Source organism: Zalophus californianus, chromosome X, assembly GCF_009762305.2.
Source record: "Zalophus californianus isolate mZalCal1 chromosome X, mZalCal1.pri.v2, whole genome shotgun sequence".
NCBI classification, from domain to species: Eukaryota; Metazoa; Chordata; class Mammalia; order Carnivora; family Otariidae; genus Zalophus; species Zalophus californianus.
In genome coordinates, this window is record NC_045612.1 from 37,786,376 (window position 1) to 37,930,554 (window position 144,179).

Below are 144,179 nucleotides of genomic sequence, written 5' to 3' on the forward strand. Positions count from 1 at the left end.
GTCAAGGCAGCATTTTGGGGCCCTTAGAGGATTTTGAGAATTCTTTGTAACTACCTCTCATCAAATAAACACAACTTTGCACTAGTCTGTCTCAGGCTCACCAAGGCATCCCCAGGGCTATTGTGATTTCAAGGCTGGGTTCTTGGCCCAACTCAGAATCCTAGGGACTGCTAGAACAGTGGTAGCTGTGGTGGGCCACTCCAAATTTTCTTCAAGACCCTGAACAGTTAGTAAAGGCCCCTTGCATGAGGCGCGGGGGCCCTCTCTGTGGGAGAAAGCAGATTTCTAAATCGTCCCCTCTCCCTCCACACAGACACCCGTCTCCACCCTGCCTTTAAGGACACCAACACTTTGCCACTTTTCCAGCCGCGGTGGGGATTGGGAAACGCCCCGAAATGATAAGCAGCTTGCTGGGGCGTAATTTGCGAGGCCAGCTCCTCCAGCGTCCCGCGCACGGGCTCAGGGCCGGACCAGGTGCACCCAGAGGGCCCCTGTGCCGGAGGACAGGGGTTGCGGGCTTCCAGATAGTGAGGTCGGAGGGTAGCCGGGGTCTCCAGGGCCCGCGCGAGTGGTGGGGAGCTCCTAGGTGCATTCCAGCGCAGAGGGGGAGGAGGGGCCGGAGGAGAGGTGCGGTCCCTTTAAGACCCCAACGCTGGCTTAGCCAGAGGAGGGGGGGTGCAGTGGGGGCGCTGCGTGATGGGAAAGTCGCCGGCTGAGCCTCACACTTTCTCCCGATTTCTTAACTTTCGGGCCCGCGGAGCAGGAGTAAAGGCGCTGTGCCGGGGCGGAGACCCGGCTGCGGGCTTGCGGCGGCTGCGCGCCCGTGGACTTCCCGCCTGCGCCGGGCGGCCGGCCTCTCGGGCCAAGTGGGGAGCGGGCGGCGGGCGGGCAGGTGGCCCCGGGCCGCCGCGCCCGCGCCTTGGCTCTGCCCCCGGGAGCCGAGCGAGCCGCTGTTCCCTCGTGGTGTGAGGGCGGTGATGTTTTTCCTCCCACCCACTTTGGAGTCCCCCCTCCCCCTTCGCGCGCACTCTAGCTCTCGCCACAACCTGCGAGCCCCAGACCTCGGAGGAGCGCCCCGGGGAGCTCGGAGCGCGTGCACGCGTGGAAGACGGAGCAGGCCAGTGGCCAGGTCAGTGAGCAGTGCCCGATGCCCGCTCCCTCTACCTTCCTTTCCAGCCTTTGCACAGGTGGGGTGTCTTCTGTTGGCCCGAGCCGCCCCTGGACGGTCCCCCGGGGCGCCCCGAACTCCCCCGACCTGCCACCCCAACTTGCTCTCGGGTCCAGCAGCCAGCGGCCGGGCTGGAGGTGGGCTCCCAGGCGCAGGACCCCGGGCAGGTTAGGGACCTTGGATTCGAACTCACCACTTGCCACTCCCCGCTTGGCCTGCTTATCTCCAGGCTCTGGCGCCTGGGGAAGGCCACTTGGCCAGCCACCTAACGGCTTCTGCAGTCCCCTTCCTTACTGCCTGTGTCCCGAGAGCCTTTTTTTCTCGCTTGCTGCAGCGCCCTGGACCGGCGGGAGATTAATATGGGCTAAAGTTAATGAAACAGGGTGGACGGGGGCGAGAGGCTCCTCTAGCCCCTGGACATCTGTCTCATTTTCCGGCCCAGACCACTGGGGTCAGAGCCTGAGACGCTAGGCTCAGGAAGCAACGCAGCACTGCCAGAGCTTAGGGCCTGGAAAGCCTGCCTTCCAGAAGCTCCCGGGCCGGCCCTGCCACTAACTCTATGGGAATGGGCTGTTGAGTCCTCTGGGCTCCAGGGGGCCCATTTTGAAGGTGGAGTTGCTGTGGGGAATAAAATGAAATGATGGCTAGCAAGGTGTTTTGAAAGCCAAATGCAAAGCATTGTTTCTCAGTCATAAGCAGTAGTGAAGGCATTGCCTCTGACGAGAGACACCCTGGGCTAGAACTGCCAGTTTTTTGGTGGCTTCCCACCACCGGTGAACTGAGCTTTTCTTGTTGGGTGGTGGAGTGGGGAGAAGATCTCAGTGGATGGACGCGGTCACTGAGACCCCCAGTGTCTTCTTGTTGTTTGTCCCAAAGAGAAGCACTACCCTCCCCCCGGGGTGGGGGGCTGTCCCACAGAAGACAGTGAATGTGAGTTTACAAGGTCAGTCAAGCCTCTCGGGAGGAATAAAGAGACACTGTGGGCCGTGAAGCACTGGCTGACATGCTCATCCCTTAGCCTGCCTTTGGGAAAGTCTCTCTGGTTCTCTTCTACCCAGGAGACGTCTTCTGAGAAGGTCTGGACTTCTGACACTTGATGACCCAGATTGCCTTGTGGTTCCGACCGGGCAAGGAGCCTTCGGTCCCTTTGCTAGATGCAAATGAACTGTGAATGTTTGTTTCATGGAGGCACCTGAATGGATACACTTCTTTAGGTTCTGACATGTTTCTTGTTCTTTTGTTTTTTTTTTTTTAAAGATTTTATTTATTTTTTTGACAGAGAGAGACACAGCGAAAGAGGGAACACAAGCAGGGGGAGTGGGAGAGGGAGAAGCAGGCTTCCCGTGGAGCAGGGAGCCCGATGCAGGGCTCAATCCCAAGACCCTGGGATCATGACCTGAGCCGAAGGCAGACGCTTAAAAACTGAGCCACCCAGGCGCCCCTTCTTGTTTTCTTGTAAACCGCCCCCTCCCCAGGGTTGCAGGATTTTGTGTTCTTACTTGCTTTCTTGGGGGTGGGGAGCCTGGATCCCCCCAGACAGGTCTGTGGCTACATTTCTAAGTAACCTGTAGGAGAGTCAGTGCAAGTTCAATGGCACAACAGCCCGAGTGAAGCAGAGAGTTAATGCAGAAATAACTCCAGTTAACTGGGTCAAAGTATAATTTGAAAAATTAAGGACAGTTTGGCTCTTTGCAAGTATAAGAGTCGGCATGTTTGCTGAGCAATGCTCACTTAGGTTTATTGCTGCAGTCCCAACAAATGTCTTGAAACCACCTCCCTCCCCCAAAAGAAAAAGTTAAAGGGATCAGGCGACATTGAACCGGGAGGAGTCCTGGGGAGGGAATTCTTCTCAGTTTATATTTCTGCACAGAATACAAAGACAGGACTTCAGATCTTGTAAATCAAAAGTGAATATTTATAAAGCGATTCATTTTCTGATGTTCTCCATCACAGCCTGGGAGGCCACACAGATGACAGGAACGCCAAAAGAGATTAATTGCTCTCTCGTCACCAACTTTTCTATTTGCTCATAACATTAGTTGGGACCCAAGAAAAGCAAAAAAAATTCTGAGAGCCGTTTTCTTGCCAGCTTGAGTTATGAAGCAATGCTACTGTTCACCGAATCGCCCAACCATTGTACAAGAAAAACAACCCTGTTGGTTCTTGCATGGGGAGACCCAAAAACTGTGGTTTCAGAAATACCCCCTGAGATCCATATGTGATTGTGATAAATTGGATTTCAGCGGTTAGAAAATCTTTCTCATTCGAAGGCTTGGGGGATAAGCTTATTAAAGTAGGCTCAGAAAGAACCTCCTGGGGTGGGCAGCTGTGTTAAACCGTTCATGGAAATGATTTGCTTCAAGGGGGACCTGGTAGCTCTCAGAGGACAGAGACGTGCTGAGTGATTGAAGCTGGACCACAAGCTCACAGAGGGGACCAAAATGTCAGAACCAAGGCCTTTGGGAGGCTAGGAACATGTCCTATGAGAATTTGGCCCTTGTTTAAGGAGCAGGAAGGGGCTCCTGGGTGGCTCAGTCGGTTAAGCGACTGCCTTCAGCTCGGGTCATGATCCCAGGGTCTTGGGATCGAGCCCCACATCAGGCTCCCAGCTCAGCGGGGAGCCTGCTTCTCCCTCTCCCCTTGCTCCAACCCCCTGCTCATGCTCTCTCTCTGTCAAATAAGTAAATAAAATCTTAAAAAAAATACGGAGCAGGAAGGAGGTAGAGAAGGCAGACGGGTGCTGCAAATCATGGCACAAGTTATTCTGTATTTTCTACTTCGGTTACATAGCCATAATTTCAAACAATGGCTTTCAATTTGTCTGGATAAGTTCATAGCATTTCAAGTAGGAGCTGTGGCATCCCCATCGCGGCCCAAAGACAGTTCAGTTCTCCAGAATGATCATCTTGCATTTCTGCCAGCTCTCTATACTCAGTATTTAGGTTGGCCCCTCAGAAAAGATCAATGCGTTTAATTCCCATTGGGGTTAACCCCGGATTGAAAGGTGGTGTTTCTCAGACATTTACATACTTTCAAATCATCCACTGGAAGGGTTTTATGGACTCTAAAATCTATGGAAATGACCCGTGGCTGGACCTGAGCAAGCTTTCTGTGTTTTAAGGCTCAAAAGGTTTAAGATTTCCACCCCTTAGACTAGAAATGCAAGTCTCATACTTTGAAGAATTGTAGTTGCTTTGATGGTCTTCTGCATGGTGGTGCAGTGTGAACACATTATCTATTTAAATTGGCCTAATGTCCCTCAAAAATGGCCCACTAGAAGTTTCTGTTTCACAGTGGACTTCACATGAGAGCAATATGTCTGAACCGTTAAGGTGTTTACTTGTGTCCATTTGCTAATTATATCCATCTTTTCCAACATAAGTAACCCAACTGCACATCTTTATAGATCTCATAGAAGACACAGGAGAAACATTGACCAATTTACGCCTCATCCCTGAAGGATTAATAAATAGCAGTAGTCTTGAAGCTAAGATGAGTTAACTTGCATTTCAGAAATTGTTTGGGTCCCATGCCTATTATTTTTATCTTGGTTGCCAGAGGAGTCGTTTTGCAAACCCATTTCCCTTTTCTCCCAAAGAAAATCTCTTGGGAAATCAACTCTAATTCTGTTAGAAGGGATGATTTCAAAATTTATTTTTATTTTCCTATTACTTGCCTGTAAGGATTTTAGCCTTAGCATTGGATAGGAATGCATGTTCATCTGCTTGAATTTTCCCCCTTAATCTTTGCAAGACAGGAGAGGCAAGTGCTCTTTCTTACACAGGAAAGCAGTGCTTACCCTTACGTAAATCCTCTAGCATTTTTCCCCCCTGACAAGTTAAAAGCGTAAGCATCGGTGATCTCCCATCAGTTTCAGACGACCTAAGTCTTTTCTCCTGCTTTCTTCCCAGCAGCTTGAATACACCGGGCCCTGAAAGTTTTGAGCAGCCTTTTGCAGCGGTGAAGATGAGAAAAAAGTGGAAAATGGGAGGCATGAAATATATCTTCTCCTTGTTGCTGTTCTTTCTTTTCCTAGAAGGAAGCAAAACAGAACAAGTAAAACGTAAGTGTCTTGAGTTTAACAAACAAGATACTTTCTTGTAATTTCTTTGAAAATGTGGTTATAATCCGTAGGGATTGTGATTTAGCCCAAATGTGGCCATACCATTATTCTAAGAGAAGAAAGTGAATGTTACTGGTTTATGCATGAGTTGATAAAAGAATGAGTGCTCTGAATCGGGCCAACTAAATTTGGGGCTGTTTTTCTGATTATCATATAGTTTTCATCTCCTAGAACACATGACACATTAGCCTATTTTCCTTTTCCTGTTCTAAGCTGTACAAATCTCATTCCATTTTACGTAACTCTAGAAATATCTGACAGATGAGCTGGATTTTTTCCCAAATTTCAGACTCTTCAGCAAAGGTTTTCAGTTTATGTAAAAGAATAACACAGAAAAGAAAAAAAGAAAACGAAAAAGAAAAAGTAAGGCAGGCTCTGCCTATTCCCTTATGCCGCAAAACGAAGAAAGAAAAAAACCTTCACATGAACTGGATTCAGATGAAAAATCCTTTGAGGAAATTGAGATTCCAGGGACCGTGAGCAAATCGGATGCCGTTTATTGAAAGAACGTCCCCGCAAAGCCAGGGAATATTTCTAGAAAGTCAGCGATCCGTGTGATGGGCTAACACATTGGAGAAAGCCGAGTGGCAGGAAGGGGGTATAATTAACCCTCCTGGCTGCCACGTTTGGGAGATTTATGCGTAACCATTGACATCGCTGCTCTTGTTAGGGGCTTTCTGCTGAAAGTCCGAGCCTCACCTTCTTGGGGCCACTTGCAGCCCTCTCTGGGGTAGACGCTTGCTCTAAATTGGAAGGAGAAACCACTGCTTTGGTTCCCGTCTTTGGCTGCATCAAAAGAAGCACAAAATGGAGCTGGGCCAAGAGGGGCATTCTCTGCTCCACTGAACTTATTCATGAGAAGGAACTGTGAAAATCTTCCTGGTAGGGGCTGCCGCAGCACATGAAGCCCATCACCGCAACATTTATCTCCTTTATCAGCGCAAGTTGACTATAGCTGGCATGAGGCTTGCTGACAGGGAAAACGGTGCCAAATCCATTCCACCATGACGTGTATTTCTGTCCCACTACACTTTTCATAGTCCTCTCTGTCTTCTTCCCGGGAGAAGGGGTGCTTTTGATTAGGCTTCTGAGCGTGAGTGACCTGTGGTGTTACCTAGCATGATGGGGACACGTGAGGAAGTTTGGCGGGGCCCAGGTATCGGCTAGGAAACTCTGCATCAGTTTCTCTCTTGTCAGAAAGCTCTCCTTTAAGTGGCCGTGATAGAAAAGTTGTCCATTCATCTTCAGCTCTGCTTACAACCCAGCTGGGCCTAAGATCCTTGCTCTCTTATGACCTGTTAACTGATGGCGTCATAGGGGAAGCTTGCAACTCTTGGAAGGCCATCTCTTCTGGGAAGTCTTCCATATGTATGAAGACTTGAGGAATACTGTCCGTGTAACCTTGAGCTTACTTGACAAACCAAAGAAAAATCAGACTTCAAAAATATTTATAGGCCCCACACTATCACTTTCTAATGGGTTCTGCTGCCTATGAATTTGTCCCAAGCCCTTTTGATACTCAGTTGGTGTCAAAATGATTACATAATAGATGGCTTAGGGCCCCAGTTCTCTTCTCGTGTTTCAGCTTTACAGTCAGATGATGCGGCTAAGGGCATGGTCATCCCCTGAATGAGCCGCTCAGGATCATTCTGTGTGGCCACGCCCAAGCTAACTGTCTCGAGGACATGGGCTAAGTTATCTCCACTAAAGGGGAAATCTCAGAGCATGTGCCCTCTGTACATTGCCTTGATACACACAGACACACACACACACACACACACACACACACGCACAATGCATGCAAGGAGATTTGTACTGTAGCTCTAACAATGAGAAGTCAGAAGCAGTGGAAACGTCAGTCCATTGGGGGAATGGTTACATAAACGATCTGTGTAATGTACTATCATGCTACCATTAAAAACATTGCATATTACAAATCTGAGAGCCCTGCGAAATGCTTACCTCCTTTTTAAACTTCATAAATTTTAAAATTAGTAATAGTCATCATACAAAACAATCTGAAAGTATCTGGGCTTTATAAGAATGTGTGTCCCTCAGCTACCAACCCCCTTCCCAGGGGAAGCTATTACTAATAGTTTGCTATGTGTTCTTCCAAACTCTTCCCTCTGTGTCCTAAAAACACACATACATGTTTGTAAGTTTTTTTTTCTTTTACGAAGATGGAGTATGATATGTATTTTTCTGTAACTTTTATTCAGATAGGTGTCTGGGACATCCTTCCATGTCAGAGCCTTGCCATATAACGGTACCATATTCTTTCTCATGCCTGGGTAGTTTCCGGTCATATAAGCGTGCCATGGTTTAATTAACCAGTCGCTAGTTGTATATATTGAGGTTGCTTCCAGTTTTTGCTGTTACAACTAAGGCATTGATGAACACCTTCGGGCACTTAGGCAAGTATTTGTGAGGAATCGTTTGGTCAGTGTGGATGTTCACTTTTCACCTTGGTAAGCACTGTCAAATTATCCTTCAAAATGAGTTGTGTTCATTTCTACTTCCACTGGCTATGTATGAGTGTCCTTCTCTAACTCCTTCACCAAAAATATAATTAATCTTTGTATCTGGGGCCCATTTAATAGTGGGAATCATATTTCAGTTTTGCTGTGATATTTTCCTATTACCGGCGTATCTCTGCCATTCGTTTTCAAGCCAATTGTATTTCTTCAGTGACTGGCCTATTTTGCAGTTAGGTTGCTTGTCTTGGTGGTCGGTACAAACTTACCTATTAACATTTTGTTATTTTGAACCTTGTTAGTGACCTTTTGTGTTTAAAATATTATTTTCCCCGTCTGCCAGTTCCTTTAAACTTTAAGTTGGATTTGCCCATAGAGAGGTTTTAAATGTTGGTGTCATCAGATCTGTTATTTATTTCCTTTATGGCTTCTGAATTTCTTCTTCTTCCTAAGGAGGTCCTTATCACTCACTCTGTTATATTTTCTTCTGCTTCCATTATGTCAGGTTTTACCCATAGTTCTTTATTCCATCTGAAATTTATAGTCGTGTGTGGTGTGCAGTGGGGAGCTAATTTTTTTTAATCTGTGGGTGGTAGGCTCATGACTTCTTTTTGCTCATCTCTGTGCCTCTGTTTATTCGGGAGTTTCCACAATTGGCAAGTATGACTCTTAAAACAGGGATAAAAATCTGGGAAAACTCCGGGTAACGTGTTAAATGTAAAGGTAATAAACCCTCCTGTCTCTCCTTGCTGCCTGATGCCATTTTACACAAGGCAGCCAAGGGTTTTGACCCTTCATGGGTTGGTTTCAGTATAAGCTCCTTTGTCAGTGCAGACCCTCTGTAGCCTGCTTGCTCTCCTGTCTTGGGCGTCAGGGTGGAAGGAGGGGGCATCATGCCCTTTGGTCAAAGATGCTCACTCAATTGATGTAGAATCGGAAGAGTTCTGGAGAAAAGGCCATATTTGCAAAAAGCCGTTTTCACAAGGAAAAGGAGGGCTGGATGCTGCCACTCGCTAGTAGCTAATTAGCCATAGTTATGTTGCTCTCTCAGGAGACAAGACAGGTTCTGGAACCCAGGAAATCCTGATGGCTCATTGCAATGGATGACGGAGCTGTGTGTGGCTTATAGAAAAGTCTGTTACTGTCCAGAATCAGCAAGGTTTGAGGTCCATAGTGGGGGGAGGGGGAGTCTTTCTGTAACTCCATTATGCTCTGTTGTTAAAGTTGTAGTCAAAGAGGCCAGGAAGCTCTTTTGAAGTTCAAAGGAGCGTAACATTCAGCGCATGATAATTCATGCAAATATGGGACAGGCAAACTGAAGAGTTTGCCTCTTTTGGCAGTTCTAACGTGGGTAATGAACGATCCATCAAAGTGAGGTGGAAGGAATGAGATGTGGGGAATATTCAGTTATGTATTTCCAAAGGACCAGCCTGGGCCAGGTCTGGCAGAGGTTCTGGGGAGAGGGATTGTCCATGTATTTCATGGAGTCCATTCCTCCTGTATAAGGCGAGTTAGCTGGATCTTCTAAGGGACTAGAATCTCACTCATTTTGTCTCTTCAGGAGAAAAGCTTCCGGTGTTCATATCTGGCTGAAAATGAGCCTGTTATGGAGCCTACCGTGAGCTTCTCTATTGTGAAAACCAACCAGAGAGGCTTGAGTTTTCCTCTTCTAGGTTCTCGCTTGGACATTTGATGTGATTATTGGATGGTAGAAAGAAGCAAGCAAAAGAGTAGATCTCTTCTCTTAGAGGCTCTTAATAGGTGGAAGTTGACAAAAGGGAGAACATCTTAACTTTGGATACCTTAATGCTTTGCAAAGTACATTCTTTTTTTTAAGATTTTATTTATTTGAGAGAGAGAGCACATATGAATGGGGAGAGGGGCAGAGGCAGAGGGAGAAACAGATTCCCCGCTGAGCAGGGAGCCTGATGCAGGACTCGATCCCAGGACCCTGAGATCATGACCTGAGCTGAAGGCAGACACTTAACCCACTGAGCCACTCAGGCACCCCCCCCCAAAGTACATTCTTATTTTTTATGTTGGGGGTGCCAGTGGGGTTGGGTGTGGAGGCTCTGGAGTCAGCTTAGATCCAAACCCCAGGTCTTCAAATTCAATGTTCTGTTCACGACCCGTTTGCTTCTAGCAATTCTCTGGGGGGAAGCCAGTTCATACTCTTGAATAGAAGCCCATTCCTTTGCTCATGGCAGCCACTTACCACATAAGGGGTGATCCAAGTGAGTGAATAAAGAACTTTGTAACCAGAATTCCTAAGAGAGGCAGTATACTATTGGGGAGTTAAAAGGGACTAACACCAACATTATTCAGGAACCTGAAGAAGCTAAGCCAAAGGAAATTTGTGAGGAAGGTTAAAAATATGTGCCTCTATGTCCATGCTTCTTAGATTTCCCTGACTTCTCAGTGGGAGTGGAATGTCCTCAGAGTCTAATGGAAAGAGGACTGTGCTTTAAGTCAGGCGACCTGGTTTCTGATCAGTTCTGTTGCTTGCTGTGTGGTATTGGTTGAGTCATTCATGCTCTCTGAGCAAAGGATTCTCTACTTATAAGCTGAGAATTCTTGCTTTCTGGATGGCAAAGTAAAGGACACTGGAGTAGGCACTGAGGATGTGGGAGGAGAGAAAATGAGGCTCTGGCTTTGGATACTTGGAGCACACCTGGACTTTTATCACTGTCCCAAGGTCATTGCAAAGAGCATTTATTCCTTTAAGATTTATAGCCTGCCTGCTTGAAAAAAAAACTGAGGGTTCTAGAGGGGAGGGGGTGGGGGGGATGGGTTAGCCTGGTGATGGGTATTAAAGAGGGCACGTTCTGCGTGGAGCACTGGGTGTTATGCACAAACAATGAATCTTGGAACACTACACCAAAACGATGTAATGTATGGTGATTAACATAACAATAAAAAATTTTTAAAAAAAGATTAGATACAGGTTACATATGAAAGAATAGCTGCAAGCTAACATTTTTAAAGATGAAATAAAATAGAGTACCTCTGAAGAAAGTGGGAAGTGTAGATGTTTTTAACACCTGGTTTGGTGCGCTATAGCATTCACACTCTAAATTTGGCTTGCACTTCCGAAAAGACAAAAAGAGGGAGTTTGGGGTGGCTGGCGAGAGAAAATTACAGTTTCATCTACAGAGATTATTCCTACCTCCCACCCATTCAGGCAGTATTGATCATGGGATGTTTGAATAAGGCACATTTGGGAAGTACAAGGATACCATCTGTAACCTTGGTTTCAGAGAAGAAAGAAGAATGGCCTTTCTTTATTGACTCTGTAAAGGAAGAGGGCAAGTAGTAAATTATAACTCAATAAAAGTCTTTCCATAAGTGTGAGGGCACTGTGGTCCAGATCCTTTTAACTTCGGATGATCTAGACGTAGACTAGATTGTCGGTTATCAGACACCCTAAGCAAGCTTTATATTAACATGATGGGTTTTTTTTTCTGATTTTAAAATAGATGCTAAAATAAAAAGCTAAGTCACCTCCAAAAAATAATAATAAAATAAAATAGATGCTCATTGTTAAACATTCAGAAGACCCAGAAAAACATAACGAAAACACGGGCGCCTGGGTGGCTCCATTGGTGAAGCATCTGCCTTTGGCTCAGGTCATGATCCCAGGGTCCTGGGATCGAGCCCCGCATCAGGCTCCCTGCTCGGCCGGGAGCCTGCTTCTCCCTCTCTCTCTGCCCCTCCCCCTGCTCATGCTCACTAGTCTTTTTTTCCATGCTCAGCTGTACATACATGTTATCATACATATACATTATTTTACAAAAATGAAGCCCTGCCTTAGAACCAATTTGGTTCACAATTGATTCTCGAAGGTGCAGGTGCAGGTATGCAGGTGCATACCTGCAATGGTGATGGATCCCATGTTGTTTGAAGCAAAAGCTGGATTTTTTTCGATATCTGTTGCAGGGCATGCAAAGTTGATCCTGCTGTGAAAAAAGTTCAAGAGCACATCTTGAACTCTTGACCAAATGGAAAGCAAACCTCCTTTAGCAGAGACTTGCGCCGCCGAGGTGCTGATAGGAAGAACAACTTGTTTGTTCAAACAAGAGCTTTGATTTTTACCCAAAGTCCTGTGCCAGATGACATGTAAGAGATGATTTTAGCCAGAAAAATACTCAGGCCAAGCAGCCTTTCTGTGAAAGGATCTCCACGTGGCCTCATGGTAAGGACTGAGGAGAATACTGCCAACTCCCAGTTATCCATGCTAGTGGGGGGGGGGGCCTAGAAGAGCGCAATAAATTGAGATTTCATGGAAAATCTTCAGTTCTTATCTGAGCCAATGGTGTGGCCTTGCTCATTGTCAAACCTCTTTGAAATATGGACTCTTTTCTTCTCGTTGAGTTTGCCCACCTGCTGGTAGAAAATTGACACAGCCACGAGGTGCAGATAGTGGGAGGGTCATGATGGGTAGAGGCTGCTCAATATATATGAATTTGAATTAATTTGAGGCAAATGATCTAAATAGGAATAAGGCAAATCAACTCCAGATACACAGGAATAAGCTGGTTATACAGGCTGGGGAATTGGACTTCTTCCTGGCATCCATAACCTGGAAATGAAGTCTTGAAGCCCTGAGGAAATCTGATAGAGACTTCAATCCCAGGAACCCAATTGCCAGAGAAATAGGAGACTTTTTCTTCTGTAACTATATCTTGTCTTGCCCTTCTTCCGCTCCGCTTCAAGTTTGATAAACGACAGAAGTATTTATGCTTTCATTTTTTCTGCCTTATTATAGTCCATAATAGCCTTTTAAAAAATAATTAAAAAGGAACTCGTGTACTTGATTTGTCTGCTCATATAATGAACAGCAAAGATTCATCGCTCTTTTCACTGACTGTATGTGTTATAATAAAGTAAATATTATTGTAATACTTGCATGATGATGTGTCTACAGTAATAGCTCTTATCAAAAACAGTTCCTAAGAATGTTTTCTTGCTTTTAGACTGGCGATGAAGTTATTGACCTTTTGACCTAGTCCTGGGTGCTAGACAGTAACAATCAGGGAAAACATTGATGGCATAGTGACGCATCTCTGTTTACTTTTAATCATCATTATTTCTGTTAACAGGGGCCCCTAAAGTAGCAGGGATCGCCACGTCTAATTAGGGCGAGCCGCACCATTTGAAGATTAGCTATGACAATGCAGGTTGAAGCTCCATCTCAGATGTTAGTTGCAGTTCCTTTGGGACCAAGTTCTGCTCGCAGATACCATTAGTTAGTGGTAAGTCATGCATTCTCCAGCTGGTATCTGTCAGCTACTGGCAAGTGATAAGCTTACTTTTCCTTGCCTGTATCTTCTAGAAGTTGGCGAGTCATCGTTGTTTTAATAAAATCAGCTCACATGTGCTTCTTGTCCAAGTGATATACTGGGACTTTAGGTGTGGTCAATTATGCTGTGCAACTCATTAAATTCTCCCCTGGGTTAATGCCAAAAACTTTGTAAAATTGAGACTTCTAAGCATGTGCTGAAATTGACTTTACCACAGCTTCTTAAAATTGATCATTGTTCAGTGTACTCATCGAGAAATCCACGGTAATTGTGCCAACCACTCAATCCTAGACACCCGTGGTAAAACATGTCTTAAGGATTATAGCGTTTGCTTCCATTATGTGTTTGAAAAAAAACCAGAGTCGGTAATTGCAGAAGCTTTGTTTAGTAACTCTGGTGGCATCACAGTTTCACTCCGTGTCTGCCTCCATTTCCTGAGTTTGCTTCTTCCAAGAGTTTGTGGATATCTAGCTGGGGCATAATTGGCCAAATCCTATATTGCTGAGATGATGAAACACTATTATGTTTGCAGTTAGGACCACGTTTCTATCAGAAGTTAGTGTTTGAGTAAGATTTTCATCAAGAAGCATAGTTTGCCAGCCACTGGTACCATAATATGGAAGAAAGGCCATGTAAGTATTATCAGGTTTTGAGAGAATGAAAAAGAACTTCCAGCTCGGCTAATCTGTCTTCCCAACTAGATTTCAAACCCATTGACAGCATGGGTACTATTTTTTTTTTTTGCCTTGTAAACACATTTAAAAAATTATTTTTTTAGAGATTTTACTTATTTATTTGTCAGAGAGACAGAGAGTGAGAGGGAAAGAGGCAAGCAGAAGGAGAGGCAGGCTTCTCGTTGAGCAAGGGGCCTGATACATGAAAATGATAACATAAAATAACATAACATAAAATGATAACACCAACTCAAAAAGATATATGCACCCCTAAGTTTATTGCAGCACTATTTACAATAACCAAGATACAGAAGCAACCCAAGTGTAGATGAATGGATAAAGAAGATGTGGGATACACACATGCATACGTGCGCGCCACACACACACAGCAGAATATTGCTCATCCATCAAAAAGAATGAGATCTTGCCATTTGCAACAACATGGATGGAGCTAGAGGGCATTATGCTAAGTGAAATAAGTCAGCAGAGAAAGACAAATACCATGTGATTTCACTCATGTGTACTCTAAAAAGCAAAGCAAGAGTGGGTACTATTTTATACTTTGTGCCTTTATCACAGTGATAGATACACAAAATGCATAATAAAGCCTACCAGATGTACCATTTTATACCGTCTATTTGGTGATGACTTGACTTTACTTTGAACAACTGATTCTTTAAAAGGTAATCGAAGCTGCTTCAACGGTGTCGCAGAAGGGTAACTTGAGAAATGTTAGGCAAGAATGTGTGGAAGCCTTTTATTTTCCAATTTCTCAAAGTTGGTGACCTGTACCTTACAACTATATAGCTGGAAAAGCTAGAATCCTCTGGTGGTTACAGCCCTTGGGTCTGAAGTCAGACTACTTAGGTTTGAATCCCAGCTCCATACCCTGACCAGTCATGTCAGCTTGGGTACGTTACCAAATCTCCCTCTGCCTCAAATTCCTTATCTGAAAATGGGACTAATAGTGGAACCTACCTTACGGGGCTGTCGTGGGCATTTAGTGAATTCGTGTATGTGAAACCCTTAGAACCGAGCCTGGCTTATAGGAAAGTGTTCAACAAATACTAATTGCTCTTTTTGTTATTGTTGAGAATGCTTTGACCATTCTCATCTGGCTCTGTTGTGTAGGGCCTGGTTACCTGGCTGCTTTTTATGCTTACCAGCTACCTCTTAGACTTCGAGCCACATTTAGAGCAAGAAAATTCAGATTGTTTAATTTTCATACTTTGTCTAACAACTCTTTTTAGAGACTGACTTTGGGGCAAATGGAATCTATTGAGTGAAACGAGTCATTTTGGGTAGATCTGTGGATTTCATGAATATGGGGTGCTCAGATATATTGAAAAGATCCATTTAATAATAGTGCCTGTGAAATCGCCTACCTTAAAGATATTTCAGAAATGAGATGGCAACTTGCTTAATAGCAATATATGATGGATACTCTCCTTGTGGCATAAGTATATACTGTTTCTTTGGAAACAGACTTTCTTGCAAGTTAAAACTTTTTAATAATTTGGATGCGACTTTTAAAAAATATGTAAAGACACCTGAAACCCACACTTTGATAGCTTGTCTTATTTTAGTGGCTCCTTAGTCTTTCAGGGGTCTTAATCTTGGATTTATCACATTTTTTTTTCCATATAGTAAGGGGTAAATCACCCGACCATGCAGACGGCATAGCTGATAGTGAGAGCTCATCCAATTTCATATTTTAAGTAGGTAGATTTAATGTCAATCTCTTAGGGAGCTAATTCAAGCAAGTACAGTAATTTAGGATCAAATGCATAATACACAAAGTTCCATCTTACTTTTCAATGTGGATTTAAATCAACAAACTTCTAGCTTAGCTACATTTGTGTCTTAGTGGCTGCAGACTTATATGAGTAGAATTATTTATGCTAGTCTAATAATGTCACTTGAATAGCCCCCTTTGTGGATTTGATTCTAAGTGTATACCCAGATACTTTCTGAAGTGTCTAGATAAGTTATATATGTGAAATGCAAATCACCTAGGTATTTGAGAGTGAGATTATAAATTTACTGTAGAGAAATGGTCACTCGCCTCTCACATGTGGAAAGTAGCCAAAGGTACCTCATTTAGATGTTTGTTTTGGGAAATTCAGTATCATTTCTCATCAGTTAAAGATGCTGGGATTGTTAGAATATTTAAAATATTTCCTACTCCATTCTAGAATATTGTGGATCAGGAGTCTTAATTTGTGTCTATACCAAGAAAATTTTATTTCTAAGACTTGGCTGAAAAGCACACAAGTTCTGCCTAAAAAGTAATTTTGATTTTCTGAGTTCTTTCAGTTAACACATGATTTTGAACACCTACTCTGAGCTCAGAAATGTAGATTAATATAACAATGTTAACAAAAATAGTAATATAACAAAATAAAAATACTTATTAAAATTGAACATATATTCAAGCTTCCTGATAAAGAAAAATACTAGTTCTGTTTTCCACTACCAAATTGGCAATTTTATCTTATTTTTTATTAAATTTTTAATTATAATTCCAGTATAGTTAACGTATAGTATTATATTAGTTTTAGGAGTGTAATAAGTGATTCACCAATTCTATACATTACTCGGTGCTCATCATAAGTGTACTCTTTAATCCCCTTCACCCATTCCCCCACACACCTCCCTTCCCGTGACCATCAGTTTCTTCCCTATAGTAAGAATCTGTTTCTTGATTTGACTCTCTCTCTCTTTTTTTTCCCTTTGCTCATTTGTTTTGTTTCTTAAATTTCACATATGAGTGAAATCACACTGTATTTGTCTTTCTCTGACTGACTTGTTTTGCTTAGCATCATACTCTCTAGCTCTATCCATGTTGTTGCAAATGGCAAAATTTCATTCTTTGTCATGGCTGAATAATATCCCATCGTGTGTGTGTGTGTGTGTGTGTGTGTGTGTGTGTGTGTGTGTGTGTGTGTATCACAAACTCTTGGACCTACACCAGATAAAAATCTTCTGTACAGTGAAGGAAACAATCAGCAAAACTAAAGGCAACCTACTGAGTGGGGGAAGACATTTGCAAATGACATATCTGATAAAGGCTTAGTATATATAAAGAACTGATAAAACTCAACACCCAAAAAACAATCTAATTAAAAAGTGGGCAGAAGACATGAACAGACATTTCTGCAGAGAAGACATCCAGATGGCCAACAGACACATGAAATGATGCTCAACATTATTCATCAACAGAGAAATGCAAACCAAAGCTACAGTGGCACCTCATACCTGTCAGAATGCCAAAAATCAAGAACATAAGAAACAAGTGTTGGCAAGGATGTGGAGAGAAAGAAACCCTCGCATGTTGGTGGGAATGCAAACTGGTGCAGCCACTGTGGAAAACAATATGGAGGTTCCTCAAATAGTTAAAAATAGAACTACCCTACAGTCCAGTAATCACACTACTGGGTATTTATCCAAAGAATACAAAAACACTAATTTAAAAGGATACACGCACCCATATGTTTATTTCAGAATTATTTACAATAGCCAAATTATGGAAGCATCCCAAGTGTCCAAATTGGCAAAGTTTTACACAAATTATCCAGTGTTGGGTATTCTCACCTACTGCAAATGGAAAGGCAAATTAGTACAGTTTTTCAGGAAGGCTGTTTGACAGTACAGTTCAAGAATTTGAATGCATTCAAAATCTTTGACTAATCAATCTACTTATAAGAACTTATATAAAGAAAATAGCCAATGTTGCATATAAAACTTTATACACTAGGATATTTATTTTAAAAAAATTTGTCTTAAAAAAAGGAAATGAAAAAAACCTGATACCCCCCAAATAGGGGATTGGTTAATAAATTATGGTTCCACTGTTTTGGTGTAGAATCACACCACTAAGCATGAAGTATAAGGGCATACTTAAGGGCACAAAAATATTCATGATATGTTAATTTTAGGATGTAGTTTAAAAAAATAAATGTACTATATGCTGTTAACTTTTTGATAAAACCTTTATACAATGCATAGAAAATGCGTAGAAAAAAACTGGAAAGAGCTTCTGGTTTCTGGTCTGACATGTAAAGAGCTTAGAAGTTGTCACTTCCATTGTCACACAGAAAAAGCTGAAGGAACAACTCTTAAATCAGTTAGAAAATTGAGGTCACAGGGCAAACTGCCCTATGTTCTTTTTTTTTCTTAATATTTTATTTATTTATTTGACAGAGAGAGACACAGCAAGAGAGGGAACACATGCAGGGGGAGTGGGAGAGGGAGAAGCAGTCTTCCCGTAGAGCAGGAAGCCTGATGTGGGGCTCGATCCCAGGACCCTGGGATCGTGACCTGAGCCGAAGGCAGACGCTTTACGACTGAGCCACCCAGGCACCCCTGCCCTATGTTCTTTACTCTGAAATCTGGAAAGCCTGGTGGATACAGTCACCACTTCTGGGTCCTGGTAGGAGCAAGGATATTGCTGGAGAAGGAGTATGTATTAGCTTGAGAGAAAAACTTTTTTTTTTTTTTTTGCAAGTTTTACCTCCAGGGGCCCCATGAGGTTCTCAGGATGAAGACTGGGGAAATAATTCCTTCCTGCTCCAGGCACCGGAGGGGAAAAAGTAATCATTCTGAAATAAGCCCAAAGCTCTTTGTTCTCCTTAATTAAGGCCTGCCCTCAAGGGAAATGATTTTACCAGAACTTACCTGATTTGCATTTTATTGGAGTCTAACCAACTGAGGAGAAAGGAAATACCCAACTCCACTAGCCTTCCTGTCTACACTGGTGGAGGAGGGCAAACGTAATTAGCACATTTGAAGGTCACAGCTCAGAGGCGAAAACTCACTAAAAGACTGAGAACTAATCATATGATGATAGAATGCTTCTCCCTCCAACCCCTGCCACAATTTACCACCACATCGATAGGGCCCTTGTGTAATAACAGGAGATTACAGCTGAAAAAACTGCACACCTCAGATACTATTATTTAAGAAAGAGTATCTAGGGAAGCCCAGAACAACAGGAAGGAAATAAACAAGGACATTAGAGCAGATTTTAGCTCTGACATCATAGCTACAACAGTGAGTACAAGTAGCCTAATTCCTAGGTAAGTTAACATAAAACTTCTTGCTGAAGGCTTATTTACCTTAGTTTCTTTTATCCAATGCATCATGTCCAATTTTCAACAAAAAAGTAAAAGGCAGGCTGAAAGGCAAAAAAACACAGTCTGAAGACACAAATCAAGCATCGGAACCAGATTCAGTTTATAGAAAGTATTTTGGAATTATCAGACTGGGAATTTGTAATAACAATGAGTAGTATGCTTAGGACTCTAATAGGGAAAGTGGATAATATGCCAATTATGTGGGGAATGTAAACAGGGAGATGGAAACTCTTAAGAAAGAATCAAACGGAAATGTGAGAAGTCAGAAACGCTGTAACAGAGGGGTACCTGAGTGGCTCAGTTGGTTGAGTGTCCAACTCTTGTTGTCAGGGTTGTGAGATCAAGTACCCTGTTGGGCTCCACACTCAATGGGGAGTCTTCTTGTGATTCTTTCTCTCCCTCTCCCTCGGTCCTCCCCCCTCTCAAGTAAATAAATAAATCTTTAAAAAAATGTGGGGGCGCCTGTGTGGCTCAGTCAGTTCATGATCTTGGGGTCCTGAGATCGAGCCCCGTGTTGGGCCCCTGCTCAGCAGGAGTCTACTTCTCCCTCTCCCTTTGCCCCTCCCCCTGCTCGTACACTCCCTCTCTCTCTCTCTTTCTCAAAGCAATAAATAAAAATCTTAAAAAAATAAAAAATAAAAAAAGTGAATGGTCTATACACACGAATTAAAAGAGACTAGTGTAGTAGGTTAAAAAAAAGAAAAAAAAAGACCCAGCTATATGTTGTTTACAAGAAACCCACTTTAAATATAAAGGTCCATATAGATTAAAAGTAAAGGAATGGAGAAAGATATAGCATGCTGACACTAATCAAAAGTAAGTGGGAATAGCTATATTAATTTCAGACAAAGCAGACTTTCAGAGCAAGGAAAATTATGTGTATGCACCTAACAGGGCATCAAAGTATGTGAGGCAAAAACTATTAGAGCTGCAAGGAGAAACAGACAAATCCACTATTATCGTTGGAGACTTTTACACCTCTCTATAATAATTAACAGATCCAGAAGACAGAAAATCAGTGAGGATGTAATTAAACTGAACAACACCATCAATCAACCAGATCTCATTGACTTCTATAGAATATTTCATCTAAAAACAGCAGAATACACATTCTTCTCAAGCTCACGTGAATCATCCACCAAGATGGACCACATTCATGGGTCAGAAAACACACCTTATGAAATTAAAAATAATAGAAACTATATAGCGTATCCTCTCAGACCACACTGGAATGAAACTAGAACTCAATAACAGAAAGATAGCTGTAAAATCCCCAAATATTTAGAGATTAAATAATACAGTTTAAAATAGCACATGGGTTAGGGTGCCTGGGTGGCTCAGGCAGTTGAGCTTCTGACTCTTGGGTTCCGTTCAGGTCACAATTTCCTGGTCATGGGATTGAGCCCCATGTCAGGCTCTGTGGTCAGTGCAGTCTGCTTCAGATTCTCTCTCCTTCTCCCTCCCCCTCTGCTCCTCTCTGCGTGCATACTCTCTCTCAAATAAATAAATAAATAAATAAATAAATAAATAAATAAATAAAATCTTTTAAAAATAACATATGAGTCAAAGAAATCTCAAGAGAAATTTTAAAATATTTTGAATTATATGAAAATAAAGATAGAACTTGTTCTATCAAAATTCACAGGATGCAGCAAAAGCAGTGCTTAGGGGAAATTTATAGCATAGAATTAAGATATTAGAAGAAGAAAGATCTACTGTCAACAGTCTTGAGTTTCACCTTAAGAAACTAGAAAACTAGGGGTGCCTGGGTGGCTCAGTAGGTTAGGCATCTGCCTTCAGCTCAGATCATGATCCCAGGGTCCTGGGATGGAGCCCTGCATTGGGCTCCCTGCTCAGCAGAAAGCCTGCTTCTCCCTCTCCCTCACTGCTCCCCCAGCTTGTGCTCTCTCTCTGTCAAATAAATAAACAAAACATCTTAAAAAAAGAAACTAGAAAACAGGAGCAAATCAAATCCAAAGTAAGCAAAAGAAAATAAATTTTAAAAAACTAAAGCAGAAATCAATGAAAGTGAAACCAGGGAAACAATAGAGAAAAATCAATGACACCAAAACTGATTCCTTGAAGAGATCCATAGAATAAACCTCTAGCCAGGTTAATTAAGAAAAAAGGGAGAAGACACAATTATTAATATCAGAAATGAAAGAAAAGCCATCATCACTATTGACCCATTGATATCAAAAGGATAATAAAGGAATATAATGAACAATTCTGTGTCCACAAATTTGATGACTTAGAAATAATGGACCAATACCTTGAAAGATAAAATTCAACAAAACTCACACAAGAAGAAATAGACAGTCTGAATAGCTTATATCTATTAAAGAAATTGAATCAATAATTCATAACCCTCCAAAACAGAAAGTACCAGGCCCAGAGGATGAACTGGTGAAATTGACCAAACATTTAAGGAAGAAATAATACTGACACTCTTCAGTCTGTTTTAGAAGATAGAAGCAGAAAGAATACTACCTAACTCATTCTATGAGGCCAACATTACCCTGATACCAAAACCAGAAAGAGATGTTACAAGAAAGGAAAACTACAGATCAGTATCTCTAATGCAATAATCCTCAGCAAAATATTAGCAAATTGAATCCAACAATGTATGAAAAAGCCACAAATTATGGAATTTATTCCAGGCATGCAAGGCTGTTCCAGCATTCAAAAATCAATTAATGTAATCCATCACATCAACAGGCTAAAGAAGAAAAACCATATGATTATAGCAATAGATGCATAAGAAGATTTGACAAAATCCAACACTATCCAGCAAACTAGGAATAGAGGGGAATTTCTTCAACTTCATGAAGAACATCTACAAAAAAATCTATAACTAACACCACACTCAATGGAGAGAAACTAGGTGCTTTCCCCCTAAGATCAGGAACAAGGCAATGATGTCTCCTTTGACCACTCCAATTCAACATTGTACTTGAAGTCATAGCTAATGCAGTAAGATGGGAAATGGAAACAATGGTGTAAATGTTGGGAAGGAAGAAATAAAACTACCTTTGTTTACAGATGACATGATTATCTGTGTAAAAAGTTCTAAAGAATCAATTAAAAAACCGTCCCCAAATTAATAAGCAATTATAGCAAGGTTGAAGGATACAAGGTTAATATATAAAAGTCAATTGCTTTCCTATGTACCAGCAATGAACAATTGGAATTTGTAATTAAAAACACAATGCCGTTTACATTAGCACCAAAAAGAAATGAAATTACTTAGGTATAAATCTAGCAGAATGTGTACAAGATCTCTGTAAGGAAAACTACAAAATTCTCAGGAAAGGAATCAAATAAATGGAAAAGATATTCCATGCTCATGGATAGGAAGACCCAATATTATCAAGATACCAGTTCTCCCCAACTTGATCTATAGATTCAATATAATACCAATCAAAATCCCCGCAATTTACTTTGTGTAAATAAACAAAGTGATTCTAAAGTTGCCATGAAAAGGTAAAAGACCCAGAATTTCCAACACAACATTGAAGAACAATAAAGTTGGAGGACTGACACTACCCAACTTCGAGACTTGCTATAAAGCTACAGTAATCATGACTGTGGTGTTGTTGAAAGAAGAGACAAATAGATCAATGGAACACAATAGAGAGCCCAGAAATAGACCCATACAAGCATAGCAAACTGATCTCGACAAAAGGAGCAGTGACATTTCATTGGAAAAAGGATAATCTTTTCAACAAATAGTGCCAGAACAACTAGACATCCACATGCAAAAAAAAAAAAAAAAAAAAAAAGAATGTAGACACCGACCTTAAACCTTTCACAAAAATAACTCGAAATGGATCAAAGGTCTGAATATAAAATACATACGTATAAAACTTCTAAAAGATAACATAGGAGAAAATCTAGGTGACCTCGGGTTTGGTCATGAGCTTTTAGATACAACACCAAAAGCACGCTCCATGAAAGAAAAAATTGATAAATTGGACTTCATTAAAAGTAAAAACTTCTGCTCTGCAAAAGACACTGTTGAGCGACTGAAAGGACAAGCCACAGACTGAGGGAAAATATTTGCAAAATGCGTACCTGATAGAGGACTTGTATCCAAAATATACAAAGAGCTCTTAAATCTCACACAAGAAAGAAAAGGAAATGACCAACCTAATTAATAAGTAGGCCAAGAGCTAAACAGACACCTCACCAAAGAAGATATCAGGGTGGCAAATAAGTACATGAAGAGATGCTCCGCATCCTATGTCATTAGGGAATTATAAATTAAATCAACACACCTATTTAGAATGGCTGAGACTGGAAATACAGAAGACACCAAATCCTGGTGAGGATGTGGGGCAACAGGAACTGTCATCCGTTGCTGGTGGGAATGTAAAATTGTATAGTCATGTTGGAAGACAGTTTGGAAGTTTCCTACAAAGCTAAACATTGCCATACTATGTCATCCATAGGCATTATTATGTAAGTGAGTTGAAAACATGTCCACACGAAACCTGCATGCAAGCATTTATAGCAGTTTTATTCACCATTTCCAATAATCAGAAGCCACCAAGATGTCCCTCAATAGGTAAATTGATAAATAAGCTGTACGTCCATACAACAGAATATTACTCAGTGACAAAATAAATGAGCTGTCAAGCAATGAAAAGACGTGGAGGAACCTTAAATGCATAGTTCTAAGTGAAAGAAGCAAGTTTAAAAAGACGTCACACACTATGATTCTAACGATATGACATCTTGAAAAGACAAAAGTATAAAGACAGTAAAAAAAAAAAAATCAGTGGTTTTCAGCAGTTAAGGAGAGAGAAAAGGGAGGGGATGAACAGGCAGAAAACGGGATATTTAGGGCACTGAAATGATTCTGTATGATACTGTGAAGGTGGATATATATCATTATACATTTGTCATAACAAAGTGCATGCTCATGTGCTTTAGTTAATGTTAATATCTCACTAGTGATTCATTAATTGTAACAAATGTACCACACTTACCATAAGATGTTAATAAACAAGGGAATTGGGGGTGAGGTCAAGAGAGGATATATGAGAACTCTGTACTGTCTGCTCGATTTTTTTGCAAACCTCAAACTGCTGTAAGAAACAAAGTCTATTAATTTAAAAAAAGGAAAAAAAAATGGGAGTGACCTTACTGGAATGTTAAAAGTGATTATCCTCTGGGAGGGGAATTATCTGTGATTTTTCTTTCCTCTATTTTTTTTTTTTTTATGTTTTATTAAGGTATAGTTTACATGCAACAAAATTCACCCTTTTTGTAGGGTACAGTTCTGTGAGTTTTGGCAGAAGCATTCTGTCACATAGGCATTGCCATAATCAAGATACAAAAATGACTCCATCTCCCAACAGATTCCCTCTGTGCCCCTTTGTAGTTAAACTTCTTCCCTTGGAAACTATGGATCTGTTTTCTGTCCCTATCGTTTTGCCTTTTCCAGAATGAAAAGAAGTAGAATCATACCATATGTGGACTTTGAGTCTGGCTTTCCTCATTTAGTGTAATGCCTTTGAGATTCATCTATGTTTGTGTGCCTCCGACTTTCATTTCTTTTTATTGCTAATATTCCATTGGGTGGGTGTTTATAGATTCATCAGCTGAAGGACATTCAAGGTGTTTTTAGGTTTTGTAGACCATGAAAAGAGCCATTCTAAACATGTAGGTACAGGTTTTTGTGTGAATATGGGTTTTTTTTTCAGTTATGATGATCATTTTATTGATGTAGATTTGATTAATAATATTTCACCAACCACTTTTTTAAACCTGCATCAGCTGACTAAAGTGCCAGGGTTCTCATGAACTGCATATATGTTCTTGTTTCTCTCAGGAAAATACCTAGGAGTGAGATTGTTGGGTTGTATAGTAAGTGTTCTGTGTAACTTTATAAGAAACTGCCCCCTTGTTTCCAGCATGGCTGTTACTATTTTGCATTTCCACCAGCAAATACAGGAAAGTTCCTGTTGCTTCACATCCTCACCAGCACTTAGTATGGTTAGGTTTTTTGAGTTTAGCCATTCTGATAGGTGGGTAGTGATATCTCATCATGGTTTCAGTGTGTGTTTCCCTGCTGATTAATTATATGTTTGATACCTGTATATCTTCCTTGGTAAAGTGTCTATTCAAATTGTATCCCTGTTTTAAAAATTGGATCATTTCTTTCCTTATCCTTAAGTTTTGAGATTTCTTTATGTATTCTGGATAAAATCTTTTATCAGAAAGAGGATGTGCAAATAATTTCTCTCATCCCTTAGCTTTACTTTTTATTCTCTGTACTCTTTCTTAAAAATATTTTATTGATTTATTTGAGAAATAAAGAGAGCAAAAGCAGGGGGAGGGACAGAGGAAAAGAGACAATCAGGTTCCCTTCTGAGCAGGGAGCCTAACGAGGCGCTCGATCCTAGGACCCTGAGATCATGACCTGAGCCGAAGGCAGACACTTTAACCGATTGAGCCACCCAGGTACCCCTTTACCACTCTTTCAAAGGCAGAAGTCCTTAATTTTGAAGTCCTTAATTTTGGCGAGGTCCTATTTTATATTTCTTTTATGGACTGTGGTTTTGGTGTCATATCTCAGAAGTCTTTGCCTAACCCAATATCACCAAGATAGCCTTCAATGTTTTCTTCTAGAAGTTTTAAAATATTAGTTTACATGGAAGTCTATGATCCATCTTGAATTAATTTTTGTATGTGGTCTGAGTTACAGACTCATTTTAGTTCATGTTTTGTATATGACTATTCAAATGTTCCAGCAGCATTTGTTGAAAAGAATACTGTTTCTCCTTTGAATGGTCTTTGCACCTTTGTTGAAAATCAATTGACTACGTTTATGTGTGGGTCTGTTTTTTGACTCATCATTCTGTTCTGTTGATATGTTTGTCTAACCTTTTGCCAAAAACACATTGCCTTGAAAACTATAATTTTACATTAAGTCATGAAATCACTTTGTATATGTCCTCCCAAATCTTTCTTTGTCAGACTGTTTTGGCTCTTCTACTCCTTTACATTTTCATATGAACTTTTGAATGAGAGTACCAATTTCTATAAAATATCCCGCTAGTATTTGGTTTTGGGTTTCATTGAATCTATAAGTCACTTTGGGGGGAACTGACATCTTCACAATATTGTGACTTCCAGTCCACAAACAAGGCATACCTGTCCATTTTTTAGGACTCCTTTGGTTTCTTTTGTCATAGTTTTGTAGGTTTCTGATTAGAGATCTGGCATACATTTTGTTAGATACCTCAGTGTGTCTATGTTTAGGGGGAGCTATTGCAAAAGGTACTTTTTCGAATTCCAGTTTTTTTTTCAGATAAATATTCTTTTTTTTAATGTTATGTTAACCACCATACATTACATCATTAGTTTTTGATGTAGTGTTCCATGATTCATTGTTTGCGTATAACAGCCAGTGCTCCATGCAGTACGTGCCCTCTTTAATACCCATCACCAGGCTAACCCATCCCCCCACCCTCCTCCCCTCTGGAACCCTCAGTTTGTTTCTCAGAGTCCATAGTCTCTCATGGTTCGTCTCCCCCTCTGATTTCCTCCCCCTTCATTTTTCCCTTCCCGCTATCTTCTTCCTTTTTTTTTTTTTTTAAACATATAATGTATTATTTGTTTCAGGGGTACAGGTCTGTGATTCAACAGTCTTACACAATTCACAGCGCTCACCATAGCACATACCCTCCCCAATATCTATCACCCAGCCACCCCATCCCTCCCACCCCCCTCAAATTCCAATTTCTGATTGTTCTTTGTAGAATATATAAATGTGATCAGCTTTTTTATATTGACCTTGTATTCTGTAATCTTGCTTAAATTCTCTTATTATTTTTACTAACTCTAAATCGATTCTTTGGGATTTTTCTTTGTAGACAGTCATACCATCTATAAATAGAACAGGTTTGTGTTTTATTCTCTAATATGTACGCCTTTTCCTTCTTTTTCTTACCTGATTCCACTGGCTAGGATCTCCAAGGTGGTGGAGCAGACATCCTTCCATAACTCCCCATCTTAGGGAGAAAGCATTGTCTTTTTCCATTAAGTATAATGTTAACTGTAGGTTTTTTTGAAGATGCCCTTAATTAGGTTGAGGAAGGTCTTTTTCTACTTTGCTGAGAGTTTCTGTCACAAATGGATGTAGAATTTTGTCAAGTGTTTTTTTTTGGCATCTGTTGCGATGATTACATGATTCTTCTTGTCCAGTTTGTTGATATGGTGAATTATGTTGACTGAACTGTGAATGTTGAATTAGCCTTTAATTTTCAGGATAAATCCCACTTGCTCATAAAGTATCATCCTTTTTATATATTGTTGGGTTTAATTTACTGGGATTTTATTGAGAACGTTTGTATCTATGTTCAGGAGGGATATTGGTCTACAGTTTTATTTTTATTCTTGTAATACCTTTAATCTTGTTTTCATGTCAGGGTCATGCCTACATCAATGATTTAGTTGGGAAGTGATCCCTCTTTTTCATTTTTTTCTGAAATGTTTGGTAGAATGTTTGATAGAATTCACCAGTGAAGCCATCTGGCCCTGGAGTTTTCTTTGTGACAAAATTTTTAACTACAAATTCAAGTTCTTTAAAAGACATAAGAGGGGCGCCTGGATGGCTTAGTCAGTTAAGCCTCTGACTCTTGATTTCAGCTCAGGTCGTGATCTCAGGATCCTGAAATCAAGCCTCGCATTGGGCTATGCACTCAGTGGGGAGTCTGCTTGAGATTCTTTCTCTCGCTCTACCCCTCCCCTTGCTCTCTCTCTCTCAAATAAATAAATCAAAAAAAGGATATAGGAATATTCAGGTTATCTATCTCTTCTAGATTGAGCTTTGGTAATTTGTGTCATTCAAGGAATTAATCCGTTTCATCTAGGTTGCTAACTTAGATGGCATAAAGTTATTCATAATATTCCTTTTTTTTATCCTTTTTTAGAATGCTCTCTGTTGTCCCTAATATTGGGAATTCTCATCTTCTCTCTTTTTATCTTTGCTAGTTTTGTAAGAAGTTTATCAATTTTATTGATTTTATTTAAAAACCAGATTTGGTCTCACTGATTTTTTTCTGTTGATTTTCTGTCTTCGATTTCACTGACTTCTTTATTATTCCTTTCTTCTGTTTGCTTTTGGTTTATTTTGCTCTACTGTTTCTAGTGTCTTGGTTTGAGACTTTTCTCCCTTTTTAATGTAGGTATTTTAGTGATATAAATTTCCCTTTAAGTACTTCTTTAGCCAAATCCCACTGATTTTGATATGCTGTGTTTTTACTTTCATTTAGTACAAACTATTTTTTAATTTCCCTTTTGATTTTTTCCTTCAACCCACAGGCTATTTGTAAGTTACCAGTATATTACAAGTGGTTGTCTCCTGCTGGAATTGTGTATAATGTTTTTCATATTTATACATTTATGTTTTTATTTTGTTCTTTTTGGAACTTTGTGAATGTTTTCCAGTTTTCTACATTAAGTATAAATTACTTTTCTAAAAAGAAAATAATTAACATAAAATAATGCTCTACATTTTGTAGTACTTTATAATTTACAAAGAATTTCGATTAATCCTCCAAACTCTGCTTGGGAAACAGATAATCTATATTTCATAGGTGTTGAAAACTGAGACTGACAGTTTATTTTTTTATTTTTATTTTTTATGTTTTAATTTTTTATCATTGTTTTGAGGGGGAGGGGCAGAGGGAGAGGGAGAGAGAGAATCTTAAGCAGACTCCACTCTGAGTGCAGAGCCCGATGTGGGGCTTGATCCCACAACCCTGAGATCATGACCTGAGCTGAAATCAGGAGTCCAGTGCTTAACCGACTGAGCCACCCATGCACCCCTATTTTTAAATTTTTTTTAGATTGACAGTTTCAATGATTAGCTCAGTGCCACACAGCTAGAGTTGGTTAGGATTCAAACCCAGATTTCCTGACTCCCAGTTCATCATTCTGAAGAAGTTGGAAATCAAGCTTTGAAAAGTAAATTGGAATTTATCTTGCAGGTCGCTGGAAAAAATCACCGTGGGTCTTTGAAGCAGTGAGTGACTTGAGACAATGATCTCAGTGTAGTTTTAATCTGAATCTCTGATTACTAGTGAGGTTGAACATCTTTTCATGTTTGTTGCCTGTTTCCCATTTCTTCTTCCCTCAAATTGTTATTCATGTCCTGGATAAATAGATATTTTTTTCTGTTGGGATTGGTTGGTATTTTACTTATTAATTTAAATGATGAGAAAAGGTTCCCGATTCTAATACTTTATTGGTTGGAAATATCTTCTCCCTTGGGGCACATGGGTGGCTCAGTCAGTTAAGTGTCTGCCTTCAGCTGAGGTCATGATCGCAGAGTCCTGGGACCGAGTCCCATGTTGGGCTCCCTGCTCAGCGGGAAGTCTGCTTCTCCCTCTGACCCTACCCCCTCTCGTTCTCTCTCTTTCATTCTCTCTCTCAAATAAATAAATAAAATCTTTAAAAGTATATATATCTTCTCCCAGTTTCTTGCTTATCTGCCTTTTCTTTCTTTTAAAATTTTGATCATCAGGGAAATGTGTACTGGAGAGTGGGGGAGACTAGTGTGTTTGCTACAAGAAGAGTCCTAGTTTGCTTTGACCTTGTGTGATTGGGAAGCAGTGGATAGATGAGGATGGGATTCAAAGGCGAATCACATGGTTTGGAGATTCATTTACCAGTCGTTTGCTAATTGATTACATTTCTTGGCCACGGTGTGGTGTGCTAGGCCATGTGATAAACAGAATAAATGTTGCCTGATTTTGAGGAACTTTTACTTTGATGGAGAAATAAGATGTGTAAAGGAATGCAAGTAACATAGTATGTGCTCAAGGAACTGTGGCACAAGATAAGCTGTGGTTATCAAAATTTCTGTTCATCAAAGGGGAAGGAGGCATTCCTTTTGAGCAAATTGGGAGTCGTTTACAGAAGAACAAGTCTGTAAGTTGAGGAGAACAAGGACTGTGGGTAGTTTTGCTCACCATCTTATTCCCAGCAGTCAGCAGAGTGCCTGACCAATAGTAAGTGCCCAAATATTTGTTTCATGATTGAATGATATTAGCACACATGGGCAAAAGCCATTTATAGGAACTTAACACAATGCGTCTAGTTCATTACTCCTACACCACCCCCCGGGCAGCTCGGAGAAAGATCAGCATTTCAGACCTTAGCTTGCATTTCCACAGCAAGGGAGCACAGCCTTTTCCAGAAGGACACACGACGTGCACCCTTATCTTACCATTGTTAACAGAGCAGTCACCAAGACTTTGGCTTCACTCGGGCAAAGCTGGGTTTGACTCTCCTGTCAGTTACTTACTGGTTATATGACTTGATTTCCCTCATCTGTGAAACGAGACTCACAGTGGTGTCTACCGTACTGGGTCATTGTAGGATCGAATAAGCACAGCATGTGAAACACAGCCCGTAGTAGGTTCTGGAAACATTCCCTATGCCTCTGCTCTTGATGTAACACAAAAACAGATGGAAAGTGCAATTGCCTTTGGATTTGATGACTTTGTCTGTGGGGCCTAACAGGCATATTCTCCATCTCCTTCCTCACAGATTCAGAGACATACTGTGTGTTTCAAGACAAGAAGTACAGAGTGGGCGAGAGATGGCATCCTTACCTGGAACCTTATGGGTTGGTTTACTGTGTCAACTGCATCTGCTCAGAGGTACAATGTGACACCCAGTTTGCTCCTCGGCATGCAGAGGTGCTTCCGGTGCCCAGATGGCTGGGAAGCAGGGGTGGTGAAAGCCTAAGAGAAGATAGGAAGCAGCTTGTCGGGAGAAATAAATGTCTCCTGACTCTTTCCTCTTGTTGCCATTTGGCTTGATTTTTTTGTGGGATCTCTAAGTATTTGCTATGGACAGATATTTATGGTCTCCTAGCCAAATGATATGGGCCATGGTGGGGAGAAGGTAGAAAAGTTTGATAGCAGGAGTAGGGAAACAGAGCTCAAAGTAATGCCTGGATTATGGACAAAATCGTTTTTGAAGATCATTTTCAAGGCTGGCCTTTAGAGAAGAGATTAGGACAGATCGTACAGTGGTTGATTGAGAGAGCATATTTGATGTCTGGGCCAGTAGCAGTAATTAGCATTGAGGCTGCAGAACCTTGGCCTGTCCCTGGTAACCATTACAGTTCTCTTGGCTTGGCCTTGACTCCTGACCAGACATTCAGAGGGGTGTTTGGACACCTTAAATGCCATCTTTGCAATAGGCAAAGCAGGTACTCTCATCTTCTTTCCATGGCCTTGACCCAGGACCACAGCTGTGTTCCATCTTTCTGAATAAGCCTCTACTGTCTTATACTAGGCCTTGGCTTTTCAATTTCTGCTCTATTGCCACTCAGGGACAGGTTATTCCTTGTTGTGGGGGCTGTCCTGTACATTGTAGGATGTTTACCCCATCCCTGGTCTCTACCCACTAGACACCCAACAACACCAATTCCAGTTGTGACAACCAAAAATGACCTGAGACATGGTCCAGGTTGCTTGGGAGCAAAATGACCCCTGGTGGAGAACCACTTGGGTAAGGAGGCCTTGTAGCAGGCCTTGAGAATGGAGAACTCCGAGCGTATGGAAAGAATTTTCAAGACCAGCCTCTCACTTGAGACCTTGTGGAAGAACTTGTAATTCCTCCTTAGTGCCTAGGTAGTATAGAAGCAGTCACTTGCAAGCCAGATTCTTTTGCCATTTAAGTAGAAGTTGGGCTTTTAGAATTCTAAGCACGCGGAAACCTAACCTTCAGGCAGTAGGAAGTCATGTTAAGAGACTGCGGGGCTCTGGAGTTAAGACAGACCATGTTTCCGACCCTGGCTCTGCCACCTGTAAGCTGTGTTACATTGGACAAGTTACCTGAACTCTCTGAGATCCCTTCAGCTTCTTTTTCTTTAAAAACGGGATGATGATACTATGTATTTCACAGGATTGTGGGAAGGATTAAATTCACTAATAGGTTTCAGTCACCTAAAACTGTGCTCGGTCACAGCCAACATTCAAGAGATGTTAACTGCTGTCAGGGCGATCATCATCGCTATTGTTATGGTTATTATTTTTATTCATCTGTTAACTCTAGAACAGAATTCAGTTTAAGGTTTTAAGGAGGCATTGGTGTAGGCCTCAGCCAGAAGGAGTGGTTTCTGATGTGCTTGGGTGATTTCACTTCAAGATGACACCACCTGGCTCTGCGGAGCGTGACACATAAGGAGGCTGTGTGGTGTTTCCAAATGCAACACTCCAAAAACGTATTCTAGAAAGTCCACGAGAAAAGAAAGAGGTTTTATGGTAGGGTGATTCAGATTTGGATAAAAGAAGCCTGCCTCTTTCAATGGCTGGGGCAGGTATTAAATAGAGCATCTGGGTACTGATTAGCTCCCTGGTATGACATGATTGTGTCAGATTCTTGACGCAACACATTGGAAATGGACAGCTAACCCTTGGGGGCTGAGTTTTGCCATCTGCAGGGCAGTGAAAATGTTAATACGATCCGAGTACCGACAGCTCCAGTGCTAGGCATCTTCTCATTCCCCACCCTCTTTTTCATCCTCTTGCCCCACAAGAGCGTGATAGATACAAGTCACCCTTGCTTGGAATGAATTATGGATGGAAATGCTAATGCAAAATTGATTTCCAAAGGCTTCCTTTGATCTAACAATGGTTGAGAGCTGTCAGAGCTAGGGGTCCTGTAATTGTAAGTGGGGCAGGGACCCAGTCACCCCCGCCCAGGCATGCTAGGTAATCAGCTCAATTCCAAAGCTTAGCTTGTTTTCAGAAAGCTTATGACTGAAACAGGAAGTGAGGAGAGAAGGCGCCCGCCCAGCCCGCTGGTCCAAGGCAGAGTTACATGGAATCCAGGACCCATGTGCCAGTGATGTCTCCTTGCCCAGGGGTGGCTAGCTGCTCAGGGGACCCCATCGCTCGTTATCCCTTCCCTCCCGTGGCATTGGGCAGGTGATCCTGTAATTAGACTAGGCTCCCGTCGATGTGCAGCTGGAGCCAGAAGTGGTGGAAACACCACAAAGGCAGGCCAGGAGGAGCCTTCCACAGTTGGCGGGAAGCTTTGAAAACCAGAGCAAGAGTGACCCGAGCTTTTGAAAAATATGCCAGTAAGCAGTGAACCAACCCAGCAGAGGTGCTAGTGATGAGAAAAGGGAAGAAAGTGGTGATTCCATTCAGCTACTTGGGAATGTGTCATTCACTGTCTGGGTGAGTCCCGGCATGACTGTTTGCCAAAGGGGCATGAGCGCAGGTGACCTTTGAGAGACCTTAATTTTTTTTCATGGTTGCCTCTTCTCTTCCAGAATGGGAATGTGCTCTGCAGCCGAGTCAGATGTCCAAGCCTCCATTGCCTGTCCCCTGTGCATATTCCTCATCTGTGCTGCCCACGCTGCCCAGGTAAACCAGATTGCCTCTTTCTTTCCCAGCTGCGGCTCTCCTTCCTCCCGCTTCCCCCCAACCCACTCCATCTGCCTAATTCCCCAGAAGGGAAACTTCCAGACAGAAATAACAATAGGACACTTTTAGGCAGCCCACACTGGCCCCTAAATACTGTTTATAGCCCAAGCGGGGCATATTCTAGGCTCTAATAATAAGTTATTGGGTACCCAGTAACAGATTTTCATTGGGCTTTTAATCATGTGAATGTGGATGTCAGTTGGGGGAAGGGAATTGTGGCCCAGAGAGTTTGTGCCATAAACAGCCTCTTCCTGCCATGGGCACTGGGCACGTGTCTTAAGCAATTAGTGCTGGGATTGCATAAATCAAAGGAGCTGAACCAGTGAGGTTTATGACAGTATAAAGCTGCCTGCCCGCTGAATTGTCACCTCCTCCAGACTGCACAGTTATTATGTACACATTGTTAAGAGCAAATCTAAGGGGAAGGCGGGCAGAGACTTTTTCACAAGGCTGTTAGGACGTCTACTTTGAGGGTTTGCGGCTAGGGTGTTTGTCTGAGGCAGGGGCTCACTCAGTGACACTTTGTTCATGTCTGACTGGGGCCTAGCTCCCACGCCAGGGGCATACAAGCGTGGAATGATGAAGAGAATGCCTGTGGGCTGGACAGCAGTCCTGGGAAAAGCTAAGTGACTGCCTCAGGATCTAGGCAGTAGAAGCCTTGTAGTCCTGTAAGCTGATCCTGTTTCTCTCTAGGATGGAGGTTCTGGAGTCGGAGTCCATGGGTGGGCTTTATGGGGTCAGTGAACCCTTTAAAATTGTTTTGTTCTTGGTGTAACTGCGTATACATGTAAATTCCTTTAGAGAGGATCCATAGCTTTATTGGTATTTGTGGAGGGGGTGTACCTGACCCTAAAAACGTGAAGAACCACTATTCTAGGGCATAGGTGGTGCTTTTTTTAAGTAGTAAGGAAACTCCAGAACTTAGAAGAGAGAAACCAAAAGTGTCCAGGCAGCAATGGTAGGAATGGGGCTAAGAATACGGTTCAGTGAAAATTCAGTTAACATTTCAGTTATAGGAATGGAGGTGTTTAATGGAGAAGAAGCCCCCAAACCATTTTGGTCACTACCTTTGTGAACTATACCTTCCTGCATCAGTAAAGACACTCTGATGAACACAGGGGAGGCTTTCTCAGATGGCAAAAGATGATGTCATGTCACACGTTTATCATTTTGAATATTGGTGATGATAATATATGCTTCAAGGTGTAAGAGACTGACTTGGCGTAAGATCGACCTCAAAGTTGGCTTTTGGAATAAATCCCCAAATGAGGCTTACTATTTTTATATGCCTTTCTTTGCTGCTTCTACTTAAACTGGATTACGAAGGAAGGATTTGGTAGATGGGAGCAAAATTTCTGGTTAAAAAGGCCAATCTGGAGATTTTTTTCCCCATCTTTTCCCCCGGAAGTCTCCAAAAGTGGTTTAATGCCATAGGAATTTATCTAAACCATGTAGACATTGTTTGTCCCTGGGAAGGAAGTTGAGGCATGACCCAGACATGAAGCACAGCGTAGAAAAGCGTAGAGTGCAATATGGCTATCACCTACCCCAGCTACAGAATAGGAAACAAGTATTGAGAAAAATGGAAAGTATAAGCCAGCAGTTCCTTTGGGTGAAAAATAAAGTGATAAAGGAATTGAGATGATAAATAGCAGAAAAGAGAAAATTGTCTTTAAAAGACTTAAAAAGCCCATTTTATGGAGTATAGAAATAAGCCGTTAATTTTCCTTTCCTTCTTGTCCTTGCGGGTCACTCCTTGTGAGTTCATTTTCCTTCTTGTTAACTATAACCTTTACCAGTTCTTTCTGTGAGGAGTGGTACCAAAGTTCCCTAATCCTTATTTGCAAAAATGTCTTTATTTTGTCCTCATCCTTGAGTGAAAATTTGGCTGGGCATAAAATTATCGGTGCATGCTTGTTTTCCCTTAGCACTTAGAAGAAACTAACAAATAGTCTGTGGACTTCCTCCGTTTGTGGATAAGAAATCTACTGTTTGATTATAGTTCTTTTGTAGGTAACTTGTTTTCTCCTTCTTTTAGCTTTTAAGATTTCCTTTTTCTTTGGTGCACATGATGAAGTATATCGATGTGTGATTTATTTTCATTTAACCTGCTCAGTACATGATTTCTTTCAGCCAAAGGACTCAAATTTTTCTTCAGTTTTACTCATTGTTTTTCTGAAAATTACATCTTACCCTTCTTTTTTCTTCATTCTCAAAGTTGCCTTTGGCATATGGTTTTGCAGATCACTTAATTTATCTTCTGTCTCCCTGTTTTTTTAAGATTTATTTATTTTAGAAAGAGAGAGGCGGGGAGCGTGGCGGGGAGGGGCAGAGGGAGAGAGAAACTTAAGCAGACTCCATGCTGAGCGTGGAGCTTGATACGGGGCTTGATCTCATGACCCTGAGATCACGACCTGAGCTGAAACCAAGCATCAGATGCTTAACCGACTGCACCACGCAGGTGCCCCTATCCTCCGCGTCTCTTAATGCTTCCTTTATTTTTTCCATCTTGGTACACTCCCTGTAATGATATATTACTTCAGTTTTGTCCTCCAATTCATGAATTCTTTCTCAAGTTTTCTCATGCCTCCTATTTAGGCCATCTGTTTGGCTCTGTTTGTTCTTTTATTTTCAATAACTGTATTTCCTCCCAAGTTTTTGGATTACATTTTAAAATATCTACATATTGCTCTTTTATAAGCCTGTGTTTCTTGGGATCTTATTATTTTCTTTATTTCTTTAAGGTATTGAAGTATTTATTTAGAGTCCATTTTGGACTGTTTCAATGTCTATATATTTTTCAGGTGTGAATTCTACTTTTACTGGTTTCTTGACAGCTTTTCTTGGTTCTGAGTTTTCCCTTGTTTTCTAAAATCTTTGTTTAAAAGCTCATTATCTGTGTGTAGGGGGGTTTCTCTTGCATATGCCCTTCCTTCCTGGGGAAAATGTTGTTCCAGGCCATGTAGGTCACTTCACTCTTAACCGGGTCATATATTAGTGTCTCAGCTTGGGCTCCCTCATGTCTGGATGGTCGATTTCTACCTCTGTTTTCTTGTACAGTGCTAGTCCCTGATAATGATCTTGGACTGGGACCTCAGCTGCAGCTGCCTACCTTGGGAAGCAGTCCATTTGAGGGCAGGAACCACCTCAGGTGGGCAGAGCTATGTCAGCCCCTGTTTACGTGTGAGGAGTGTGGCCCTAGTCCCCACCTTTACATGAGAAGCCACTCAGAGGCCACAGTTCTTGCCCGGCTGTCTGCATCCAGTCCCAGGCGCCAGTGGACCATATATGGCTTTTGGCCCCCATTTATCACTATACTTTTCCTTCTGTGTTTTATTCCCCAAGGAGTCTCCTTTTGTTTCTGAGCCTGATTTTGGCAGTTTTAAAGACATTTATTTATTTACTCACTCACCCATGTGTTTATTTATATCTTTTTTATATAACTGAGTTTTCCATTTCATCCCTCACTCGTCGGTGGGAAAAGAGCAGGGAGTTCTCACATGTGCTCCCCCTGCCATATTGAACTGGAATGCAGACCAGCTATTCTTTCTGTTGAAGAGAAAACAAGAGTAAACAGGTTTAAACCTTCAACCATAGCAGAGAAGAATGGAGTTTGGTAAAAGGATGAACTTTGGGACACAGTGGCTGTTCAGTCCTAGTATCAAGGACTAAAGAGAATTTTAGTCTCTGTACGGCATATTTCTATAAGTAAAAAGGTACCCTCCCATCTGAGATAGAGTTGTCACAGTTCTGCTCTGAGACTGGGCAATGGCTGGGATGACTCCTCTGTATTCCTTCCACCCCAGTGGTTATTAGGCATGAGGAAACTCATGCCTTCAGGGCCACCGGAATGTTTGGTCAAAGGAAGGGGCTCTGATTTTCCGTCTTAACCCAATGGAAGGCACCATGATGAAAATGTCCTCATTTAAAAATAGGAGATTTATAGCCAAGACGATGAGCAGGTTCTGTATCAAAAAGGAAAAACAAACAAGGAAGCCATACACCCAAGGTGTGGGCTCTAGATACTTTCCTGTAGCAGTGTTGACTTCAGGGAGCATTCACGTGGATAGAGATTGATTCAGTGGGAGGATCTTGCGGGACATGCCATTGGCGGAGACAGAGGAGCCATGACCCCCCATTTACTTCTGTGTTTCCCCTGTTTCTTGCTCTCTAAACTCCCCACCCCGGAAAATTCCAAAGTTCCCACTCATATTGGAGGTGGTCTCCTGCAGCTCCTGCTGAACCGTGGCAATCAAAGTTTGCAGACTGCTTTTCCAGAATTACCAGAGAGAAATCCATACTGATTCCCATTAAGAGAAAATGAAAATGTTTTTTCATCAGTACTTCCTCGAGTGTCCATGGCGGAGGTCACGTCTCGGTCCCATACGACAGGATGCTCTACAGAGCCCAAAGAGGCCGGTGCTACATGGAGGTTAGAACATTCTTAATGGCAAAGTCAAGACTGCACAGAAGTCAGAAGGGTCACTAAATCCACCCCAGTCTATAAGCAGGACTCTCTATAGTTGTGATAATGGGAGATATATAGGAATGAAATTCCATATCTTCTCTTTTGGGGAAGTGGAGTGGTAAAGAGGGGAGGAGAAGACTCATAGTGACCAGGAGCCTAAATCATGATATTACCTAAGTTGTTGTTTTTTTTTTTTAAGTAGGCTCCATACCCAGCATGGAGCCCAACATGGGGCTCAAACTCATGACCTTGAGATCAAGACCTGAGCTGAAATCAAGAGTCAGATGCTCGGCCGACTGAGCCAACTAGGTGCCCCTACCTAAGATTTTTTTTAATGGCCATTCTTAATGAATTTGCTACTCGGAATTCACAAATTTGTGTTCCCTTGGGGGGTATTCCAGCATTCTTGGGTCATTAAAGAGCTATTATGAAATTGCCAAGGGACGCCTGAGTGGCTCAGTCGGTTAAGCGTCTGCCTTCGGCTCAGGTCATGATCCCAGGGTCCTGGGATCGAGTCCCGCATTGCGCTCCCTGCTCGGCGGGGAGCCTGCTTCTCCCTCTGCCTCTGCCTCTCTCTCTCTCTGTCTCTCATGAATAAATAAATAAAAAATCTTTAAAAAAAAAAAGAAATTGCCAAAATATCTGATTTGATCTCTTACCAGCAACCTAATCTACAGCATTTCCTTTTGGCTAGGTGTGAACAAATTTAGTTCTATGAAATGGTCTTAAGGGGTAGTGATTGTGTGGTTTTGCCAAGAGAGGCACCCCTCACCACAGTCTTTTGAATTCAAGGGAGGTTAAAGAAATGACCTCTCCAGTGATGCACCCTAGTCTATGTGTTCCTGTAAGGAGAAGCTAGAAGCTCAATGCCATTTGTCTCTTGACAGTAGTTGGGTTGTGAGCTAGCTGGCAAATACACACATTTCTTATCTAATACGATATATGCATTTCTTAATTTTAAAGAAATTTTTTGTAAGTTTTTATTAAAAGTCCAGTTAGTTAACACATGGTGTAATATGAGTTTCGGGTGTACAATATAGTGATTTAACACTTACGTACAGCACCCCGTGCTCATCACAACAAGTGCTCTCCCTCATCCCCATCACCCATTTAACCAGTCCTCCCACTTACCTCCCCTCTGGTGACCATCAGTTTGTTCTCTATCGTTAAGAGTCTGTTTCGTGGTCTTCCTCTCTTCCCTTCCCTGCCATGTTTGTTTTGTTTCTTAAATTCCACATATGAGTGAAATCATATGGTATTTGTCTTTCTCTGACTAACTTGTTTTGCTTAGCATAATATTCTCTAGCTCCATCCACATTGCTGCAAATGGAAAGATTTCATTCTTTTTTATGCCCGAGTAATAGTCCATTATATATATATATATATATATATATATATCTCCCATCTTCTTTATCCATCGATCAGTTGATGGCCATTTGGGCTCTTTCTGTAGTTCAGCTGTTGTTGATAGTGTGGCCATAAACATCAGGGTGCATGTATCCCTTCAGATCTGTATTTTTGTATCCTTTGGGTAAATACCTAGTAGTGCAATTGCTGGATGGTAGGGCAGTTCTATTTTTAGCTTTTTGAGGAAACTTCATACTATTTTCCAGAGTGGCTGCAATATATTCATTTCTGAAAATCCTCATATTCTGCAAAATTATACACTGAAAAATAACAAGGCTTAAGGAACAAACAAGATTGGAGAAAATAACTGGAAACTTAACATAATTTTGTAACCAGAGTACTAACAAAAGAATTATACTAATAAAGGGGCATCTGGGTGACTCAGTCAGTTAAGCATCTGCCTTCAGCTCAGATCATGGTCCCAAGGTCCTGGGTTGGAGCCCTGAGTCTGGCTCCCTGCTCAGTGGGGAGCCTGCTTCTCCCTCTTCCTCTGCCCCAACCCCCCACTTGTGCTCTCTCTCACTCTGTGCTCTCTCTCTCTAAAATAAATAATAAGTAAAATCTTTTAAAAAAAAGAACTAGCCTGATTTAAAAAGGCACCTTAGATTTCTAATAAATAAAAGAAAATTACAGTAAGTATAGACTTCACCTTTTAAAATGGTGACACTAGCTTGAGGGAAGAGGGATTAGGGAAGGGTTGAAGCTGCTGAGTTGTAGAGACAAGAGAAAAATGCCCAGAGATCAGAGGGAATCGTGTTGTAAGCACTTACAAGGCAGAGCATATGGCCAAACCGAGCCAAGACAGAGAATGGGGGGCGAATGGGAATTGGAGAGAGTAGTGTTTTTTCATGGTTTGCTGATTTAAGCTGTGTTCATGTACTTGGCCTTCAGCTGCTGTCCCTCAATGGTGCAATGTATTAATGTGCTAGGAAAACTCATGCAAGAACCAATGCAGTTTCTAGTTTATGCCAATAGCATTCTCTTTTCTACCACTTGCATCCAAACAAGTTAGGATTACACGAATCTATACCACAGCGGAAATAGCCTCTGTAAGATGAGGTAGATTTACGGCATTTAGCCTTCGACAATTTCCAGTGACAGTTGCTGGTCACTCGATCACTCTGATTCTGTTGTTTGGTCTTTAATTGCTGACCTATCTGCATGTTGTGTTCCCATTCCTGTTCTATGACTCTGTGGCCATGTCTGTGACTTCCACTGTTACAACAATCAAGTAAACAGGCCTGTTTTGTTCCCTCTGGTGTTTTTGTTTTTGTTTTTGTTTTTTTTTAAAGCAAAAGTTCAAGGGGGATTTCTTTAATTTCTGTTGTGGTAAAGTACATATAACCTAACATTTCTGATTTTAGAGTGTATGCCTCCGTGGCATTAAGAACATTCACAATGTTGGGCAACCATCACCACTAATGTAGTTCCTGAAATTTTTCACCACCCCAAAAGGAAACCCTGTGGCCATTAAACCATCACTATTCCCCCCCGACCAGCCCCCGGTTACCACTAATCTGCTTTCTGTTTCTATGGATCTGCCCTCTTCCGGACGTTTCATGTAAATGGAATCATACGGTATGTGGCCTTTTGCGTTTGGCTTCTTTCACTCAGCATAATATTTTCTAGATTTATTCATGGTGTAGCATGTATTTGTACTTCATTCTTTTTCAGGGCTACATAATATTCCAGTGTATGGATCTGCCACAGTTTGTTTATTCATTCAGTAGCTCAGGGACATTTGGGTTGTTTCCACCTTTTGGCTGTTGTGAATAGCACTGCTGTGAACATTCCTCTACAGGTTTTTCTGTGTCATGTGTTTTCAATTATTTGGGGTATATACCTAGGAGTGGGATTTCTGAGTCGTGTGGAAATTAGGTGTGAAACTGACTGAGGAATCTCGTCCAGATTTCAGAGCCACCCCATTTTCTTTTGGTTCATCTCTTTGAGTAACTGCTGATGGCCATCCTTATGGCTGCTGAGTGCTGCTCTTGCTGTCATCTGTGTTTGATCGCCATTGCTCTCTTCTCTCTCTCTTTTTTAAAGATTTTATTTATTTGAGAGAGAGAGAGAGAGAGCATGAATGGGGGAAGGGGCAGAGGGAGAAGGAGAAGCAGGCTCCTTGCTGTGCGGGGAGCCCCACTCAGAGCTTGATCTCGAGATCCTGGGATCACGACCTGAGCCCAAGGCAGAGGCTTAACTTACTGAGCCACCCAGGCGCCCTTCTCTCTTCTTTTGTTCTTTTCTGAATTTTCCATTCACCTCCCCCTTTGATTTTATTGAAAAGGGTCAATTCCTTTTAAACAGCAAAGTAATAGCCAACCGTGATACTCTTCTTCCTTTACGGAGACTATGATAATGATAGTATGCAGGGTGATCAGCAGGGGCCCATTTCCTTGCCTGCAAAAGACTGATGTGTTTTCAAAAAACTCTTTCTGGCTCCAGAGCTATCCAAAACCCTGAGGATTCTAGAATATTAGTCTCCAGATAGCAGGAGTTCTTACTTGATTATTATTATTGTTAGTATTCTTACACCGATTGTTGAGAGGTATCCACAGAGATATTCACTGTTGACCACTAGCCCCTCCATGTCTACACTGGCTGCTCTCCTACATCTTAGACCCTTTCACTGTCTTCCACACTTTATTTCTATTCTTTTCCTCATACACTTGGTACTTGAACACTGTACAGAGGAAACAGTGGGGCACCTGAGTGGCTCAGTCAGGTAAGCCCCCGACTCTTGATTACGGTTCAGGTCACGATCGCAGGGTTGTGAGATTGAGCCCTGCACTGGGCTCTGCGCTCAGTGCAGAGTCTGCTTGTCCGTCTCCCTCTGCTCCTCCCCCCAACTCCCACTCTCTCTCTCTCTCTCTCTCTCTCTCTCTCTCTCTCTCTCTCTTAAATAAATAAATAAATAGAAAAAGAATGTGACTTCCTGTTAGCATGTTAGAAGCTCTTATGTCATGTAAGAACAAGACTTTTGGGAAAACTTCGTCTTTGCTTCATGGTAGAGTAGAACCCCTCTATTTTTTTTCAATGGACATTAAGCAAAACTGGCCCCACACAAAGGTTAAGAAGGTGGCCCTTCATCGAGGGATACAGAGAAGCCCCATTTGTCCCAAATAAATCTTTCATTTGTTTTCTGTATTTAAGAAACCTCCACCATTGGGGCGCCTGGGTGGCTCAGTCAGTTAAGTGTCTGCCTTCAGCTCAGGTCATGATCCCAGGGTCCTGGGATCGAGTCCCGCATCGGGCTCCCTGCTCAGCAGGGAATCTGTTTCTCCCCCTCCTTCCCGCTCATGCTCTCTCTCCCTATCTCTGTCTCTCTCAAATAAATAAATAAATAAAATATTTATAAAAAAGAAACCTGCACCATTACAGTCACTCTTCCAGGTTAAAGCAGTGTTTTCCAAAGTTTGTTGCAAGGAACACAATTTTATGGGACAATAATAGGGTTTACTAAGGAAAACATTGATAGAGGCAGATAAATGAGAGTTTCTGGGCAAATAAACTTTCTGGATTAGAGAACGTTAAACAGGTTGCTTTTAATGCAGGACTTCTCTGAGCCTTTAATATGTTAATATACATTATGAGTCTATAAGACTGGGGTATGGACTGGGGTATGGGATGCAATATTTTTCAAACTCATTCAGCTGTTTTTTTTTGTAAGGCACTTTGAAGAACTGTGTTTTTTAGTATATGTTTTAAGAAGTCTTGGATTATGCCATTCAGTTTCCAGAAGGTATTTATATTATAGCAATAAGTCATTAGTATAAGGAGTATCTTAGTTTGGAGAAGTTCATTAAGGGTATCAGGCCCTTTTAGAACAAGACCCCAAACTAGTGTCACTCAAACTTTTGTGTGCCAAAGGACCACCTTGGGAGATTTGATAAAATGCAGACTCCCAGGCCTTATACTAAAAATTCTGATTCAGTTGAGCTGCAGTGGATATTCTGCGCTTTAAACAAGCACCTCAGTTCATTCTGAGGCAGTTGGACTGGGGACTGCACTTGGGTCCCAGGGAGGATCTTGATAAAGGAGGTCAAGATCACTGCCTACAGAGAGCAATGCTGGGCAAGACCTTGGAGGAAAGGACCCTGTGCATATGCACAGGGCCAGGAGCAACACAACAACATGGTTTCTCTGATAATGGGGAGCATAAGTACCCCAGAAACGTACTTTGCCTACGTGACACTTTCCCAGGACCAACCCTAAAGTTACATGTGCATACTGTTCTGTCTGGCCAGCCCCCCTGCTTTCCCAGAGCTCCCACCTAAAGCCTTCCTCTTCTGCCGCCTTCCACATTCAGTGCCCCTGGCTCTCCTGTCCAGAGAGAAGGACCCTCCGTGGGGAGCTCCCCCCCCCCCCGCCCCGCCCATTGTCCATGACTTGTTGTTGGCAAGAAATGAATGGCATTTCTGGGAATTAGCCCAGGAATTTCTCTGATAAACAAATGAAACTCTCAAAGGGAAAAGCAATCAACATAGTTTGAAATAAAATCAGTGTTTTCAAGCTTAGTCTGTTTTCAACTTTGTTTGAAATCAGAGTCACATCTAGGGTATTTTAAGGAAAGGCTTAGGAAAATGCCCTTTAGTGAGCGCTCTTCCTGGTGGCGGGGCTGACTCGTACATAAACCGGGGTCTGCTTTCTGAGTAAGCAGAGCAGGTGATTATTATCTTGATTTCCCGTCACCTGCGGTTCCAAGACCTGTCCAGCCAGCAGGGCAACAGCCTCTGCCTCTCCTTCCCCATTTCCCTGCCAAGTTGCTTGACACCGAAAATGCTATCATTATTACAGCTTCATCGTCTTTATTTTTTTAATTAAAAAAATATTTTAGAGAGAGAGAGAGATAAGCGGGGGAGGGGCAGAGGGAGAGAGAAAGAGAGAATCTTAAGCAGGCCGCACACGTAGTGCGGAGCCGGACGCGGGGTTTGATCTCATGACCCCGAGATCATGACCTGAGCTGAAATCGAGAGTCAGACGATTAATGGGTTGAATCACCCAGGCACCCCATTTCATCTTCTTAATTCAGGCTCTGATTCCTGTTTATCTATCTTTGAAAGTGGTGACTTAACTGTTACTAACCTTTTCAATTTCATCTGCACAGAGGATCTAGAGAGCAGAATTTGATGGTAGAGAGTGTGGGTGGGTGGGTGGGGGGAGATCCCGAGGCCACTAGCCTAGGAGCCCAGAGGAGTTTTGGGGTGTGGAGGTTGAAGGGGTCGTCTGGAGAGTCAGGCTCTATGTTTTCCACAGTGCTTCAGGGTGCCCAGCCTCTCAGTAATATCAAGGATAAGTTCTTTATTTGTGGCAGAGGACACAGTAGTTTCTAGGATGAGTTGCCAGCTCTCAAGGTTTTCACTTTGGGGTTGCTAATTTAAAACCAATATGTTCTAGAAGTAACCAAATATCCTTGCTATCTGCTGCCTAGAGCCAAAGGGTTCACTCCAGGGTTTTGGATGCAAAATAACTATAACCCAAAAGGTTTACCAGATTATTTGCAGCCACTAAGATAAATAACAGTCTTTATTAAAATGATTTTCATCTGATTTTTGTATTTAGAGTTTTACACCATCAGCTATTCCCTAAAAGTGATTTTGGAAACTGGCAGACTTAGGGTGTCAGTTACTGAAATCCTTTCCAAAATCCACCTCCTCACAGGACTCCATTTTTGGCCATCAAAATAGGCTATTGTATAAATGTCTTGATGTGTTGTCGCTTGTCTTTGCCACACATATGCTAAGACCCAGAGAGTGGGAGGTGGTTCAGCAGTGGATGTGTGGCTGCTGAAACCGTTTTTTTTTTTTTTTTTTAGGGTTGTACTCCCTGGATGGGAGAGAAGCTATGAAGTATATGTACTGTGTCTTTAAAGAAAGGGATAAAATAAAGTTATGGGCAGGACAGGGAGGAAGAAGGTTGGTTGGATTTTTTTTTTTTTAATTGGAAAGAAAGGGTAAGACATCAAACTTGGGAGTAGAGGTTACTTTTAAAACATCAAGATAAGGTAAGTGTCCCTGCAAGCTTGATTTTTCTTTCCTTTAGCAAACTCCTGCAGATTTGATTTTTTTTTCACAATTGCAAGATCATGCCCTCAGGGATCTAAGGCCAAATCAGAGTCCACACTTACCATCATACCTTTTGTATGGTGTATTTATGATTCTAATAGGACAGAAATGGGGATTGAGAGGGAGGGGCAGGGAAATCTGGCTTGCTTTCTTCCTTGCTTTTTCTGTTTCCCTTTCTCTCTCTTCCCTGCCTCTCTCCCTCCCTCCCTCCCTTCTTTCCTTTCTTCTTTCTTAATGTCTTTTTATTTAAAAAAAATTTTATTGTAGCCTGGGTGACTCAGTCAGCTAAGCGACCGGCTCCTGATTTTGGCTCAGGTCATGATCTCAGGGTCCTGGGATTGAGCCCTGTATTGGGGTGTTGGGGCCTGCCTCTGCCCCTTCCCCCCATTCATGGTCTCTCTTTCTCTCTCTCTCTCTCAAATCTCTCTCTCTCAAATAAATAAATCTTTAAAAAATTTTTATTGTAGTAAAATATACATAACAATGTACCATTTTAACCAAGTCTTTAAGATTGATTTATTTATTTTTGAGAGAGAGAGAGAGAGAGAGAGAGAGAATGAGTGGCAGGAGGGGGCAGGGGCAGACAGAGAGGGAGAATATCAAGCATACTTCCCCCACCCCCCGAGCAGAGAACCCGAAATGGGGCTCTATCTCAGGACCCTGAGATCATGACCTGAGCTGAAATCCAGAGTTGGACGCTTAACTGAACAAGCCACCCGGGTGCCCCTACCATTTTAACCACTTTTAAGTATATAGTTTTGTGGCCTTATGTACATTTATGTTGTTATGCAACCATCACCCCCATCCATCTCAGGGATGTTTCCTTCTTCCCGGAGTGAAACTCTGTCCCTCATGAAACAAATCTGCATTCCCCCCCTCCCTCAGTCCCTGGCAACCATCATTCTTCTCTCTGTCTCTATGAATTCGACTGCTCCAGGTACCTCCTGTAAGAGGAATCACACAGTATATTTCCTCCTGGGACTGTCGCCTTTCCCTTAGGGCAGTGTCTTCAAGGTCCATCCATGCTGGTGGTGTGTCTCCTTCTTTTCCAAATGGGGAAGTAGGCCGAGAAGAAATTTCGGAAGGGGCTGGTGGTACAGAGGAGCAGCTGAAGTCGGGAGGCAACCGAGAAGCATCTAGCAAATGTCAGCTTTCAGAGTACTTTCCCTCAGCTGAGGAAGACTCCAGAGACCACAGATTCTTGAGCAATGACAGCCGTGACAAGCGGGAACTGGTGATAATGACTGCATGAAGGCCTGGGGTTTTGAAAGACAGACATAGTCCTTATTAGCGTTTCCTAGGGAACTTCAGACCGTGTTATCTGTTAGCAGCTGAGGACTGGCAGGTTTGGTCAGCTTTTAGAGAAATCCATAGGGGTAGAACTGTGTCCCTGTTTCTCTTTATCTGGAGAAGTGCCTTTCCAAAAGCACCTCCTCTGAGATTGCTCTCTGAGGGAAATCACATCTGGAGCCATTTGGTGTGGTTTTATTGGAAAGATTATTAAAGGATCAGAGTATCAAACCTGAGAGGCAATGTTGGAGGAAAAGGGTAATTACTGAGCCCCGTGAAAGAAAGACTGAAGGGACTTCAACAATCTTCTGAAACAGAAATGGGTCCTCCTAGAGGATGGTGATCAGCTTTCTCCTTCCACCTCCAAAGGTGGGGAGTGGGCAGAAATGGGCTTTAGCATAGGAAAGTTATGTACCAGGAAGCACAGTTGACCATGGAACAATGAACTTGAGCAGGGGCAAGGGGGGCTGATGCCCCACAGCTGAAAATCTGTGTATAACTTTCAACTCCCCCCACCCCGCAACTGAACTACAAAGGGACTACTGTTGAGCCGAAGCCTTACTGAGAACATGAACAGTCAATTGATACATATTTGTGTGTTACATGTATTATATACTATATTCTTGCAATACAGGAAGCTAGAGAAAAGAAAATGTGTATTAAGAAAATCACAAGAGGGGTGCCTGTGTGGCTCAGTCGGTTAAGCGTCCAACTCTTGGTCTCATTTCAGGCCTTGATCTCAGGGTTGTGAGTTCAAGCCCCACGTTGGGCTCCATGCTGGGCGTGGAGCCTACTTAAAAAAAAATCACAAGGAAGAGAAAATACATGTATGGTGCTCTACCATATTTACTGGAGAAATATCTGCATATAAGTGGACCTCATAGTTCAAACCAGTGTTGTTCAAAGGCCAACTCTATTTCTAGGCATGGATAAGGGGAGCAGAAGTCTTTTAAGATTTTATTTATTTATTAGAGAGAGAGAGCGTGAACGAGAGAGTGAGAGCATGAGCAGGGGGGAGGGTCAGAGGGAGAAGCAGACTCCCTGCTGAGCAGGGAGCCCAACTCGGGGCTTGATCTCAGGACCCCAGGATCATGACCTGAGCCAAAGGCAGACGCTTAACCAACTGAGCCACCCAGATGCCCCAGCATAATGTATTTTTACACGACACTACATTTTCATTTGTTTTGGGATGATTATGATTGGAGACAAATGGTGACCCAAAAACCTTTAAATGTTACAGTTAAGCATAGGATTGTGTTCATGCATATGGTTTTTTGGGACCTGTGATTTTTGTTTAATTGTTTACATTATTTTCATCTCCTTGGTGTTTGGTTTGGTTTCCTTTGGTCCGGTTTGGTCTTTTTCTTTTTCTTCCCCCACCCCAACAAAGCAGATCAGTACCAAAGCCTGGACAAAGGGTGTGTCCTCTGTCCTCTGGGTATGCCCTTGGAATTAATCAGAAGGCATTTGGGGGCATTTGGGATGTTGTCCTCTGAACCACATAGTGCAGGGGTATGAGGACATCTAGATGAAGCCATGTGGCTTCAGGTCTGTGTCACTGACCAGATGGCCCATTTGGCTTTCAGAATCAAGACCACATGTGGGAAGGAGGGAGAGCTTTGGTTCTGTGGGGATCCACATTCCCTCCCCCCACCCCATGAGGCTGAACTGTGGAAGGCACAGGGCCAGAAAGGAGATGGGGTCTTACCCTGCTTTTCCCCCAATTCACTGTGGAACGTGCACAGAGCTGGCTGGCCTCCTGGTGCCCGTTTTCTCAACTTGTAAAATAAGAGTGATAATTCCTCCCTTCCACTAAGGTTCGCATTGACAGTTGATGTGGGAAATTGCTTTGGAAAGTATAAAGAGGTGTAAGCAAGGCGGTAACAGGCAGGGAAAAGAAGGAATTTGAACCCCAAGTCCCCAGATTGCATCATGAATAGGGAATGTGGGCAAAGACTGAAACCCAGGCATTTTGGTACATGTTCCCATAGATCCCCGTGACAGCAGCCCCATAAACAGGCACTGACCATATGTCTCCAGCCTTAGGGAAAAGTTGTGGGGGGTCTAAAGGAAACAGGTGACAGGTTTAATGAGTATCAGGCAGAAGGCGTAAAATAAATGGCATCACCTCTGCTTTTTTTTAAAAAAAGATTTATTTATTTATTTGAGAGAGAGCTCGAGGTGGTGGGGGGAGGGCAGAGGGAGAGGCAGAGAATCCTCAAGCCCCAACACAGGGCTCGGTCCCAGGACCCCGGGGACACAACCGGAACTGAAATCCAGAGTCGGCCACTTAACAGACTGAGCCACCCAGGCGCCCCTCTGCCTTTCCTTTCCATTTCCTTCTGATTCGATTTTTGGAGGTGCCCCAAGTGAGCGTGCTGCTCAGTAATGCTGATGTTCCCAAAGCAGAGTGAGCACTTAGCAGGGACATGGGGTCATGCCCAGAATGCCTTGGGAGACAAGGTAACAATCTCTGGGCTGCCGTGAAAGCTTGACTAGGTTTCTTTCTTTTTTTTTTTTTTTTTTCTTTTGGCTAGGCCTGCCCCTGCCCCTGCCCCCTGCCTCCAGTCATAAAAAACGTTGATCAGGATTCTCTGCTCTGTACTGTTGAGTGCTGATTAGGCTGCCATAATTCCTGTTAGCAGGCCAGGAGTGTTCTTGTCCCTACTCTCTTGCAAATTGGTGTTCCGGCTGGAGCACAGCTGACCCTGTTGCAGGGGGCCCCTCAGACCACCAGTGTCAGGGAAAAGAGCTATTGCCACAGTGTCGCTTCCCAATCCGGGAGGATCAGCGCCTCCCCACCCTTCTCCCAGGGCTTTGGAAATCTTGGAGAACCATTTTGATCATGACAGTGATTGGGGAATGTCCTTGGCGTTTAGTAGGCAGGAACCAGGGATGCTAAATGTTCCACAGTGAGCAGGAACACAATGCAACGAAGATGTGTCCCGTCTGAATACCAGTGGTGACCCTATTGAGAGACACTGGAGAGCAGCCTTATTCAGAGAAGCCCAGGGAAGGGAGTCTCCTCCCAACCCGAAGCTGGTGATTTGTGTCCACTCACTCACTCATTCATTCGTTCCTGTCACAAACGTTTACTGAGTACAGGCTTTGGGCCAGGTCCCATGAATGGTGCTGAGGTTTCAGTCCCTGCCTCCAAGAGCCCACAGGCTAGTCAGGGAGACAGGCCTAACGAGATGGCTACAACATAATGTGATGAGTACTTCAGTGGAGGTGTGGACAGGGTTAGGCAGGCAGAGAGGGGAGGAAGAGAGACACTCTCCAAGAGCCAGGAGGCAGGCTCCTCAGAGAGAAGTCAGTACTCAAGCTGAGTTCTGACAGACAAATAGAGCTCGTCCAGGTGGAGGAAGAGGAAGGGGAGGGCACGTGCAGAGGCACATGTGGGACAGGGCCTGGGGTGGGTGTGGGCCATGAGGGAGGGAGGAGGCTTAAAAGATCAGGTTGGTGGGGACCCAGTCTCAAACAGCCTCGCATGTCCTACAGTTAGACATTATTTTGTAGAGCCAGCCCTCTGCAGACATCCGGGGTAGATGAAGTTTGTCTCTAGTCCTCCCAGATATCTTTTTGCACCCCCTTTCCTCTCTCTCAGTTCCCCATATCCTCACGTCTGTCCCCGCCCCTCAGTGGTCACACAGCTCAGACAGTCACTAACACCTGAGGAGAACAAGGGGCGCTCGCTCTGCAGCACTGAAAGAACTCACGACCCATAGAATTCTAGACGGCAGTGGGAGAGACTTCCGGGAAGAAGACTTTGAAGAACGAAGCACTGAGGAGATAGGGCAGACGGGCCTTCCTCATGAATGTGAGAGCGCGTGAGGCGCGCGTGTGAGCGGGTGTGAGGGGGACAGTCAGAGTTCCCACCTTGAAGGACCGGTGTGATTAAGACCCGAGCCAGGCCCATAGCCCGCTCTCAACAGATGCAAGCTCCTTTGCTATTTTCAAGCGCAGAGCCCCACCGTTCAGTCTGGGGGGTGAGAACATGCTGGCCAGGAGGGAGATGAGGCTTCGATGCCAAGGCTTACTGGCTCTATCTGGCTGGTTTCAAATCTGAGCCTTAGCTAGGCCACATCCGCGCCCCAGGAGCAACGTAATCGCTTAGGATGTGGCTTTGCAAAATGTAAATTTTCTCCAGTGGAACCACGGCGTTATTCTACCGTGTATGTTCGGGTTTGCCATCTTCATCTCCCCTCTTGGCACACGCAGGTGGTGCAGACCTGCCTTGGAGGCCCAGGTCCGCGGTCGGTCCTCATGTGTGGGAACGCAAAATGGAAGAACCCCAGCACTTAGGGCCGGAGCCAGGGAGATGCATTAGAAAGAAATTAACTTGGGAGGGGCTGGATGAAGGAACACAAGTCTTAGCTGGAGAAGGGAAGCAGCAAAAGGGGGGGTGGTTTGGGACAGGATTCATAAAGATCATCCAGCTGCCCCCAAACTGAACTTACAATGTTTTCTGTGTTCCCTTTGGAAGGCGGGTTGGCTTGTCCAGCATTCAGTGGAAACTTGTTGATTGACACTGAGTTGGGCACAAGTTCAGTGTGAGTGTGCCTTCAGCTATTTATTTGATTTTTTAAAATATTGCACCCTTTGCAGTTACGAGCGGTCCGTTTCTCCTGGCACCCCAGGGGCAGCGAATTTGCTTGTTAAAATAGCAGCCGTTCCCACTATCTGTGTGAGGACACTGTCCTCCCTGCCCCCATTCGGAGGAGTGGGGCATGAGGTTGTTGGACAAAAATTAAATTCTCCTCTCCCCACCAAAAGAAGCGGAGACTCCTCCTCTGAGTCAAAGGTTTGCCGAAGTGCCCTCGCTCTGCAAGCCTCCAAGTCGGCCCACCGCCCCCCCCCCCCAACCATCCCGGCTCAGACACACGTGACCGTCACAAACACAGTCTTACCACCCTCACACTCACACCCACACCCATCCCATGAGCTAGAGGAACCCTGGGGAGCCCTTGTGCCTGTCTTGCTCTTCTTTTGTTTTGCCTTCCTTCATTTGCTTTGTTTTGATTTGCAATCAGTCTTTGGGATTACACAGGATAACTTTTTTTGTGATGTTATTAATAGTGCTGCAGAGGGAGCATGTAAGGACTTTATCCTCCGTCCTGGCCAAATAATAAATACAGTGCTGACGGATCAATCAAACTGGTCCTTGTCAGGCTTTGCATCCCATACCTCTTGGGCCCATAGCCCAGGGAGCTCTAAAAGCTGCACGCATTGTTGGATGATCTAGATTATTCATAGGCCTGTTTGAAAGGGAATTTTTCATGAGAGGACTGGATGGCTATTGGCTTTCCTAGAGGCCCTGGGAAAAGATCAAAGGAGCGGAGTCGGGGAGGAAGTGTGGAGCAGCTGAGCTCTCCGAGGGAGGCAATAATGGGGGCCAGAGCACAGCCCCGCCATCTGGGAATGGCAGCCTTGGTCACAGCTGGACGTCCATGATGAGGCCAGGCCTAGAAGGCACGGAGGGGAAGTTCTGTGTTCCCAGGTTATCTTTGGCGTGAGGTTGTCTATACCAGTGCTGTCCAGCAGAACTTTTTGCAATGATGGAACTTATTCTATATCTGCACTGTCCAGGATGACAGCCACCAGCCCACGTGGCCGTTGGGCTCCTGGAATGTGACTGGTGTGATTGAGGAACTGCATTGAAAATTTTCTTTAATGTCGGTTAATTTTAAACGTACACAGACACACGGAATTGGCGCCTACCATTGTGGAGAGCGTGGCTCTGTGTCATTCATTGGATACTTTCCTGTTGCATTGCTTTTGAATTTTGTCTCTTCTACCTGTCGGCTCAGCATCTTGCAGTTAGGTCATAAAGTTCTTGAGGACAGGAATGACAAATCCTACAACCACAGAAAATCACATCTTGAAGAGATTTTTCTTCTTTTTTTGTCCAGCTCCCTCCACTCACATTTGTCAAATGGAGAGATGGAGAAAGACTATAATTTACCTGAAACCACAGCGTTCGTTCCAAGTAGCTGAGCCTGGAACCTGGGGCTCCCTGCCTCCTGGACTATGCTTCTGCCTCATCTCCCTTGCAGATGAGTTTCAAAAAAAGGCGATACCTCTCTTCTTTTCCACTCTCTTCACTACTGATGACTGAGATTAATGCCCTGATATGTGGATATGATTTGGACCCCGAGTCTGTCTTTATCTCCTGATGTGCCAAGGCACAATGTAGGCACTGGATGAATCAAGTGTTCGTGGAACGAATTAATTCTCTAAGACTTCCTGGTGTCTGTTCCTTTTTAGGTTATATTTTTCAAGAAAATCTGTTTCCGTCTCCTTCAGGGTGTTTGAGTCGGCTAGTGCTCATGCGGTCTTAGCCTAGGGAGGCGGGGCCTCTGCTCTGCGGACATGGCCATGGCCCATGCAGGTACTCCCTTATAGACCAGGGAACCTTTGGAAGCAAACTGGCAGGCCCGATGAAAATGCTATAGCACTTTGTGCTCTGGGACCTATCTGTATTCCGAATTCTCTAGACCTGATGGTAACCGGGAACATCAGGCCCATAACTCCCCCTTCTCCACTTTTCTCTGGGAAACACAATCACCTAGAACTCAGGGTACCCCCAGCAGGACTTGGGAGCCCTATCTTACTGGTCACCTTAGGAATTGAGAGGAAACAGCCGGGCCACAGTGCTGACTTCAGAATCGATGGCTACAAGGAGACCATTCAACTCATTGGTCCAAGAAAAGTATGCATTTTCCTCTTTTCCTCTCTCTGTTTCCCACCCCAGGCCTTTGTCCCCAACCCGGAGCCAACCAGCAGTAACTCCAAAATAGCTGATTTGAAGCAAAACCTGTTAACAGCCACCAAAGGCTGAGTTGTAGCCAAGCAGCTGGCTCCTCCAGGCGGCCCTGCCAAGAGCCAGGCTGAAGCAAAGAAGCAAATGGCCTGCATCCCATCTGGAGTGAAATGGCCAGCTCGTTTGTTGGTACCACCTAATGGAGGAGCGATCTGGTACTGAGATAGAAGGCTTCCAGGGACCCGCCCAGCCCTAAAAATCTTAAGCCCAAGAATAGTCATTGGATGCCAAGGACACTGGAGAAAATCTTTGGAGCATGTAGAAGGGCCAAGCCAATTGGAGTGCCTGCTAAGCCAGTCCAGGATTCCTAGCATTCCAGCCACGCCATATACACCCCCACCCCCCAGAAGGCAGCCAGTGGCCACAGTGGTGGCTAACGTCCATCCAGCAGGCTGAGACCCTCATTGGACCCTCTGAGAGCCTGTTCCCTTGCTTAGGGTCGGCCTGCTTGCTCTGTGCTGAGTTCAGGGAGGTGGACGGACCGTACCGCCCAGTTTAGCCTAAGAATCTCATTTGCCATAGAATCTCCAGGCAGTGAATCATTTCGAGCAGGCGCTTAAGCAACTTTCCACTGAGTCATCCTGAGGACTGTCAGGTTCACTAATCCTGACATACACTGTGTATATCCTTTGTTCAGACCGTCCCCATCCTGATACTGGGACAGAGGGGTTGGTAAACAACAGAGCTTTGAAGATGTGCTTATTGGAACTCATGGTGGCAGAGCTCCCTCTGCCTATCTCCAAGAAGGCCTGAAGCACTGATTAAAGTCCTGCTAGGACCAACTCTTGATCGGTGCATGCCCTTGGCTACACAGCTACCAGGCGTGTGTACTCTGTACTCTAAGGGGCAAGTGCGTGTTGGATTTCTTTTCCAGACACTCCATGGATCGCTTTCCACTTGGCTTCTTCTAGACCAGAGGTCAGGAATTTTCTTTATTTCTGTAAAGGTCCAGGGAATAAATATTTTAGGCTTCTCAGGCCAATTGGTCTCTGTTGCAGCAACTCTTCCATTGTCATGTTGAAGGCAGCCATAGACAGGATGTAAATGAGCAGTCATGTCTGCATTCCAATAAAACTTTATTTACAAAAACAAACTGCAGGTCAGCTTTGGCCCATGACCCCTCTTCTGGACATAGTGGGCTGAGTCAGATTAGTCAGCAAGACCTGTTATCGGCTGCTAGAGTGTTTATGAGCATCAGTCTGGGGAAGGCATGACCCTTACCCTCAATTCATTTTGGGGGAAGAGATGTAAAAATTGTGGGAGTATTTTCCATCTTTCCCATTCTGAATATGAAAGCCCATTATTCGTCAAATGTTGGATACCCTGTAACAATCAGAATAGGCTACATTATGACACAGTCGCTACCTACAAATCTCAGTGGCTTCAAACAAAGTTTGATTCCTTACTCAGGCTGCCTGTGCGCCTCAGATTAGGGCATGTCTTTCTCATCCGGGGACCCTGGGCTGACTGAGCATTGCCATCTGGAATTTAGTTCCAGTGGCAGGGGAAGGGAACATAGCAAATTTGGCCCTGGCTCTTAGAGACTTCTGTCCAGAAGTGACACAGATTACTTCGGCTCATGTCACTGGCCAGAGCAAGTCACACGGCCATGTTTTGACTTTCAGGGGATAGGGAAGCGCAATGCTATCATGTGTCTGAAAGGAGCAGAACAAGAATATTGATGAATAGCTCTAATGACTACCACACGTTCTAAGAACTTTTTTTTTTTCAGGTTTCTTTTTCATATCTGTTCTTGCCCAGCCCTTAGGTTATCTGTTTCTTTGCCCGACCCTGCCTGGCTTTCTTTGGTCCTGCTGGTCGTGGACATTGATGCATGAAGGAATAGCTTAGGAACTAAAAGCCCTGGGACAGTACTTATTCCTTAAAATGCTATGTTGATCGGCTATGAACAGAAAGTCAGGCCTTCGAGCCAGATCCTGTGTGCCATTGGATCCAAGGATTGATTGCCACTGGGCAGCAGGCCGGAGAACAGTTGGACTCCCCATGCCTCTGGGTTTGATTTCACTTTGGTTTGCTTTTAGTGGGAATTTGAATCAGAGGGGAAGTTCGAAACATACTGACCCTAGGCGGTTCCTGCCCTCAGAGCTATGGAGGGCAGTTGTCGAGATGGAAGCGGGAGGTAAAAAGTGAATGGTAGAAAGTGATATTAATGCAATACTATAGGTTAAAGCAAAACTTGTGGCCCATGGTTTTGGAGGAAGGAACGTATTCATGAGGACAAAAGAATTAGTCAGGATAAGCTAATTGCTCTCAAATCCCAATATCGCAGTGGCTGAACACCACAGAGGTAGGAGGCTATGGGGAGGGAGGTCTCTGCTCCATGTAACCCTGATCCTGTTCAGAGTAGTGGCCTCAGCATCCTCTAGGGCCTTGGAGTCCTCCATGGGATCATCTGCGTGGCCTTCAGTCTAGGGGAAAGAACGGAGGGTTGTCAATTAGGTTTTGCAGGTCAGTCTTCGAAGACGTTTATGTCACTTCTCACCACATTCCGTTGACTGGAGTGCATTCCGATCGTCCCACCTACCTGCATGTGAGGCCGCGAAATGCAGTGTAGCTGGGTTTTGGGGGCAGGGGTGGGGTGGAGAGAAAGAAAGTGGGTTTGGTGAGCACACAGCATTGTGTATACTGCTGTATACTTGTCTTAAGCAAGGGTGACTTTTCCTAGGAAGGGCTCGAGCTGCCGAGTCTCCGACTGAGCTCTTTACCAACACCCTCTCAATATTGAAATGTTTGCCCCTCACAGAGCATCGTAGGCTTTGGTGGAGTGAGATACTAGCCTTGCCCTCAGAGAACTTGTATTATAAATAAAGGTAAAGGCAACACCCCCCCCCATCTCATATTTTGCATTGTATTTCATACGGCCTCGACTTGTAGGTGAAGGCAGTTATATCCTTGCTGGTACAGAGGCTTTGAATGTGTGTCCTAGCGGAAGAAAAGTAAAAAAGATGACATTCAGTGAAATGATGATCAGTGACTTGGGCAACTCCTTCTGAATCCTAGACTGGTCCTAAATCACTCAGAAACTAAAAGGCAGGCATTAAAAGGGGAGCTTTTTGCCCTGGCTATCAGGGTACTCAATCCTTTAATGCTCACATTCAATAATTATGATAACTCTATGAGTTGGTATTTTTTTTAAAGATGTTTAAAATTTATTTGAGAGAGAGTGAGCAAGAGAGAGAGAGAGAGAGAGAGAGAGAGCGAGCGAGCACAAGCAGGGGGAGGGGCAGAGGGAGAGGGAGAAGCAGACTCCCTGCTGAGCATTGAGCATGACCTGGGGCTCAATCCTAAGACCCCGAGATCACGACCTGAGCCGAAGGCAGACGCTTAACTGGCTGAGGCACCCAGGTGCCCCTGGTTGCTATTTCTTACAGTTACTTCATGGTTCATGTTTTTTCTATTTCAGTTTTTTAACTACTTCATGGTATATGCCTCTTCTTACAGAAAGAAAGAGGTAAAGGTATTTTTTCCTCATTTTATTTAATGCTGAGTTTGAAGATTAGTATTTGTGAGGGAGATTTTCGGTGTGTATCGCGGCCTCAGAGCAGTTGATATTACTTGGTGGTTTTGGAGAAGAACCTCAGGTCAAAGAAGGGCTCAACTCTCTAAGCCAAAGGAGGACATCACTCCTTCGAGGGCAGCTGGAGCTTTTGTGTCCAACCCACAGCTCTTGGTCAGAATGGAGAAGGCCCTTTCAAGTTCCTTTTCTCCCTGGCTTTATATTGAATATTTATGGGTCAGATCATTTGTTTTTATGATTTCCTCTAGTCCAGAGTTTCACAACCTCTTTGGGGGCCAGGGAATTCTTTGTTGTCAATCACCGTCCTGGGCACTGGAGGATGGTTAGCAGCATCCCTGACCTCTACCCACTAGAAGCCAGTAGCGCCCTCCCCTACTTGTGACAGCAAAAAAGTGTCTCCAGACACTGCCAGATGCCCTCTGGGGGAAAAATTGCCCTCGGCTGAGAATCATTGCTGTAGTCTGAAAGTATTTGTGATCTTGCACGGATACCCTCACTTCCCCCAGGATCCTGGTCTTTAATTAAAGGTATTTTGCCATTTCTCATAGAGAGGGCAGTGGGAGACAAAGGTTAAGGGTGGCAGGGAGCACAGTTCTAAGATTGCCTGCATTTCTGCTCCCATGGGGCAGAGATTGAGGCGGTGTGGAACAAACATCACATGCATATGTCCAGAACTGGGAAGACAAAAAGCCTTCTCAATCCTCATGAACCTGTGAGAAGCTGACTCCATTTCTAGGGTATTACCGGAAGTTCGGAAGAAGTTGGGTTCTAGAACCCAAAGCCCTAAAGCACTGCCTCTCCAACTTTAGTATGCCTGCGAATCACTGGGACACTTGTTGAAATGCAAATGTGGAGTTGGTAGGGCTGGGTGGGGGTCTGAGATTCTGCATTTCTAACCGGCTCTCCGGTGACCCTAATGCTGCTGGTCCCCCTACCACACTTTGAGTAGAGGGTGGGTGACCTGTGAGAAGCAGAGCTGGCCATTGATGCCATTTTCTGGTTCTGTAGAGGGCACTGTTCTGTTCCCAGATTATTTCATTGGCCCGGTAACTAAGAAGGTAATCAATCTGCAGTTTTTAAAGGTCCCCTCTTTCTACCACTCTTAAGAAAGCACAGCCCAGGTTTGTAGCCTCCCCCTCCCACTTCGGCACACTGGCCCTGACCCTTTGAGGTTCATAGGAGGTGAGGTGGTTACGGGCTTCTTTTCGATCCTCATATTTGATCCTCCTCTGTGCCAGAGAGAGAGAGAGAGAGAGAGGGCCAGCACGAACGAGGCAGGGGGTTCTTTTCAAAGAGGGGATCTTTGGAAAAGCAATTTGAGCGTCAGACAGAATTTTGTGTGGGTGGCTATTTTAGCCAAGCTGTACTTTCAAATAACGCAGTGTTGATCTGGAAAGCAATAGAATGTAGCCCCACTTCCGGGGCCAGATGCCACCTTGCTTCCGGTTCCAGTTCAATCACTTCCTTACTTTAGCGTTCTCACCTGTAAAGGGAGATAATAGCAACTCCTGCCTCCTGGGGTGGCATTTGGGAGAACAGAGCTAATGCACATGAACATGTACAGTTCTGAACATGGAGCCCGCTCAGTGGAAGCACAAGTCAGTAAATTCCAGTTGCTAATGATATTGATGCTGCCGCTGTCGTTACTGGAACCATGGCTGGCAGATCCTTTTCTGCCTCTGAAGTGTCTGCACATATCACACTCCTCTCTCGGTGACATCTGTCATTACTGCTCAGTGGTTCCCAAGTTGCGCTGGGCCAGGGTGTGAACTTTGAAACCGCTCCTACCAGAGACCCTGGGGTCCTCTTGAGAATGAAGGGACTCCCCCCCCCCCCCCCGCCTTTTGAGAATCACTGGCCCAAGCCAATGATCGAACCTCATAATGGATTTCCAGTCCTGGTAAATCCAAAGGTGGCAGCAAACCTTATTTACTTGCTTAATCTCTGACCCTCTACAACCACCATTACCCATAATCGCTTCACTCTAAAGTGGGGGGGGGGGGGCAGGGGCCCTCCCATGGGCATCTGGCTGTCAAAAGAAGAATCCCAGTATCCAGCTGGAAATTTGCAAGGATCTTTGACATTTCTTGACTATTCACGCCTCCATTTCCTGAGGAAGGGTCGCCATCCCATGGCAAGCAGGGGTGCAGTTCTGTTGAATCTGGGTTCCCTAAACACTTCCTTTTCATTCTCCATATTGTACGCTCTTACCTATGTTACCCTTGGCCCAGCAGGGACTTTGGCTTCCATACTTAAAGGGTCTCCTATGAGGGGGAAACAGGATACTCTCTCTTTTCCTCTGGTACTTCCATGACAAGGCAGATGAACGGCCTCTTTTGGTCTCCAGGAAGAGGTGGACTGACTTTTCCTCACAGCACTCTGACTTGCTTCAGCAGCCTGGAACCTTCGTCTGCCACCACCTTCCCTCAGCCTCTGCCAGTGGCCTCCAGGGACCACTTTCTGAAGCCTGCCACTAACACTTTTCCAAATACAACAAAACGCGTGTTTGGGGATACGTTTTTCTCAGTTAATCCTCAAGTACTGAATGCCTCTTTTCTTCCTTGAGTATGTAATATGATAACAATGGGTTCTTTCTCCAGCCTCCTGACAGGTCCTGCCTCCCACCCCACAGTCTCTCCTCCAGTCATCCTAGACTGGCCTCTCAGAAATATTCATCTCACCAAATAACTTCATTGCGGAAATCATTGGCTTCTTCTCCTCTACAGGAAAAATCCAAACTCCTGAGCTTGACTTCTTTCCTCCCTGGTGCCTGATGTCACTGGGTCGTTGTTGCGAGTGTCAAACTGTATGGTTCAAGTCAACAGTATTTCATTGGGGCGTGTTTTCTCTTGTCTTACAGGGCTCACTAATGGAAGGAAGAAAGGAAAGGAAAAAGAAAAGGCTCAGGAAATGTCACACAGCTATCTAGGGAGAAACACGTTAGGTCTTAGCAGAAGGTTGAGTGACTGAGGGTTGGGAGCAGGGGCCTGAATTCAGTAGTGCCTGGTGTCCACGAGATGGCAGATATCCAGGTCCTCAAAATAACTAGTTATAAGTCTTCCCGGGATGTTCATAACTATTCCCTCGATAATAAAAAGAAGGTACAGTGTTTCAGTAAAATCAGTCAGAGAAAATGTGGGGTTGTAGTGAAACAGGGTCCTTTACTATGGGACTTTGGATATCCGTTCACACGCTGGAAGGGATATTGTGAGCCTAGACTATGGATCTTCTGCCAACTTTATTTGAAGCACGGAATTTTGTTTGCACAGAGCATCTTGCAGACTAGTAGTGCTCTGCAGAGCGGACTTGGGAAATGCTGGTGTAGGCAATACAAAGGAATGCTTGACTACGCTCCCCACTGTCTCAGCCAGATGCCTCACATTGTTTCTGTAAATGCTGTTTGAGGGTAGTGACTAATTTGTCCATTTCAAAGGGTCATTGACCTTCAAAAAAAAAAAAAAAACCCAAAAAACAAAAAACCTAATTCCCAAAGGATAGTAATAGTAGAACTCATTCTTAATTTATTTAGGGAAAAGAGGGGGACAGCAGTGAGTGACATGTTGCCACAAAACCTGTCATTAACAATTCGGTGTCATGCAGAAGAGTTGATTTCACATTCCCATTTCTACACCATTGGGTAATTAGAAAAATTTTTAAAAATCCATAGAAGAGTAGTGTAGGAATAAGAGCAACCTATCAGAGCCACTGAAGAAGGGGGTTCTTGTTGGGATACATAATTCAAGTTCAGATGAAGACTTGGGATTTGGGACTTGGCCCCTGAAAATAGGTTTTGTTTGATCTTTTCCCCAGTTGTTGGACTGGATTTTAGTGGGCTTCCCTCGCCCTCATGTTTTGTGGCTCTACGTAAAATTAAGTCTGAGTCCTTGCTTTGGCACTACTTAACAGGGTCCCTTTGGCAACTCTGGGCCCCCATCAGCATCTGTTGAGAGAGGAGGCCATTTCTACTTTCCTCGTGGTGATATACATGGGAAACTCTAGAAGGCTTACGTAATGAGACTGGAATAGTCCATGAGCTGAATAGTAGAGCTGATGATAAAGCTGTTCAGTAAAGTGGGAGAAGACATTTTGACAGTACAGAACATAGAGGTTCCCTCTAAAGATTGGATTATGGAAAGCTTTCTGCAGCACACAGAAAGCTGAAAAGGAGCAGGTGGGGCCCTAGAACCCTAGATCCTGGACTGCATTGCCAGCAGAGTTCCCGTGCTGCTAAAGTGAAACCCACAGGGTCTTCCCTTTATCTTAAGCTAGCAGAGGCACCTCTTTGGGGTCAGGGAACATTTTGAGAAGCTGATGGAACCCATGGACCCTCTTCTCGGTAGAATGCACATACCCCCATACATTCAAAATTCTGCAACTTCCTTCAGAATCCCTATCAAGAGTCATGCTTCTAGCTCTCCAGCTCTCTGGGACTTAAGTGAAGAACAACCTTGCCCCTGGTTGGGCACATATTATGTCTTAACGGAATTAATAATAGGCTCACAGCCTGTGAGCTTATATTACAATGTGAATGTTTGTGCCTCTGTTCCAGGGCTGGAGCCAGCAGGAGATGGAGAAGTCAAGACGTAAGTCTTGCCTCCTTTGTTCTTGTTGATCACTTAGCAAACAGTACACTTGTTGTCAGGTGTTAGACTGTAGGGTACAGACAAACAGACCATCAGAGCTGGTACAGAAAATCAGAATGTGTGGAATGGACAGTGAGGGCTGGATAAAATATGAAGAAGCAAAGGGTAGTCTGTGGGGGTGTTTGGGTCTAGCATGAGCCAGCTCAAAGTTGCCGTGGAGCACAGTGGGGCCAAGGACCGGCTGGTCCGAAGTAGAGCATGCTTGAGCCAAGGGGATGGATCTTTGCGATGTGCTTCATTACCCTGGCTGGGTCATGCCATGAGGCTGCTCCCCACCTAGAGCTTCAAGCCTTGGACGCTTGCCCACAGACAGGTGACTGACACCGCAAGGCTAGAATTGCTATCTGAAAGGCAGCAAATCACACACCGAGATGCCTTTTCGGAGTTGGCCGAACCATTCATAATGAGATGTAGTAAGCTCTGGACCCTGGACCATGGGAGCAGACTCAGGGAAAATTCTCTTTTTGCCTTCAGATGGAATGCACTTGGTAAGCTGGAGATAATCTGAATCGACGGGCTATGTTGGGTATAGCTTCCTGTCTCCCCGAACCTTTTCAAAAAAACGTAATCTTGTACATTCTCACTACATCCCTGTGCAGTAGAAGCAAATGAAATGATTGCCCCCGACAAATATTGACACCTACTCACAAATGCAAGCAAGTTCTTTTGATACCGAGGCCCAGAGATGCAGACTGAATGGAGCAAGTCAGTGGTACCAGCCAGCCAAGAAGGCCTGTGCCCTGCCTTTCCCGCCCCCACCCCCACCCCCAGATCTGATGCCCGGGCTGCCAGCAGTGCTTGCTGCGGAGAGACGTGGTCTTCTCTGGCTCAAACCCTCTCCTCAAGCCATCCTTCCCGGCATCTGTCCGACAAGAGGGCATATCCAGGCAGGGTCAGCTACTGACTGCCAACAGCTGAAACATTAAGGGAAGTGGGATGAAAAACAGCCCACAGATGGGTTCCGGGTGAGGAGGAAAGAAGCAGGATTATACCAGGGTGTGAGCTTTCAGCACTTTCTTCCACTCTGCTCTCCAGCTGGACCGGCAGATGACGGTTTCCTCTCACTCGGCACCTTCTTGCTTGGGACAGAGTGTTATGTCTGTGTGTTGAGCTGCAGAGTGATCTCCTGAATCTGCTGCAAGAATTTCCTGGCCTGGGCCCCCACTGTGGGGGGGGGGGGCCGGGGGCGCGAGTAGGGAGGCCACTAGTCTTGCCGAAGGTGTGGGCCTGAACTCAGTCTTCTTGAAGATTCCGAGCGGGGAAATCCTCCCTGCCATTGGCCCCCTCCTTTCGCTCGGCTGTCTGGCAGACCTTCCCCGTCTCCCTAGGTGGGTACCCTGTGGCATGGCCACAGGACACCAGACAAAACTATGACTTGGGACTGACCTCCCCATCCTACCCCACCCCCACCCCTTTGTGGGTTCTCCTTTTCTATTTCATTTACCTTTCCTTCTTTGCCTGCCTCCCTATCAGCTCACACAGCACCTTCTATTTGTCCAGGCCCCGTCCCACTCCGATACTCAGCCCCTGGTGTCCGTGCTGTAGGATGTTTAGTGGCTTCATTTTATTGGTAACAGCTTTATTGAGATATAATTCACATACCATTTACGCTCTTAAAGTGTACGGTTTAGTTGGGTTTAGTGTCGTCACAAGATACTACCACCATCACCACTGTCCACTTCCAGAATATTTTCCTCATCCCCCAAAAGAAGCCTCATACCCACTGGCAGTCACCCCCACCTCCTCACCTCCCCCCAGCTCCTGGCGTCCACTGATCTACTTTCTGTCTCTATGGATTGGCTATTCTGGCCATTTCATAAAGTGGGAACATACATTATGTGACCGGCTTTATTCCTCAGTCTAATGTTTTCAAGGGCGATCTATTCTTTTATTTTAAATTTTTATTGTTATGTTAATCACCATACATTACATCATTAGTTTTTGATGTCGTGTTCCATGATTCATTGTTTGTGCATAACACCCAGTGCTCCACGCAGAACGTGCCCTCTTTAATACCCATCACCAGGCTAACCTATCCCCCTACCCCCCTCCCCTCTAGGACCCTCAGTTTGTTTTTCAGAGTCCATCATGGGTGATCTATTCTAATTGAATAATATTGCCCTGTTAACGGATATACCGATCCTTTTATCCACTGCTGGACACTTGGTTTGTTCTCACCTTTTGGCCATTGTGAATAATGCTGCTGTGAAGATTCACGTACCAGATCTGTTTGAGTCCCAGCTTTGACTCCTCTTGGGTACATGCCTAACAGTGGAATTACTGGTTCAGGTGGTAACTTTATATTGAACTTGGTGGAACTGCCAGACTGTTTTCCATTTTACACCATTTGACCTTTTTACATTCCCGCCAGCAGTGGATGAGGCTTCCATCTTTTCCACATCCTCACCAACACTTGGTGTTATTATTATTATTTTTTTTTTATGATGGCCATCCTTGGTGGGTGCGAAGTGGTAGCATACTGTGGTTTTTTTGTTTCCTGCCCCGAGGCCTTACTCTTCACTGGGGGACTCCTTTCCAGTCTTTGATACTCTCTAGTGTGAACTCATTAAACCTTTGGGAAAGGTAAAGCCCTTTTCTAACTAATGCTTGAACCTGGGGCCATGTCAGACACTCGGGCGGAGCAAAAGGGAAGAGAGTTTAGGGACAGAGTGGACTTGCCACCTTTGGAAGCTCTGCTGTAGTGGGAAGGGTCTGCGCCACCAGTCAGCCCAGAGCAGGGTCATAAAAGGATTCTTGGTGAATGTGATGGCTCAGAGGTGACTGTCTAGTCACCACTCAGAATCTGGCCATTTTTGAGAAGTTCTACAGGGCAGTGGAAAACAGTTGTCTTAGCTTGGGCCACTGGAACAAAAATACCAGAGATTGAGTGGCTTCAACAACAAACATTTAGTTCTCACAGTTCTGGTGGCTGGGAAGTCCAAGATCAAAGTGCCAAGGCAGATGTGGTGTCTGGTGAGACCCCACTTCTTGGCTTACAGCCAGCCACCTTCATGCTATTCCCTCACATGCTGAGAACAGAGATCATCTCCTTCCTGTCTCTTCTGATAAGGGCACTAATCCCATTCGGGAGGGCTCTGCCATCTTGACCTAACCCCTTCCAAAGGCCCCACCTCCTTTTTTGTCTTCTCTTTCAAGTTTGTATTTAAATTCCAGTTAGTTAGCATACAGTGCAATATTTGCTTCACGTATACAATTTAGTGATTCAGCACTTCCGTGCAATACCTGGTGCTCATCACAGCAAGTGCGCTCCTTCATCCCCAATACCTGTTTCCCCCTTCCCCCCACCCACCTCCCCTCTGGTAACCATGAGCGTGTTCCCTGTAGTTAAGACTCTGTTTCTTTTTTTTTTTTTTAATTTAATTTTATTATGTCGTGTTAGTCACCATACAGTACAACGTTAGTTTTTGATGTAGTGTTCCATGATTCATTGTTTGCGTATAACACCCAGTGCTCCATGAAATACGTGCCCTCCTTAATACCTATCACTGGGCTAACCCATCCCCCCACACCCCCCTCCCCTCTGAAACCCTCAGTTTGTTTCCCGGAGTCCATAGTCTCTCATAGTTCGTAAGACTCTGTTTCTTGGTTTGCCTCTCTTACTCTTTTTTCTCTATGCTCCTTTGTTTTGTTTCTGAAATTCCACGTTGGAGTGAAATCATACGATATTTGTCTCTGACTGATTTCGCTTAGCATTATATTCTCTAGCTCCATGCACGTTGTTGCAAATGGCAAGATTTTGTTCATTTTGATGGCTGAATAATATTCCATTGTATACATGTACCACTTTTTTACCCATTCATCAGTCAATGGACATTGGGGTTCTTTCCATAGTTTGGCTATTGTGGACATTGCTGCTATAAACATCAGGGTGCACGTATCCCTTTGAACCTGTATTTTCATATCCTTTGGGTAAATACCTAGTAGTGCAATTGCTAGAGCATAGGGTAGTTCTAGGTTTTAACTTTTTGAGGAACCTCCATACTGTTTTCCAGAGTGGCTGCACCAGCTTGCATTCCCACCAACAGTGTAAGAGGGTTCCCCTTTCTCTGCATCTTCGCCAACATCTGTTATTTCCTGTGTTATTCATTTTAGCCATTCTGACCCGTGTGAGGTGATTATCTCATTGTAGTTTTGATTTGTATTTCCCTGATAATGAGTGATAGTGAGCATCTTTTCATGTGTCTGTTAGCCATCTGTATGTCTTCTTTTTTAAAAGATTTTATTTATTTGGGGGACACCTGGGTGGCTCAGTCGTTGGGCATCTGTCTTCTGCTCGGGTCATGATCCCGGGGTCCTGGGATCAAGTCCCACATCGGGCTCCCTGTTCAGCAGGAAGCCTGCTTCTCCCTCTCCCACTCCCCCTGCTCGTGTTCCCTCTCTCACTGTTTCTCTCTATGTCAAATAAATAAATAATCTTTAAAAAAAAGATTTTATTTATTTGAGAGAGAGAGAGAGGGAGGGAGGGAGAGAGAGAGAGTGAGCACACATGAGCAGGGGGAGGGGCAGAGGAAGAGGAAGAAGCAGACTCCTCGCTGAGCAGAGAGCCCGACATGGGGGCTCCTGAGCCAAAGGCAGACACTTAACCAACTGAGCCACCCAGGTGCCCCATCTTCTTTTTTTTTTTTTTAAGATTTTATTTATTTATTTGGGAGGGTAGAGAGTGCAAGCAGGGTGAGGGGCAGAGGGAGAGGGAGAGAGAGAATCTCAAGCAGACTCCATGCTGAGCACAGAGCCTAATGCGGGCCTCAGTCTCATGACCCTAAGATAATGACCTGAGCCAAAATCAAGAGTTGGATGCTTAACCGACTGAGCCATGCAGGCGCCCTCTTCTTTGGAAGAATCTCTATTCATGTCTTCTGCAAAGGCCCTACCTCCTACTACCATCATATTGGAGATTAGCTTTTTAACATATGAATCTGTGGGGCTGGGAGGACACAAACATTCAGTCTAATGCAGGCACCCGCCATAAAGATTAGGCAGCCCCACATCTCTTACCTTAGCAACCTACTTCCTGCCTTCCAGAAATTCTGTCTTTTATAGCTAATAGTAAGATAACAATAGCAGTATTTACTAAACATTAATACGCACCCAGTCCTGTGGCAAGCACATTATGCATCTCATCTTGTTAGTTCCTCGCAACAACCTATGAGGTAGGTCCTATATCAGCTCCATTTTATAGATGGAGGAACCGAGGCTCAGTAAGGTGAAGTGATTTGCTCAGCTAATACGTGGTAACTAATTAATAGTGGAGCTGGAATTTGGACCCAAATGGGAAACTCAGAAGTCAGGCCACTCCTCCCAGTAGGACAGATCTTGGAGGCTCTATTTTCAGTCATCTCCCCCACATAAGCCCTAAGTTCTGGAAGGTTTCATACCCCTTGCCTCATGCTCTACAGCTTCATTATGGATAAAGCATCAGGGGCCCATGTAACAATTTCATTATCTACAAAAATAACCTGTTTTCAAACGTTGTCTTCCATTAGCACCTTGGTATGAAATAATGAGATGAGTCCCAAGCCTCCCTACCAAGACCTCAAGGTGGTGGGCCAGAGAAGAGTTCAGTTTTTATGGAGGACAGTTTGGGGAAGATCTGGAAATCTTAGGTCTCTACTCCATGAAAGCAGGTACAGTTAAGTCACCACTTACAGAGGCCCAGGGCAAAGAGAGGCAAGAGGGTTTGGAGCACTGAAAGGAAGAAATCTAAATGGTAGGCATCCCTTGTGTGGCTGCTGGACCCATTTGAAGCAGTACCTTTGCTCTTAGCAAGCCTCCCAGAGAAAAACTCACCTGAACCCACATGGCCTCGGAAGCTGAGCACTATTCCTTTTTGGAAGGGGACTAGACACAGCCACTGTTTAGGATGCACTCATTCTGCAGGATTTTTTGCATGCTTGCTTTATGCAGCACCCAGCTGTCCCTCCCTCCACTACAGCAGCATTCCTTGGAGGAGCATAAGTGGTTTCCCACGAGCACCCTTAGTCGTCTGCTTTCTTCCCATCTGGGCCAAGGCCTAAAAACCGGCCTAAATTTACACACTTTAAAACAATTTGTTTTAGAAAGCGCTGTACCAGCTCCCACTTTCCGCAGAGGTGTTGAGTAGAGTCGGGAGGAGAGAACAATCTCGTTGTGGTCGGACTGGGAACACAGAGTCCTAGCTAGGATCTGTCCCACGAGTAGGAGTAGAGAGCTGTGACCAGCTTGGTAGGATTGATTTTCTATGGTTGGAAGGGGCCTGAAATAGTCACCTAGTCTAGCCTTTGGCCTTAAGTAGAATTTTTTTTTTTTTCCCCAACAGAAACTCTTCAAACTGAATTTTGGAATGAGAAATACAGTGAAGGATTACTTTCTAGTGTCTAACCTGCCTTGTTCGTGATGCAGGTGACATTTCTTCCTGTTGGACATAGTTTGGCAATTGGCGATAATCTGACCTCCCTCCCAACCTCAACCTCTTTACAAGCTATCTAAATATGTTAACAATTAACATCTTTTAATGCCAGCCCCTCCAACGAGAGCAGGATTCTCCTTGAAGTCAGGGACATGTCGTATTTACCTCTGTAGCTCTAACCTAGCATGGTACCAACTATTTTCAAGGTAGGCTTGAGGACCTGTTTGTGCTGGGTATAGTCAAAGATCCCCATAAGTAGATGTTGAATGAAGAAGGAAAAAAAAAAAAAAAGAAGGAAAATAATCTCTCAACTGTCTTTATCCCCAGAACACCTACCATACACATAAGCACAAAGCAATCACCATTTAATTAACTGTCCAGTTATCCATGGAAACAAGGAGGTCCCTCTATGTTCTTCTGTGGGCCTTCTTTCTATACCGACACGACTTACCATTTGCTGTGTGCATTGTTGTGTACCAGATACTTTGGGGCTTTAAAATAAATGCTCTCTAAGCCTCACAGCCGTGTAAGGTAGATAACATACTCATTTTGAAGATGAGGAAACCAAGGTGCAAAGAGATCAAGTAGCCTTCCCGAGGTCACAGATCAAAGACATGTCAAAGCCGGGATTTGTACATAATGTTCGCAGACCCCAGAGACCAGGCTCGATTCTTTTTGTTTGCATCGATCTGAGACAGAGCTGAAAACACTGCTTACCAGCAGCACCCTATCTCAGGACTTCCTTCCTTGCCCTTTGGCCTTTTCCTTCTCGTGATTCTGAGATCTAGGGTCAAACCCTTTGGACAATACAGTTCTGTGTTGGGGTGTGTGTGTGTGTGTGTGTGTGTGTGTGTGTGTGTGTGTGTGTGTGTGTGTGTGTGTGTGTATCTCATTGTAGTTAAAGGGAAGACAACTTCTTACTTCAAGCCTGCTATCTTCATCTCTAAATTCCCTCTCTACCATACCTCCAACATGGTCTGCAGATGTGCTGGGACCACACCAGTAGAAAGACAGACAACCAGACTGGAAACATTAGCACCAGGCTCAGCCATCGAGTCAAGTAGGAACCCGAGTAACAGTAGCAATGGGCAAGAGAAGGGAGGGACTTGGAGTCCAGGAGATTGGCAACTGATCCCTGGGAGCTCTGGAGAGGTTTGCATTTCTCTCATAAACACTGGGAGCTGATTTGTCTCCTGACATACAAGCAGCCTTTCTGACTTGCCAAGAAGTGGCCTGCTAAGGAAATAGAAATTTGGGGGTAGGGAGAGTAGAGAAGTCAGCAGCCAGCACGAGGACTTCGGGTTCTGGAGGGTGGGAAGAAGGCCAGTGCCAGGAGGGGAGAGAATGGTGTACCAAAGGAAGTGGGATAGGACCACAGACTTCTTGGTAACATTTGCCAGTTTCTCTGAAGAGCAAAAAACAAAGCATAACAAACTTGTGGCAAAGTTATTCATACTGAGATGTTCTGGACAGTGTGTAACCTCTCACAGAAATACTGGGGTTATAAAATCTGATTGCAAAAGGGCAACCATTTACCCCAAAGAAATGGACTTCTAGTGATGGCATTTTAGGCACCAGTGAGATGGAAGGCAGGGAGAGAGATTGAGGATAGGGGGAGTGTTTTTCCCAGCTCCCCAGAAGTCATAGTTCTGCTACACGTGAGACCATCCCTAATGGGGGGTGGGGGGCACGGAAGGAACAGTTTCTTTCCCAGCACAACTGGAGTCACGTGGCTTCGCGCTTGTCTGCTGACCCCACGATGTCTTTGTCCCAACTCCTCCTCAGAGTAGGATTCCCCTGAGGGGCCCTGAGGCCAGCTTTGCTTTGGACTGATTTTCTGCCCGTGTTCAGCCAGGAATACCAAATGTGTTCCAAGGATAGTTGGTTAGGAGCCCAGCCACCTTGGAAAATCTAGGAAGGGAGAGCGTAGAGTACCAGGTGGCCTTCCTTGCTTCTGTGGTGCCCCACGTGCTGTGTTGGCCTTCTAAAGATGCAAGAGGAGATTTGAGTCCCATGTCCCACTTCTTTTTTATGAAGCAACTACCCATTTTTATTTGATAAAACTGCAGATTACAAGTCACTTCTCCAACTTACTTATTTATTTCTGAGAGCGTGTATTCTTTACTTTGCGTTATAAATTAGGAATGTAAGGGCCTTGTTGTTCCACTTTACTGTGCAGCTAACACTTGTGTCCATGCCCATTTAATTAATTTATTATGATGATGATTTGGGGTTTTTATGGTTTTTATCCACTAAGTTTGGGGGTGCCTTTTTTCATATATTTTTTTTTATTTTAATTCCAGTGTAGTTAATATACAGTGCTGTATTTGCTTCAGGTGTACAATATAGTGATTCAATACTTCCATACATCCCATTCTTAGATAGAAAAATTGGGGCCCAAAGGGAAAAGTGGGTACCCAGGCTGGGATTTTTGACTCCGTGATCCTACCTCCCAGTTTAAAAAAAACAACTCTTTCCTTTAGTACAAACTGTATATGTCTAAGATGTACAACATGCTGATTTGATATACATATGTATATGTATTGAAATGATTACTAGAGTCAAGCTAATTAGCATCATCTCTTCACATAGTTACCATTTACTTTGTGGGGAGAACACCTGAAATCTGCTCTCTGAGCAAATGTCCGGGATACAACCTAGTATTATTAATAATACTCATCATGCTGTACATTAGATCTCTAGACATTTATTCATCTTATGTAACTGCAACTTTATACCCTTTGACCAGCATCTCCCCATTTCCCCCACCCCCGGGCCCTGGTAACCACCGTTCTACCCTCTGCTTCTATATATTTGATGTGTTTTTAGATTTCACAAAAAGTGAGACCATGCAATTTTTTTTTTCTGTATCTGGCTTATTTCACTTAGCATAATGTCCTCCAGGGTCATCCATGTTGTTGCAAGTGGCGAGATGTTTTTTTTTAAGGTTGAATACTATTCCGTTGTATATATGTACCACGGTTTCTTTATCAGCTCATTGACTGACTGACACTTAGGCTGTTTCTTTACCTTGGCTATTGTGAATAATGCCACGACGAGCTTGGGATGCAGTAAACACGGGAGCACAGATATCTCTTCCAGGTATGGATTTCCGTTCCTTTCCGTCTGCCAATGTTTAACACCCACTCTGTAAAAAGAGCACAAACTTCGAGACAGGAAAACTCTATTTCTGAGTTGGCTTTCCTGTTGAGTACCTGGGTGGCATGGGCCAAATCTTTTGGGATGTCAGTAGCCTCATTTCTGTAATTCTCTTACCACTCTGTTAGGGCTATTAAAAGAATGAAATAAGAATAAATGGAAAGAAATTAAGATAAATTTATTGTGTAAAACTAGCAGTAAGCATGCTCATAATTGGTTTCTTTTTCTTTGATTCTGTTTTGTCTTTCTCTCTTTCGCGTTCTCCCTATCTCCTGTTGAGTAGATTAATAGACTCGATGCCAGGCTACTCTGACGACTGTTGCAAGAAAGACTCTCAAGGTCATGATTCCACTGGAAAACCTCTCCCTGCAGTTGCTTCCCCGTTGATCCCTTGGTAGAAGGCCCATTTCAAAAATCAATCCACATTCTTCTGAGGCAAAATAATTCCAACCTTCTTTTTCTTCTTTTGGCATTCCAAAGATCTGTCAACTCCTGCAAGAGTCATGGTAGATATTCTTTTGTAGGTCATCCCAGTTTTCCTTCACCACAAAATCCTGAGATTTGGTATAATTAGAGCCCAGGGGGGTGAATGGGCCTGCCCCTGTCCCTTCTCCAGTGAGTTTCACTCCTGTCTACCAGCTGCAGCTGTCTGGTTGTGTGTGCTTGTGGGCGGAAGCAGGGACTTAGGGTCAACTGGTATGAGTTAAACATTCACTAGGAGCTAAGTCTTTTTCTTTTTCTTTTTTTTTCTTTTAAGATGTATTTATTTATTTGAGAAAGAGAGAGCGTGCAAGCAGGGGGAGGGGCAGAGGGAGAGGGAGAGAAAATCTCAAGCAGACTCCCTGCTGAGGGTGGAGCCCAACGTGGGGCTTGATCTCACAACCCTCAGATCGTGACCTGAGCCAAAAGCAAGAGTCAGATGCTTAACCGACGGAGCCACCCAGGCGCCCCTAAGGCTTTTTCTTAAGGAACTACTTTTGTATCCTGTAAGGAGTCATTAGTAAGTAGTTAACACCCAAGGAGTAAGGTACTCAGAAATTGCAGCTAGATCCATTTATATAGCAGAGCATAGAATTGCGTTAGTTATGCAAATCGCTGAAGCCAAAATAAGTGTGAAAGCGGTTTCCTGGGTATTGTAGGCCAAAACATTCTAGAGGGACAACACAGCCTTCATGTTCCACTGGTTTAGGTTTTTAAATTAAATAGTCCCTTCCCGTGTTACAGATTTGATGTGATTAACACCCTCCTTGATAGTGGCCAGGATGGAAGATTCTAGAATCAGTCAGACATCAGTTCAGATGTTGGTGCTACCGTAGCTCACAAATTGTGCCACCTGGGACAAGACAGTTAGTTTCTTAAGCCTTAGTTTCCCCATCAGCAAAATGGGCATAACCGTGTCCATTTCAGAATGTTACTAGTAAAAGCCAATGCAATCATGTATGGAAAAGCATTCACCACTGTGCCTTGCATATCAATTAGGGCTCAGTAAATGTTAGCTATTATTATTATTATTATTATTATTACTATTATTACCATTAGCCTTTATCATTTTCACCTACATCCTAAGAATCATTTCATTCTGTTTTCTTTTCAAAAAGCGGAAGATTTATACGATCTGAAGAGAAACCAGAGTATCATTCTGTTTTTTTAAACAGATGTATTGAGGTATAATTAACCCATAAGATGGACTCATTTGCATTATACTTTTGCCTGATGGGAAAGAAAGGATGGTCTAACTGTCTAAGCCTTCCCCTAATGAAACACACCACTCCCCTGATTTCCCTTCTTCCACTGTTCTACAAAGGGCACTTTCCAAGCCCCGTTTATATCTGTTGTGCATTTGCACATCAGTGATGAGTTTAATCTGGGGGCTTGTTCATTGCTGGGTGTGTGTGTGCAAGTACATGAGGGTGTACACGCGTGCATATACACCATGCATTTGCAGGAAGCCCAGTAAAAAGACATCTTGAGACCATTCATTAGAGTCAGCTCACCAAGCGCATTGGTGCATTGATTTCTTGCTACAGGGCAACCCTGCATTAGATGCCACAGAGAAGAGAGACTCTGTAAGGCAGCATCCCGGTCCTTAAAAAGCGATACCTTACACATGTGTACATAAGTTGACAGAAAGAAGATGGAGTTTGGGGTCATCACTTACTACATCCAGGACTTTGGAAAAGTCAACCTCAGAGGCTTGTTACCCTCAAGTGAAAAATGGAGTTAAGGATCTGCCTTACCTGGTTGATAGGGTTGTTGTGAGGCTCTCTTGTAATAATGTATGTGAAATCTCTTCCTAAATTGTTGGCTAGGTGACCACGAGTCACAAATGGGAGTTACAGTAACATTCAAGTGCCGGATTGTGCACTTCAGAAATCACATGTCTGGAGAGAGCCAGGTTGTGGGCTGGAGCTATTAGGGAATGCTTCGTAGAGGAAAAGGGACTTTTCATGAGCCTTCAAAATCAGACAGGACATCAGCAGGTGGAAACGAGTGGGAGGGGAATGATGATCTTGGTGGTGGAATTAAAAATAAGCAAAGACTTTGTGTGTCAACTATATTTCATAAAAAAAAAAAAAAAGGCAAGGACTCCAGAGGCTGGAATAAGCATACAAGCGCACGCCAAGTGATATAAAACATGGGAGGGGGTGAAGTTACCAAGGTAGTTATAATAGATGGTTCCTCTTCTGAAAGGACTCCCTCTTTCCGGGCAAGTTAACACATTATTCGCCTGGTCTCTTAGCTCCGTGGAGGCAGGAGCCCTTATCCTTCTCTGATCTCTCTCTAGTGCCCATCACAGTACCTGGCACATAATAGGCGCTCAATAAATGCTCAACAAATGCAAGAATAGATGGATGGTCATGTCCATTGCCGTCCTTGTCTGGTTGCTTTATCAGCCACTGAATCAGGGATTATCTTTTAACTCCTTCTACACGGTACAGCCCCATCTGCTGTCGGGATTTATGAAATTCTTTGCAGTAATGCCAATACTCGGTGTGGTTTTTCTCCACCCTGTCCCAGAAGACTCCCTACCCCCGGCAAACAATAAGGTGACCAGCAAGTCGTGTGAGTACAACGGGACCACTTACCAACACGGTGAGCTGTTCGTGGCTGAAGGGCTCTTTCAGAACCGGCAACCCAATCAGTGCACCCAGTGCAGCTGTTCGGTAAGACCTGGCGTCCTAATGTCCCTGCTGGCCCTACCCCAACACCAGAGCTCCTCCTGTGTTTACACCTTTACTTGGAGCCGACACTGTAAGGTGTTTGGAAGGAAGACGAATTGCATTTATTTTTTTTTTAAAGATTGATTTATTTGAGAGACAGAGCAAGCGGGGAGAGGGGCGGAGGGAGAGGGAAAGAATCTCAAGCCGAACTCCCTGCTGAGCATGGAGCCCAATGCGGGGCTCGATCTCACGACCCCTAAGGTCATGACCCGAGCTGAAAGCAAGAGTTGGACACTCAACCGACTCAACCACCCAGGATGCCCCAAGACAAATTGCATTTAAATCCTAAGCCTCCCTGTCAATCCAGACTCCCTGATTTTCGTGAACCCTGAACAGCCCTGACCTGTGTGAAGGAAATCAGACCCAATCATATCCTGGTCTTTATTAAAGCTTTAGGACTGCTTAAATGGACAAACATGTGCTGATGGTCTTGATCTGTCCTCTCTTTTAAAATAGTCACCCCAGCAAAGCCTTTATCAGAAGGACTCAACTATCTGAAGCCTTGGGGATGCCATGAGCAGAAAAGCAATCAATGCCATCTAAGGCCACTCAGTCCAATTCACAAGAAAATGGGGCTATCTCTTGGCTCCCATCTCTGGTGTATCCTCCCAACCAGTTTTCCCCTGATGCCCTGCAGTGAGAACTGTCTCAGCAAAACATGGTTATTCCTCTGATGTTACTTGTCAGAAGAACTGTATATACCTTAGGTATAAAGTATATTGATTATATCTTCATGGAATTGTGCAGTGCAGAGAATGTAAGAGGTAGAACCAGAAAATGGAAGAAAATGGCTGTTTCAACTCAAGTGTGAGGGAATGCAGTTTGACGTAGGAACTTTTTTGCCTGTAAGGGCATTAAACACTGGATTGCTGAAGGAAGTTCTAGAATCTCCTCCCTTAGGGACTTTTAGTAAAAATATGGTATCTCGGTAGTTTAGGAGAATTTGGTTGTGGCCTTCCCTTCCTAATGACTTTTCAGGGACCCTTCTAGCCCCAGAATAATATGCTTCTAAGAACAAGGTTTAGGGGCGCCTGGGTGGCTTAGTCGGCTAAGCGTCTGCCTTCGGCTTGGGTCATGATCTCGGGCTCCTAGGATCGAGCCCCATGTCAGGGCTCCCTGCTCAGTGGGGAGTCTGCTTCCTCCTCTCCTTCTGCCCCTCCCACTGGCCATGCTCTCTCTCTCTCTCAAATGAATGAATAAAATATTTTTAAGAAAAGAACAAGGTTTAAGGAATGATGTTTGGCACATAGAACTTTAGGGAGAGGAAAGTATGTAAAGACAGACATAGCAGGTAAATTTGCTCTTCTCCCTTGCCTTGTGCTGAACTGAACTGTCCATTCAGATCATTTGTATAGTTTTGTATTACCCCAGAGAACTTGTCTCCCCGGTTTGGAGTGTTATAAAAGGTGGCTCTCATGCAAATCTGCATTCCCTGAAATCCCAATATCCAGCTGGGTTGTGATGGGGACCAGAGGATATAACGAACAGAAAAGAGAGGAGCAAGACCATATTTGGGGGTTTGGCAGGCCGATGGCGTCCCTTACACGGACTGCTTTTGTACCATCTTTGACCAGGAGGTCCAAAGAGGAGGGCCAACTCTTCAGTAACATGGTCTCTGGCATGGAGAAAGAGTGAACCAAAAAAAATAAAGCATAATGACATTTAGGAAGTGTCTAGAACTAACCATGGGAGAACACTGGGAAGAAGAGGAATGTTTGGATTCCCTACTCATCCCAGGTGCTCTTGACCTTCAATTCTGTTTCTCCTTCGCAGGAGGGGAATGTGTACTGCGGTCTCAAGACGTGCCCCAAGTTAACCTGTGCGTTCCCAGTCTCTGTTCCGGATTCCTGTTGCCGGGTGTGCAGAGGTATGTGTCCCATAGCCCGAGACAGAGGGGTGCTGCCGTTCTGGAGAGCAGGACTTAGAAGAGAGGGAAATGCCTGGCCAGTGTCGTAAGCAAGGGAATTTTCTATGGTGGCCTCAGGTTTTAGCCGGGGTTGGGGGGGGGCGGGGAGGGCAGTGCATTCGCAAAAGGGAGGAAGGAAACACTGATTTTAAGGGCCACCAGCTGAAAGAAACTGCCCTGGCGTGTGGCAGGAGAGAAAGAGTGAGTGTCATCTACTGAGAAAGTGAGTATCTGTGTCGCTTCTCCCTTAATTCCTTCTAACCAGGCCTCGATGTGACTGTATTGTGAAACGCAGGCCATTTCCACGCACAGCCTTAACAGGAAGAATGGGCCTTGCAAAGCCCTGATCTGACCATTTTGGACACCGGGCAGGGCAAATTTAGGTAGCTTCTTTAAAGCCCTACGGTCAAATGGTGACAAACGCAGGAAAAGCAAAATGGAGGGCAGAAGGCATCGTCTTCTCAAATTCTATCCAAAATGGCATCAGTGTCTTCTCAAGCGAGTGTTTTCTTATTTGCTTTCCATTATCTTTGGTAATGGTGCCTTTTTTTTTTTTTCCCTGTAAGATCAAACATAATCACCTTTCATTTCTCCTTTATTGCCTCTTCTCAAATTACTAAAGCTGTCAGCTGTCTTCTATATCCCTCTCCTTTCTGGCTTGCCCTCCAGTAGTAGTCTAATTTTGTCTTCTTTCCTTCCATCCAATCAACATATTTATTGAGCATCTACTGTAGGCTCAGCCCTGTGCTAGAAGCTAGATACATACTGGTAAGTAGAATAAACATACCGGGTACTGCCAGACTATATAGCATCTTTACGCAAGTTACAGAGAGAACCCTTTTACTTAAGAGACTTTACTGCCATTTGCCAGAAAATCCTTGTGAATGCACCCCCTTCGGTGCAGCACATTTGTGCAGTACACACCCTCTACAACCATATGTGGCATACATAGCAGCGAAGATTGGTTCTTTGCTCTTATGGAACTCACATTCTACCAGAGAAGACCAATAATAAACAAACAAGTAAATAGAAATCGAAACAATGTAAGTACTATGAAGAAAATAAAGGACTAAGATAGAAAATAAGAGTGAACAGCATTTAGATGGAGCAGTTGGGAAGGCCTCTCTGAGGTGACATTTATGCTCAGACTTGACAGAAGAAAAAGAGCCATCCATTCAAAGCTCCTGTGGGGAGAGGAGAGCATTCCAGGCAGAAAGAAAAGAAAATTCAGGGGCCTCAGGCAAGGAAGAGCTCAGAGCATTTGAAGCATCTGAGGATCACTGTAGCTGACTGTAGTGACTGTAGTCAACACTGGCTGGAGATGAGGCTGGAGAAGTGAACAGGGGTCAGACCATGTAGGACCTTCAAGGCCATGGGATAGAGTTTGTATTTCAGTTTCTAAGTACCTTGGGAGGCCACTGGAAGGTTGTGAAAAGGGCATGACACAAACCAGTGGATGTCTTGGAAGATCTCAGTGGCTGCTGTGTCCACACTTGATTGGAGGGAGGCAGCAAAGCAAGGAGAGAGGCCAGGAAGAAGGTGAGCGCAGTAGCCTATGTCACGTGGGAGGGCAGGTGCCTGGTTTAGGGGCATAGTAGACAGTAGTGGTTCAGACTGGAGCCTCTGGAACCAGGCAGCCTCGGCTCTAAGCCCAGTCCTGCTACTTTCTAGCTGGATAATCATGAGCAGTGAGTTCACCCTTGCTAACAATCTTTAAAGGGAGGATGATGTTAGCACCTACTTCCAAGTGCTTGTGAGGTTTAAATGAGATCATGCAGGAAAAGGACCTATGCACCACGTCTTGCGTAGGGTGAGGACTCAAGAATGAGAAACAGACCAATCTGAAACATATTGAGAGCATTGCTTCTTGACCAGGGGTGCATATTGGAATTCCCTTGATAGATTTATGTCCAGGCTAGGGGTGGAAGGTGAGGGAGGTTATTCCAATGTGCAGCCAAAGTTGAGAGCCACTGAGTTAGAGGGGAAAAAAAAGATAGGATTTGCTAATAGGAGATGGGTAGTTGACTCCTATACATTACTGCTAGCTTAATCTTGCAAAAAGACAGCCTTAACCATACTACGCCTCTACCTAGAAATCTTTGCACTGGGGCACGTGGCTGGCTCGGTCACTAGAGCATGTGACTCTTGATCTTGGGGTCATGAGTTCAAGCTTCATGTTGGGCATAGAGCTTACTTTAAGAAAAAAATTGTGCTGACACATATTGTACTTACTAATGCCAGTCAGGTTTTTGTTTGTTTGTTTGTTTGTTTTTTTTTTTTTTTGAGCTAGAGAAAGTGCAAGCATGCAAGCAGCGGGTGGGGAAGGGCAGAGGGGGAGAGAGAGAGAATCCCAGGCAGGCTCCACACTCAGCGTGGAGCCCAAGTGGGGCTCGATCTCACGACCCTGAGATCATGACCTGAGCCGAAATCAAGATTTGGCTGCTTAACCGACTGAGCCGCCCAGGCACCCCGCCAGTCACAGTTCTAAATACTTTATCGACATGAACTCATTTACTCCCATGATGACCCTGTGTGATGAGTATGATGAGTATCCCCATTTTATGGATGATGAAACTGAGGTAGAGAGAGATTAACAGCCTTGTCCAAGGTGATGTAGCTAGTGAGTCCAGACTCCAGGCTCTCCCCCACTTCACTCTGCCCCTGAAAAGAATGGCTCCCTGTTGCCAGGAATACACGTCAGTCCCCTGCCTCAGACAGTGAAGGCCTCCCACACCGTAGCTTCAGTTACCTTTCTAGGCCCACATTCTTCCATTCACACACATCAGATTCTACTCACAGTATCCCTGTGCTCTCCTGCCTTCGCGCCTTCGCTCTCCCCCCTCAAGGTTTCTCCAACTGTAGTGCGCTTCAGAATCACTCGGAGAACTTCCAGAGCCTCAGACAACAATTGCAAGATTGTGACTCAACGGCTTTGGGGTGGGGTCCCGGGATGTGCATGTCGGCAGACCCCATTGTCCACTCGGAGGCAGGTGGTCCGTAGACTCTGCTTTGCGAATCCATTCCTGAGACCACATAGATGACGGGAGGCAGCCCCGAACAGTGGTTTCTGTTTGAGTTTAGTGCACTTAAACTGAGCATATTAAAAGTCCGAAATCTGAAAGCAGTAGAAAAGTAACAGATATCACTCTCTGAATGGTCGGAGCCTCTACTTCCGACCATACGGCAACCAACTTTGGGGTGAATGAGTGACAGCCATTTCATGATAAGGAACTGGGAGGTCAAGGGAACAAAGTGGCTGCCTAAGTAAGAACTGCGCATGTACAGCAAGATCTTAGAGGAGGGAACATGGCCTCTTTCTGGAAAATACTTTTCCTTCCATCTCTGTCTGTGGAAATCCTACAGGTTTCTCAAGATGTAGTTCAAACACGGCCTCCTCAGATTCTGACACAGGCAGTCCTCTGGCCGCATTATGGTAAATACTAGATGGAAGGCCTTTCTCTCTTCTCTGCCTTCCCACTGCCATCCCTCATTTCTCCACCCGGAATTCCTGCTTATCCAAAGGCCAGCCCAACTACCACCTATTCCATGAAGCATTTTGTTTTTCTAATCCTGTAGGTTAGGAGGAAACCTTCCTCCTTTCTGAGACTCCTCAGCCCTTACTGGGTGATGTTCCTGTAACATTAATCACTGTGTTATTTTTTTTTTTAAGATTATTTATTTATTTATTTATTTGAAAGAGAGAGAATGAGAGAGAGAGAGAGAGAGAGAGAGAGAGAGAGAGCACATGAGAGGGGGAAGGTCAGAGGGAGAAACAGACTCCCTGCTGAGCAGGAAGCCCGATGCGGGACTTGATCCAAGGACCCTGGGATCATGACCTGAGCTGAAGGCAGTCGCTTAACCAACTGAGCCACCCAGGTGCCCCAACTTTTTTTTTAATTATGTGTACCCATTGTCTTACCCTCCCTACCAATTCTGAGCTCCTTCAGGCAGGAACTATTTCTGGTTCATCTCTTCTTACCCCTCCCCAGCTCTAGGTACAGAGTAGGCACTCTTTGAATGAATACACACTAGCTTAGAAATACTGCCAAAATTACAGTTTGAATTAGATGCAACTAACATATATTATTGCTGTCTCTTCTGCCTCTGAATTACTGATAGACTGTGGTAGGGGTGGTGCTGGCTGTCCATTGGTTCATGGTCATTTCTGATCTCCAGGTGGTTTTTCCTCCCCCATTGCCCTTCAGGACACTATAAGTAATATTTCTTTGAGGAAGAAATGACCTTGGAGTGCCTGGGTCGTTCAGTGGTTTAAGCGTCTGCCTTCGGCTCAGGTCATGATCCCAGGGTCCTTGGATGGAGTCCCACATCAGGCTCTCTGCTCGGCAGGGAGTCTGCTTCTCCCTCTCCCACTCCCCCTGCTTGTGCTCTCTCTCTCTCTGTCAAATAAATAAATAAAATCTTTAAAAAAAAAAAAAAAGAAAGGAAGAAATGACCTTGTTCTGAGTACCAGTGTATGCTCATCCCTTTTCATATGCTCTTTCTAGTGGTCTTCACAAGTCAGTGTGGATTTAGCCACAGCCTGATTTGGTTTGTGCTCCAAGAAGGCCCTGGATCTTTCTCTCCTGCTTTCTCACAGTGCGTGTGTCTGTACATCAATACAGCTGTGACATTTAAGCCAGAAGAGATGGGTATTTTGTTCCTCATCTCCCTACCCACCTTTGCCCCAACGTCACTTGAGTCTGCTCCGAAGGGAAGAGAGCCTGTACGGAGCAGACGCATACACGCGGTTGCTCACATAACCAACAAGGTGCTATAATCCGCTTGTCAGGCTGAGATTATTTTGTTTGGGGGAAAAGGATACGGTGAGAAATCTAAACTGAAGAACAATTCATAAGAGAAAGGAAATTGCCAAAAGACATGTTATTGCCTCTGAGAGACGGTGTGGGGCAGCGGACGTAGGCTCTGAAGGCAGAAGGACTCAGATTTGGTGTTACGGAGCTCCCAGCTACTAGTAATGTTACCTCGGGCAAGCTGCTTGCCCCCACAGAGCCTTGTTTTTTTTTCAGCTCTGAAAATGGAGATTATAGTACCTATCGCCCATGGAAATGTTGTAAAAATTAACCAAGATGACGTGAAGAGCTAGGGGAAAGTCTTATACAGAGTTGTTGCTTCATATGAGACAATGATTATATTTCATATAATATTATTGTATGTATTGGCCCGGGGTTAAGTACGATTGCACCCTCTCCTCTCTCTCATAGTCTTGCCTTTTTTTCTTTACTTAATCTCAACACATAGAACATCATTTCTCATCCCTCTTGTGGTAACAGATCCTGGGACTCACCATCTTCTCGACTCGTCTCCTGTCACAATTTAACTTTCTTTCCTTTTATGATGCCCTCAGAAGCAACACATAAAAGCGAGCTCTGCCTGATCATGCGCTGTCCCTTCACACACCTGCCAATTCGCGAAGTTCTTTCTCCGCCATCTCTCCTCCAGCCTCAATAAACCTTTCTCTTTCATCTTTCCCTGTGAAGGCTCAATCCTCCACTTTCACAAAATTGATGCCTTTCTCTCTGCCCCTAATTTCTTTACATCTTTCAGTTGTGTAGAATGTGATTGAATCTCCTTTAAAGTGCTAATTTTGGAAGCACCTCATTATTTTTTTTTTCTGCTGAAACGATGTTTCTACAAAGGTCTATCTTGCATAAGCATATTACTCCTACAGCAGGGAATGCAGACACACTTCTCCCCTATGCTGACCACCCTACTTGCAGGCAAAATACTGCAGAAGAAATAACCTTTTGAGTGCTGAACTTGCAGACGTGCACATAAAGGGCCCCATTGACACAGGCTCTCTGCGCCATCCCCAGACACGGGTGCGCGCCTCTCTTCCTGGGTCACATGGCAGTCTGAGCCATGGACTGGATCTCAACCCCAGCCTCGGGGATTTAGACCCGTCCTTGAGGCTGGGGTGGTCAGGAGAACATTGGCAGGGGGCATGTCCTTGCTGGCACTTGAGCAAACCTCATCTGGACTGGAAGTGGCATGCAAACAGCCACTGGAACCTGAAGGGAAACTTGATCAGAAGAAAATTCTCGTACAACTGCCACATTCTGGGCAGGCAAGCCTCAAACCCAAACCCACCCCCAACTTCCCCATCTACCGCTTATCATTTCTGCTTCCCGTCTCCTGCCTACCTTGCCAAAGCAAAGGGGAAGGCTATGTACTTGGACTCTAGACAAGGGAGAGGTTTGGGGGATAGGCTCTTCGCTGTATTGAGAGCCAAGCCCATGTAGACAGTGTACATATGTCACACTTACTCTGTGCCAGGCTGTGGTCTAAGTACTTACGTGCGTAATACCTTGTTTAAGCCTCCCAACAAAGTTAGAACTGTTATTAGCCCCATTTTATGGATGAGGAGACTGAGGCGGGGAAGCTACGTGATTGGCCCAAGGATATGTGGCAGTGAGTGGCAGAGCTAGAATTCGAACCTTGTCAGCCTGGCTCTAGAGTCCCAAGCTCTTACACTCCCTGGTGGGAGCCATTCATGGGAACGTGACAAGGGACCTCTCCTAGGGCAAGGGCGTAGAGGGGGAGAGAGAACATGCGTGACACGTTGGCACAGGCAGCTAATCCTAGAAGAGTAACCATACTGCCCGGCTCTTCCCATTGTGGCCTCAACCTACCCACTCGCAACCACAGGGGAACACCTTTGTCCCACCGCTCTCTCCTTATAGGCTGAAAGAATGGAAATGTCTACCTTCTTTCACCCAGCAGACATTTCTGGAGCAACCCCCGAGTACCGAGCGCTGTGCTGGTGCTGGAGATAAAATGGTGAACGAAACAAACAAGGGACCTGCCCTTGCGGAGTGTAGTGGGGAAGACACATTTATCAAATAATGACACGAGTAGATATGAAATGGCAACTGTGCCAGGTGCTACAGGGAAAGGGGTTGGACAAGCGACTAATGAAGAGGGGTAGACCTCGTGAGGGAGGTGAAAGAAGACTCCTAGGGCTGTCCCTCCAGCCTCAATGCACACCACGTTTCTCTTGCTCCCTGCACCCCAGGGCAAGGGAGGTAGGACTCAAAGGTTAGGGACATAGCCAATGACAGTCTTACATTCCCAGGATCCCTGACTTCTGATCTCCCCATGAAGCTGGCCACCTTGGGCTGCAGGAGCCTATGACTGTTCTTCCTCCATTGTACACGCACATACTACTCGAGTCCAGGCTTTTCTTCTTATGCAACTACTTGATCGTGTTGGTCAGTGCCTACCATGTCTTACCACATTATCCAGTGTCTTCAGATTGTTTTTAAAGGTGCTCTATAAAGCAAGCTGACCCTTCCTTAACCTATTACTCATCCTCGTTTGTCTGACACCAACCCACACACACCTTCTACTCCAGGCTGCCTGTTCTCTTTGTCCTCAAATATGCCATGTTCCTTCCCACTTTCACTCCTGTTATGTGCCTCTCTTAGCTCTTACCCCCCCCCCCCACCCAAGCTTGGAATAGCTTCCCTCCTCTCTTCTGCAGATTACGATCCTACCCATCTTTCAAGAGCCCAGCCTGAGTCGCACCCATTCTAAAGAGCCCGACCTGATAACTGTAGTCCTCCTTGAGCTCCTTCTTGGACCACTTTCAGGGCTCAGTCTGGTTTATAGAGCCCAGCATTTAAATGTTTTCTTGTATTGTTCATTGTTTCATGGGTCTTGGCTCCTTAACTGAGAAAGGAACACTTTCTTCCTCTGTGTCCCCTAGCATAGAATTAAGCATAGCTTATGGTGGATTTATTAAAAAGAAAGAGAGCTACAGCTCTGAAAACTCTTGACAGCACTCCACGTACAGTCCTAGCTAGGGAGGCAGGAGAGATGACTGAACTCCCAACGTACGCAACCCAAGCTCATTTATCCAACACGTTTGCAAAGAGCTGAAGGAGAAAATTGAATCTCTTTTTATGAAATTGAGCTACTTCTATGAACTTCCACAAGGTAACTGAAAACTGGAAGCAACTGTTTAAAAGCAGTTTGTCAGTACTCAAGACAAGTGCCCTTTTACCTAAGACTCTTGATTTCTCTTTCCAATAAAACAGCAAAATTACACCTGAGATGCTATCTTGGCTGGAACCCAGAGATCTTGAGGGAAGTGGTGCACAAGGTAGTTCATTTTTTTTAACATCATAAAAATCTACCCAAGTTTTCAAAGTTCTCAAAATCAAACAAAACTGAAGAAAATAACAGCACCTCCAAATGTAGACGCTCATGTCTCAGTCTAGCATTGTTTTTGCTTTTGTCCGCATTTCCTGCAGAAACACTACCATCGCTGGGTCATAATGATAAGGAAGGAAACATCGTTAGTGAGCCACACTTCTCAAAAAAAATATCAAAATGAACTCCATCACTTATGGTTTTTGAGGTGCTGTGCTCTCACCTAAACTTCGAAATGTGCTGAAACACCCTGATCTTTTCAGAGTGATAGAAGAGTCTGACCACCACTACTGAGCCCTGTCCTCAGGTGACCCGTTCATGTTCATGAAGGTGGGACCATCCGAGAGATATCCCCCCCTAGGCCTTCCTCTCTTCTTCTAAATCCCCACCAGAACCTTTCTTTTTCCATAGAAACTTTCCAGCTTTCTTTTGTTCTCTCTCCATCCCCTGTGCTCAGAATTCACCCCCACGTGCTTGCTGACGCGCCCAGCCCTCCCACCCACCGTGCTCATCGTGTTCCTTCTTGGCGTGTCTCTTAGGTCTAGAATGTTTCTTCTTAGAAAGCCCTTCAGACCACGGATGAGACCGCATTGACTTTCATACTGAGCTTAACAAACGAATAGCCCCGATTCCTGATTGGCCATGTGGAAGAAATGCCCCCATCCTGCTCTGGGATTGGGGGTTTTTTCATGTCTATAGTTGTCTGGTTTTACAAGGAAAATAAGGAATCGCCAGCGAAGCACGTCAGAGCAAGTATTTCTTCACAGGTTAAAGCCACTCTTCCTCCAGCCCTGTCCTTTTAAGTACTCCAAGGGATGCCATGACTGCCTGTGTCCATTATTCTCACTGGAATAGTCTTCATGTGTCTAGACCCGGGTATTTCTAGAAATTAGTCTGATTTGTCAACTGACAGCCTAAAGAGAGGGGAAAAGAAATGTGAGTGAGAGGAGCCATGTCAGGCAGGGGAGGTCAGATTTGAATATTACCTCTGTCACACAACAGTAAGAACTTAACAAGTCCAAGTCTCCATAGCCCGGGTGAAGTGGACAGTGGATACCAGGATCCAGTTATTCAAGCAAATCACTGGAAGGACTACATCCACTTACTCCTTGGCTTTAGCCATTAAAACCAGCCCCGTGTCCCCTAGTCCCGCCAGACATCCCAGTCCTTTTTGGATATAGGGCCAGGGGGCTAGTGCAGTATTTGTGGACTGAAGGACCTTAAACCGACTGCTTTCCATTCATTCCCAGGTTTACCAGCAGTAAACGTTGCTAGATCTCTGAGCTTCCCTTCTCCATCGGCTTGTTGTTTTCCATGTATGGATGTGGTAGCTTGGGACTCTCTTTATTTTGGGTACTTGGACTTTGACCACTCCACTTTGGGACTATAAAATTGCACTCTCTCCCAATGAAGCAGATATCTGTCCTCTTCAGCCTCATTTTAAACCAAGAGAGAACGAGGGATTTCACTGAAACTCAACCACCTCTCTGACAAAGAGGACAGTAAGGAGACGGCTAGCATAATGATGAGAGAATCTCAGCCAGTTCAGAAGGAATGAGCTGAAAGCATTCTCGTGGCCATTGTTTTTTTGTTTGTTTTTTGTTTTTTGTTTTTTGTTTTCTGCATCCAGGATCCTGGCTTTCCGAATGGAATGATTTCAAAATGAAAGGACTCCCTTTCCTACGCGCAGGCATAAATGTTTTTCTTACTGCTAGGCTTCATTTGTTTGTTTAATCCGGAGCCGATTGCCTTGTTAGACACCTCGCATGCTCATGGGAGTCCTTAAGTTGGGTTTTCCCCATGGGAAGCTACTCTCGAGGAGAAGGAGGACGAAGTGGAGGGAAAAGATGAGAAGAAGAGGGGGAATGACACTTGGTGGGCCAGGCCCCGTTCTAAGCTCTTTGCACACACTAACCCATTTCATCCCCACCACCCTCCGGCCTAGGTTGTTATCGTCTCCATTTTAGCAATAAGGAAACTAAGGCTCAGAGGGGTTCATCACGTGCCTGAAGTCACCCAGGCAAGAAGGAGCAGAGCCAGGGTTTGGACCCAGGCAGTCTAGCGGGCATGGGCTGTTCTCTTAGCCATGACTGTCCTGTTGCCTCTCAACTTGGGGATACGGAGCAACTCTGGGGACTCTGAACTCTGAGGCCACTGGGGGGAACAGACTTCGTGACAACTCTGTTCCCCGGGGCCAGGTATGGTAACGCTTCCAGCAGATTTATGGGGATGACGCAAAGACCCCATTTCTAACTGTCAACTTGGATCTACGTAGCCACTGAAAGAGCAGAGTGTGGGTTGTGGGTACCATCCAGCTAATAGCTTCTCTGTTGCCTCCCCAGGATTTGCTCTCGCAAACACACGCGTCTCCCATAATGCTCTTTTTAAAAAGTATGTATTTCTGATTTTTCTGGATAAATGCGTTTGTACTCTTCTTCAGATTTGGCTAGCTACTCTTGGCAGGAGCTCCCCCTTGTCTGTGTCTTAGTGTTTCTCAAGCACATAGTTTGTTGAAAATTCTAAGAGCTTGTATTGACAGCCCCAAGAATAAAGTGCTCTATTTGACAGCAAAGTATTTTCTAGAAAACATGACTATCTACAAAACACTGGGGGACTTCTCGCAGTACTATATATCGTTGTTGTTAGCTCCAAGGTCTACCAGCGGGGAATCCTTCTACCCAGGTTCTTCAAAGCTTCGCTCAAATTTCAGCATGCTTGCTCCCTCTCAACAGAATTTATAGAATTGGATGTTTGGCAGAGGCCCCCCAAGTCATCTGCTTCCACTCTGTCTTTCCTCTCCAGCTTGAGTATTCTCTCCTGGCTATCAAGTGGCCCACCCCAGAACCTGGCACACAGTAGGTCTCAGAGATAGGACAATCGCTTTCTTCCTCTCCGCACTCTCCTGATTTCCCTCAAAAGCCCTTTCACTACTTGCCCTGATTCTGCTGATTTCGACACGTTCCTCTGGAAGTACAGAGATCACTTTCCCTTGTCACAGGGATCACTCCCCACTCCCCCCAACCCCTCCCCGGTCTCGGGGATTCATTTCCTTTCCATGTGCCTTATGATTAGAGCGACTGCGTATCTTCTCATCCAAACCAAGACACTTTTGAAAGTGAGAGGGCCATCTTAGTAATTATGCCTGCCAGAAAAAGAGGCGTGAAACTGGGTTGTCCCAGATCCATCGGGACCTATGGGACACGCTATTTATGATGTTATGTGTGGTTCAGATGTGGCCACATGCTGGCGTAGTTTTGCTTTCTGAGGCTTATCTTTATGGATATCTAATAATCTCATTGTACACTTAGTCCTTTTGAGAGGACAGGGTTTACTTCTGTGACTTACTCAAGCTAGCCAGAGATTAATGGAAGCAATGGGAGTTATAAACAGTCTGAATTGTAGCCTAGCTTTTGACCATTTTTCAAATGCTTGTTCCCCATTTCTCTCATTACCAGAAAGCCAAGCCATTTTAGCTCCATAGGGTACCACTCAGAATATAATTGAGGTTTGAATAAACAACACATGTGGCTTTTAAGGTTAAACGAATATTGTTTGACATACAGTACACTAGAGTTGTTTTTCATTTTGGTTTTAAAAATTGGTTAAAATTACATCTTGTTGCTTCTCGGAATTAACTAGAATCCATCTGTCTCCATTAGAATCAGTGTTTTTTTGTTTTGTTTTGTTTTTGTTTTTTGTTTTTTAAATAAAGCCTTGGCTGAAAAAAGAAGCTCCCTTTTGAGATAATTTGTCCAGAAAATCAGGAGAGAAAAAAAAAAAAAAGCAACAGAACAGGTTTTAGGGTACTGGTGCTAATTTTTTTTTCTTTGTTGTATTTTGTCCCTTAGATATATCTTCAATATATCTAAACTATAGTGTCTGAGATGGTAAATGGACAGACCTATAATCAGCTCTCCAGACAGATTTGGCCCAGGTCACAGCTGAACAAAATGTGAACGCCAAAGAAGATTCTTCCAGTTTAACTATGGTTCAAATTATATAGAATGACTCCTTGCATACAGAACATTCCAGCTTAGCGAATGCCATTTCGATGACGTCAAAATCTCAAAGGCAACCGAAATAGTAGTCATTCTTACTTGAGAAGATATATACAGAAGTAATGGCTCCAGGAGTTTATAATTGAGGTGAAATCATTCCAATTGATCCCTGCCTATGAGTGCTTAGGTGTTGTGACACGTTCCTCTGAACTTGGGTTGCAGGACATTAGCCATCCGCTCCCGTGCCATCTCACCTCTCTGCTCACTTAACAGGGACTACCTGCTTTGGGATTCTGCCTGGACTCTAAGTATTTCAAGACACTGTCTAAAAGCCCGTTCAAGACTCTAGGGTCTAAATGCAATAAATGGAACTTCTCAGAGGGTCATGCTAAGTAAACCTTCCATGTCAGTACCAACCATTAAATCTATGTTTGCAAAGGGCGTGTTTGGTGAGGAAAGCTCTTCTAGCATTTTTCTTTTGTGATTGTTCTCTTTGGGCTACTTAGATTAGGCTCGAAAACACATCCTATAGCTTTTCCGTTGTGTTCTGCCATTTGCTGGTGAATCTCTTTTGGTTTCCCGTCTACTCTCTGGTCCCCTATTTTCATCTGGCTCACGACAAAGCTTCGACTCACCACTGCCAGCGAAAAGGGACCAAGTACATTTAAGTTCATCCCTACTCATTCACTGTCAAGGGCAGTGCCATTTCCCAGCTGTTCAAATTTGCAAGGCTAGCATCCTTTCATTTTAAATGTTTTTAAAGATTTATTTATTTACTTGAGAGAGGGAGAGAGAGAGAGAGCAGGGGAGAGGGGCAGAAGGAGAGGGAGAGAGAATCCTCAAGCAGACTCCCCTCTGAGCATGGAGCCCAGCAGATGCAGGGCTCGATCCCAGGACCCTGAGATCATGACCTGAGCTGAAATCGAGAGTCAGATGTTCAACCAGCCGAGCCACCCAGGGGCCCTCCCGCCACCACCCCCACCTTAGCCTCCTTTCACACTGTATGCTCTTTTGCCATCCTCCTCTGTTATCAGATCTCCCGTTGGGATCTTATCATGGCCTTTTTATCTGAAGTAGTCTGGTTTGCCCCTTCTCCATGATTGCAGAGAGTCTCAGGGCCTGTCACATGTTACTACAACAGGCTCTTGTTTGGCCTCCCAGATTCCAGGTGCTCCCCAGGTAGGGGACACTCCATCACCAGGAGAAGCTGCCACAAATCACCATCTTTTACTGTAGGAACCTCTACATAAAAATTGGTTGCAAGATAAAATGTGAATTCTTTAGCCTCTTTCTGAAGTCTATACAGCAATTATTTACCACCCTTATTTACATCAACAACCAGTCTCCCTCCCTCCTTACCTCTCTCTTCACCCACTCCCCCCCTTCCTTTCTTTCTCTCCACCATCCCCATTTCTCTTGTTTGACATCTGAACTTTCTACTCCAGCCACACCTTGCTGGCTGTCTCCAGTGTGTTCCTCACTGTTTCCAAAGCTCTGCTCCTTTGCAAATGCCATTCCCTTCGGTCAGGCTCCCCTCTGCCCACATCACCGTATGTTTATGCCCTATAGTGTCTACTTCTAAAGACATGACTGATTCTTTTAGGAAGCTTTCCATGATTATATCTTAACTGATCACTCACCTAGTCCATATCTCCCAAGTGCATCTTTTTTTAAAGATTTTATTTATTTGAGAGAGTGAATGAGAAGAACATAAGAGAGGGGAGGGGCAGAGGGAGAAGCAGACTCCCCACTGAGCGGGGAACCTGACGTGGGGCTCGATCCAGGGACTCTGGGATCATGACCTGAGCAGAAGGCAGATGCTTAACCGACTGAGCCACCCGGCACCCCTCTCCCAAGCACATCTTGACCACGCATTATTTTTTTTTCCATGAGATGATCTTTACATCATGAAGAGTTAAAGCCATAACTTCGTTACATATCACTACCTGATAATATTGCTATCAAAGGAATTTTGGGGTATTTTGCAAGTCCTAAAACCCAATGATATTACCTAATTTTCCCTCATAGTACTACCACCTCCTTGAACCCGTAACATGTTACTATGTCCAAGCAGATTTTGAAAGCTCGAGGGATAAATTCAAATAGAAAATTCTTAACGCTGATACTTTCTGGTATTTCCCGTTATCCCGTGAAATACGTGGTTTCACTGATACCAAGAGTAAGACCAAGCCCTTCCCATCAGCTCGCTTGGTCATCGATAACACAAGGTAATAACCTAGGAAATTGTCCTGTGGTTTGTGATCTTTAATCGGCTGAGGAATATCACTGTCTGTGCTGTGTTGTTCTGAAGGCTAAAAGTAGGATCTTCCTCCTACTAGCAGTACTCTGACAATGAGGCAATGATAGGTGTTCACTGTTCAGAGACTAGAACACACAGACCCAAAAGAAGGAATCTCAGGCAAAAACAGAGGAGTACATCTTGGGTATCAGTTACGTAAACATTCCAGCCACCAGAAGTTTTACCTTAACTTTCAGACCAGGTCATAACTTCTCAGAGACGTAAGGGTGAATTTAACAAATTATGACAGACCTAATCCTCGAAACTCTCATTTTTGAAGTGTAGTTTAAACACAAGTTATGTACGACCTGTGAAATACTTAACTGTCACTGGAATAAAATAAGCAAAGGTGAGGCTGATGGCTATATCACAGTGGAAAGTTATTATTTTCCCTTTTGTTTCCCAAATTTTGTCCAGTGTGAATGGATGGGCTCTTTCAAAAAGTGTCAACTTTCTTCAGAGTTGTTTTTGAAAAATGAGGCAGACCCAGAGAAAAATCTCTCAGGGTCACTTTGTGAGGGACAGCCATTTTTTTTTTTCCGGGAGGGAGACAGAGACAGAGACAGAGAGAGAGAGACGGGGGAGTGGCAGAGAGAGAATCTTAAGCAGGCTTCACACACAGCGTGGAGCCTGGTGCGGGGCTCCATTTCACGACCCTGAGATCATAACCTGAGCCGAAATCAAGAGTCAGACACCCAACCGACTGAGCCACCCAGGTGCCCGGAAGGATAGCCATCTTAACAACAGTTAAAAGTCTGGAGAAATTTGGGATCATAGAACCAAAAACGTGGCTAGGTCACAAGGGTGATGGTTTTCCCTTCTATGTATGTATGACTCTTTCTTTATTTTATAATAAACAGGGGATGGAGAATTGTCGTGGGAACATTCTGATGGTGATATCTTCCGGCAACCTGCCAACAGAGAAGCAGTAAGTGTGAATAGTTCAAATAATTCAACCCTCCACAGCACCAGGCCAAACTTTCCTCTCTCCATGGCTATTATCCCAGCAACTCCATAAAAGGGCCCATTTCTAACACCATTGCTCTTTCCCTTTACTCAGAAAATTAAATGGCATTATCACCAACCTCTAGCCATTTAAGTACACTGTATAATTGGTAACTAGGGCCAGGACATGAACACAAAGAAATCACAGCCCCAGCCCTTAGGTACCCCCACATAGATCAGAAATTGTTAGCCTTTCGGGATGGCTTGCCAAATCTTTGTCTTCTGGAAAGAAGACAGGTCACTACCTCTGTCCTTGGTAGTGAGGACCTTCGGTGGGACTGTAAGGTAGGTCCGCCCATCCTTTCGGCAGAGGTACTGTGGACAGGTCTCCATAAAGCCTTTCCTAAGCCTTAGGCTCTCAGTCATACAGCTGCAAGAGAGAAAAGGTAGCAGGCTGCATACTCCTTCCCCACCCTGCATTATCTCATTCCCATTCTCAGGGCTAACCTCACAGAAAGCCTCTCTGTGTATAGCAACAGCATCTCTTGTCCCTGTGTATTTCAAAGTAACTGACAAAATGCCATCCCTCTCTCAAAAACGTATGTTGAAGTACAGCCGTACCTCAAATGTCTTAAAATCTGAAAAGGAGATGTTCTAGTTCAAGGAATCTATCATACTGAAGGATTTATGAAAATGCACAAAATGTACAAAGGCGTCCACAGTACATACACGGGCATTCACTGGACCCCTGTATAAAAAAGTGTATGGGGCATTCAATGCAGCATTATTTTCCTAAGAGCAAAACAAATGGAAGGAACCCAAACATAAGCAACAGGGGCTTGGTTGAATACACCCAATCTGTGGGACCTGGTGCTGTTGTTAAAAAGAATGCAGGACGTCGAAGAGTACTCGAATGGAGGGATCCCCAAGATAAGTTATTTGAACAAAGCAAGGTGCACGATACAACTTCTACTATCATTTCCTTATGTAAAACTTGTGTGTGTGTGCATGAATGTGAATGCATACGGAAAGATCTGGAAGGTCATATACCAACACATTACGAGTGGTAATCTCAGGGGTGGAAGTGGGTAGGGGGAAAGGGAGGGCATGATTTTTTACTCTCTCTGTTCTGTATCATTGGATGCTTTCCAATGAGCATCAATTCGTTTTGCAGTATATAACATTTGAATGATTTTTTTAAACCTGTGGAATTAGTTCTCAATAAGGACTGTATAGAAGGCCAGAGCCTAGGGAATTATGGGGCAAAACCAAGGATAGGGAAGGTGTGAGGAAGGTGTTGGTGGGGACATAATAAAATGGCCAATATGAACCTCCCAGCACTGCTTCTGACTTGCATGCCCCCAGATCACCAACACACCCTCAGCAGCGAGTTGAAGTGATGTCTGTGTGCTTTATTCTCGGGTCCTGTCATTTTCTAGATGCTGCCATTTCTGAAGGCGTGTGGAAGGATTGTGGGTGGGGTGGAGAACAATACTCTGGATATCTCAAAACAAGCAGCACTCCTGCAAGAGAGGATGGGCTTCCCAGTTTGTGGGTTCATATGGACCCCGAGGGTGGGTGAAGTAGAGGATGGGGATTCAGGAGGGCACCTGTTGTGAAGAGCGCCAGGTGTTGTAAGGAAGTGTGAATTCACTATGTTTGTACACCTGAAACTCCTATTGTGCTGTAGGTTCACTCACTGGAATTTAAATAAAAACGTAAAAAAAAAAAAAAAACTAAGAAGAATTTTTGCCATCGAGCTCTATCTGCTTTATAGGAAGTGAGATTCCTTCCATATCCCGACAGATGATGCCAGTCTCCGTCTTCTGTGTTGTGAATTTCCTCCTTTTGTCCGCCCTCATTTTTTATTGTGGTAGGACGTTGAGAATGACTAAATTTGCAGCCATCAACCACATGCCCTTCTCACCGAATTTGGGTCTCAGACACCTTCAGTTGGGTGTCAGCGCTAAGCATTGTGGCCAGCTCGGCGGTCCTGCTGGTGAGACCATTGATCCGCCATTCTTCTTGACTTCATTTTATGCTGCCTCCAACCCCACCCTTGTCTTTCAGTCTCGTCCTTCTTCCGAAACTGCTGGCAATGGGGCTGAACTTAATCCCGTACTTTCTGTAGCAAAAGAGGTCAGGTACAGAATGCAGGGCCTTGAAATAGTTAGTGATTTTCAGAGGAGTTCAAGACCTATCTTTAGAAACAAACATATGGGCCCAGTAGACCAAAATGTCCAGATGGTTCCACTTTATTACAAATAAATATTTTCCTTTGTTCCAAAAGGGGTAGATATTGTGGGATGTGATTTGAATAATAAATAGCAACTGTAGTAATAGAAAAATATGTACCTGGCACATAGTTGGCACCCAAGAACTACGAGTTGAAGGAATGGGTATTGCAGGTGGGGTGAAATGTGTGTGAGGGGCTTTTTGTGAATGTTAATGCACGGGAATTTGTCCCACATCAGAGAGAAATGTTTCAAACTCGTTGCTGACTCTTGACCAGCCAAAAATGAGAAGGTAGGAGAAGCCCTTCTGAATATCTTTTGCAGGCCCAACTTTCTGTATGGGATCAAAAATGGCAGCCCTAACAACACATTGCCAATCTGGTAGACTGTCACTTTAATAGAGCGTTCATATTTACAGGGAACCCTTGAAAACCTCAGTTCAATAGGAACACAGGTGATTGCTTTATTTTGCCAAGTGGGTTGAAAACCATCCCTTTACCAAGTTTTATGAAGTGTGCAGGAAGGACAACCAGTGGCTCAATTATGGCTCCTTTGTAAAAACCTGAAATGGTTTCTGTTTGGTTTCTAGATCACAATTTCACATGCAATGGTCCTAGTACCATGGGTGTGTGTGTGTGTGTGCGTGTGTGTGTGTGTGTTATAGGGAGGGAGAAGTAGACGCAGGGTGGAAAGCCAAAACATGGAAACAAGCAGAATTTTGTTTTGGATGACAGCCAAGCTCTGATTTTACCCCCAAAAGATTATTCAGAGATTTACCATTAGAAAAGTGAAAACTTTAGGGATAGAAACAATAGGAAACAGATAGAAATCCATGTCTCACTCACATTGTCAGAACAATGGTTTGGGAAGGAAACTGGCACAGGTGTCTCCCAGACAGGGATGGTCCCAGGGGGCTGTAAAATGCTCATGGCTGTGTGGATTACAACACATTGTGAAAACATTTTTTATTTTTATTTTTTCATTTTTTAAAAGATTTTATTTATTTATTTAACAGAAAGAGAGAGAGAGAGAGAGAGAGAGAGAGAGAGAGTACAGGCAGCGGGAGCAGCAGAGGGAGAAACAGGTTCCCCGCTGAGCGGGGAGCCCGATGTGGGGCTTGATCCCAGGACCCTGAGATCATGACCTGAGCTGAAGGCAGATGCTTAACCGACTGAGCCACCCGGGCGCCCCGTTGAAGACATTTTGTAAATTAACTTTTTATTTTGTGATAACTTTAGATTCACAGCCATGAAGGCACTTCGAAGGCTTTTCCTGAACTGTCCTGTTTTCCTGTCTCTGCCAATAAAACCCTTCCATCTTAGACCTTAGGACATGTAAGGAAGAAATTCCTGGGGAACTTTCTACAATAATGGGGGTTTTCCAACGACCAGAAAAGAAGTGTGTGAGAACCACCTCAAAAGCCTGAGATAGGGGCGCCTGGCTGGTTCAGTTGGAGGAGCTCGTGACTCTTGATCTCCGGGTCGTGAGTTTGAGCCTCGTGTTGGGTGTAGAGATTACTTAGATAGATAGATAGATAGATAGATAGATAGATAGATAGATAGATAGATAGATAGATCCTTAAAAAAAGCCTGAGAGAATTATCAGCACTTCAAGTCAGGAAATCAAATAATGCCAAAATATTGAGCAGAATAAAACAAAGCATAGCTACATGGCCATTTCTACCTGACTAGTCTTGACCTGCTCTCTCAAGCAGGCTGTTCACAGCTGGGTTTGAAGATAAGCTCCAGTTTCACTCCAAGGCATTAATGTCTTTTTCTCCCTTGCTGTAAGGTACAAGGTCAGAATGGTCCCTGGTAAGCCTCTTTCATTCCTTTGTTTAGGGGAACAACTCTAAAAGAGCCATTACCCTCGATCAAAATCACACATCATCCCCCGCCCCCGGTTGTGAAAACTGTAGTGGCCTTTGCTATCTTTTTTTTTTTAATTTTATTTATTTATTTGACAGAGAGGGAGAGAGAGAGAGAGACAGCACAGGAGGGGGAACACCAGGCGGAGAGGGAGAAGCAGGCTCCCCGCAGAGCGGGGAGCCCGATGCGGAACTCGAACCCAGGACCCTGGGATCATGACCTGAGCTGAAGGCAGATGCTTAATGAACTGAGCTACCCAGGCACCCCTGGACCTTGCTATCTTAGCAAACATGTTTTTATGATTTATTTATTTATTTGAGGTGGGGAGGGACAGAGGGAGAAACTCTCAGATTCTCCAGTGAGCACAGAGCCCAATGCAGGGCTCGATCCCAAGACCCTGAGTTCATGACCTGAGCCGAAACCAAGAGTTGAACACTTAACCGACTGAGCCACCCAGGTGCCCCTATCTTGGCAGACTTTGATATTTTCTTCAGAGCAGCTTTTAGCCAAATATTTGCAGCCTACTGAGCTTGACCACACATTCCCTCTCCCGCTTTATCCTTCCTTTCCTCCTCTTCTTCCTGTTCATCTTCCTCCCGCCCCCCACCTCCTCACTCTACTGCCATCTCCAAAAACTCGATCTTCACCGTCATCCGAAATAAAACCCTGCCTGGCCTCAGTTTCTCTGTCTGTAAAACAAAAGCTTTAAACAAGGCGAGGTTCTGGGGGGCTGATCAAAATCCTTGAGGTTTTTTGGGTTTTTTTTGTGTTTTTTTGTTTTTTGGGGTTTTTGTTGTTGTTCTTTGTTTTTGGTTTTGGTTTTGGTGGTGGTTTTGGATCTTTTTTTCCGCCCTTACCGTATGTCCAGGGTCTGAGTGCCTGGTACCAAAGAACAGCTTTTCACTTTGTTCGCTCCCTCATGAATCAGAACTTCTTGTACTTGCTGCTGATCCTGCGTCAGTGGCCTTTTCTCCTGCAAATTCTAGCCCCGTTGAACTCCCTCCCTTTAGCATCATCGGTAGGACACCCACCAGCCAAACCGTCCTCTCTGCGCTCCTTTGGCAAAACTTTGCCACACTCCAGAAAGGACAGAACAATCTGTAATGGTCTTTGTGGAATGCAAGTGAAAAAGACATATGAGCCATTGTGGGAACGAAAAATATTTGCACTGAGAATCCCATCTGTGTACGTGATAATAAATTGATGCAAATTCTTATTTATGTGAGATTTTCTAGCAATGCATCGGCATGGTGACTCTTCTTAGATTTAGAGGGTTATGTTCTCTTTCTCTTCCTCCGGCTTCTGTTCTCTCTCCCCTTCTCCCACCAATGCCTCCCCCCACCCAAGAGAGTAATGATAATTCCCAAAGCTAAATTTGCAACATGTGTGTCTATGGAACATAACTGTAATAAATGTTTTATGGGCTGGTGGGGTTAGAGGATCTCATAACTACCTTCCAAGGTCCCCTGCCATTTCTAACACTGAATATAAGGATCTTCCTAATGGCCTGCAAAAGATTTTTCAGTGGGTCACCCCTCCTTTACCCCAACAGTTGCCCCTAAAACACAATGTTATTTATTTGGCTTTTCGATTTAGCGTCTTGTCTTCATTCATTCCATCTTCCTCTGCCTTTATGCTCCCCAGTTCCTGGGAGAGGGGTGGTAGCAGAATGGTGGGTTCATCATGTGTCGAACCCTTGCCAAGAGAGCAATGGTTGCATCATTTGGACTACAAGACTCTAAGCTTTTATTAGGGACCACAGCATGCATTCATTCATTCGTTCGTTCATGCCATTGGCTGCATTGAGACTCTCAGTGCTTTTTTTTTTTAAGATTGTGTTTATTTATTTGAGAGAGACACAGCGAGAGAGGGAACACAAGCAGGGGGAGTGGGAGAGGGAGAAGCAGGCTTCCCGCTGGGCGGGGAGCCCGATGCGGGGCTTGATCCCAGGACCCTGGGACCATGACCTGAGCCGAAGGCAGATGCTTAACGACTGGGCCACCCAGGCGCCTCTGAGTCTCAGTGCATCTTATCGTGACTATCCCTGGGTCCCATCTCTTCCTCCTATCCAGTTCACCCTATACATAATCAAGGATCACTGCTTGGAAACATAGTTCTCTTTCCCTGCTTAAAAAAAAAAAAAATCCTTCAAAGGCTCCCACACCCTCACCTCTGTCGCCTACTGAATCAAGTCCTCACCCCTTATTAGCCTGTCATTTCAAGTGCTCCATGATCGGGCTGCAACCCGCTTTTGGAATGTTATCCTTCAACTGTTCCCTTTTATGGACTCTATTTTCTTTGCTACACCTTCTCAACTTGGAAATGGCTGCCTGGAATATTCCCCATCAACTCTGCCTGTCCGCCCTTCATGGCCCAGGTCACAAACCCTCCCCAGACAGTTCTCTTTCTCTTCCTACTTCGCATAGCAATTTCTACTTCCCCCATGGTCTCTGTCCCACTCTGCCTGGCCTTGCAGGTTAGTACCTTAACTCTTAACACGTAAGGTTCTTGGGGGCAGGAAGGACACTTTATTTCCCTTTTTTTTTTTTTTTTTTTTTTTTTGGCTGTTTGCTCCCTCCGAGGTTTGTCTGTGAAGCTTGCCCAGTCTTCTGCAAGGAGAGAGAGAAATCTCAGCGTGCTGTCAAGGCTGTTCCTACTTCATATCCCTATGTGGTTACCGGTGTGGGTGGACACGTAGTTAATTTAAGATCAGAGAGCTCAGATCATCGCTACAAGTCATCAAACGGCTTCGATGTGTGTGTCATTCCCTTCCTGCCCTCTGGTGGCTTTGGGGGACTGAGTTTTTCCTTGTCGTTTTACAGAGACATTCCTACCACCGCTCTCATTACGACCCTCCACCAAGCCGACAGGCTGGAGGTCTGCCCCGCTTTCCTGGGGCCAGAAGCCACCGAGGAGCTCTTATGGATTCCCAGCAAGCATCGGGCACCATTGTGCAGATTGTCATCAACAACAAACACAAGCACGGACAAGGTAAGGGGCACGCTCCCTTGGTACCACTTCCGCAGCAGGACTTCTGCTGCCCGCCACCCCTGTCTTTGGTGGGCTGGACCTGGAAAGGGCCCTGTGTCCTGTGCATATCAGACCGACACACGAGCAACACTTACCATCAAGCCTCCAAGCGAGTGTGGACAAGCGACTCCAAGAGACTGTCAGGACTTCCCTAAACACAGCCCAAAGAGCTTAGTTTCTACTTCAGGTGTATCTGTCTTTATTTAGGACAAAAGGCAAGAAAGCGGTGAACCTGATGCAGCCCCCAGCGTTTGTCCGCAGTTGCCTTAGGGGGTCGCAGGTCATTGGGGAAAGCTCCTTGGATCGTTAACGGAAAGAGAGGTGGTTTGTTTTCCGGTTGGGCACCCGATATTCACAGGTACTCAGCACCAGACGCTTTTGAAACTCTTAACCCCGCACCTTAGAAATAGCAATTCTCATACCTCAGGGCACCCGGGATTCTCCCCTGGCCCCTTCCTAAAGATGCGTATTCCGGGCCCCACACTCAGAGATTCTAATTCACATGAGGCGATTGTCATTAGAAATGAGTAATCCAGTAAGAAATCCAGAAACCTCCTGGCCGCACACCAGGAGGACTGATCAGGTTCACAGGGGGGAGGAGAAATTCAATCAAACAATTGACTGCTTCTTACTTTTTTAGGCATCCTGTCAACCAGCTCTTCAGAGCAAGAGCTCAGCTGGTTCCCTTTTATGAAACCACAAACATGTTTTGTTTCCTTTAAAGGAGAAACAAATCAGGGCGCCTGGGTGGCTCAGTTGGTTAAGCGACTGCCTTCGGCTCAGGTCATGATCCTGGAGTCCCGGGATCGAGTCCCGCATCGGGCTCCCTGCTCGGCGGGGAGTCTGCTTCTCCCTCTGACTCTCTTCCCTCTCATGTGCTCTCTCTCTCTCTCTCTCTCTCTCTCTCTCATTCTCGCTCTCTCAAATACATAAATAAAATCTTTAAAAAAAAAAAAAATAAAGGAGAAACAAATCAAAGCCAGTTCCCTGAACGGGTTAAAAGTAATAAATTATTAAACCAAATGATTGAATAACACGGGTGAAAAACAATCCGTTACAAAGAACTCCTACTATAAATCTCAACAAAGCTGGTCAAACCAAAGCTAGTTGATCACATCTGTTACGAGTTAGATGTAAATTTCAGATTACAGATAAAAAACATTGAATCGCTTTTGAAACTAACAGGTTTAAAAGAAGAACATGCAAAATAAAACTCTTAATAAAAAGTGGTGACATATTAGAAGAATTGGAAATATTTACTATCGATCTGGGTTTGATTTGAAATGTATTATTTTTAAATTCCAAGGCATTCTGATATGAATTTATGAAATGCGGAGGTGTAGGAGGTGAAGATGCAGTTTGATTTTCAATCCTAAATTGTCTCCAATAGATTCCATTTGCTCTGAAAGTATTTCAAAGCCTTAAAGAAACCTGTGGGGTAATGGACTTTGAAAACCCTAAATCCCATAATTTCCACAGGCCTCTTCATTTCAGGGCAGAGGCTGATCCCTGGATTTTCTCTGTGTCATACAAAAGGCCCAGCTGGTTTACATTTTTTTCATTGCTCCCATTGATTTGGATGCAGTGGTTCTTTCCTGACCTATTATAGTTCACTGGAGAATCACTTGCCCCCACCCTCATCTCTCAATGCCTCACCTGGATGATACAGAATCATCTCGAGTGTCTGTTGGTGGGGAGAAGGCTGCATTTCCCTCTAGAGCATTGACCTCTCACTCCTGCATCTCAGAGTGCAGGCTCTCACCCAGTCTAGATTGTTCTCTTAGTCCAGATGTTTAGGGGAGAGGGAACCCGGCTATATAACACTGGGGGTCCTATCTGTCCTCCTTAGCTTTCCTGCTAACAGACATGCCCCTCTGAGAGGCATGCGCCTGGTCCCCTGCTTGAGTCAAAGAGGAGAAGTGATAGGACTCCACCATTTTGAACTTGACTCCGGCCTAAATTTGCTTGAAGCAGACTATGTACCCACTTGATCACATTGTCTAGAAGGGAAGAGAGAGGCAGGGTGGGGGCAGGAGAGAGAACGACACATCTGGCCGGTCTTGTCACGTGATTCCATCCCCAGCCCTGAACCTCACCGTCCACATGTCAAGTCCCTGTTCTATCTCCCTGTAAGTTTGAGAAATTCTCTCATTTAGGTTCTCGGGTTCTTGGAAATCTTTGCACGGATTGACCTGCTAGAGCGCCTAGGACTCTAGCAGTACTTGCAAAGGACAGGAAAAGGCAGCCAACATCATCCATATTTCCAAATGTGACCCAGTGGACTTGATGAGAAAGAAATAGCCCAATGATTCATCCTTCTGAGTCCATTGTCTTGCGGCCAAGTCAGTCAGTTCCTAGAAACGCCCCAAGTGGGGCTCTTTCTCCCAGCCTAGCCCCGCCTCAAGTGATACAACCCACCCTAGAGATATTGTTGATCGGGATGCCGACAGGTCTCCCTGGGTATGATGAGGTGATGGGAATAATGAGAAACACACCCAGTCCCAGTCATGGCTTAAAATCTCCAGAATGTCTTGGCACTTTCAAAAAGGGAGAGAACTTATTCTCTGCCCTCCCCATTTGCAACCCAGTGGAGTTCTTATCCTGGAGCCTAGCTCCATGTCTTACAGTGGGAGCCGGATATGTCTTGGTTGGTTTACATTAGAGGATGTTCCTGTGGCCCCTTCCCTTCATAGGCCCCTTGGCCTGCAGTTCTTCAGATGCTTGCTCTTTGCAAGGCGCCTTAGAAAACATGGGGCCTATGACTTCACTTCTGGCCCAACAAATGTGAGACCACCAAAGACTATCTGTAGGACAGGCAGTGATTCACTGCTGTGGAATCTCTACAGCCACTGTGAGGTGGGGGCCAGAGGACATTGCCTGAAGATTAGAGGCACGGAAGGCTCTTGCCTTCATGATCCTTTCCCTCTTGATCTCATATTAGCGCCTTCCTTCCCATGCCAGATGGGAGGCCAGCGCCATTAACTCCATACCTCTCTGTGTTGGTGGATCAGACTCTCGTAGCATGTGATATTCTGAAAGGATTTGCTTTCAGGATCTGGAAATACTGGCCCTTTGGGAAGAGCAATAGTTTCTGCCTCTAGCCTCCCTGGGCAGCCAACGTCTCTGGGAAATTTTCATGCCAAGGAGCCTATCCACTTGGGCCATAGAGATCTTTTGTGAAACTGCAGGTATTAACACTAAATTCTACTAGCGGTTCCTTATCAGGTACCCAGGGCAGAGGGAACTCTGCTTTCATCCACTGATACATTCCTCCACTTTCAGAAATATTTTTTGATGGCTCACCATGGCCTGGGTACTTGTGAGCATCCAGAGGCCACTGCTAAAGGACCTGAGTAGTTGGTGGTGGTAGAACAGGAACTGAGCTTGTTCTTTGGTTTGGCGGGGGGGGGGGGGGGGGGGGGTGGTTTTTGTTTTTGGTTACAGAGGCTGCTATGTCAACGTACATCCAACAGCCATGAAAAGGACAAAGGATGTTTGATGTCTTAAGGGTTTCAGGGCTTGGGTTCTGAGCACAAGGGCCTGTTTCGGCTCTCTAGCCTTTAATTTCCAGTCCTGTGTTCTCTTCCAGTCTGTGTTTCCAATGGAAAGACCTACTCCCATGGCGAGTCCTGGCACCCAAACCTCCGGGCATTTGGCATTGTGGAGTGTGTGCTGTGCACTTGTAATGTCACCAAGCAAGAGTGTAAGAAAATCCACTGCCCCAATCGATACCCCTGCAAGTATCCTCAAAAAATAGATGGAAAGTGCTGCAAGGTGTGTCCAGGTAAAAAGGCAAAAGGTGCGTTGGTTGGAAGCCCTGCCTTTGGTTGACTGAGATCCCCACAGAGTCCTTCCCGTTGTTCTTTGAGCATCAAAACCTAATCGATCTGTCGCAGCGTTGTAATGATACCAGTTCTAACAATGAACTTCATTCTCCCCTCTCTTGAAGGGCTGATAAGATGGTTCCTTGGAAGAAACTTACTACTCAGAAATAGACCGGGGGTGTGCCCGTGTCTACCACACCTTTGGTCCCACGTAGCCCTAAGTGCCAGACTTCAGCCTGGCTTTTCTAAATTACAGAGAAATTGGATTATGAGGATTATACAGAAGAACAGTAGCACCCATCATTGATGTCACCGTTTAACTCATCAAACACAATCACATCCATGACCCTTTTGAGACAGGACAGGAGACAGGTGAGGTAGGGTGGAAGGATCATGGGTTCTGGGCCTGCGCGAAGTTGCCGTGTGACCTTGGAAATGTGACAAATCTGCCCTGGCCTTCATCAGCCTCATCTGTACAATGGAAAGCTTGGAACAATTAATCTCCAAGCTCCTGTCCAAAGCTACAATTTTATAATGATCTGATTGCTCTATTAAGGATAAAACTGAAGCGTATTGGGTGGCTAGTCCTGAGCCACACAAATCGATAAGAAAACCAAGGTTTGAAATTCAGGTCACTTACAGCCCATTGTCTTTTCTAGGCCAGTAGAAAATATTGAACTGATAAGAAAAAAACAAATAATTAAATAGTGGCTCTAACGCCTATGATGTAGATAAAAATATAGTCTGTAGTGTTGAGGTTGACAACATTGGGGACTGGTAATTCGTCTAATCCTGGCTCTACCACTGGTTTCCTGTGTGACCTAGAAAAAGTGACTGCACCTCTCTGAGCTTCAGTTTCCTTCTCTGCAAAACGAGAGGATTAGAGTGGATGATTTCTTAGGGCCTTTCCAGCTCCAACATTCTAGGAGTGAATGAGTGAGTCTGTTCCTTGCACATGAATTTATCTGTCATTTCTTATGCCTACGTGCAGTTTTGTAAACACAGATGAAAAGCCAAAATTTTTTCAAAAGTAGGCAGAGAGCTAAATCATGTATTCCTTCAGCTGAGGCAATTCCTCATGATTAGCAGGCAACCATGAACTTAGCCAACATATACTTTTTTGAGCATCCCCACTATATAATATTCCAGTTTTGATCTCAGCCCTTCAGACCAAATCCCATTTCATTGTATGCTTAGGCCTTTAGTGATGCAGGTGATTCAAATAAGAAGTGAGCACATCAACTGAACACAGAACAAGAATGGTTACATAAATGGCGGTATAGCCATACCGTGCCATATTATGCGGCCAGCAAAAATCATCGTAGACCAAGATTTAATGACATGGAAAGATGTTTGTGACGGATCAGTTAAGTACAAAGAGCACACTACAAAACAATATGATTCCACTTGTGTTAAAAAAGAAAGTGTTTATAATACACTTAGGCCAAAACAAAAGGCTCTGGAAGGGCATACGGCAGACTGTTAATGATGGCTATCTTTGGATGATTGAACCATAGATAGTTCTCATTTTCTTCTTTTGGTTTATCTGCATTTTTCAAGTTTTCGACAACATGTATTACTTTTATAATTAGAAGAAGAAGTTATTGTTTAAAGAACTTCCCTCCAGAATCCCAACTGGCAATATGTCAAAGAGTGTGATTGACCAAACCTGTCTCTCTAGAAGAGCGGCTTTGCCACCCTGCTCGGGGGTGTGGAGATAGATACAGAACTTATGGAGCAACATGGCAGGAGACAGTCTCTGTCCCATTCTGTGTACCTGTCTCTCAGCGAGGCAGACAGGGGTGTCTGCAAATTGAGTGACGCCTGATAGTCACGTCGCCTACTAAGAGTCACCATCCGCAGACACCAGGGCACCTGTTCCAGCTCCTCAGAAACCTCAGCACATCAGGGAACACGTCCTCACTCATGCATTTGATCCGGAAGTACGTGTTACGTGCCTGCTGTCTGCAAGACACTGTTATAGGCACTGAGAGAAATGGACAAGCCAGTTAACTAAGGCCACTTGCCAGCGTCATCCTTACACCCTAGCGGGAGAAGAAAGACAATGAACACAAACAACAAGGTGATTTTAGGTTGTGACGGGTACTGTGAAGAAAGACCAAGCAGGATCAGGGGACAGTGAAGAGGGGGAGGGTGGGCACTTTCAAAAGAGTGGCCAGGGGAGGCTTCTCTGAAGAAGCGATATTTGGGTAGTCCTGAGTGATAGAAGGAGCGAGAAAGGGGAAGGTCATGACATCCTCAGCCTCTTAGAGAACAATACACGACGGAGAAAAAGGGACAAAGAATGAGGAGGGAAGATTTGTGTTGAGAAGGGAAGAGAGAGAAATAGAATTCACTGGTGGTCCAGCCAAAAGTTTCATTCTAACAAATGATTGCAGGCTCCTCCAGTCACAAGCGAGGGCCAAAATAAAGGACGGGAGTTTTCTTTCTCTCTCTTGCCCTTGTTCCGGTAGAGGCTGGCCTTGCTTTGTGCACCAGTGGTCACCTACAGGGCTGTGTATGACTTCCACTGCCTGAAGGCTCCCCAGCTCCTCTCCCACCCTCACCACACCTCCCCAATATCTGGAATTCCCATAATTACACACTTCTTTTGGTTTACAGCAGAAAACGACCCTGTTGAGACTTAAAAGTTATCTGGGCAGGGATAATATGTCACCAGTCATCTCCACCTCCATAAGGAAATGCTTTCTCAATTTCTTAGTTCTGGAGAGCTCGGGATACAAGCATTCTCAAGGGAAGTGGAAATGGCCAGAAATAACTTGAAGCATAGTGGGCTTCCTTGGAAGAAAATGAAACAAGGTGAACCTGGAACGATCGGAAGAGCCGAAAGCACCTTGAGGTGGAGGGTGTGGAATGAGGAGGATGTCGCCCACTGGGTAGCTTGAAAGCCATACTTTGTTTACTCTTAATATTTTCAGACGCCAACCAGGGTTGAGTCACTGATGGATTTTGTTGTTTGTAGAGAGAGCCCTCCTGCTGAGTAAATTAAGCTCTTGGTGGGGGGGGGGTGCGAGACGACTCTTCAGGACGCTGGGAGAACTTTTAGCACATCACAGGTATATATAGCACTGTAAATACAGTTATAGCTGTAGCCAGTATTAAGTTGGTGCAAAAAAAATCTTTTAAGGTTTTATTTATTTGAGAGAGAGAGAGAGAGAGAGAGAGACAGCATGACCAGGGGGAGGAGCAGAGGGAGAGGAACAAGCAGACTCTGAGCTGATTGCAGGGCCCGACGTGGGACCCCATCCCATGATCATGACGTGAGCCAAAATCAGTGGGACGCTTAACCGACTGAGCCACCCAGGCACCCCTGGTGCAAAAAGTTTAACGGCATTGAAAAATGCCAGCACACATCCCTTAATTACTAACGTATCACCAAAAAAGCCTGGCCCACCAAGTAATTAAATAAGTACAGAAGACAAAAGGAGAAAGGAAGCTTGATTCCAAGGGGACCTGCAAACTGAGAAGTCCAACCTGGAATCGTCAAGAGAAGACTGGTTTTGTCCTTACACTGCCAAAATGGTGGTGGGGGTGGGAAGGCTAATCAGGTCAGCAGGAGATGTGCAATAGCAATTTGATTCCAACCTCTGGTCCACATGCATCCAATTGGCTAACAACGAGTCCCTAACTGGAGTCACAGATCCAATGCACCCGGCACTCAGTGGTTTCATCAGATAATCTTACAGATGACTTCTTGCACATACTCCCAAGTTTTGGGGTGCCCATGGCTTCTCTTTGTTGTTCCTGATTTGAGTGTACACTTTAAAGACACAGCTGAAGAGGGTGCTGATCACAAAGCCAGCAAGGAAACTTAACTCACGGATAACCATACGGGAGAAAAACTCTTTTTTTGTTGTTGTTGTTGTTTTTTTTTTGCTTTTTGTTTTTTGTGTTTTTTTGTGTGTGTGTTTTTGTTTTCATTTTTGTTTGTTTGTTTTTGGGGGGTTTTTTGGTTGGGGGCTGAGGAAAGAGGAGGGCGGAGTGGAATGGGAAGTGTGAGGGGGTTGGTATCTTTATGCCTGGAAGCTGAAATCCAACAGTTTAGTTTATACTTTAAATGATCCATAGTTGAGGGATTTGACCAGGTTTTTTTGTGTCTCCCAACCATTCATTTGGCATAGTGTACATATGACTAATCTGACATCTAGGTTTTGGCACTGGTGTTGATCTGGTATTATCGTTCCCCCTACAAACAAATCAAAGAGCATTCAGAAATGTCAAGCCAACTTGAATAGATCCTTTGGGCAAGTATATGCACATAAGTGAGTGTCATAAATGTTTTCTAAGTATACCTAAGTGATGTCAGGGAAGTTAACCAAGGCGTTCTGTCAGCCCATTTCCTGGGTCTCTGTTGGTAACACCAAGCTAAACAGACCATGATCCGGACCCGGCATGGAAAATCCTATATACCCTGAAGTGCCTCAGAGATTTGTACCCGGCCACATTCTTCTTCCTCATGGAGGTCCCCCTCCTCTGTGGCGGTGGGTGGATCCGGTTTGCTTGATGGGTCAGGGCTCTGCAGAGCTATGGATTCTGTCACCATGTAGACTTCAATGAAAGGTCATGTGTCCCTTTGTGATTTGGTAGCTGTTACAGGGCAGCCTAAACTGAGCCAGGGAAATATTGGGTGGGACTTCTATCTTCGTGAGAATGTCCTTGTTGACTGTCCATGTTGGATGAGTGTGAGGTGTTAGGAACAGCGAGATGCCTGAATGCCTAGAAGTTCGCTTCTGGTTTTAGAAAGCCATTGCAAACCTCTGCTTGCTTCCTGATTCCAGAAGAACTTCCCGGCCAAAACTTTGACAGCAAGGGCTACTTTTGTGGAGAAGAAACAATGCCCGTGTATGAGTCTGTGTTCATGGAGGATGGGGAGACCACCAGAAAAATAGCCCTGGAGACAGAGAGACCACCTCAGGTAGAGGTCCACGTTTGGACCATACGAAAGGGTGAGCAAGACAATATTAATTCCTTATTTTTTTTTGTAAGGGGTGGAGGAACATGGAAGGAGGGGAAGACTCACCTTAATGTTGCTTCAACCTATTCCTCTGTTTGGCTCGGTTCTCCTGATTGCTCAGAAACATGACTAACACATCTGTGATTATGACCTTTAACTTCAACCATGACCTGTCCAAAAAGCTAAGCATTGACCCTTGGGGTTTGTTGTCTTTCTCACACCAACAAAGGCTGGAGGAGTGCTTCTCCACTCTGGCTGCACATCAGAATCTTCTGGGAGAGGTTTCTGTAAATACCAAATGCCTGGGCCCTACCCTCAGGGATGTCGATGGATCAGCCAGAAATGGGGCCTTGGCATAAGTGTTTGTTTTGAAGGCTCTACAGGTGAGTCTAATGTGCAGCTAAGGTCATGACCAACCAGATTAGAGCCTACCATTCTTTCCAACACGAAGCTGAACCAACATGAAAATCCATGCATGTGGTGTGAAGCTACGTCTCTCAAATCATGCTTTGTACTCTGGGGTAAGACACATTGAAAACCTCATCCCTGCCCTCGGGAGGATTTAGAGTCTCACCAAAGGGACAATCCCAGTCATTATGCCCATCCAATTCCTTTTGTGATTACTCACACTGACTGCCACAGCAAGCTACATTGTGTTCCTTGTGGCCCATAGCTCTTCAAGCCATCCTGCAGATACAAGGCTAGCGTTGATCTAGTCTGGTCAACTCTTCTAGGAATCCAAGTAAAGAGGTAAGATTTCACTTGGGAAATAATGCACGTCCTTTTTCTCCTGTTGCCTGCCTAAGGCTCAAGAGTGCTCAGACTTTATTCTGCTTCGGCATCATACAAGGAGCTGGTTCACAGCACAGCTACCTGGGCCCGTCCAAGAAATGTGAATTCAGTAGGCCTTAGGGAGCACCTCCGTGTGTCCCAAACAGCCAGTGATTCTAATTCGGGTGGCACTTGGACTGTCCTTTGAGAAACAACTGCTCGAGTGTTAGTGGGGCTTCTTCCTCTCCCTTTTCCCAACTTTCTTCGCCTGAAAAAATGAGTTCCTCCCCACCCCTGAAAAAATATGCCAAAACACACATATTTCCCATCCGTGTTTATTTTTGCACTATACCTAGGAATGTTGGTTTTCCATCTCTTAACTCCCTAGCTCCTCTGGCACTGGTCACCTAGAACTAAGCCCTGTTCTGTTGGCTTCCCTAGCAGCGGACCCACTATTGTTTTGCTCCACACCTCTCACTCCCTAGAGGCATGTGGATGTTTTTCAGCTTGCTGGTGTAGCATCTCAGTGACCTCTTATTCAGTGCTGGGCAGCCAAGGACTGTGCTTGGTGAGCAGAGAAACACCCAGGCTTCAATTACATGGCCCTCTCTAGACCTCCCGAGGATTAAGTAGGCTGGTAACTTGTTGCTCCTTAACTGCAAGGACATTTTCCGTTTGGGTGTTATTCCAATAAACACTTTTCAGGCAAAGTGGAAAGGTGGGTACCCGCCCCCCCCCACTTTGACTTACCCCCTTTTCTGTAAGGGAAAGCTAAAGGAGCTGTGAACATTTCCCAAAGGAAAATGTGCTTTTCAGTGAGTTTGGGAACAGGGATGGCTTCTCCGTTTACACAAACAACCTGTCTACAGTCCCACGGCTGTCTCACTGCTTGGCCAGAAGGGCAGCCCAGTGGTTTGGCAGGGACATAATCTACCTGGACCTGGGGGCAAGAGCAGAAATTTCCAATACTGCCTTTGGTGGTAGACACGCCCACCAGCACCCATGCTCGATTCCATGTGGCTTTTCCCAGGAGGGGGTCCCATGGTCAGCAACACTATCTTCCATATCTCTATCCTCTGGAGAACCAAGGGGAGGCCAGTGAGCCAAGGAAACAGATGGAGTCAATTATAACCCTTGAGCCATCCAAGTTCCTGGTTAAGCACATTACACAGCCCAGCTCGATACTCCTAAGCCCCTGTAATGAGATGATATGCTCAACCCAAGCAGGAAAAGGGGGTGGTGGTTCCAGATAGAGAGGGCCTGACCACCTGCCCCACTTTTTCACTTGGCCCCAGGCATTCTCCAGCACTTCCATATTGAGAAGATCTCCAAAAGGATGTTTGAGGAACTCCATCACTTCAAGCTGGTGACCAGGACGACCCTGAGTAAGTGGTACCTGTCTTTTTTTCCGCCTCCCTGGAAAACGCCTCCAGGCTTCCATGTAGCACAGCCCCCAATAAGGTACCTTCGCATTCTCGGTGAATGTCAGCAGGGCTCAGTGTCGACGTCGGAGGATGTTCTGTCTCTTCTCCGGGGGGTACTTAGCAGTGGAGGGGGTGTCTGAACGTTAGCTGAAAAGCTTGGACCTGAAGAAAATCCAGATGTGGTCTGAGCATAAGCTACCTCGAGTCCAGGTTTCCTGACTCTCTTTAATGAACCCTGCTAACCCCAGAGTCTCCAGAGGGCCAGAGAAAGCTCACAAGATTCCGGGGCTGGTTGGTACCTTTGTGGAGATGTCCCGTCTGGAAGGATAAGTCCTCTGGTGGTGGGGATGAGAAAGAGAGAGAGAAAGTGAACGCATCCCAATTTAGCAAAGCTCTGTGCGACTCCTTGGAACTGCCCCCGAGTGGTCCTGTTTCTTTAAAAGCATCCAGGCACTCACTCAGGCGTACCTGCTGCTCTCCCTCTTTCTATGGAGGATGGAACCTAAGGACTAGATACTGCTAGGTATTGCGGGTGGGGGGTGAGGGTTGGGGAGCACTTCTGAAGGAATAAAAGGCCCAGAATTTCTATCCACAGGGAATGCCAATGGGCAAGACAGAACATGGAAAATGGTTTCTCTAAGAATCAATCTAGTTCTGAAGCGTTAAATACTTAAGTACTCGAAGGAAATCGGCAAGGAACAACGAGACGAGAGCCAGGCAGGCTTAGTCAAGGAGAGCTTCAGGGAGGAGGTGTGTTTTGAAAGAGAAGGGTGTGATGGGGCTGCAGGTCAGGAAATCCGTTCAGGGGGAGGGCGCAGCCTAAGAGAAGGCTCAGACAGGAGCGAACAAGAAATGTGGGGGTGGACGGCCCTGGAAGAAGCCAGGGAGAAGTTCACGGAAAAGGCAAGTAGCGTGGGTAGTTGCTGCAGACTCACAAAGGGCCTAGCGAGATGGAAATGGTGCTTCGGAAAGATGTCTCTTGGCCCTCAGGCGGATTTATTACATACCTACTTTGATGAAGCCGTGTTCCAAAGAGCCCAGTATGCCATGCTGAGAAGTTGGACTTGCTTTCCAGACCCGAGAACCCCAGGGGAGGGTTTTAAGCAAGTGCACAATGCGTGCGGATCTGGTTTTTATTTATTTTTTTATTTTTTTAGAAACTAAGATATATCTCTTAATTCTTTTATAAAAGTTAACAGAAATGCAGTACATCTGTTTTTTAGAATGGGAGTGCCCACTGTGTGGAGTGAAAAGTGAACTCTCAGTGATAAGTAGCTGGTGGTACTCTGAATCAGGAAGCTCTTATACCATAAAACAACAGCAACAACAGCAACAAAAAACAACTCTTATACTATATTAGGTTGGTCACACAGGGAAGGAGAGGTCACCATGAGGGACACCTCTGAGGTTAAATCATCAGGATCGCTACAAAGAGAGAAGTGAGTTTGGAATGACTCCAGCAGTAACAACTTTATAGACTTGGTGAATAGTGTTAATTTGCTAATGGGAAACTCTGGAGAATAAGCAGGTAGTGAGGGGAAAAACCCGTTTCACTTGGAACATGTTGAGATGAAGATACTTAAAGGTCATCCAAGAAGAGTTTCTCCTATGGGCAGCAGGAAATAGGGTTGATGAAGTCACTTGTTGATTCTGAAGGAGACTGACGGACGATAAACTGAACATGAGGGACGAGAGAATTCAAACGAGGGGTTGGGGGTCCTTACATGTGAGTAAGGAACAAAGGGGGCAGAGTCTAGGATCCGGTACCAATGATGTGACTTTTGAAATTACCAATTAATTTCAAAGAACACATTTTTGTTTCTACCGTGAGGAAGGCACTGCGCCGGGCACTGGGGGGCTTGAAAGATGGTTGAAACAAGCTCTCTGTTTCATAACAGGATTTGGGGTATATAATGGAAGTAGACAGTGTGTGCCTCCAGCTGTGTGCAGCTGAAGGAAGTGGGGACTAAGATGATCCTGCAGGGGCACCTGGGGACAAAGAAAAACAAGCCTGACCCTTTCTATCATGTGGCCATCAGATCCCGGCACCCAGCAGGGCTTCGGTAGAAGCCGATTCCTTGCCCGACCCTTCTCTCCTTTCCCATTGAGTTGGAGAGAACAGAGAAAAGTGAACGATCCAAGGGAGACAGGAAGTGGAGACATCGAGTCCGTAAGGAAAGAGGGTCATGATCTTCTATGGCCAGGGAAAGAAAAGAGGTTGAAAATAGGTTCTGGATGAAGAGGAGCTCACTGACTTTGGACTAGGAGTTCCCCAGGTTGCAACACCACGAGAGCAGGAATGGAAAGACCAAAGAGGATACCCGGGGTGCGCAGTTTGTTACAAAGATTATTTGCCATGGCAAGGTGATAGCAGGAGAAGGAAGATCTTGCCACTTGAGGATCAGGAAACTCCGAGAAGGTATGGGTCCAGAAGAAGGATGATCTAGAGTGGTTACCAGTCAGTGCTCAGCACAGAGTGTGAACTCAAAAATGTTTGCTCAACTAGCGTGACGGAATGGGGAAGAGGCAAGTTGGTAAGGACAGGCTGGAAGTATGGGCACGTCCCTGGAGGGAGAGGAAAAAACAGGGAATGGGAGGGATAGCACAGGAGGGGATTGAGGGATGCTAAAGGGGGTGTAAAGAGCATGTGAGCATAGGAGAAAACAGAGGTGGGCCGTCGTTAGCAAAGGGTGGCATGGATAGAGAAAAGAGCAGTAAATAATCAAGTCCCCTAAACTGGTATCTGGCCCCCCAAAAGTAAGCAAAGCCTCAGTAACACACAGGTACTGCTTTATTTGACCTGGTGCCAAGTGAGCCACCTAAACAGCTCAGAACCTGATAGCGGGGCATTTCACAAATGGTACATATACTGCAAAAATTCCAAGAATAATACTTAGGTTTGACTCTTGAGGCCGTTACGTATTATTCTTGGGATTCTTACAAATCCTGCGTATTGAAATCAACACTCCATGGCCCGTTTTCCATATCTGTCCCCAGAAATGTGTTTTGCGGGGCTGTTCTGAAACCACCTGAAGTTTGTATTCCGACCACCCCCCCCCAACTCCCCCCCCCCCCGCCCCCGGTGAGCGAGTGGGTAAGGATCGGGTAGATTGGTTACACTCCTAATTGGCTCTGTCCTCTTATATGTCTGGGCTACTCTGTTTGCTTTGTAGGCCAGTGGAAGATATTCACCGAAGGAGAAGCTCAGATCAGCCAGATGTGTTCAAGTCGTGTGTGCAGAACAGAGCTTGAAGATTTGGTCAAGGTTTTGTACCTGGAGAGGTCTGAAAAGGGCCACTGTTAGAGAAGACAGACAGTATTGGAGAGGGTAAAGCAAGAAAACTCAAGCTGCAGCTGGACTGCGGGCTGATTTTGCTTAAGTCAACAGTACCCTAAAACCCCAAACTCAAATGCAGTTCATTATTCACGCCATGCACCGCATAACTTGCTCCTTTATGTGGAGTGGTGTGTCAGTCCTTAAACACCTCCTGCAAAGGGACTAGAAGAGTCTTGAATTATTTGTGGGAGGAGGAGGGCTAGAACACCACAACACTGCTCTAGTTTCTGGGAGAATCACATTTCTTCACAGGTTAAAGAGTAAACAAAACCCTAGGGTTTCTATCTAGAAAGTTACTCCAATGAAAGGAAACAGATGAGAATTTGCTTAGTAGGAGTTGTGTAGTACGGAGAAAATATGTGTATGAAATTATACTCTTTGAATTTTAGGATGTCTTGTGTTTTTAAGAAAATATTAACTCCCCATCCTCATCCACACACACACACACACGCCTGTGTGCAAGCATGCACGTGTACGTGCGCGCGCGCACGCACACACACACACACACACACACACACACTAAACTGCCGCCTTCCTTCTGAGGCAAAGCCAGCATAGACTCTCCCCTCCTTTCCCTCGCCTGGCTCCCAAGTAGCTCTGAAGTTGTGGGTACCCAGGAGGATAAAGAAGGAATTGTGAGCAGAAGGTCAGTGGTGTGGTTGCTGAAGTCACCAACTATGGTGGCAGGGTGAAGAATAAGAACACCATTTCATGGCCACATTCACTTTGAAGCCATAAATAACTTTTCCCTAGTGATGCCACTTCTCTTTTCTCCCTGAGCCTGTGGGGCCCCCGTAAGGAAGTTAGAACTGAGTAAAATCTTCAGAAACTGAATCCACTGAAGACAAAATAATTGTCGAAGAAAATGGTGGATGGAAGTCAACAAGGAAACCTTATGTGTTTTCAAGTCAATAAGAGTCACCAACAAATAGCTCAATACTCACTGATTTTCTTGATAGCCAGAGTTCTGTAGTCCAAAAATTTAGGTTAAATGATTACATTCTAGAAGCTTCTTAAAAGGGCAGTTTTCCTTCTCCTCCAATTACAGGAGTTCATTTTGACTTTGCAAAGGGGCTCAGTCCCCACAAGCTTCTGAAGGTTGGCTGTTCAGTTGGGAGAATTGTTGCTCATATGGGGAAGTGGACGTTCTGATAAGGATCTTTGTTCTAAACTTTCCTACCGTTCTCATCTCATCCACCAAGCGGGGATTTACTGTCTATTCACAGCTCGATACCAGAGCAGAACTTACCGTTCTGAGGCCTGGCTTTAGACATCATCTTTGTGGCAAAACTATAAATTCTCCACAAGGATCTCAAGCCTGCCTTCTAGAGTCATCCCTTCTGAGGGGCTTGAATGAACTCTAATGAGTACTCAGAAGTATCAAGGACGCAGACATCCTGTATTTCCCACTCCATGACCATAGGAGAGAGGAACATTATTTTCCTTACAAGTCAATGACACCAATAGGGAAAAATGTAAAAATCTTTATGGCGACCTGGCATAATGGAGTCTGTTCTCCTAAAAGAGATATAGGGGCGCCTCCTGGCCAGGCCTTCACCGGACAAGCCTCGTACCAATGCTTCATACATACTCTCCACAGGAAAGGGAGGGAGGACATCCAGGGCCGGGAGGCCAGAGAGCATTATTGGGGACGAGGCTGCTAAGTATCTGCGGCCTCCCTCCCAGAGGTGGCAGCATTTCCATAGTGTGGAAACAAGTAACTGGATCCTCAAGCCAAGTGGTGATTTCCCCTTCTGGATGACTCACCCCAAAGCCTTCCCACCCAGGTGTTCTCTGAACGCGCAACCATAAGGGAACACCCAGAGAGCTTCCCTAGATAGACGTCTGCCCCCAGGTGCTGGGACACACCTTTCCAAAGTGCTGTGTGAAGCCGGGGCTGGGGAGCTGTGCTAGGCCAACGGAGAAACCTTCCAGTGTTCTGTGTGGTATAGGCAGTGGGGCATGGGGAGAAGAGGCAGAGTCCCCTGTAGTTAGGAGGGGAATGGATGTGGTTCTTCTTGTGTATTTATTTGTATCATAAACACCCGGACCAACAAAGACCATAAGCACCATTTAGCAGTTATAGCCATGTTCTAGTTAACTCGTGTAAACAAGTAAGAGTAAACTTAAAGTAACAGTATTAGCCTTTTGTTCTTCTTACAGGACATGTACCTAAATAGGGTACTTATTTATGTAGTCACTGTATTTCTGGATTTTTAAGTTAATAAAACAGTTAATTTTGAAAAATCATCTGCAGGAATGCTGCGGGAGTGATTGAGTCTCTGGTCGGTGCTGACCTTGGACCAAGTAGCGGGCGATGGGTGGGCTTGGCTGTTTCACACTCAGCTCGATGCCCCCTTGCTCCCACTGTGGCAACTTCACTGAGAGTGGGGACTTTGCGGTCAGACTGCCTGTGTTTTTAATCTCAGCTCTGTACTTCCCAGCCGCGTCAGTCTCCCCATCTACAAAACGGGGATGAATATGGCGCTGTTGCCTTTTGCCTGCAATCCCACGGTGAGGCTTAATCTAGCCAGCGCACGTCAAGGGATTAGCAGACGTTCATTTATGACCATGGAAGTTCTCGAAGGGCGTGGCCAAGACACTGAAGAGACTGAGGACAGAAGGCCACTGACTTGGGTTTCAGGAGGGCCTCAATTTCAGACTGCTGCACAGGGAACAAGGGAAGAGTTTTGTCATATATGTTAATCCAAACCAAGTTGCCTCAAACCCCTAAGAGCAATTAGATGTGTGCTACCACGGAAGCCCAGAGAGCCTAAGTGTCAGATATAATAAGGGCACAAAAGTGTGCACTGGGCTGAGTGACACAGAAGTCATTGGTGGTGACGTGTTGGGGGAGTGATGGGAGCAGAAGCCAGAAGTGAGTGGGGAGGTGAGGAATTGGAGACAAAAATTAGAGCCACTCCTTGGAGAAGCTTCATTACAGAAAGTAGAGAGATTACATGAAGGAAGTAGCTGGGAAAAGATACGGGGTCAAAGGAAAGTTTTGGGGTTTCTTTGGGTTTTTAAAGATTTGTGTATTTATTTCAGAGAGAGAGTGACAGAGTGTGCAAGCAGGAGGAGGGGCAGAGGGAGAAGGTAATTAGACTCCCCGCCGAGCATGGAGCCCGATCCGGGGCTAGATCCCACAACACTGAGATCAGGACCTGAGCCCAAACCAAAGGTCAGACGCTTAACCGACTGAGCCACCCAGGCGCCCTGGCAAAGTTTTTATTTCAAATATGGTAGATACTTGGCCATGTCTGAGTACTGAAGGGAGAGACCCTATGGAAAGGAAAAGATTGAGGGTAATGGGGAAAGAAGTGTTATCTTGGTGTGGGAGGTGCGTGAGAAGCCGTTTCCCCATGCTGAGCCTTGAAACCCACAATCCTTGACCTACAACCTGGCCCGAATTTTGGCCTCTGGTCGCCTACCCCTGACTGTGCATTTCGCTGTACCTAGTTCCCCTCATCTCTGTTAGCTTGCCCCCACCCCGCCCTTACAAAACCCAGCAAACCTTCCTCTGCAACGGTGGGCTCTAACTCAAGCCAGACACTCTGGCTCCCTCCGGTACTCTTCCTTTGCCCTGATCACCCGCATCCTGGCAATATGGTCTCCTAGGAGTGGCCCATGTTTATTGGTGTTTGCCCTTCTCTCCTCCTGCAGGATTTTTCCTCTCTGTAGTCTCCACACCAGGGTGATCCCGAGGAAGTCCCAGAGGTCATTTCATGTGGGCGCCACCCACTGCTTCCCTCACCACATGTCCTCTGACACTCCTCACCACTACCCGCTGGGATATGGCTGGTGGGGGCTCCTTCTGCAGGCCTGGAGGCGCCAGCATGGTGGTGGTGGTGCTCCGGAATCCCCAGCGGCACCTTATCCTGTGCACAAGTGGAGAGAATGCTCCCCTCCCTCCCCACCTGTGATGTTATATGTTGCCACCTTCCGTGAAACCAGTTTAACACATAGGCAGGGGTCTTCTTGTGCCTCAGAGTCTCTTGGACTTTTGCACCGAAACGAATCCTTCAGGTTCCATCTCCAGCCCTTTCGTTGCCAGGACGCAGAGGCTGTGCTGAGTATAAGCCTCTAAGACAGACATGAGACTGTCCTCCTAATCCCTCTTCCTTATGGTTCCTGTGTACGGCCTCTGTTCCCCACTGAATCCCTCATGCAGACTGACTTCAGAGGGCCCACCCCACCGGTCAGCCAGACAAGCTCAGACACCTCTGAAACCTCTCCATGAGAGACAGGAGTCCTTAAATGCAGAGCTCCAGCGACAGCACACAGTCTCGCAAATAGTTCATACACATTTACAACATTGTGCCTTTCTATATACTCTTCCCACCACTAGAATGTTCTTCCCTCTCCTTTGCCCAGCAGACTCCTACTCATCCTTCAAGACCAGTCGAAATGTCATCTCCTCTGCGGAGCCTTACCGGCTCCCTTCCTAGTTTGCTGCCATTTATCCTTTCTCCCTATGTACTGTATCCTCCCGCCATGCCAACTCCATTCTTCTGGAACTTAGTACCTAGTATGAAGTCCTTAGTACTAAGAAGTACTAACAAGAACTAGTACTTAGAAGTCCTTAGTACTTCAGTTCCTTTGCGCCTAGCTCCCTCTGCCTGGAATATTCATCCCCTGATGTGTCCATTTAATGAACACCTACTCATCTTTTAAAAACTCGCATTGCTCATCTCAGACCTGGTCCACCTCTTTCAGGCACAGTTAGTTGTGCCCTCCCCCATGCTCTTACGAAATAACAACCAAAGCACTTAGCTCATGACGGTCTCTGGAGTACGATCTGTTGACATGCATGTTTTCTTAGTTAATCCTCAACCACCGCCCTGTGCGGTAGGTCCTATTATTAGCCCTATTTTAGAGATGAGGACATTAAGAGCACTCACCTTTTCCATGCCACTACAGTGGACCCTTTAATAACTCGGGGATTACAGGTGCCAGCCCCCCCCGCCACAGTCAAAAATTTGCATATAACTTTCGACTCCCCCAAAACTTGACTACTAAGAGCTTCCTGTTGACCAGAAGCCTTACCGATAACATCAAGAGTTGATTAACACATAGTATGGATGTTATATGTAAGATATACTGGATTCTTACAAGAAAGTAAGCTAGAGAAAAGGAAATGGTATTAAGAAAGGCATAAGGAAGAGAAAATACATTTGCAGTACCGTACGATGCAAAATTTGCATGTTGAAGTGGACCTGCACAGTTCAAACCCATGTTGTTCAGGAGTCAACTGCGTGCATAAAAATGACATATTTGCTCAGCCCCAGTCTCCCTGATTAGACTGGAGAGCTCTGAGAGGGCAGAGACCCGGTGCCCAGCACCTTTAGGCATTCAATAAATATTTGCCAAGTGCATGGTCAATCCAGTGAGATTCTTTCTCCGGTTGAGAAAGAAAGCAGGCCAGAGATTACTTAAATATCCAAATATCCAATCCTTCAGAACATCTCTGTCACCCCGTCTAAGAAAACCAAATAAAATCTTGGTTAACAAATACAAATGAAAAAGTGCTTGTTTGCCGTGCAAAATGATTTGCCATAAGGCTTCTTTTAAAATAGCTCACAGATAACAGATTTACACATAGATTTTTTCTTTTCTTTTTTGTGCTTAGAGCAAGATGTGCACATTTGTGGCATAGGTCTCACAGCTGTGAAGGATTCTTGCTAAGGCTTCAATATTGTGCATGACAAGTAGTATCTATATTTCTACATAGACTCTCTATATTGCAGTATAATATTTGGAATAGCCGTAGTGCATGTTACAATACTTATATCTCTATCCGTGTGTGTGTGTGTGTGTGTGTGTGTGTGTGTGTGTGTGTGTGTGTGAATAATTAGATTCCAACATGGTGTGTATGGAGCTTTTGCAAAATGGACCATACAAGAAACCCAAGGCCTGGTTTCAAGTTACCATACACAAGAGTTCTGCGCTGCCTCCCAAGTTTAAGCAGTCCCCAATCTGGGAGTGAAGTGTTGGCCCACAAATTAGAATCCAGCATTTTCTTATAGAAACATCATTTTATTTGACGCTTGGATTCCCGGGCCAGTCCACACAAGCCTCTTGAACCCTGAACATAACCAAGTTATATATATATATAGTACTAATTAGTACCTGCTTAAGCTCAGTCCTGGGGGCAAGGGTGGGTGGTGAGGAGTGAGCAGGGAGTTTCACCTTTCTGGGTGGGGCGGCGGAGAGGTGGGTGAGGAGCCGGCTGGAGGCAAAATGTCAAAGACAGAGTTTGTCCTGACAGCCTGTTTCATCACGCGCTCTCTCTCCAGTCTGGCGCTGTCATCTCGCCCTTCGCATCCGGCTATCCCAGACCCAGGCCTGCCTGGCCCCACGGAGGGGACCGCGGGCTCCACCATTAAGGACCTCCCTCGGACAACAATTAGAACCTGAATCCCTTCGGGGCGGTTGTCTGGGCATTAGAGAGGAAGCACATTGAGTCAAGTGAGTGAGAGATGCTTAACTCGCAGATACTTTCTCACTTTTAAAGACTTTATTACTCTTCATTACCCCCAAAATGAATTCCCCAATTAAAAAATTATAGGCAGAGGGCTGGAGTGAGTGAAAACCTTCTGACAATGGAGACAGTAGGAGGGAGGGGTGTGTGTGTGTGTGTGTGTGTGTGTGTGTGTGTGTGTGTGTGTTGGGGGTGAGGGGTGAGGTTTGCTCTCTGGTGGAGGGATGGGGGGGAAGTAGAGAGCATCAAGTAAGCAAGCCATACTCACGTTTCTGCCTGAGTCTCTGCAGTCCCCACCCACCGCCACCTCTTGGAAACAGCACTATGCCATTCCTCCTGCTTTCCAGCTTTCTCCTTTCACTTTATTATTATTATTATTATTATTATTATTATTATTATTATTATTATTATTTTCAGGGGTAAGAATCAGTGACTCATCAGTTGCATATAACCACCTAGTGCTCATTCCATCAAGTGCCCTCCTTCATGCCTGTCACCCAGTTACCCGCTCCCCCACCTGCCCCCTCCAGCGACCCTCAGTTTGTTTCCTAGAGTTAAGAGTCTCTTATGGTTTGCCTACCTCTCTGTTTTCATCTCCTTTTACTTCTCAACCTGCTACATGTCTAAAATGCCCAGGTTTGAGTTTGTTTATGGTGGGAAGTAGCAGCTTCCATGGGGGGGTGGTGCTCTAAAAGCATTGTTGACATGCGGGCTGTGCATTAGCCCTCACAGGGCTGTGGCCATATGCTAGCCCAAAGAGGGGGCACTTAGAAGTGAATTCTGAAATTCAGCAATGTATCCGAGGAGAGAGATTGCTTCATCAGAAGGGAGTCTGGGTAAAAGAAAACACTGCAGAAGGGCTCAAGTCAGTTTTCAGTCTTGCAGTCAAGATGTTCACCTCTGTTCAAAGAATCACCAGAGTTAATAATAGAATCACATAGGAAGTTTGGAGTCAAACATAGCGAGGAGTCCGCTCCTGTCGGGGAAACAAGAGAAGACAGGGAATTAACATATGCAAACAATTCACACTTCCTTCCCTTTCTCCCTGTTTCCTACATCTCTTAAAAAAAAAAAAAAAAAGATGTATTTATTTATTTTAGAGAGAGGGGGTGGGCAGAGGAAGAGAATCTCTCAGGCAGACTTCCCACTAAGCACGGAGCCCGACACGGGCCTCGATCTCACAACCCATGAGATCATGACCTGAGCCGAAATCAAGAGTCGGACTCTTAACTGACTGAGCCACCCAGGTGCCCCTCTACATCTCTTAATCCCTGATTCCCTACCTGTAAAATGGGATAAGAATAGTCCCCGCTTCAAAGGGTTGCTGTGGGACTTCAATGAGATAATGTACTGTGTTCGTGAGAGTGACAGGCACGTAGCAAGTGCACAGTAAATTCCATTTTTTCAAAAAATTCAGTGAGCCATTTATCCCTGAACTCCAGTCGTTCAAAGAAAAGGGAAAGCAGCCAAAGCTTGGCTTATTTCAGGCAGAAAGTAGAACCTGAGCCTGGTTTTGAAGGAAGGACCAACATGGGGTACCTAAAAAGAAGAAGCCTTCTAGGGGTTCTGGTATAGAAAAGGAGAGGGCGTGTCCCCACAGGACTTCTGCCAGGCTTTAGTAAGAGCAAGAATCTGATTTTAGTGCCAAGGAGAGGAGGAAGAAATCTACCCACTGGAATATGGGAGTCGAGGCCACTGCTGTTCGTTTTAAAATGTCACCACATGACTACAAGGTAGGAAAACCTGACTGACCCCCCCCCTTTTTTTTGTTCTGAAGAAATGACCTGGGGGTGGTGGTTGACCATAATTCCAATAAAAGCCCACGGTGTGACATGTGACATGGCTCTTTCCAATGTTCATTTACTCACAGGCTGTAGTCATAGAAACACTTCTGTGTCTTCACTCAGGTCTGGCACCCCCAGGGAGGGCCACGTACTAGACTTGGTTCTGGGGTTCCGGCGGTGGACAAGATAGAGCTGATATTTGCTTGCAAAGAGCTCACTGTCTACCAGGGAATAATCCTAAGGGTGGTAAGAAAGGGCAAGACCAAGGGGGCGATGAGAGTGTAGGTCATAAAGACTTGTCCTTATCATGGAAGGACAAGGAAGATTTCCCCGAGGAAATGACATTGAAGGGGAGGCTTGAAGGAGGCTGAGAGTTGGGGTTCCACACCATATTTTGTTTGCAAACAGGGCGTCCCTGCTTCGAAAGAGTTCAAACAAGCATTGGACTGAAACACAGATTCTGCACGTGACTCCCATTACCACGCAGGTGCTCCTGGCGGGGAGAGCTGGGTACCCCCTGTACGTCCTCCCCTATAAAGAAATCCCACCCATGGAAGTAGAGAGCAGAGTCCTAAGGGGATGGAACACAAGACGGAAATTTCGATGGAGGAAAGCGGTATGAATCTGAAGTCTTGCCTGAAAGCTCAGCCTGAGGTGTGACCCTCCGGAGGGGATGAGGGACCCCCAGAGGTGCTGCTGCTGTGGACGCAGTGGGGTACCCAGGGGATTGGCGTTTGAGCACTGCCGCTGTTCAGAATTACTGGAACACGGTGATAATAAAGGTCTGACTAATTTTTAGTCAGTTCTACGGTTTTACGTGCCCTAGGAACACCGTACCTGCTCCCCTGACTGCAGCCTGGGAACTGCTCTGGCCCTCCACCTGAGTCCCCTCCTCCTTCCAGCCGCCTGTGCCATTAGGTGGCCCTCAGAAAGAGGTTGGAGAGAGGCAGACAACGAAGTTGTTAGCCCAGGTCTCGAGAGCCTTTCCCCCTGCAATTCTAAGAAAAATCCCTCTAAGAAAATTAGCGCTCTCTTGGGATATGGCCTCTTCTCAAGCAACCGAAGTCGTTGTGCCCTGACCTTATTAGTGCCAAGGAAAGTAGCCACTTAGGGCCCTGAGGTCATGTCAGGTAGAGAGAAGAATTGAGGCAATAGGCTGGTTTTCAGACAACCCAAAATCCCCTTCTGCAGGGACTGGCCAATTGTTTCCTCAAATGTCTCTTTTGCTTTGGCTAGTGGAGACCCAGTCTGAGTGTGATTACTCTCCTGGATCTGAAACAAAGACACAATCACATGGGGTGGGATTGGAAAGGACCAGATATTAACCCCAAGCCACAGGCAGGGGGATGCCTGGAGCAACAACAGGCTCAAGAAGGCTCTGATGCAATGCAATGGGGAAGGGGGAGGGCGTTTGGTTGAAAGGAAAAGGTCAGTGTGTATTTGAAGTCAGAACTGTGGCTGATGGGACGCCCTAAAGTTTTGGAAACTGAGGACAAGCTCCAAGAATATTGAGACATCCTGGCAACTTTGGAGAGGGAACCCCTCCAGAAAAACACAAGACAATTCAAGCTGATTGAATGGCTTTGGATAGAAAGTGGGACTCCGGGTTGGATGGGATGGGGAAGGTTTGCAAGCAAGTATCGGGGGAGGAGTTTCTGGGAAGGAACAAAGGGAAGGGAGAAGCTCCAAAGAAAGGGAACTCTAAAAGTCATCTGCTAACTTTGGGGGTAGATATCACTGTCTCCTTGCCCTCCCAACAGACGAAGAAGCGGGTAGATATGGTCTGGATCGCACATTTGGCAGCCCCCTCCTTCATTTTAGACCCCACCCCTAGTGCTCAGCACCCTTCTTTTTTCCCCCTCGAGTGTCTTCCAACACGCAAGAACATTTAGGGTTTGGCTCTTTGGAGTGGTACCAGCCAAACATTAATCCATCAGACTCTGACTACTGTCATCAATACAAAAAGCATTGATTTCCCCAAGCACGCGGGGCACTCCAAATGCTGAACTTCTTAGCCCCCTAGACCTGCTTGGGGCCATTTCTGATTCCCACTCTGCTTTTAGGATGAAATTGTTTCATGGGCTACCCAGAAGCAATCCAGTGAATTACGACCATTGTGTTAATGACTGCTGATCGGTTGACTCCCTACCGAGTGAAAATTTGATACCCTAGGAAGAGTATTTAACTCAGTGGTTCCCTCCACTTTTTTGAGTCCACATGACTTCTTTGGTCCATCAAAACTTCCTCCGATTATCCCATGAGAGTAGCTGTACATTTTTTATCTGCTGATTAAGAAAATATATAATGAAAAAAAAGTTACTAGGAATTTAGCCACACGGTTAGAAAGGCTTTGTGCTTTATCCATCCTATCAGCCGTGTGTGTGTTTTAGAAGTAGTAGTGAAGATATGTGTAAGACAGAGTGCCTCATTCATAATAAGTTGCTGGTTAACCTGGTTGTGACCTCAGATGAGGAACCGCCGTTTTATCCAGAAGAAATGACTGAAACAGAAACTTTAATCTCTTTGCAAGTTCCATACTGAAGATACTTTTGTGCCCGCAGGGTAGGGAGGAGCCTCTCCCGCGTACCTCCCACATGTATTTTCTGTAGGAGGTCTGGGCAGGGCTAGTTAATAGCTGACAAAAGAAAAATGAAAAAATGCTCATGTTTCAGGGAGCCACCCTAAATGCTCCTTTGAATGACTTCCACAAAGACCAAGGCTGGAGGAACCTGGTGGAACATTTAGGGTTTGACTTGTTGCAGCAGAGATGGCCAAACAATAGGCCATTAATCAAAATTTGACCAATGTCACAAATACAAAAGAATCAATTTCCCCAACCAGGGCTAACAGAGAAGAGCTGCACAACTCTGAATATCCTAAAAACCACTTAATCATACACTTTAAAAGATGAATTTTATGGTATGTAAATTACATCTCAATAAAGGTGTTATTAAAAAAAAAAACTCGGGGCGCCTGGGTGGCTCAGTCATTAAGCGTCTGTTTCGGCTCAGGTTGTGATCCCGGGGTCCTGGGATCGAGCCCCGTGTCGGGCTCCCTGCTCCGCGGGAAGCCTGCTTCTCCCTCTCCCACTCCCCCTGCTTGTGTTCCCTCTCTCGCTGTGTCTCTCTCTGTCAAATAAATAAATAAAATCTTTAAAAAAAATTTTTTTAAATTAAAAAAAAATTTTTAAAAATTAAAAAAAAACTCAACCCCAAGTGTCATCAGGAGTATTGAGGTCAACACGGTTGCCATATTAAGCTCTCCATAACTGAGCCCCCGATACCTCTAATATCCAGGGACTGTAAATTTAGCCTGTCCTCAGCTCCACAGAAGGCTGATTCCTACTGATATCATCTATTCAATTTCGTATATTCCCAGGAGATGATTAAAAACATCAGGTAGTAGGGGGTGCCTGGGTGGCTGAGTGGGTTAAGCGTCCGACTCTTGGTTTTGGCTCAGGTCATGACCTCAGGGTCGTGAGATCGAGCCCTGCATCAGGCTCTGCCCTCAGCCCAGCATCTGCTTGTCTCTCTCCCTCCCACTCTGACCCTCCCCTTGCTCTCACTCTTGAAGAAAGAAAAAGAAAGAAAGAAAGAAAGAAAGAAAGAAAGAAAGAAAGAAAGAAAGAAAGAAAGAAAGAAAGAAAGAAAGAAAGAGAAAGAAAGAAAGAAAGAAAGAAAAGAAAGAAAGAAAGAAAAAAAGAAAGAAAGAAAGAAAGAAAGAAAGAAAGAAAGAAAGAAAGAAAGAAAGAAAGAAAGAAAGAAAGAAAGAAAGAAAGTTAAAAACATCAGGTAGTGGAATGGAATGCAGTGGTTAAAACACCAGCACTGAAATCAGACAACCTGGGTCCCTGACCTTGCTGTATAACTTTGGGTAAGTCATTTCATCTCTCTGAGCTTCACCTTCCTCACCTTACTGTTTTATCTTATGCCTTGTTCCTGTCCCCTAGCATTGCTTTGAGAAATAAATGAGTTAATGAACACAAAATGTTTAGCATAATAGCTAGCTAATGCAAACTGACCTAAGTCACTTGGTAATGTACATCTATGATTTGGTATATAGTGATGGCTGGCAAAGAAATCTGAGGTGGTGAGCTCTAGCTACTCCTCTGTGTTCTCACTACAAGATTACAATAAAGACAGTCTCCGCCGAGAGTCGCCGCGGTTTCCTGCTTCAACAGTGCTTGGACGGAACCCGGCGCTCGTCCCCTACCCGGGCCGGCCGTTCGGAGCCAGGCCTCCGCCATCTCTTCGCCGCGCCTTTGGACCGCTCCAAGGCCCCCGCCGCTGCTTGCTGCCGCCTTTTCTCAGCCGCCGCCATGACGACCGCGTCCCCCTCGCAGGTGCCCCAGAACTACCACCAGGACTTGGAGGCCGCCATCAGCTGCCAGATCAACCTGGAGCTCTACGCCTCCTACGTCTACCTGTCCATGTCTTACTACTTTGACCGCGATGATGTGACTTTGAAGATCTTCGCCAAATATTTTCTTCACCAATCTCATGAGGAGAGGGAACATGCTGAGAAACTGATGAAGCTGCAGAACCAACGAGGTGGCCGAATCTTCCTTCAGGATATCAAGAAACCAGACCGTGATGATTGGGAGAATGGGCCGAATGCAATGGAGTGTGCATTACATTTGGGGAAAAGAGCGTGAATCAGTCACTACTGGAACTGCACAAACTGGCCACTGATAAAAGTGACCCCCATTTGTGTGACTTCACTGAGACTCATTACCTGAATGAGCAGGTGAAATCCATCAAAGAATTGGGTGACCACGTAACCAACCTGCGCAAGATGGGGGCTCCCGAATCTGGCATGGCAGAGTAACTCTTTGACAAGCACACCTTGGAAAACAGTGATAGTGAAGGCTAAGCCTTAGGCTGTCTTCCCATAGCCACAAGGGTGACTTCCCTGGTCATCAAGGCAGTGCATGCATGTTGGGGTTACCTTTACCTTTTCTATAAGTTGTACCAAAACATCTACTTAACTTTTCATTCGTACCATTCTTCAAATAAAGTAATTTGGTACCAAAAAAAAAAAAAAAAAAAAGATTACAATAAAAACAAAGGCTTATATAAAATTCTGCCTTGGGGCACCTGGGTGGTTCAGTCGTTAAGCGTCTGCCTTCAGCTCAGGTCGTGATCCCGGAGTCCTGGGATTGAGCCCCGCATTGGGCTCACTGCTTAGTGGAGAGCCTGCTTCTCCCCCTGCCCCTCCCCCTGCCCATGCTCTCTCGCTCTCAAATGAATAAATAAAATATTTTTTCTTTTTTTTAAATTTTATTTTATTATGCTATGTTAATCACCATACATCATTAGTTTTTGATGTAGTGATCCATGATTCATTGTTTGCGTATAACACCCAGTGCTCCATGCAGTACGTGCCCTCTTTAATACCCATCACCAGGAATTTAAAAATAATAAAACAAAATAGAATTCTGCCTCATACAGACATTATTCATTAGCAAAGTAAGTATAGCTTATCATAAAACCTCTTCTATAAGCTTGATTAAAACAACTCTGTTGTTTTAAGTGCTCTGAGCACATCCTTATGGAAGATACAGTACATAGTTTTCTCATTAGCTTCATACAGTCAGAAATCCTCCTAAACTAACGGCAGAGCACAGGATCCTTTGGGGATCAAGTCACTAGTGTTATTCTATGGAGTATAGGGTAAAACCCTTGGAGTATTCTTATACCCTGTTCATGTGAAGATACGAGGTGTCTTCTATTGTAACTAATCCATATATATTGAATACATTTTATTTTATTTTATTTTATTTTATTTATTTAAGGGAGAGAGACAGAGCACAAGCAGAGAGAGGGGCAGAGGCAGAGGGAGAAGCAGACTGCCTGCTGAGCAGGGAGCCTGACGCAGGGCTAGGTTCCAGGACTCTTGAGGTCATGACCTGAGCTGTAGGCAGCCACTCAACCAACTGAGCCACCCAGGTGCCCCTGAATACTTTTTATTTTAGAGAGAGAGAGAGACCGTGCAAGTCTCTCCTATGTTGAATACTTTTAATTTTACAACTAAAATCCCATTTCTAGCATTCATCATAACAGTATGGCATTAGTTTCACCAATAAAAAAGATTTGATGTACAACCCGCTAGTTAGCAAAATGTCAGTTCTTGAGTAAGAGAGGAATGGCAAAAAGACTTGTGGTAGCCACCTCTGTAGTGTAATCCTCTCTAATAAATTCCTTCTGGCACTAACTGTATACTCAATTCTTTAATGAATATAGGACTATTTAAGGTCCATTTTATCTAAGTTGCCGAATTAAAGGCATAGAGTCTTTTACGGTATTCCTTTATTTTCTTTTTCATGCCTCTAGGTCCTGTGGTGAGATTCCCTTGTTCATGACTGATATTGGTCATTTGTGTCTTCCCTCTTTCTGTGTTGGTCAATCTGGCCAGAGCTTTGTCAATTTTATTGATCTTGTCAACGAACCAGCTTTGGTTTAATTGATTTTCTCATGCTTTTCTGTTAATTTCATTGATTTCTGGGCTTATTTTTTTTTTATCATTTCTTTCTTATGCTTCCTTTGGGTTTAATATGATCTTCTTTTCCTAGTTTCATAACGTGGAAGTTGGGATTACTGATTTTAGATCTTATACCTATTTCTAGGATAAGCATTAACTGCTATGAATTTCCCTCTAAGTGATGCTTCAATGGCATCCCACAGCTATGACATGTTATATCTCTATTTTCATTCACTCAGTTCAGAATATTTTTTAAAATTTCCCTTGAGAGTTCCCTTTTCACCCATCAATTGTATAGAAGTATTTTCTGTCATTTCTGACTATTTGGAGATTTTCTAGGTATCTTTCTTATTGAATTTTAGTTTGATTCTGTTGGGATCATTGCATTATTTCTATTCTGTTAAATTTCTCAAGGTTTGTTTTGCACTCCATAATATGCTCTCTCTTGGTGTATGTTCCATATTCACCTGAAAAGGATGCATTCCCCTGTTGTTGGGTGAAGTGTTCTATAAATGGAAATTATATCAAATTGTTGATAGTGTATTCTGGTCTTTTGTGTCCTTACTGATTTTCTGTATAATTGTTCTACTGGTTGTTGGGTGAAGAGTGTTGAAGTGTTCAACAGTAACTGTGGATTTGTCTATTTCTCCTTATTTTTATCAGTTTTTGCTCAGATATTTGAAGCTCTTTTGCTAGATACATACACATTTTATTTTTTCTAATTTTAAAAAATTTTAAGGATTTATTTTTTTAATTTAAAGTCAATTAACCAACATATAGTACATCATTAGTTTTTTGTGTAGTGGTCAATGATTCATTAGTTGCATATGACACCCAGTGCTCATCACATCACGTGCCCTCTTTAATGCCCATCACCCAGTTACCCCATCCCCCACCCACCTCCCTTTCCTGGATTTTAAAATGTTATATGTTCAGGGAGAATTGTCACCTTCATAGTTATGGAATGTCTTTCAGCATCTCCAATAATATGCTTTATCTGATATTAATAACACTATTCCAGCTTTCTTTTTAGTGTTTTCATGGTATATCATATTCCATGCTTTTACTTTTTAAACTATGTATTCTTTATACTTAAAGTGGGTTTCATATAGACGGTATTACATTGATGTGTAAGTCACACTTCTCCAGAGAAACAAAACCAGTAGGATTTAAGGATATGTCTGTGTGTGTGTTATATGTGTGTCTGTATATATATATATATATATATATATATATAAAATGATTTATATTGTATAATAAATATAATATTTATTATGAGGAATTGGCTCATGCAATTATAGAGGCTGAGAAGTCCCACAATCTACCATTTGCAAGCTGGACACTGACTAAAGCTGATGGTCTAATTCAGTCAGAGTCCAAAGGCTTAAGAACCAAAGCAGCCAATGGTGTAAAACCTGGTTTGAGGATCAGACAGAGAAGATGATATAAAATGTCTCAGTTCTTTCCTCTATAATCAGGAACAAGACAAGGATGTCCACTCTCACCACTTTTATTCAACATAGTACTGGATGGCCTAGCCATAGCAATCAGACAATAAAATGAAATAAGAGGCATCCAAATTGGTAAGGAAGAAGTTGATACAGAGTTGATGCAGAGGACATGATTCTATATATAGAAAACCATAAAGACTCCACAAAAAATTATATAAGAAGTAATAATTAAGTAAAGTTGCAGGATACAAAATTAGTACATAGAAATCAGTTGCAATTCTATACACTAATATTGAAGTAGCAGAAAGAGAAATTAAGAAAACAATTTCATTTATAATTGCACCAAGATGAATAAAATACTTAGGAATTAATTTAACCAAGGAGGTGAAAGACCTATGCTCTGAAAACTATAAAACACTGATGAAAGAAACTGAAGACAACACAAACAAATGGAAAGACATTCCATGCTCATGGATTGAAAGAATTAATATTTAAAATGTCCATAGTATGCAAAGCAATGTACAGATTTAATGCAATCCCTATCAAAATAGATCAAAATAGCAATAACATTTTTCACAGAACTAGAACAAATCGTCCTAAAATTTGTATAGAAACACAAAAGACCCTGAGTAGCCAAAGGAATCTTGAGAAAGAAGACCGATGCTGGAGGTATCACAATCATAGTTTGCAACACATCCTATAAATCTGTAGTAATTCAAATGGTGTGGTCCTGGCACAAAAATGGACACAAACATCAATGAAACAGAATAGCGAGCCCAAAAATAAACCCACACTTATATGGTCAATTAATCTGCAACAAAGGCAGCAAAAATATACGACGGGGAAAAGATCATCTCTTCAACAAATGATACTGGGAAAACTGGAAGGCTACATGAAAAAAAATTTCTTACACTATACACAAAAATAAACTCAAAATGCATTAAAGACCCAAACGTGAGATATGAAACCATAAAACTCCTAGAAGAAAATATAAGCAGTAACTTCTTTGACATCAGCCAGAGAAACATTTTTTCTAGATATCTCCTCAAGCAAGGGAAACAAAAGCAAAAATAAACCATAGGGACTATATCAAAACACAAACTTTTGCACAGTGAAAGAAACCATCAGGAAAACAAAAAGGCAACCTACTGAATGGGAGAAGATATTTGGAATGATAAGGGGTTAATATCCAAAATATATAAAGAACTTATATAACTCAACACCAAAAACACCACATAATCCAATTAAAAATGTGCAGAGGACCTGAATAGACTTTTTTTTTCAAAAGAGACATACAGATAGCCCACAGACACATGAAAATATGCTCAACATTACTAATCATCAGGAAAATGCAAATCAAAACCACAATGAGATATCACCTTATACCTGTCAGAATGGCTAAAATAAAAAAGATACAACTAACAAGTGTTGGCAAGGACGTGGCAAAAAAGGAACCCTCGTGCAATGTTGATAGGAATGTAAATTTGGTGCAGCTACTGTGGAAAACAGCCCGATAGAGGTTCCTCAAAAAATTAAAAATGGAAATACCATATGATCCAGTAATTCCACTGCTGGGTATTTACCAAAAGAAAACAAATACACTAATTCCAAAAGACATATGCATTCATATGTTTATTACAACATTATTTACAATAGCCAAGATATGGAAGCAACCCAAGTGTCCATCAATAGATGAATGTATAAAGAAGTTGCGCTGCAGTGCGCGCGCGCACACACACACACACACACACACACACACACACACACTGGAATATTACTCAGCCATGTAAAAGGATGAAATCTTGTCATTTGCAACAACATGGATGGACCTAGAGGGTATTATGCTAAATGAAATAAATCAGACAGAGAAAGACAAATACCATATGATTTCACTTATATGTGGAATCTAAACAAAACAAATGAATAAACAAAAAGCAGAAACATACCCATAATTACAGAGAACAAACTGATGGCTGCCAGAGGGGAGGGAAGTGGGGGACAGATAAAATGGATGAAGGGGAGTGGGAGATGCACGCTTCCAGTTATGGAATGAGTAAGTCACAGGGATAAAAGATACAGCATAAGGAATACAGTCAATGGTATTGTAACAGTGTTTTATGGTGAAAGAGTTTATCTATACTTGTGGTGAGCATAGCATAACATACAGAGTTGTTGAGTCACTGTATTGTATACCAGAAACTAATGTATTCTTGAGTGTCAGCTATAATTCAATAGAAAAATAAATAAATAAAATAAAATGTCCCAACTCAAGCAGTAAGGCAGAAAAAAGAAAAAAGGAAAATTCCTCCTTCTTCCACTTTTTGTTCTATTCAGGCCCTCCTTATCAGATTGGATGACGCCCACCCACATTGGGGAGGACAATTTCCTTTACTGAGTCTACTGATTCAAATACTAATCTCAAGTGGAAACACCCTCACAGACACATCCAGAAATAATGTTTAATCTGGGCACCCTATGCCCAATCAAGTAGACACATAAGATTAACCATCACAGTTGAGCTTTGTGTTTTTATGTAATCTATCAGTCTCTGTCTTTTGGGCCATTTACATTTAATTTAACAATTGGTATGCATCGATTTAAGTCTGCAATTTTATTATCTTTTTATGTTTGTTTCCCATTCTTTACTGCTCCTGCTTTCTTTTGTATCATTTGAGTAGTTTTAGTGTTACATTTTAACTTACCTATTGAATTTTAAGTAGATCTCTATTTAATTTTAGTGGTTGCTCTGGGGATTAAAATATACATCCTTGATTTTTCACAGCTATAAGGTTATAATTAATATTTTATCACTTTCAGTAGAATGTAGAAACCTTACTGCCATATGAGTTGAGCCCTATGCACTCCCTGCTGTATGTTGTAGTCATTATTATATATATTACATTTACATACATTGGAGTCTCCATCAAATAGTGTTATAATTTTTGCTTTCCACCATCATAACAGATTTTTTTTAAACTTAAGAAGGAATAGTCTATTATATTTACATAGAAATTTATCATTTTTCTTGATCATCCTTCATTCCTGAAGATCCCAGGTTCCATCTGGTATCATTTCTTATTTACCTCAAGATTTTACATTTGGTTTTCAGCAATACTATGATGTTCCCATGCACAGGTTTATTTGTATTTATCCTACTTAAAGTTCACTGAACTACTCGAATTTTTCAACAAATTTTGGACATGTTTAGCCATTATATATTCAAATTTTTTGCCCCATTCTCTTCTCTTTTTCTAGGATTCCAATGACATTTATGTCAGAACTGTAGGTGTCATTCTATAAGTCTCTAAAACTTTATAGAGTTTTTTTCCAATATTATTTCTCTCTTTGCTTCAGATTAGAGAAATCTATTCTATCTTCAAGTTTACACATTCTTTCCCTTCTCCTTTCCATTCTGCTATTAAGCCTACCGAGTCAATTTTTATTTCATATATTTTATTTTTTATTCTGGTTTTTTCATTATGCCTGTAAAAAGATAACATTGTACTACATGTTGGCTAACAACATAATAAAAAAAGATAATGTATATTTTCTGCTGATATTTTCTATCCTATTGATCACAAGCATATTTTTCTTCACTTCATTAAGCATAGTTGTAATAGCTGTTTTATAATCCTTGTCCACTATTTCTGACATTATGGTAATCTCTTGGTTGTTTTCCTATATCTTTTCTTCTTGAGACTGGGTGACATTTTCCTGTTTCTTCACTTGTTAAACAGTTTTTTTTTTATTTTAACCTGGATATTTGGAATGCTAGGTTGTGCAGGCTCTGAGAGTCTCATATTTTCCCCTGAAGAGTATTGATATTTTTGTGTTTGTAGTAAATCAATTTAAACGCCAACTCTGATTATTTAGCTGGGCTGGTTTGCATCTGTCTCATATATGCATTGTTCAGTGGTAAGTTAGAAATTTGGACAGAATTTAATGCTCCTCATCTCCAGCTCTGTCCTTTCTGGAATTTCCCCCTCACTTCCCAGTGGCTGTGGTTGCCAAAAACTTTGTCCTCCAATTCTTCAGGCCAGAAGGACTGCTAACTTACTATCAGAATATTAACTGCCTCACACTGCCAGGGAAGATGGTGAAGTAGGAAGATCTTCCACTCCCTTCTTCCCATGGATACAGGTAGATAACACTCACATCAGTGTAAATAACCCAGAAAATGAACCAAAAATTGTCAGAACAGACTCTCCACAGCTAAATATAGAGGAGAGGCCACATCAAAGAGGGTAGGAAAGGCAGAAACACAGTTGGAGTTAAACAGACCAGTGGGACTATCAGCAGATGGAGAGAGGCCACAGGCACAGAGAGAGGAGAGAAACAGACCCTCACACCAGATACCCAAGGCACAGAGAACTCACATGGGGAAGATGAATCCCTATAACATTGGGCTTTGAAAACCAGAGGGGCCTAATTTCACAAGTCCTTACAATCGGCATGGCTTAACACCTGGAACTTTAAAAAATCAACAGGCTTGGCCCTGGGAGAGCAACGAGGACCATGAGAAACTGAAGCCTGACCCTAAAAAAGGACAACACAACAAACAGCCCCATGGAGATACAGCATAGAAACAGCAGTTTGAAAAATGCCTGGGGTATACAGGAGAAAGATCTGTTTACTAATCTCAGAGCACATGCTGGAGGGGCAGGGATCTTTGGGAGACTTCTCCAAGAACAAAAGAACTGGCAGGGGCCATTTTCCTCCCCTGCTGTCCAGCCTAGATACATGGACCCCTGTGGGAACCAGCACAGTGCCAACACTCTCCACCTAACTTGCTAAAAGCACCCCTCACCCATGTTCTCCTGTGGAAGTGTTGAATCATTATATTGTATACCCGGAATTAATATTACATTGTATGTTAAGTAACTGGAATTTATTTTATTTTTATTTTATTTTTAAAAGATTTTATTTATTTATTTGAGACATAGAGAGAGAGCTCCAGCACAAGGGGGTGGGGGGGAGGGGCAGAGGGAGAGAAGCAGACTTCTGGCTGAGCAGGGAGCCCAATGCGGGGCTTGATCCCAGGACCCTGAGATCATGACCTGAGCCGAAGGCAGACGCTTGACTGACTGAGCCACCCAGGCACCCCAACTAACTGGAATTTAAATAAAAACTTGAAAAAATTACTTTGCAGGTAAATGGACTAAGTGCTTAAATCAAAAGACATAGGATGATGAAATGGATTTTATTTATTTATTTTTAAAGATTTTATTTATTTATTTGAGAGAGAGAGAATGAGAGACAGAGAACACGAGAGGGAAGAGGGTCAGAGAGAGAAGCAGACTCCCCGCTGGGCAGGGAGTCTGACGTGGGACTCAGTCCCGGGACTCCAGGATCATGACCTGAGCCGAAGGCAGTCGCTTAACCAACTGAGCCACCCAGGCGCCCTGAAATGGATTTTAAAAAGCAAGATCCATCTATAGTGTGTCTACAAGAGACTCATTTCAAACCTAAAGGTACATGCAGGTTGAAAGTGAAGGGATAGAAAAGCATTTATCATGCAAATGGGAGTAAATGAAAACCAGGGTAGCAATACTTATATTGAACAAAATAGACTTTAAAACAAAGACTGTAACAAGAGACATGGACACTATATTATCATAAAGGGAACAATCCAACAAGAAAATATGACAATTGTAAATATTTATGCACCCAACATGGGAGCAGGCATATACATAAAGCGGCTAATAACAAATGTAAAGGAAGTAATTGATAGTAATACAATAATAGTATGGGGACTTTACCATCCCACTTACATCAGTAGATAGAGCATCCAAACAGAAAATCAACAAGAAAACAGTGGCTCTGAATGACACACTGGACCAGATGGACTTAGCAGATATACGCAGAACATTCTATCCTAAAACAGCAGAATACATATTCTTTTCAAGTGTACATGGGTCATTCTCCAGAATAGATCACAAATTAGCCCACAAAACAAGTCTCAACAAATTAAAAAAGACTGAAGTCAGACCATGCATCTTTTCTGACCACAATGCTGTAAAACTAGAAATCAGCCACAAGAAAAAAATCTGGAAAAAACCCACAAAAACATGGTGGCAAAATAACATGTTACTAAATAACAAATGGGTCAACCAAGAAATCAAAGAAGAAATAAAAAAAAATACATAGAGGCAAAGGAATATGAAAACACAATGGCTCAAAATCTTTGGGATACAGCAAAAGCTGTTCTAAGAGGGAAGTTTATAGCAATACAGGCCTACTTCAGGAAACAACAAAAATCTCAAACAAACAGCCTAATCTTACACCTAAAGCAACTAGAAAAGGAACAAACAAACAAACAAAATCTGGTAGACTGAAGGATATAATAAAGATTAAAGCAGAAATAAACGAAAGAGAATCTAAAGAAAACAACAGAAGAGATAAATGAAACCAGGAGTTTGTTCACTGAAAAGATCAACAAAATTGATAAAAATCTAGCCAGACTCATCAAGAAAAAAAGAGAGAGGACTCAAATAAGTGATATCAAGTCAATGAGGAGAAATAACAACCAACACCACAGAAATACAAAATATTATAAAAGAATATTATGAAAAATTATATGTGAACAAATTGGGCAACCTAGAGGAAATGGATAAATTCCTAGAAACATATAACCTCCTAAAATTGAATCAGGAAGAAATAGAAAATTTGAACAGATCAGTGAAATTGAATCCATAATCAAAAAACTCCCAACAAACAAAAGTCAAGGACCAGACAGCTTCACAGGTGAATTCTACCAAACTTTATTTTATCAATTCTTTTTATTGTGTTATGTTAGTCACCATACGGTACATTATTAGTTATTGATGTAGTGTTCAATGATTCATTATTTGCCTATAACACCCAGGACAACACATGCCTTCCTTAATACACATCACTTGGCTGCCCCATCCCCCTACCCACCTCCCCTCTGAAACCCTCAGATTGTTTCCTGGCGTCCATAGTCTCTCATGGTTCATATTCCCCTCTGATTCCCCCCCCTTCAGTTTTCCCTTCCTTCCCCCAATGTCCTCCATGCTATTCCTGATGTTCCACATGTGAGTGAAACCATATGATAATTGTCTCTCTCTGCCTGACTTACTTCACTCAGCTTAATCGCCTCCAGTTCCATCCATGTTGATGCATATGGTGGGTATTCATGGAATATTACTCAGCCATCTACCAAACTTTTAAGGAAGACTTAGTACCTATTCTTCTCGAACTATTACAAAAAATAGAAAAGGAAGGAAAACTTCCAACTTCATTCTATGAGGCCAACATTACACTGACACCAAAACCAGATAAAGACACCCCCCAAAAAAGAGAACTATAGGACAATATGTCAGATGAACATAGACGCAAAAATCATCAGCAAAACATTAGCAAGCCAAGTCCAATAATATATTTTAAAAAATCATTCACCACGATCATGTGGGAATTATTCCTGGGTTGCAAGCGTGGTTCAATATTCACAAATCAATCAGTGTGATACATGACATTAATAAAAGAAAGGATAAGAACCATATGATCCTTCCAATAGATGCAGAAAAAGAATTTGACAAAGTGCAGCATCAATTCATGATAAAAACCCTCAAAAAAGTAGGTTTAGAGGGAACATGCTTTAACATCACAAAGGCCATCTATGAAAATCCCACAGTTAGCATCATATTCAATGGTAACAAACTGAGAGCTTTTCCTCTAAGATCAGCAACAAGACAGGGATGTCCACTCTCACCACTTTTATTCACCACAGTACTGGAAGTCCTAGCCACAGCAATCAGACCACGAAAAGGAATAGAAAGCATCCAATTGATATGGAAAAGTATACTTTCACTATTTGCAGATGACATGATACTACATGTAGAAAACCTGAAAACTCCACCAAAAAAGCTATGAGAAATGAATTCAGTAAGGTCACAGAAGAAAATTAATATGCAGAAATCCATTGCATTTCTATACACCAATGATGAAGCAGCAGAAAGAGAAAACAATCTTATTTACAATTGCACCAAAAATAATAAAATACCTAGGAATAAACCTAACCAAGGAGGTGAAAGACCTATACTCTGAAAACTATAAAACACTGATGAAAGAAATTGAAGACAATACAAACAAATGGAAAGATATTCCATGCTCATGGATTGGAGGAACAAATATAGTTAAAATATCCATACTACCCAAAGCAATCTACAGAGTTAATTCAATCCCTATCAAAATACAAATAGTGTTTTTCACAGAACTAGAACAAATAACCCTAAATTTTGTATAGAACCACAAAAGACCTCAAGGAGCCAAAGCAATGTTGAAAAAGAAGGACAAAATTGGAGGTACGGAAATACCGGATTTTAAGATACACTACAAAGCTGTAGTAATCAAACCAGTATGGTACTGGCACAAAAATAGACACAGAGATCAATAGAACAGAATAGAGAACTCAGAAATAAAGCCATGAGTATATGGTCCATTGATCTTCCACAAAGGAGGCGAGAACATGCAATGGGCAAAAGACAATCTCTTCAACAAATGCTGTGGGGAAAACTGAATTGCTACATGCAAAAGAATGAAAGTGGACCACTTCCTTACACCATATATAAAAATAAACCCCAAATGGTTTAAGGAGCTATATGTGTGACATGAAACCATAAACACCTTAGAAGAGCGCACAGGCAGTCATTTCTCTGACATCAGCTGTAGCAACTTTTTTCTAACTATGTCTCCTGAGGCAAGGGAAACAGAAACAAAAAATAAACTATTGGGACTTCATCAAAATAACATCTTCTCCATAGCAAAGGAGACACTCAACAAAACTAAAAGACAACCTACTGAATAGGAGAAGATGTTGCAAATGACATATCTGATAAAGGGTTAGTATCCAAAATATAGAAAAAAAATTTATGCTGGGGCGCCTGGGTGGCTCAGTCAGGTAGGTGTCCGAATCTTGATTTCGGCTTGGGTCGTGATCTCATGGTTGTGAGATCAAGCCCCACATCAGGCTCTGAGCCAGGCATGGATCCTGCTTAAGAGTCTCTCTCTCCCCCCCTTTTATTTTTTTTAAAAAAGGAAAGTACTTATACAGCTCAAAACACACACACACACACACACACACACACACACACACACACACACAAAACACCCAAATAATCCAATCAAAATATGGGCAGAAGAGACGAACAGACATTCCTCCAAGGAATACATCCAGATGGCCAACAGACACAAGAAAAGATGCTCAACATCACTCATCATCGGGGAGATGCAGATCAAAACCACAATAAAATATCAACTTACACTGTCAGAATGGCTAAAATCAACAACACAAGAAACAGCAGGTGTTGGCGAGGATGCAGAGAAAGGGGAACCCTCTTACACTGTTGGTGGGAATGCAAGCTGGTGCAGCTACTGTGGAAAACAGTATGCAGCTTCCTCAAAAAATTAAAAATAGAACTACCATATAATCCAATAGTTCTACTGGTGAGTATTTACCCAAAGAATACAAAATCAAAAGGATATATGCACCCTATGTTTATTGCAGCATTATTTACAATAGCCAAATTATGGAAGCAGCCTCAATGTCCTTCAATAGGTGAATGCATAAAGAAGACGTGATATACATACAATGGAATATTACTCAGCCATAAAAAGAGAGAAGCCTTGCCATTTGCAACACCATGGATAGATCTGAAGGGTATAATACTAAGTGAAATAAATCAGTCAGAGAAAGAGAAATACCATACAATTTCACTCATATGTGGAATTTAACAAACAAAACAAATGAACAAAGGAGAAAAGAGACAAAACAAGAAACAAACTCTTAACTATAGAGAACAAACTGATGGTTACCAGAGGGGAAGGGGATTGGGGATGGGTGAAATAGGTGATGGAAATTAAGGGTACAATTATCATGATGAGCACTGAGTAATGTATAGAATAGTTGAATCACTATATTGTACACCTGAAACTAATTTAACACTGCATGTTAACTCTACTGGAGTTAAAATTTTTTTAAATAAAATAAAAATTAGGAAAAGAACATCAATTGCCTCACACAATCCCATCTTTGGCCTACCCTCAAGTTAAAAAGAATAAAGAATAGGAAACACATTGCCTACTTTCCTTTTTTTCCAAGTGTCAACATCTTCACTCACCCATGCCTTGGTGTCATTATTTGTTTTAATTTGTCTAGAGCAGATGATGGCAAGCTTTTTCTCTAAAGGGCCAGAGAATAATATTTTAAGTTTTGCAGATCATATAGTTCATCACAACTAATCAATTCTGCCATTATAGCATGAAAGCAGAATTAGAGACTATATAAGCAAATTGCTCTGGCTGTGTTCCAATAAAACTTTATCTACAAAGACAGGTGGCTGGCTAGATTTGGCCTATGGGCCATAGTTTGCCAAACCCTAGCCTATTATTCGCAAGAGGGTCAAATCTGATAGGAACTTACTTGGCCACAACAGTAGTTGAAGCTTTTCTATATAACATTTCCTGTTTTAGCGATTTCATTTTAGGGTACTTCCATGTTAATTGGTTAAACAGAAAGAAATTCAAATTAATAAAATTTAAAGTGGGGGTGGGTGTGGGTGACCTGGGTCAAAGTGGTCAAAAGGTACAAACTTCCAGTTATAAAATAAGTCACAAGGAAGGAATATATAGCATGGTAACTATAGTTAATAACACTGCATTGTATATCTGAAAGTTGCTAAAATGTGGATGTTAAAACTTCTTGTTACAAGAGAAGAAACTGTAAATATTTTTGGTGATGGATATTAACTAGACTTACTATAGTGAACATTTTGCAATACATATACACATATCAAATCATTTTGTTGTACACCTGAAACTAATATAATGTTATAAGTCAATTATATCTCAATTTAAAAACTTAAAGTAGAAGGAAGTGAAAAAAAGAAACCCTACAAGAATGTAAAAAAAAGTCACAAGGAGGATTATAACGATCTTATTATAAATGATGTGTAAATTTAATGAATATGATTTATAAGTCAAAGTGTGATTATTACACTAATTTTTTGGTAGTCCGACTTAGCGTTAGAAAGGACAAGATCCATTAATTCATCAAGAAATGTTTACTGATCTTATATTATGTGTCGGGCATTGTGGTAGGTACTGGGGATACAATGGTGAGCAAAACATCATAGCATAATGGTTGAGGGCATGGCCTGGAACCAGCGTCCCTGAGTGTGAATCCTGACTAGGTCATGTTTTAGTTTTGTGAGCTTGAGCAAGCTACTCTGCCTCTCTGGGTCTCATTTTCTTCTCCGTGGATGGCAGTACTAATGCCTCATGGAGTTGCTATGAGAATTACATGAGTTAATATTTGTAAACTACTGAGAAAATTGCCCGACACATAGTGAAAGTTATACATGTGTTTGTTAAACGACAAAGGCTTTGACCATCTCTGCCTCTAGGAACCTAGAGTCCAGGGGGAGAATTGACTTTAATCTAAAACGCATGCAAACAAATGTAAACTACAAAGAAGACTTGCATGGAGCTATGAGCGTTTGCTTTATGGGGATTCGACCAGAGAAGGCATCTCTGAGGAAGCGATATCTGAGCTGAGGGTAAGTAGGAGTAAATTAAGCAAGAACCATATTTTTGGAGGAGCATGATGAGTGACTCAGTTTCCTGTCTTGCTAAGTACTCTGTTTAAGGAGGGCACGATTCAAGTGTGAAACTTCTGTAGTCTGCATCATGCCCCGTAAGCACGATCAGCATCCCAGACAAGTCTGCTAATGTTTGTGACAAGCAAGGGCTGCCATTCTGGAGGCTTAGTCTTCCCTCCTGCCCCGCTACCCCCAATCTGGGAAAATCTACACAAAGAATGTTTGGGGGGGGGATGTTAAAGCAGTCTTTCTAGAAAGAAGCCAGGGCCACTGAAGGGAAGCAGCAGTTTGAATGACGAATGTGAAATCTCTTTGTTAGCATTTTGGCTGCTGTATTATTTCCAAAGCATTTGCTCCACAGACTCAGCCCTGGGAATCTAAGAGGTTGTGCTGATCAGAGGACACTGTAGGCTGAAGCTCCTCTTGCTTCCCTGTGGCGTTCAGTTCTGAAGCCCACGATCCTCTGGGGGGGCATTCTTTACAAACTGGAGTCTCCATTTTATCACATGTGGCTAAAGGATCGCAATCCTCAGGCACCTGCAACAATTTTATTTCCAGGATTCTTTCTCTTGTCAACTACAGAGCAGGAAACAAATGTATGAAAGCAGATATCTTTTTTTCTGCATCCAAAAGTGGAGCAGCTGACAACAGTTGTAGTCTGGAACTGCTGAAAACCTTGAACAATCCATTTCAGGGCACTTTCAGGAGAACATTTCCATCCGGTATAGAGATTGTACCCATCCAACCTCAGGACCCACACCCATTTTGCTTACAGCTTTGCGGTATTTTAAGAGGTTTTGTGTCTACTTGTAAAAAAACAAAAACAAAAAAAAAAAAAAACAGATAAAAAGAAACAACAATACATCAGTTACGATTGGACTCTGTTTGCAAGCCACTGAAGACCCAATCTGAATGGTCTTAACCCCCCAAAAAGGAAAATTATTGGCCAATGTCACTGTATGGTTCAAGGGTAAACCCAGCTTTGGGTGAGCTTTATTCTGCTCAGTTGCTTTCTCACTCTTCTCTCTCCATTTCTCAGCTCCACTTCCTTGGTTAGGGCTCTATTCTCAGGTAGAGTTTCCCTTCTCAGTCTAAAGAGGGACTTAGCTGCTATTTCCAGGGCTACATATTACCCCATTCACATCAAACAAGGAAGTAGCTTACTTTCCTCAGTATTCCCAGCCAACGTCTTAAGATCAGGTCTGATCTGAACAGCTTGGATCATATGCCCACCCCAAAACGATCACTATGGACAGGGGATGAAATGAGTGACTTACCCTAGGTCACATGTTCCACCCAGGATAGAGTTGACTGCCTCAAGACTGCGTGTATCCCCCAATAGGAATCAGGATTGGTGGGAAGGAACAAAATGGAAATGCATGGTGAGAAGGCAAACAACAAACACCCACTCTGGGCAACAATAATTGTTGCTTATGTTAGATAAGTGTTTTCTTTTTAAACTTGAAGTCCTTTTCTGTTCATTAACACACTGGAGGCTTGCAACAATCCTTGAAGGGAGCTAACACTGGATATATTATTCTCATATAGCAGAGGAAACTGAAGCCCAGATCTGTCAAGTGAATTGGATTAAGTCTGCACAATTGCATAGTGTTAGAGACGCTGGACTCTCAGGCTGTAGAAATCTGGATTTTCGGAACATCAAATCCATATGTCGGGTTGTGTTTATTTCATTTTATTTTTTAACCCCGTAACCCATTCCCATTCCCCTCTTACGCCACATCCCCAAGGCCATTCTAGTATGTTTAATGTGTAGCTTTTCTTGTTAGACTGTTTTCAACCTCTGTATTGCTTTTTTTGAGCATGTATCCTTAATTTATATAAGTAGTACTATGCTATGTCTTTCATTCTGTTTCTTACTTTTTTCATTCCACATTATGTTTTGAGATCACTCCATGTTGCTGTGTATATATTTAATCTGTTACTTCCAACTGTTGCATAATACTCTATGGCACACAGCCACCAAATTTTATCTAGCCAATCTCTCAAGTCAAGGATTCCCGCTGGAATTCTGCTAAACTTCCACCAGCACAAATAACACTTCCATGAGCATCTTCATACATGTCCCCCTGTGGGCTTGCTTTGGGATATTCCCACATATTTAGGAGCAGAATCGTTGGATGAGAGGACATGTGTATATTTAATGTGACTACATTAACTGTGTAACTTCGGGGCAGTGAGGCTTTCCTTGGCCACTCTTTCTTCAATTTCAACCCCTATGTCGCATTTTATAGTTCCCTTTCCTGCTTTAGTCTCTCTGCTTAGTACTTATCACTATCAAATGAATGAAATATTTGTATGCTATCTCTGTTATCTTATTATAATTACAATAAGTGTCCAACAGATTTGTGTCTGTTTCAATCACTGCTTATATCCCAAGCGCCTAAAACAGTTCTTGACACATGAATGATGCTCCATAAATATTCATTGAGTAATGGAGTAATGCCAAATTTTTCCCCAGAATAGCTGATCCAGTCTACATCATGCAGAACTAAGGTTTCTTATATCCCCATATCCTCACCGACACATTAACAACTTTTTAATTTTTGCCAGTCTGAGAGCTGCTTACTTAAACTTGTGTTTCTAATGAGCTTTAAGCACTTTCTCATGGATGTCATTCTATCTGAGTGCTGCCTTTGGTAGTAAGCTCTTTGTTACTGAAGAGGCAAATCAAGTCCTAGTAAAGATTCCCAGAGAAATGCCCTGGGCTGTGCATCCACATCCCTAGCTAAAAGCAAGCACAGTCAGGATGTCTAACATCCAATTTGCAAGGAGAACTCTAAAACCCCAAACAACAAGCGTTTGGAACATCAATTTCAACTGTACCTCCCAAATCACGTATCTTTTGGCTGTTGGATTGTCTCAACAGAACTTGTGGAAGAAGTTGAAATGCCATGGCATGCTTCACTTAATGAACATAAAACTGTTGGAATAGCCATTTTTCCCTCACTGACCCCCATTAATACATCCAAGGAAGTATGTGTCCCAGGATTAGCTCATACATGAAGCTCAACCTGCAAATGCCATACCACTCCTATACCACTCCTTTCTAGGCCCATTTCAGATTCTCTCAGCCCATGGTGGAGAGCAGGTTTTAGCTTCATCTTCTTCTCTGGTCTAAGCAGCTTGGTGTGCCAAATGGGCAAAGGCTTAAGGTCAAGGAGACAAAGTTCTAAACATTCACTCATTTCACCTTTATTAAGACTCT

General features: G+C 43.9%; 1 protein-coding gene and 1 pseudogene across 7 annotated transcripts; both read left to right on the forward strand.

Annotated features, from left to right (window-relative positions):
- The first annotated feature begins 719 nt into the window (after nt 1-719).
- On the forward strand, nt 720-115,389 carry CHRDL1 (chordin like 1). Of its 7 annotated transcripts, none has more exons than XM_027609375.2 (12): nt 722-1,129; nt 5,080-5,231; nt 30,440-30,552; nt 33,183-33,276; nt 74,154-74,299; nt 76,130-76,223; nt 91,592-91,659; nt 98,601-98,769; nt 102,398-102,607; nt 107,432-107,599; nt 109,674-109,763; nt 112,976-115,389. In XM_027609375.2, exons 1-12 carry the CDS (start codon nt 978-980, stop codon nt 113,104-113,106), a joined length of 1,587 nt encoding a protein of 528 aa, XP_027465176.1. In that variant the 5' UTR covers nt 722-977; the 3' UTR covers nt 113,107-115,389. The 7 variants fall into 7 exon arrangements, with proteins under 7 accessions (XP_027465183.1, XP_027465176.1, XP_027465180.1 ...); XM_027609379.2 differs by having other exon boundaries at nt 102,398-102,592; XM_027609376.2 differs by having other exon boundaries at nt 723-1,129; nt 74,157-74,299.
- Nucleotides 115,390-125,722: 10,333 nt separating this feature from the next.
- On the forward strand, nt 125,723-126,418 carry LOC113930931 (annotated as a pseudogene).
- The last annotated feature ends 17,761 nt before the right edge of the window (nt 126,419-144,179 follow it).

Excerpts from the sequence above, each read along its gene's own strand:
- CHRDL1 (XM_027609375.2), top strand. The coding sequence starts at position 978 with ATGTTTTTCCTCCCACCCACTTTGGAGTCCCCCCTCCCCCTTCGCGCG. Across the intron at positions 98,770-102,397 it reads CAAACACAAGCACGGACAAG|TCTGTGTTTCCAATGGAAAG; the intron begins GTAAGGGGCACG and ends GTTCTCTTCCAG. Across the intron at positions 109,764-112,975 it reads GGTGACCAGGACGACCCTGA|GCCAGTGGAAGATATTCACC; the intron begins GTAAGTGGTACC and ends TTTGCTTTGTAG.